This window comes from Hyaena hyaena, unplaced genomic scaffold (assembly GCF_003009895.1).
Source record: "Hyaena hyaena isolate Hyena2069 unplaced genomic scaffold, ASM300989v1 scaffold_428, whole genome shotgun sequence".
Lineage (NCBI taxonomy): Eukaryota > Metazoa > Chordata > Mammalia > Carnivora > Hyaenidae > Hyaena > Hyaena hyaena.
Window position 1 is genome coordinate 351531 of NW_024081062.1, and position 141543 is coordinate 493073.

Consider the following 141543-nt stretch of genomic DNA (forward strand, 5'->3'; position numbering starts at 1 on the left):
TGTGTGTGAGTGAATCCACGTGGTGTTCTCTATAACCTCACCTGCCTCTGTCTGTCAACTGTATGGCTTTGTGTGTAGAAGTCAGTGACAGGGTGTTTAAGACCAGAGAGAATTTGGGCACCTGGTTGGCTCAGTCAGTTAAGCCTCTGACTTCAGCTCAGGTCATGATCTCACAGTTTGTGAGTTTGAGCCCTGCATCGGGCTCTATGCTGTCACTCAGAGCCTGGAGCCTGCTTGGATTCTGTGTCTCCCTCTCTCTCTGCCCTTTCCCTGCTCACGCTCTGTCTTTCTCTCAAAAAATAAACAAACATTTAAAAAAAAAAAAAGAAAGAGAGACCAGAGAGAAGGTTATACCGAGTGCTGGGTTAAAAGAAAACTTGAATTATTGTCCTGCCTCTGCCACTAAGAAATTATGTGCCCTGGGTCTTGACTGCCCTGAATCTTCTGGTCCTCATCTCTAAAATGAGGATTGAACTGGAAATGGCATATGATCCTGTCCAGCTACACAGTTTCCTTTCATTGGTTAAATCATTGCAGGCGGTTTTCTTGTGTGTCAGCTGGATTGTAATGTTTTTTTTTTAATTTTTTTTTATTTTTTTTAAATATATATTTTTTAAATTTATTTCTAGGAGAGAGAGAGAGAGACAGCATGAGCAGGGGAGGGTCAGAGAGAGAGGGAGACACAGACTCTGAAACAGGCTCCAGGCTCCGAGCTGGCAGTCAGCACGGAGCCCGACGCGGGGCTCGAACCCACGAACCGCGAGATCATGACCCAAGCGAAAGTCGGACGCTTAACCGACTAAGCCACCCAGGCGCCCCAGGATTGTAATGTTTTGAGAGCAAAGATCATTTCTTGTATTTTCTCCCAATACATAAATAATCTAATGTTTTTTCTTACCATAAAAATATTGCATAAAAAGGGGCACCTGGGTGGTTTAGTCAGTTAAGTGTCCGATTTTAGCTTAGGTCATGAAATTGCAGTTTGTGACTTCAAGCCCCTCATCGGGCTCTGTCCTGACAGCTTGGAGCCTGGAGCCTGCTTCGGATTCTGTGTCTTCTTCTCTTTCTCTCCCTCCACTCATGCTCTGTCACTCTCTCAAAAATAAATATTTAAAAATAATTTTTAAAAAATATTGCATAATCATGGCAAAAGTTTTAGAGAATAAAATATGCACATATATTTGCATAGATGTATATACGTGTGTGTGTGTGTATTTATGTGTACAGTTGATCCTTGAACATGGGTTTGTACTGTGGAGTCCACTTCCAGGTAGATTTTTTTCAATGAACACAGTACAGTACAGCGCTGTAAATGCATTTTCTCTTCCTTCTGATTTCCTTAGTAACATTCTCTTTTCTCTAGCTTACTTAAATGTAAGAATACAATATATAATGTATATAGCATGTAAAATGTGTGTTAATCGACTGTCAGCAGTCCACAGTGGGCTACTAGTAGTTACGTTTTTGGGGAGTCAAGATTTATACATGGATTTTTGACTGTGTGTAAGGTCAATGCCCCTAACCCCCTCGTTTTGCAAGAGTCAACCCACCATCTGTAGATAATCACTGTCAATCATTTGTTGTTTACGTCTTAGCATCATATATATATATATATATATGTATATATATATATACATATATATATATATGATGTAGCATCATACAAAATTTATATATACATATATAAATTTTCATCAGAAATGAGAACAAACTGCACACTGACATATAACCTGCTTTTCGTATTTAACATTATCATGGGTGTCTTTTTAACACATATGGACTTCCCACCTGTTTTAATGATTACACAGTATTTTATATTGATGTGATAATAGCTAACATCTGAACCTTTGATATGAACCAGACATGGTATTCATTATGTTGTATGGAGCATCTCATTTATTTATTAACTCTATTTGGTAGGTTCTGAGAGGCACTTTTATGGAATGGTTAAGAATGGAACCCTGGACAGCCACCTGGCGTGGACTCCCAGCTCTACTACTGACTAGCTTTGGGACTTTAGGGAAATTTATCCTCTCTGGCTGTTTGCTCTGATGTAAAATGGGGGCAATAATAGTATCTTCTCCTTAGGGTTGTTGCAAATTTCAAATAAAGATTATATTAAAGATTAACATAAAGCTCTAAGAATTATACCTGGCTCACATATAGCATTCAATATAAGAGAGATATTTCAGTTTTCATTATTACTGTCTTCAAGCTTCAGGAAGCACACAGATAGTGCCTTCCTCTAGTTAACCTCTCCATCACCATTAATGATTATTTAGGTTGTTTCCATTTTTTTTCCTATTACTAAAGCCGTGATACGTGCTCTATGTCATTTTTGTGTCCTCTTCATTATAATACAAATATAATAATGGTGAGTTAAGGAACAAACACATTTTAAAGCTTTGAATATGTACTATCAATGCACCATCAGAAAAATTAAGGCTCCAATGGTCTTAATACCTCCTCACATCTCTTAAGTGGTTAACATGTATTTGTCACTGGCTGATTATTCATTAAACAAATGACCTGAAACCTTAAGAAACCAGAATAACATCAGAGGCGTTTCATGGGAGCTCATCTACCCCCTCTCCCCCAACCCTATTGTCACCCTTCTCCACTCTGTGTGATGGGAGGCCCAGGGTGAGCTGGGATGGCTTGTCATTGCAGGTGTCCGTGACATTCGAGGATGTGGCTGTGCTCTTTACACGGGAGGAGTGGAGAAAGCTGGGTCCTTCTCAGAGAAGCTTGTACCAGGAAGTGATGCTGGAGAACTATAGTAACCTGGTTTCATTGGGTAAGGAAATCTGCCCTGTGGATGAAAAACTCAGAAATGAGGGTAAGTCGGCACCTGCTGCCCAGGATAAAAGCCACGGGTCGTCAGGAATTTTAGCTGAACTTTGCCTTAAGACTGTACAAACTGTAAATAACTAAATATTTAAAACTTTTTTCCCTTTATAGGCATGGATTTGTCCCATGGTGGGACAGCTGCCATACTTTCACGTGAGAAATTCCCTATTGGTCAGGCAACATTTTCCTGCTAGGATTTTCTGCGATTTGTTTGCTCCACCCACAGCAGAGACCATCCCTCGACTGTCTTCATTAACCTACTCCTGGCCTTTCCCAATTCTCTTTTCCACTCCAATGAGGGTTGTATTAGAAAGGGAGTCAGATAGCATTTTCTCATTTAAAAAAAACTAAATTTTTTTTTAATGTTTATTTGTTCCTGAGAGAGAGAGACAGAGAGTGAGCAGGGGAGGGGCAGAGAAGAGGGAGACACAGAATCTGAAGCAGCTCCAGGCTCTGAGCTATCAGCACAGATACTGATGCAGGGCTCAAACTCTGGAACCATGAGATCATGACCTGAGCCGAAGTCAGACGCTTAACTGACTGAGCCACGTAGGCGCCCCTAAAAAGTTTTTTTTTAAGTTTATTTATTTATTTCAAGATAGAAAAAGTGAATGAAAGAAGGGCAGAGAGAGAGGGAGAGAGAGAATCCTAAGCAGGCCCCATGCTTTCAGTGAGGAGCCTGATGGGGGCTCAAAGTCACAAACCGTGAGATCATGACCTGAGCTGAAATCAAGAGTCAGATGCTTCACCAACTGAGCTACTCAGGCGTGCCAGTGTTTTCTCATTTTAAACTGGGGACCTAGTACCTGTTCACAAATACATAGTCTGTGCATCGAACATAGTCCCCTCTTCTGTAGAAAGCCATTGGTACTCCATTAATCAAAGCTGCATACTTACCATATTTCTCTAACATACAACTAATTATTACAAAGGCATGTCCTCCACGTCCCTCGCCTTTTCCCTCACACATGCCCTCACATCATGGGGGCACAGCTGGAGCAGTCCCCAAAAGCTCTTTGTTCCATCCCCTGAGTTTTCTACTTAGATTGGTAATGCTTCTTTGAGTTGAAACAAAGTCTTGTCTTTTTTGTCTCTTTCTTTTTTTTGTCTGTGAGCAGGACTCCTGTTTTCCAAACCAAAAGTGATCTCCCTGTTGCAGCAAGGAGAAGACCCCTGGAGGGTAGACAAAGAAAGTCCTGGAGGCCCCTCTCTAGGTGAGTGGCAGGGACTGAGAAGCCCGGGAACTGCTTTGGGCAGCAGACCGTTTACTAAGTGGACGGTGGGGCTTGGAGATGCTGGTGGGGGAAGTTTCTCCGGGGCCTCTGTCTTCCAGATGTGGTGGGGAGGGGACACTGAGGCCCCAGGCGGGAGCCTCCTCTGTGGTAATCACCTCCCAAGTGAATCTCTCAGGATCTCCTCTCTTCTTTCCTGTTCTTGGAGGAGGGCGGCACCTCAGGTGTTCCGTCAGCAAACAGTGTGTTTGAGGAATGGCAAAGAATCCGTTCTGCCTGAGGCTCAGGGGCTGTATGTGAGAGAAGGAGCCGAGAAAGGAGAGGGTGTCAGAAAGCTGGCAGGGGCCACACTACCACGTGCTTTGACACGATTCTTGCAGATGGACTGTCCCATGGAGATAAGGATTTTAAACAGACGAATGATATGGTCTTGGTAGTTTAGAAAAATTGGCCCAATTCTGAAGCAATGTAGATGTCCTTAGATAAAGGCATGGCTTAGGACGCTGTGGCGAGTCCCTGCCCTGGCATAGAGCACCACGCCAGACAGAAGAGCACGCTGGTGTGGCCAGAGCTCCAGGGCAGGTCACGGAGCACGATGGTGATGTTCAATTGGAAAGCACCAATTGGTGTTTAAGGAAAATTCCATGGCTGTTCGTACGTATAATATGCATGGAAATGCAGAGAAAAGGCGACACACGTTAGCTGGTAGTTCCACTTGGAACAGAATCGAGACTGGGCAGGATGCAAGAGAGCTCTATTTGTATATAATCTTATTGCGTCACAGAGAATACATTCATGGGGTCCTTATATAATTTTTACTGGACCAAAGTGGGCCGGCTACTTGGCGAGGTGTAGACAGACTACACCAGGTGGAACTGCCTCACAGGGTCAACTTTATTTGTACAAACAAGGAGATCGTGGAAAATAATTCACAAAGCCATGTCTCCAGGGACAAGGGAAAGAAGGCTGCTTTTATTAGGGCTTGGGATGGATTTAGAGAAAGGGATTCTAGCACCATAGAGAGGTGAAGGTCACTCTGGCACAGCTGATTGATCTGCTCAGGTGATCGACTCAGGTGGCCTCCTCAAATGTTTCTTTATCTGTTCCAGCAGTTTGTAAGCCTGACCACCAGGCAGAAGCTTGTAGGAGTTTAGTTCCTAAGTTCAGGGAGTTAAGGTGGCAACAATTGGAATTTAATAAGAACGGTCACCTTGGAAGCATTGTGGGGGATAGACTTAAAGTGAAGGAAAACCTGACGTGGAACCTTCCGGAGACCCCTGCAGTCATGTAGGCAAGATGTTTCTAGTGGGGTCCAGGAGGGAAGACATGGGGCCCCCTGTTAAGGGTGTAGCTGAGTTCACTGTGGGACAGGTCTCACTTGAGGCGCGGGTGGAAAGCTCCGGTAGAGATGCTGGTGGACAGTTGTATGAGGTCTGTGAGGACTCGAATGGGACGTCAGGGAGCCCTGGGTACAAAGGTGGCAGCTGAAGCCTCGAACTGACCAGGTGGGGGCACAGAGCACAGGACAGAACCCCAGGAAACCTCAACATTTACGAGGTGGGTTAGGAAAGAAGAATCTGGCTGAGCCTGAGAAGTCATCAGAGGAGAGGAACAGGGGAGGCGGCTGTCATGGCAGTTGGGGACAGAGAGCTGATGGGGGAGGGGGTGGGGTCAGGGCTCTGGAGGATCTGGGTTCAAACCCTCACCCACGGCTTCCCTGTCCCATCATAAAGGATGAGTGAGCTCTGCGCTGCACACTGGTGATGTGACATTGACAGAAAGACCCAGGTCCTGCTGGCTGGGGGTTATGTTTAAGGCTGGGACACAAGTGTTCAGGAAATGAGCACAGAGAGGGTGTGGAATGACAGCTGGTCAGGACCCACAGGGAAGATGCAAAATGCTGTGAGTATGTGGCGGGGGGCGGGGGGTACCAATGCATTAGGAGGGGGAAGGAATGGGGGCTTGGGGGTGGGGAGGAGGAGCAGGAGGGGGCCGCATGGACAAACGCTGCCGGAGGAGGATGGGATCTGAGGATGCCGAGAGAGTACAGGCTCAGGAAGGGGCATGGGTGCTGCAGAGAACAGAAGCCAGCGGGTGGTGACAGGTGCCAGGAGACAGCAGCAGGGACCACATCCCACGGAGCCCGGGAAGCCTCGATACCAGATTTGTTTCTCTCCCCCAGAGCCACGCGCAGTGCGTGAGGGGTCAGGAGTACCTGGCCACAGACCCAGGCTTACCCTCTGCAGAGATCAGCCTGCAGGCGACAGGGAGCCTGTTGACATGGAAGTGGGGGCTGGTCCCGGCTGTCGTAAGGTCCACACAGAGTCAGTGATGGCCCCCCACACTGTGGGCCCCACAGAGGACAGGGTGTCTTCTAGCTTGCATGAAGGTGTGCCCTTAACAGCCTAGAGACACAGCAGGTGGTGGTTTAAAGAGTGAATCTCTTAGGAGGTGAAAGCGGAGCCCAGGTACTCTGTAGCCATGTCCAGTATGTTTGAGTCAATCTCGTCCTTGTCCCCTGCATGATCTTGTACCTCCGTCTTGCCACCAGCATCTGTTCTTGTAGCTGCCAGAATTGAAAAGTCAATAGGGTCATCTTACTCCCCTGCGCAAGACCTCTGCAGGCTTCCTTCTTGATGCGTACCTTTCAAAGGGAGAGCTCCCAGCTCTTAAGAACATCTTTGGGTTATAATGTTCACAGACGCTTTAACAAGATTTATATACACATCATATCAAAAGCTTAGAGGAAGGATTTCCAAATACAAATTTTCTCAATGAAACGCTTTAAGACGAAGGTAAGGAGACATCTTTCCCTTTTGAGGTGCTGCCCCACTATTTTCCAGAGCTGCTGACCTCTGACATTGCCACCAGCTGTCTCTGTATTTAGATTCCAATTTACCCACATTGTGGACAAAACTTCCTGGCATCCCCTAATGATATTTTTATTATGGTAAAATACAAATAATGTAAAATTTACGTTAACCATTTTTAAGCATACGATTTGGTGGCATTAAGTTCATTCACGGTGCTGTGCCACCACCCCCAGCATCTAGCTGCAGAAGTTCTTCATAATCCCTTCCTGAAAGTCTGTCCTCACTAAACGCTCATTCCCTATCCACCTCTTCCCTCATCCCCTGGTAACCACTGTTCTATTCTCTGTCTCTTTGTGTTTGACTATTCTAGGAACCTCACAGAATTAGTATCCTCTAACACTTGTCATTTTGTGTCTGGTTTATGTCACTCCGCATAATATCTTCGAGGTTCGTCCATGTTGTAGCATCTGTCAGAACTTCCTTTCTTCTTAAGGCTGAATAATATTCTGTTAATATGGATATACCACGTTTTGTTTATCCATTCATCTGTCACTGGAAGTTTGGGTGGTTTCCACCTTTGGTTACTGTGAGTAATGCTACTGTGAACATGGGTGTACAGATAATCTCTTTCAGTTATTTGGGGTACATAAGGAATGGAATTGCTGGATCACACAATAATTCTCTACTTAACTTTTTGAAGCACTGCTCTACTGTTTTCCACCGTGGCCCCATTCATTTATGTTCCCACCAGCAATGTATAAGGGTTCCAGTTTCTCCACATCCTTGACAACATTTGTTATTTTCTGGATTGTTGCTTTTGTTTTTTAATAATAGCCATACTAATGGATTTAAAGTGGTATCTGGTGGTTTTGATTTGCATTTCCTTACTGATTAGTGACGTTGAGTGTCTTTTCATGTGCTTACTGGTCATGTCCCCCTTTCTGCATGTTACCTTTTTATTCTGCTGATAGTGTTCTCTGATGCACAAAACCTTTAATTTTGATGAAGTCCAATTATTTATCTATTTTTTTCTTTTGTTGCCTGTAATTTTAGTGTCCTATCTCAGAAATCGTTGCCAAATCCAGTGTCATGAAGTTTTTGCCCTGTTTTCTTTTAAGAATTGTATAGTTTTAGGTCTTCAAGTGATAGACCCATTTTTGAGTTAATTTTTATATATGGAGTTGGTAAGGGCCTGACTTGATTTTTTTGTATGAGGATATCCAGTTTTCCCAGTACCCTTTGTTGAAAAGACTGTCTCTTCCTCATTGAATGGTCTTGGCATCCTTGTCAAAAATCATTGATCATATATGTGAGGGTTTCTTTCTGGATTTTGTATTCTGTTCTGTTAGTGTATATGTCTGTCTATGCCAGTACCACAATATTTAAATTACTTATAACTTTGTAGTAAGTTCTGAAATCAGTACACTTTTGTAATAAGTTGTGATACTCCAACTTTGTTCTTCCCTTTCAAGATGATTTTGGCTTTTCAGAGTCCCTTGAGATTCCATATGAAGTTTAGGATGGGCTTTTCTATTTCTGAAAAGAAAAATGCAGCATTGGAATTTTGATAGGGATAACACTGAATCCGTAGATCACTTCAAGTAGAATTGCCATCTTAATATGAAGTCTTATAATCCATGAACACCTGGTGTCTTTTCATGTCTACTTTCTTTCTGCAATGTTTGTAGTTTTCAGCTGTGTCACCTCCTTCTTTAATTCCACAGTATTTTATTCTTTTTGATGCTATTGTAAATGAAATAATCTTGTCTATTTCTTTGGCATTGTTCATTGTTAGTGTATAAAAAAAATGAATTTTGTGTTACTGTTGCTGCTTTGCTGAGTTTGTTAGTTCTAACAGTTTTTGTGTGGAATCTTCAGGATTTTCTACGTATAAGATCATGCCATCAACAAGTGAGACGAAGCTTTTCTGAGATGAAGGCTATTCTGAGCCTGTGTCTTTGTTTTTGGCATATATGATGACTTTCTAAATTCCCCATGTATGCGGTTACTTTGGAATGTCCTTATATTTAAATATGTGATCCCCAAATGTGGGAAAGAGGTAAAATGCGAGTGGGAGAGGGCAGCTGCTTCAGCCAGTGGGGCAACAATGGCCGCCTGCCTTGTGTCTGTACCTCCTGTACGATCCCAAGCAATAACCCTCTGACAGAACCCAGATCCACAATAGTTGGAGAACAAGGTTCTTATCATCCTGGCTCCTTCCCGCAAGCTATCTAAAGAATGCCAGTACAGTAGCCTGCCATGGGCTGGAGGCTGGGGCATGAGTAGTTGCTACTGACTGAAATTAAACTGTAATTTACTGAGCAAGCCTTCTGTTAGAAGCTGCCAGCCTTCAGATAGATTCCACGGTTTCAACATTGTTGCATCAGCTAGATTCTGCCAGTTCATTTGTTGTCTAGGTAGGGAGACATAGTTCTGGAGCTCTGTAATCTTCTTTATGCCCACATTTTCCTTCTTTTTTTTTTTTTTAAGGTTTTATTTTTAAGTAACCTCTACACCCAATGTGGGGCTCAAACCCACAACCCCAAGATCAAGAGTTGCATGCCCCACCAAGTAAGCCAGCCAAGCACCCCCACTTTTTCCTCTTAACTCACATTTATTTTACAAGTTTTGGTATCTTCTTTCTTCTTCCTCAAGTAATGTTGAAGATGAGGACTTGGATAGAAATCTCAGTTATGAAGTTATTTCTTATCATTTGGGGAAGTAATGTTGAAAATTTGCTTACACTGACCTACCATTGTCTTCAGTTAGCCAGAAGGCTTTGGTATTTACTATTTTTAAGTTTATTTATTTTGAGAGAAAGGGAGAGAGAGAGAGAAAGAAAAGTGAGCGGGGGAGGGGCAGAGAGAGGAAGAGAGAGAATCCCATGCAAGCTCCATGCTGTCAGTGCAGAGCCTGACACGAGGCTCAATCTCATGAACCAAGAGTTGGATGCTTAACTGACTGAGCTACTCGGGCACCCTAGTATTTACTACTTCAACAGGAGTTTTTATCATTCTATAAGTATTCTAATTTTCTGCTTAGAAAGTATTTTTTTAAGTGAAAGTATTTTTTTAAGGGCTTGTCTTTTGTATATTGATATTTCTAAATTCATGTGCAGCAAACTGACTTTTAAAATTGGAGGTCTCGGGGCCCCTGGGTGACTCAGTCAGGTAAGCATCTGACTCTTGGTTTCGGCCTGGGTCTTGATCTCATGGTTCCTGAGTTTGAGCCCTGCATTGGGTTCCATGCTGACAGTAAATAAAATAGCGAGTTTTTTTTATTAGATATGATCTTTAAGAGGAAAAAGATTAATCTATTCACTTCTATTGCAAGAAATAACAAAAAGTGGAAGAAGATTCCATTTTTAGTTTTATTATGAAAAGTGTAAACATGGGAGGGTAGGAGTGGTAGAAAGGGAAGGTGCTATTGCACAGGGCAGCCTCGTGACAAAGTATTATCCATCCAAATGTCACCTGAAGTAGAGGAATCCTGATCTCGACATAGGATTTAAAATATTTTTATGTATTTGCTTTAAAATATCTTTATAACAATGAGTCGGTCCATCCAAGAATAGGAGAGGTCATTTCATTTGTTCAGATGTAATTTAATGTCATTCAAGACTATTTTCAAATTTTCTTCATAGAAGTTTTTTTTACATTTCCTGTAAATTCATTCCTCTAATCTTTTGTTAGGGTCAATGAAGGTTATTTACTGTAGCATGTCAATTTTCTATTCTACTACATCACTGACCAAGTTTTTATTGTTGGGTTTCTGGAGTTATGAAGATGGAGTATAATATCACCAGCAGTAGGGGTAGTTTTACTTCCTTTTTACTCATCCTTGTGCATCTGATATTTCTTATGTAACTGTACTGATTAATACATCTAGTACAATAAAGGGAAACTAATGGGCATCCTTGTCTTGTTCTTGATCATAGTGGAAATACCTCTAGTGTTTCTTCATTAAGCAGGAGCGCCTGGGTGGCTCAGTCAGTTAAGTGTCTGACTTCAGCTCAGGTCATGATCTCACCATTCATGAGTTTGAGCACCACATCAGGCTCTGAGCTGACAGCTCGGAGCCTGGAGCCTGCTTCGGCTTCTGTGTCTCCCTCTCTCTCTGCCCCTCCCCAACTCACACTCTGTGTGTGTGTGTGTCTCAAAAGTAAACATTAAAACTTTTTTTTAAAAGATACTGGTTTTAGGAGTAAAATATATGTATTTTAGCATGTTGAGGAAGTATCCCTCAATTCCTATTTTCTTCAGTGTTTTACTGCTGATTTTTTTGAAGGCTTTCTTGTCTCTGAATATGCTCATACTTTTCTCCCTTAGGCATATACATTAAAATAAATACTGCAGTAAGTGGTATAATAAAGAAAATGGATTGTGAAAGGGGACACAGAGGAGTTAACACTGGAACTTAGTCTGAAGGCTACAGAAAAGTTTGGCAGGTAGAAAAAGGAATGGCATTCATTCAGCAGTAGAAATGATTTCATTAATGAGAACGATGATTTAGAAATAATGTGTAAGTCTGTCATAGGCTTTGGATACCAGAATGCATGTCCTAATCCTCTAATCCTGCCTCTCCATTCATTCTTCTGGTCACTTATAGAATCTCATCTTTCTTTTTTTTTTTTTAATGTTTATTTTTGAGAGACCGAGAGAGAGCACGAGTGGGGAAGAGGCAGAGAGAGAGGGAGACAGAATCTGAAGCAGGCTCCAGGCTCTGAGCTGTCAGCACAGAGCCCGACACAGGGCTTGAACCCACGAACCATGAGATCATGACCTGAGCCTAATACGGATGTTTAACTGACTGAGCCACCCAGGCGCCCCAACTCTCACCTTCCTTAAATGAGCTTCCTTGATGTTTTTAGTCACCCTGTCCTTCTGCCCTCATCCATTACTGTTTATTTTTTCCTCTTGCTACTATCTTTTAGCCAGAAAGCAAACCCTTATTTAGATATCATTCTTTGTACACATTAAGACTCATGTGAATGAGTCATGTGAATCATAAGCATTTTTTTTTCCAGGATATAAGAGCAGTCCTAAAACTACAAAGTCGACTCAAACTCAAGATTCATTATTTCAGGAGCTAATAAGGAAAAGACTCAAAAGGGATGAACCCTGGGATTTCATATCAGAAAAACCCTGCATATATGAAGACAGATTAAAGAAACAAAAGGACAAAACTGAAAGTTTACAAATAATTTCAGTCACCCGTACAAAAATCCTCACGGTAGAAAGAAGCCATAAAAATACTGACTGTGGCCAAAATTTCACCCTGAAATCAGTCTTTGTTAAGCAACCGAGGGTTGCTCGAGAAAAAACACCCTCAAAATGTGAAATACAAAGAAATAGCTTCAAGCAGAATTCAAATTTACTTAACCAACCAAACATCAACACAGCAGAGAAATGCTATAAATGTAATATATGTGAAAAAGCCTTCATTCACAATTCATCCCTTCGTAAGCATCAGAAAAACCACACTGGAGAAAAATTATTTAAATGTAAAGAATGTTCGAAAGCTTTCAGCCAAAGTTCAGCTCTTATTCAACATCAAAGAACTCATACTGGAGAGAAACCCTTTATCTGTAAAGAATGTGGGAAAGCTTTCAGCCATAGTGCGTCCCTCTGTAAACACCTAAGGACCCATACTGTGGAGAAATCCTATAGATGTAAAGAATGTGGTAAATCCTTCAGCAGAAGGTCCGACCTTTTTATACATCAAAAAATCCACGCTCGAGACAATCCCCATAGATATAATCCGGGGAGGAAGGCATCCGGCCTTTCTCGGTGTCAGAGAATTCACCTCAGAAAGAAGTCCTATTTATGCAACGAATGTGGAAATGCCTTCAAGTCCAGCTCATCCCTGCGTTACCACCAGAGGATTCACACAGGAGAGAAACCTTTCAAGTGCAGTGAATGTGGGAGAGCCTTCAGTCAGAGTGCGTCTCTTATTCAGCATGAAAGAATTCACACTGGAGAAAAGCCCTATCGATGTAAAGAATGTGGAAAAGGTTTCACTTCCATCTCCCGACTTAACAGACACCGAATAATACATACCGGTGAGAAAATATAAAAATGTAATGAATGTGGTAAAGCCTTAAGTTCCCACTCGACGCTTATCATTCAAGAAAGAATTCAAACTGGAGAGAAACCATGTAAATGCAAAGTGTGCGGAAAAGCCTTCCGGCAGAGTTCAGCTCTCATTCAGCACCAGAGGATGCACACCGGAGAAAGACCCTACAAATGCAACGAGTGTGGGAAGACATTCAGGTGCAACTCCTCCCTTAGTAACCATCAGAGAATTCACACAGGAGAGAAACCGTATCGCTGTCTGGAATGTGGGATATCCTTTGGCCAGAGTTCAGCTCTTATTCAGCATCGCAGGATTCATACAGGAGAGAAGCCCTTTGAATGTAACACGTGTGGGAAAAGTTTCAGACAGAGCTCATCACGGATTGCCCATCAGAGAATTCATACTGGAGAGAAACCCTATGAATGTAATACATGTGGGAAACCTTTCAGCCAGAGGTCATCCCTTACTAATCATTATAAGATCCACATTGAGGAGGATTCCTTGAAAGTAGATTTGCATGTGTGCAAGCCTTAAACCAAAGCTCATCACAGGATACATACTTGAAATTGATTTAATAGATGTAACAAACATGAGAAAACTTTTTTATTTTAATTTTGTCTCCATCAGATTATTCTAAGGATAAAACAGCCTTGAGTACGTAATAAATATGTGGAAAACTTTTGTACCTGTCAGTCACTTTTGAAAATATCCCAAGACAAGTAAACCACAGTTGCAAATACTGATTTTAACCACTTGTAAGATAAAAGATGGGGTTTTTCTATCTCTTTATAGAGCACTATACACTAGGTGTGATAGGTAAAGATGAGAAAAATCTGGGGGTAGGAGTGCTGGATTTCTCAAAGACACCGACTGTATGAGCCGGTAGCAAAACATATGCTTATGTAGACCAAATAATAGATAAAAAACAAACTGCAAACTACCTCAGTCTCTGGAATTTGCCTTTTCCAAATCTGTTGTCAAACGTTGTGCATTGTTATCATTAAAAAAGAGAAAGAAAAAAATCTGTTCTCTTACTCTATTATTCTTCTAGTTTTTTCTAAACTACATCTAACAATCTCCCAAATTTTTAAAACAATTAAAAAAAAATTTTTTTTAATGTTTATTTACTTTTGAGAGATAGATCATGAGTGGGAGATGGGCAGAGAGAGAGGGAGACAGAATCTGAAGCAGGCTCCAGGCTCTGAGCTGTCAGGACAGAGGCCCACGTGGGGCTCAAACCCATGAACTGTGAGATTGAGCCAACCAGGTGTCCCTAAAACAATTTCTAATTTTTTTCTCAGAATTACTTCTTAGTTGCCTCGAAGTCATTTACTATTTAACTGTACTTGCTATGTTCTGAACACTTTGTTAATTTAAGTAGAAAAATAAAGTTTTTTTTAATTTCAAGGTTAAGGCTATTAATATGTTTTTAGTTGGCTGCAGAAGAAATCCTAAGAAGTAATTAAAGAACATGTCACTGTGGCAGTCTTGAAAATGAATCAATTTCATGAAATAAAAGCATCTTTTCCCTACTTGATCTTTTCAAATTAAAAAAAAAAATCAGACTGCAAAGGCAAATAAAGGAAATAATTCTAAGCCTTAGAAATGGTTTGCTTAATCCCAGGTTTGAGCCAAGCACTATCCCGGGCACTGGCAATTGTACGGAAGAAAGCAACAGGCCCTATCTTCAAGAAGTCATGAATTGAGAGAATGGGGTTGGAGGGAATAGTGAATAAACAAGCAAATTATCGTAATGTGTTGAAGTATTTTTCACAGAGAAGAGATGTTACAATGATACTGTGTTATAGAACATCTTATAAAGATTTAAACAGGATTAAGAAAGGAGGAATGGAGCCTAACCAAGGGGCCTTGACCATATATATAGTGACCCAGAGACAGTGATGCCTGAGCCCAGTTTTGGAAGAATAGAAATTTTCCAGATAGTAAGATAAGTACTTCCTTTGAAAAAAAAAAAGTATTTTGAAAGAGCGTGTGCATGCTTGAAAGCAGGGCAGTGGCAGAGAGAGAGAGAGAGAGAGAGAGAGAGAGAGAGAGAGAATCCCAAGCAGGCTCCAGGCTGTCAGTGCAGAGCGTGCCATGGGGCTCGATCCCACAAACTGTGAGATCATGACCTGAGCCAAAACCAAGAGTTGTCTGAGCCACCCAGGTGACCTAATTCTAGCCTTCTGGCTCATAATTCTCTTTTAAATCTCAGTATGATCAACTGAACATGTACAAAATCACACTTGTGCCTGTATTGCCTACTTAGTGAGTGGCACCATCATCCATCCAATTAATTGGGCAGAAGCCTGGGAGTCAACCTCACTTCCTACCTAACTCACCTCTCCCGATTATTTGAATGCACAAACCATGCCATATTCTAGCATATTAATATTTGTCACATGTTCTTCACCCCACTGCCTCTGCTTGAGTTTAGAGCCTCATTTACCTATCACTCAAGTTACTGTTAACAGCCCATACTTCTAAGCTTCAGTCTGTTCAGTTGTCTTCGACCTCCTAAACTCATTCTCCACACATTATCATCAGAGCAGTTTCCCTTACATATAATCTTTACTTGGTTCCATAATTTCAGAATCAAATTCAAATTCCTTAGAATAGCAATTAAGACCTTTGATTATCTGGCCTCTGCCTTCTTCTCAAGCTTCAACATCTGTCATTCTCTTCATTACTTAATAGATGTTCTATAAATGTGCTGTGCTATCACCCACCAGTACCTTTGCATACGTGGCTTCCTCTCTTTGAAGTACTGATCTCACTCAGGGAGCATTTATGTCAGCTGGTGGGAGATGATAAACCCTTAAATGGGAAGGTCAGGAATCAGCATCACTGGCAGAAGAAACATCTGATCACTGTACTCACAGATCTGTCAGGAAGCATCTGTGTGTCTGGATATTATTCGGGTTCAGTAATGAACGAAAAAATCTGAAAACTGGCAGAACGAAAGCATTTTAACGAAGGAATTCCTGGTCTGGAAGGGCTCCTCCTTTGCTTCAGGAAATGTGACATCTGTTTGTAAGGGGCATCGTTTACTGGGCTACTGACCAGGATTCTGTGGGCAAAGTCAGAGCTCCAGGTACATGGAGTCTGTCATCCATGGAGCTGCCCTGTGGGCCGGGACAGGAACTCAGGGCTTGCAAAGGTCCTAAGGCTGGGGTGAGAAATACAGAGAGAAAGAAAATGGATTTTAGATTGTCGTGATCAGAAGGCTGCTCTTGTCCCTGAGTTTCTTCTTCCTTTGCTGCCTTAGAATGTTTAATATTTCACTTAGCATAATACCCTCTAGGTCCATCCACGTTGTCACATATGACAGCAGATATCATCCTCTGTATGAATGAGTGATAAACCATTGTGTGTATATATACCACTTCTTTCATATGCATTCATCTATCAATGGTGGACACTTAGGTGGTTTCCATATCTTGGCCATTGTAAATAATGCTGTAGTAAACACAGGAGTGCAGGGGCACCTGGGTGGGTCAGCCAGTTAAACTCATTTCAGCTCAGGTCATTATCTCATGGTTTGTAATCCTGAGCCCCGCATCAGGCAGCTCAGAGCCTGCTTGGGATGCTCTCTCTCTCTCTTTCTCTCTCTCTGTCCCTCCTCCACTCATGCCTTCTCTCTCTCTCTCAGAATAAACTTTAAAAACAACATAGGGCATATATCTTTTCACATTTGTGTTTTTGTGTTCTTAGGGTAAATACGCAGTAGTGAAAGTATTGGATCATGTGGTATTTCTATTTTTAACTTTTGAGGAACCTCCATACTGTTTTCCACAGTGGCTTCGCCAACTTATATTCCTACCAAACAGTGTACAAGGGTTCCTTAAGTCAGACTGAGAAAGACAAATACCATATGATTTCTTTTATATGTGAAATCTAAAAAAACAAGACCAAAAACAAAAATGCAAACAAAAAGCAGAATCATATCTATAAATATACAGGACAAACTATGAAGGGGGGATGGGTAAAATGGGTGAGGGAGAGTGGGAGGTACAGGCTTCCATTTATGGAATGAATAAGTCACAAGAATAAAAGGTACAGCATATGGAGGCACCGGGGTGGCTCAGTTGGTTGAGCATCCAACTTTGTCTCTGGTCATGATCTCACAGTTTGTGGGTTCGAGCCCCGTGTCCAGCCCTGTGCTTACAGCTCAGAGCCTGGAGCCTGCTTCAGATTCTGTCTCTGTCTCCCTGCCCCTTCCCTGCTCACGCTCTCTCTCTCTCTCCAATATAAACACTAAAAATTAAAAAAATAGGTACAGCATATGGAATATACTCAATGATAAGGTAATAGCATGGTATGGTGACAAACGGTAGCTACACTTGTGAACATAGCATAGTGTATAAACCTAACTAATCACTATGTTATACACCTGAGAGTAACGTAACATTTGTCAACTCTACTCAAGTTAAACAGAAAGATTTTTAATAATTCAGTTGAGGCACCTAATTTAAAAATCTAAAAGATATTTTAACATGAGGTAATCCATTAATGCCTTACCTGTGAATCTGTTAAAATATGGGAAATCACAGTATTGAAAATAATAATCTAATGTTTTAAGAACTAAGCTAGCAAGCAATATGGCATTTTAAGGCAATAAAGAATCCCGAGCTTCCCATTCTGTCTGTAATGAAATCACCAGATCTCCACTTCCCTGCAGCATCAAATGAGTAAAAAGCCTGATGAACTACATGGAGCATAACAACAGGAGTGCAGGACAGTGTCTGGAGGCAGAAACCCCCGTGTGACACAAGGCCCCTGGCTGCCCCAGCTCAGTGCTTCTGGACCTTCCAGGGTGCAGAGAGGAAGGGATCCAGCAGAGAGTGGGAGTTCCCCTGAGGAAAAGAAATAGGGATGACAATTTGAGGAGGGAAATGCAGCCTTAGGTCCAAGTACCAAGGACGTATGTATGTACTTGCTGCAAGGAGGGCGAAGTTTAATTTAAAAAGCTTAGAAGAGTCTGACGACAGTGTGATAAAGGAAATAATCTGTTAGCGTGACTGGCCCCATCTAAATAGTCCCTTTAGCTAAATTTTTAGAGAAGTTTCTAATATTTTTTAAAAATGTGTAATTGGAATTGTTGTGAAATTGTGTGGTTTTCCTGATATCAATTCTTTGAAATGTTTAAGACTACAGCCTAGCATGAGGTCATTTTTTAAAGTGTGTTAAAAAATGTGTTTTCATTAATTTTGGAATGCAATATTCCACGTCTCTTCGTTAAATCAAACTTGTGAATTCTGCTGTTCAGAAATTCCGTATCTTCGGTGACTTTTTCTTGGGAGGGGGGGACTGGGGATCAGCTTTTCTATCAGTTACTGATAACGGCAGGTAAAAACACCTTTGTAATGGATTTGTTAATCTCTTTGGTCAATTTTTGCTTTATATATTTTGAAGCTACATTGTTAAATACGTAAGAGTTTATTAATCTTTTCTTGGTGAATTAACTTTTTGTTGATATGTAATTACTTTTCCTACTTCGTTATGTTTTTAACATGTTATTTTGCTTTAAGTGTAGCCACATGAATTTTCTTTGTTTAATATTTGCCAGGTGTATCTTTTTCCATCTTTCTCCTCTTAAGATGTGTGTATCCTTGTTTTAGCATATAGCTATGTTTTTAAAACTCCAGTCTTACAGTATTTTTTAATTGTAAAGTTCATTCCATGTGCATATCTAGTGGTTACTGATAGACCTAGGTTTATTGTTACCATCTCCTTATGTACCTTTAGTCTACATTTTTGTTTCTGGGTTGTTAGGTTTTTTTGTGGATGTGGTTTATGTCATGTTATGGTATGTTGTTATATTATGCTATGTTATGTTATTTATTTATTTTGTCTTCCCTCTCCCCTATCCCATATCCTCTGCCTACTTGTTTGGAAATTGCATGCTCTATGTTGTAAGTTTTATCAACGACCATTTCTATACCAGAACAACTCTGATGAATATGTTCATGTAGTTGCTAATGGAAGAATGCCCTGTAGTGGTGGAGAAACTGTTGGTTCAACGTATTTGTCTCACTGCGGTGACATATTTTTTTAATTAGTTTAGTACTATCTGCATTACCTTACTAATCCTGGATAAATGAATCGTGAAGACTTTCATATTTTTAAATATTTTGCAACAGGTGAGACAGCTCTCAAAAGGAAATAGTTCAATAAAGATAGTAGTTATACGTAAAGAAATATTTTATTCAATACTACTGCAATAGGAAGAGTCTTTAGTGAAATTGAACTCCACTCCCAATATAGCAAAGACAGCTGAGGATTTACAGCAACAAATAGAGTAAGGGGATCACTGGATGGAAAATTACGAAAAGGAGACAGCAAAATTGGGGGATTCTTGCAAAGCTGTCTCAATAGGATTCTTGCTAAAGGCAGGACAAGGACGTAGACAAGAGTAGAGGGTAAGAAACTTGATCAGTATCAAGAATGGGGCTTATACCTAAACTGACTTAATGGGATTCTTTCTAAAACTAGGGCTCCGCTGGACAAGGACTGGGACCAAAGATGTGGCCTATAGGACTCAGAGGGAAATGTCTTAAGTTTGGTCAAGTCTCTGTCACAGCGGTAGAAAGAGGCAGAGGAAACTAGCAGTTATCTTTATAAAAAGAAATATTACAATCTATCGTACCTTGTTGATCTCCTGCGCTACCCAAAGTCATCTATTTCTCCAGTGTTCCAGCACAGTAATCCCCACTGAAACAACTCTGGCCATATATTTAACTGGAGATTTTTGCTGCGTTCCACGATGGCAATCTTGAAGCACTCAGCGTAGCGCCTGACACTGAGCTAGAGTGCGGGGCACCGTAATCACCATTCACGGAGTGCCCACTAATGATGCGGCAAGTTACTACCTTCTGACAAACTTTGCAGGTGGCTGGTTATTTCACAAGAGGAAAGTGAGGCTGACCTAAGGCTCTCCGCCCCTTCTCCCCTCCGCATGGGTTAGGCACCCACAGGCTCTAACGAGGAGGGGCTTACTTAGGGTAGCCGGGTTAAGGTCGCCACGCAGTCCCCTCCCAGCTGCCCAGGACAAAATCTCGCTAACAGGAGACGGCCATGCTGGAAGCCACCACGGTCCTTCTGGCGAAATCGCCCCACCCTCCCGCGGGCTCGCGCCTGCGCACTCACTCCGGCGCCGCATCCCTGCGGCCTTGTGGGAAATGTAGTCCGGCGCCCCGGGCGTAGGCGCCGGCAGGACTGCGTCCGCACTGGCTGCTCCTGCCCGGCTCGGAGACGTAGAGGGTGAGTGCGGCGCCGCGGCGGGACCCTTCGGATCGGGCTGGCGCCAGGCAGAGACCCAGGCAGCAGGCGGCCGGGACGGCCCGGAGAGGCCCCTGAGGGGCGGGGCCGGCGGTGGATGGGCCCGAGGCAGCGCTTTCTCCGTCCCTGCGCGACGCCGGGCCGCTTGCTCCAGGTGCGCCCTCTCTCGTCCCGGGAGCCCTGCCGGGTGGGAATACCGAGAGCTGAGGGCCGCCACCTGTCGGGAGCGGCGAGGGCGGGGGACCTGGTGCGGCCCTCCAAAGGGCCAGTGAAGGGCCGAAGGCTCTGGAAGTCCAACGCAGGCTGGGTTCCTCCCCGCCGGCTTTCTCCGGGCCCCGCTTTAGAAGTCTCGGGGGGATGCTGCACCCGGTGCGCTGTCTCGGGGCTCCTGCACCTGCCCTTTGTGTAGACCTCGTCTTGCGGACGCGCCCTCTGTGATTTCCCGATTCCGAGCGGTCCTGGCGTGGACTCCCCCTGACCCATCTCCTCAAGGAATAGGGGGGCCAACCCCGTGCAGATTTCTATTTCAGAGAATCCTTTTCTTCCCTTTCTTAAAGCAATTTTTTCTCCTCCTCCCCCACCCCGCAAAAAGAAAAAGTTCACTAGAGGAAAACTAGAAAATGCAGAGGAGCTAAAGGAAAAAATTATCTGAAAACTGCCAAAGTCTGCGTGTTGGCATATATATGTGAATGAAGGTTGAAACGCTTTGTTTTTACACAAAGATGTGGACATTAATGTCCTTTTCTTCATTTACTATTAATGAGTTTTGTGGGGCCCCTGGGTGCCTCAGGTCGTGATATCCCGGTTCTTAGTTCGAGCCCCGCATCGGGCTCTGTGCTGACAGCTCAGAGCCTGGAACCTGCTTCAGATTCTGTGTCTTCTCTCTCCCTGCCCCTCCTCTGTTCACATTCTCTCTCTCTCTCTCTCAAAAATAAACATTAAAATGAGTTTTGAAATACATTTGTAAAGGGTTTAAAGTGCACAAATGTTAAGCTCTGCAATTTTTTACAAATGTTTGTATCTGTGTAAGTACCACTTGAGCCAGGTGGATAAAAAACTTTTTACAAACGATTTTTTGAAAACATCTAGTTATACCAATGTTTGAAAACAATTCTCATTTTAAATTAGAGTGTGAGAGGGGCGCCTGGGTGGCTTAGTCGGTTAAGCGTCCGACTTTCGCTTAGGTCATGATCTCGCGGTTCGTGGGTTCCAGCCCCGCGTCGGGCTCTGTGCTGACTGCCAGCTCAGAGCCTGGAGCCTGTTTCAGTCTGTGACTCCCTCTCTCTCTGACCCTCCCCTGCTCACGCTGTCTCTCTCTCTCCTAGAAATAAATATAACATTAGAGTGTGAGAAAAAGTACCCTTGTGCCATATTCACTCCTTTAAGCCTCTACTCTTTCTCAGCTTTTCTCCCCCGCCGCTCCCCCCCCCCAATCTCTTGTAAACAATATAGGCCATCTGGCTACACATATCTTTGCATTCTTGTGTCGTTCTTTAAATCTCTTCACATGAAATTTTTGGGTCATACTGTAAGGCTTTTGTTACCTCCCATCTTATTCTTTCCAGAAAAGTAGTAGTTTGTAAACATTTGCAATGGAAATGTGCCTGATGGACCCACATCAAGTCTGGGTGTTCCTGTTCTCTGAGAAGGTTGTTTAAATTTGCATTGTGAACACTTATGAATATTTTTATGCAGTTTTTTGTTTTTAAATTTTGTATGAGGGGCACCTGGGTGGCTTGGTCGGTTACACGTCGGACATTGGCTCAGGTCATGATCTCAGGGTTCGTGGGTTCAAGCCCCGCGTCGGGCTGTGTGCTGACAGCTCAGAGCCTGGAGCCTGTTTCAGATTGTGTCTGTCTCTCTCTCTCTGACCCTCCCCGGCTCACACTGTCTTGTCTCTCTCAGAAATAAATAAAACGTTAAAAAAATGAGAAAAATTTTTGTATGATACACAGTGTTTTCTAACTAGGCAGAAGTGTTACATTTTCATATGGTTAGACCTGAAAACCATCCCTTCAAGTCTGTGTCTTTGGACATTACTGTGAGGGGGCCTTCTATCCCATTATGATCACAAAAGCGTTCATTTGCACTGTCTTCTAGTACTTTAGCTTCATTTTATGTGCAAACTTGTATTTTCCAAATGTAAGCCCTTGTTCTAAGTCCTAGTTCATCCTTTTTTCACTGATCTGAAATGTCACTTTTTCATATCTTGAATTTGTATTTATAAAGTTTTTTCTTAACCGTTGGTGTTGGAAGGATTTTAATTTGGTCTGCTGACCCACTGCTCTGCTAGATTATAATCTGTGAGAGCAGAAGATATATCTGTTTTGTTTATAGCTGTATTTGCCCTCTCCCCTAGGAGTGGTACACAGTAGGTGGTCAACAATATATCCGGGGAATGACCCAGCCTATTCCATAACACTGTATGCTAATTATTATAACTTTATAGATAACTGGTGGGCAGGTCCTCCCTCGTCATTCTTCCAAGTGTTTTCTGGCTGTTGTTAAACAACACAATTTTAAAAAAATCTTTTCCGTAATGATCTTTAAAATACTATTACTTGGAATACTTGGTGTGATGTTTATAAATTAATTTCAGGGAAGTGACAACTTAAGGATACTATGACATCCTATCCAGGAATGTGCTATGTGTCTCTGTTCATCCTTCTTTATGAATCTAAATAAGCTTAGTAAAATAAAGTTCATAAGTAAAAATTCCAGTTTTCCTTCAGTCAATACCACACATATCTTATTTGGTTTATGTGTAGGTATTTTGATTTTTGCTGTTGCAGGAGCCTCATTTCTCGTGGCTTCTTTTCCTTCCCTCAGCTCCGCCTCCTCAGGATCCTGCCCGTCCCCTAGGAAGGACCCCACAGGAAGGCAAGAGAAGGCAATGGCTGCTGGGCCTCTGCCACTGGGAACTCAGGTGAGCTCCTTCTCTCTGAAACCTCTCCCTTACTCCCTACTACTTACTCCCATACCGTACGTGGGCTTCACTGTAGAGGATGGGGCTACGGAGATCTCCAAATTTGAAAATTTCCCACACGGCCCCCGTTAGTGTCCCTCAGTTCTGTCCTCAGCTGCCACTTCCTCATTCAGCTGGAAGCCCTGGACTGCTGAGCTTTTGATGCCGCTCAGGGGGTCACAAAAGGAGCGAAAATCCTGTGAAAGATGGTCTGGGTGCCTACAGCGTTTACAGACTCCCAGGGAATGTAAAAGAAGTCACTTCTCTACAAGATACAGTCGTGATGATCGCATGTGTAAAGGATAATAAGAACAAGCATGGCCAGGTATCCGAACTGTCAGTGTCATGAGACCTGGAGGAGGACATGAGTGTGGCAGCCAGGAGAAGTAAGGTTAGATAGTGATAACCGGGGAAGAGTTGCCGGGATGGAGTTAAAGTGTCCCCAGATTAAACCCTGATGCTGCCATTAATACCTGCATTGTCTTGGGTAAGTAACCTGACTTCCCCGAAGTTCCTCACGGGGATGATGGAAATAACCACATTAACTGAGCATGTGCCCCATAGTTGACGTTGGTAATCATTACACATGGTTCATTTCGTTTAAAAATATGTACTTCCGATGTCTGTTGAAGCATGAAAGAATGTAAGTAAAAAGTGCCCAGCATAGTTGCTGGATGTTAAAGGTACTCTCCGTAAGGCATTCTTAGCCTTATTCCGGCTTGATGGAACAAATATGGCGGCGACTTGTGGTCGGAGGGAATCAGATACAAAGTTTGGGGTCAAGTGCCAGAAAGGAGGAAGGAGTTTGTGTGTTTGGTAGGCATGGAGGGGGAAAAGGAGGAATTTTGATAAGGGAGTTGGCATGTTCCTAGCTTTCCTAGGAAGAAGCAGTGTCCCATTAGCTAACAGAAATCGTGCAGGGGCTCCTAGGTGGCTCAGTCAGTGAAGCCCCTGACTTCAGCTCAGGTCATTATCTCACAGTTCATGAGTTTGAGCCCCACGTCGGGCTCCAGAGCCTGGAGCCTGCTTTGGATTCTGTGTCTCCCTCTCTCTGCCCCTCCCCTGCTTGTGCTCTGTCTCCCTCTCTCTAACAAATAAACATTAAGAAAAATTTTTAAAAAGAGAAAGAAAGCATGCAGTGAAAGAGTAGTGAGAAGCCCAGGGTGTTTTTTTGTTTGTTTGTGTTTTATTTTGTTTTGTTTTTTTGCCCTGGGAGATTGCTTAAAAATGGAACCTATTGGTTTTTACTAGAACCTGAAGTTGTTGCCTCTCTGGAAAAAGATTAAGAAATCAGGGGGACTTGGCCCCTAAATTTTTGTTTTTCTTTTTAAGGTTAGGCTTCTGTAACCTTCTCTGCAATCCTGCAGGAGTTGTGTTTTCTCTGTTCATAAGATCAGATATGTCACTTGTTTATTGATCAAAGGAACCAATTTAAAGAAGGCTTCATGAAGACAAGTATTAACTGTTGTGATTTCTGTTTTGTACTACTTTCTCCCCTTTGTATTGTCAAGCTCCTTTATAAAAGGCTTCATAACTCACTGAAACATAGGCAGAAGAAAGAGGGAGTTTCTGGAAAAGAAGGTTTAAAGAAGGTGTTCAGAAGATTTTGGTTGATGAAGGTTGTGGTTTGGCTCTCAGCAGCCTTGATTCTATTTAGTTAAAACAGTGTTAAGGTTTTAAGTCAGCTTTTTTCTCAGGTATAATTTATATAAAATAACCCTTTTTAAGCATATAATTCATTGAGGTTTGACACATTTATGCACCAACATGATCACTGCCCCAATCAAGCTAGAGAACATTTTCGTCACCCAAGAGGGTGTTGTCACCCCCATCCGGTGTACATCCCCCGTCCCAGACAGTCACTAATTTGATTTCTGAATACTTCAGGATGTGTTTCCTAAAAACAAGCTCTTGTTTTATGTAACCAAAATACAAGTACTGAACAGGGAGGTTACATGGATACAGTACTATTAGCTAATCTGTTGACCTTACACATATTATGCCACAAATGTCCTTTGTCTGGTCCAGAACCCAGTCTAGATCACAACTGGCATTCAGCTGCCACCTCTCCTTAGCCTTCCTTATCCTGGAACAGCTCCTCAGTCTGTCTTCGATGACCCTGACACTTTGACTTGGGACATATCAGTGCAGCATTGGAGCTGTTCATTTTTCGTCTTTCCCCTATTGGCCAGTGATGCGACTATGAATCGCCCAAGTATGACTTGTATTTGTCCTTAAATTTTATCTTCTTGGGGCGCCTGGGTGACCCAGTCAGTTAAGCGTCTGACTCTTGGTTTCGGCACAGGCCATGACCTCACGGTGTGTGAGTTCAGGCCCCACATTGGACTCTGTGCTGACAGAGCAGAGCCTGCTTGCAGTTCTCCCTCTCCCTCTCTCTCTGCCCCTCCCCTGCTTGTGTGTGCATGTTTTCTCTCTTTCAAAATAAAATAAACTTTAAAAAATTTAATCTTTTTCTGAATATAAATACTAGGCATATAGTTGTAAAAAAATTCTTGAGTCTATAATATATAATTACAGATCTCAAGACCTCAAAAATAAGCATTCTTCTTGCCTTTTAAATACCTATTTACACCCTTTGCCCAGTTTTATACTGGGTGGTTTATGTATAAAAGAAGCCTCTTATGTAATCTGGATATTAATCCTTTGCCATAAATTGCCAATATTATTTATTCTTTAGTAATTTTTTTAGTCATTTTTCTTTAGTAATTTTTTTTAGTCATTTTTCTTTAGTAATTTTTTTTAACGTTTATTCATTTTTGAGAGACAGAGACAGAGAGTGAGTGGGCGGGTGGAGACACAGAATCTGAAGCAGGCTCCAGGGTCTGAGCTGTCAGCACAGAGCCTGACACGGGGCTCGAACTCACAAACTGAGATCATGACCTGAACCAAAGTCAGACACTGAACCAACTGAGTCACCCAGGCACCCCATCTTTTAAATCTGTTTATAACATCTTCTGCTATAATAGGTTTTGGATGTTTTATGCAATTAACTTTCCTTTTCCTTTGTTTGGCTTTGGAATCAGGCTCTGGAAGGCTTTCTGTACCCTAAGATTATATAAACATTCTTCTACTTTTTCTCTTAGTTTTATCATGTTAAATTTACATCCTTGGGATATCTGGAATTTCTTGTATATAATGGGAGGTTGTAATCCAACTTCATTTAAAGATGTGGTGAAGCATTTCATCATCCTTCCATTTGCTAAACGGACTGAGCACCCGCCTACCACGTGTTCCGCAGCGTTCTGGACGCTACAGCGTTCTGGACGCTAGGAAGAGAGCAGTGAATGAGTCAGGGTGGGTCCCTTTCTCCTACATCCTGTCTTGGTGCAGCAATGAAGAAAAAATAACCTCCGAGGACACTGTTAGGTGATGTGGTGGCCATCCAGTAGGGTGGCATGGTGGAGTGTGACGTCAGTTTTAGCTAGGCAGAGCCGGAGTGGCACCTCTGAGGAGATGGCATTCAAGCTGATGTAATCTACTCACTAATGTACTTATTCTCCATAGATCTGAAATCCTATCTTTAATGTATACTCTATTTATACATGTTAAATAAAAACATATGTACGTGTCTGTATACACGCACAGGGTTTTCCGGATTCTGTTCTATTGCTCTCTCTTATAGTACCACACTATTTTATTTGTTCTTTTAGAATTTATTTTGTTGAAGCAAATCCCCCCTCCCCGTGATTTTCTTTTGAAAATTCTGCTTACTGTACTGTTCGTTTACATTTACCCTTATGGTCGAAATTTATTAACTATCATCAAGTTCCAACAGTAACAGCCTAAAAATATGCAATTCTGATTTGAATTCCATTAAATCTATATCAATTTGAGGAAGACTGCCATCTTTTACAATGTTTATTCTTCCTATTGAATAAAAAAACAACCCTTCATTTTATTCAGACCCTTCATTATGGCTTTTGTTAAGTTTGATCACATGGATCTCACATAATCCTATTAAGTATATTCTAAGGTGTTTCGTTTTTTGTTGCTATTGTGATTGAGATTTAACCACGATTGTGATTTTTTTTAACTGGATTGCTATCTGTATCTGAAAACATTCTGTTGCTGTGGTGACTCAAACGTCATCACTATCATACTTCCTTTATAATTATACTTTCATCATGTAAAATATCCCTATTCATTCCATTTGGTTCTCAACCTTTTCAAAGAATAACAATATCAAAAAGCATGTATTTTTAGTTTAAGAAAACCTTTTCATGAACAAGATAAACCCATGAAGCTGCTTATTTCAAACACCATGAGTTACTGTGTGCTTTTAACATAGTGGTGGGGAGAAAAAGACCCATATGGCGCAGGAAGGAGAAAGGGAAAAACATCTGAAGGGATTAGCAACAAATACATTTTATAGACAATAGGGATTAACAACAAATACATTTTATGAACAATATCATTAAGTTTCACTTTGGCATTTAAAATGCTCTTTTGTACTTAGTACTTATCTAAGTCTGTCTTCATGAGCCCTTTTATAGCTCAGGGATCCAGAATGTTTCATAATAGAGACCAGCTCTGCAGCACACTTGGGAGCTCTGGGCTTCAGGTGATGAGAATCCAGGGAAGTGGGAAGACCAGGGTATAGCCCGTAAGCATCTGAATCTGAGCTTTTAATTTTGCCCAATATATTCAGCTAACAAGGCAATTTATTGAAAAAAAAAAGTGGATTGATTTTTGGAAAGAGAATATCCTATTTCTTTCTTTTTTTTTTTTTTAATTTATTTCTAGGAGAGAGAGAGAGAGACAGTGTGAGCAGGGGAGGGTCAGAGAGAGAGGGAGACACAGACCCTGAAATAGGCTCCAGGCTCTGAGCTGGCAGTCAGCACAGAGCCCGACGTGGGGCTCGAACCCACGAACCGCGAGATCATGACCTAAGCGAAAGTCGGACGCTTAACCGACTAAGCCACCCAGGCACCCCAAGAATATCCTATTTCTGACATTACCTTCTTTCACAAAGAAGGGCTTATGTTTTGTTTCCACATACATTCTACCTTATCTGCTGTTTATATGTTCTCCTGTTTCTTCTTTTTTTTCTCCTTGCTTTCTTATTATTTGCATTTGCTATATCTTGTCTCTATCCCCCAAGTAGTTATTATTTAACTTTCTGGCTTGTGTTTTAGGTGTATCTCTTGTATGTGATAGATTTGAAACCAACTTGAGAGTTTTTGTCTTCTAAAAAATTTTTTCTTAAGTTTATTTATTTTGAGGTGGGGAGAAAGCATAAGCTAGAGAAGGAGAGAGAGAGAAAGAGAGAGAGAGAGAGAGAGAGAGAAATTCCAGCAGGCTCTGTGCTGACACATTACAGAGCTTGATGTAGGGCTTGAAGTCATGAACCATGAGATCATGACTTGAGCTGAAACCAAGAATCAGATGCTTAACCGACTAAGCCACCCAGGCGCCCCTAGAGTTTTTTGTCTTTTAATAGAGAAAGTCAGTCGTTTATGTATATTGTTATATAAGTACCAGGTCTTTTTCTGATTATTTAATGATCTATGTGTATTATGCTTTCTTGTGTCTTTTTTTTTTTTAAACATTTATTTTTGGTGGGGGGTAGGGAGAGAAAGAGAGAGGCAGGCATGAGTCAGGGAGGGGCAGAGAGAGAGACACACACAGAATCCAAAGCAGGCTCCAGGCTCTGAGCTGTCAGCACAGAGCCTGACGCGGGGCTTGAAACTAGGAACCATGAGATCATGACCTGAGCCGAAGTTGAACGCTTAACCCACTGAGCCACCCAGGTGCCTCTCTTGTGTCCTTTCTTTACATTTGTTAAACTGAAGATTTTTCTTGGTTCATTTTTTTCCTTTCATAAAATGGAAATTCTGCTGTGTAATTAGATCCTACTAATAGCTGTCTTTACATTTCTTGACAATATTTATGAGTGATTTTTAACATTTTTTATGTTGATATATTCATTAAATAGGAGAAAATGATGAGGTAGAAAGAGAATGAACTCTGTCTCGGTGTTGACACTTTTTTTGGTGGTTCACAGCCAGCAGGATGTAAAACACACATATTTCTTGGACATCATTTCTGTCCCCTCTGTGGTCTCAGGGCCTTTTCTGCCCTGTGCCCACTTACACAGCACAGCGACTCATCCACTGCTTTACTCCCATGATCTGGTCCCTACTTCTTTCCATACGTCTTCTTTCATCTTTTTCACAGAAGTTTGAAGTAATTTCATCTAGCTGCTTCTCATTCCCGTCTTCCATTTAGCCCTCCATCCACTGTAAGCGGACTTCTGCCTTCACCACTCTGGAAATTAGCTGATTTTCCAACCAGCAGCTCTCTTTTCAGTCATCATTCTGTTTGACCCACTCTCTCCTCCCTGAAACTCTCTCTCCCCGACCTGAGTCTCCTTCCCTCTCACTCCCTCCCCCCACGGCTCCCTCCCCCACTCTCTCTGATGGGGGTCGGTTGCAAGGGTTCTTTTCTTAGGTGCCTTCTCTTCTCACAACACGAGGAGTTAGATGTAGATGGCCTTAGGTTTGAGTCCCAGCTGTGTGACCTCGGAGATGTGATTTAACCATTAGATCCTCAGATTCCTCATCATAAAAGGTGCTCTCAGTCTAACAGGGTGTCGTATGGATTAAATGAGGTGAGGTGTCAGGCTCACCTGTTAGTGTAAACCTCAGGACGTTTGTGCTCCCTCCTTGTCAGGGTTCTTCAAAGAAACAGAACCCAGGGGACATACACAGATACAGAAAGAAGTTATAAGGAATTGGCCCAGGCAATTAGGGTGGCTAAAGAGTCCCCACGATCCGCCCTCTGCAATCTGGACCCTAGGAAAGTTGGGGTGTATGTAGTTCACTACAAATCCAGAGGCCTGAGGTCCAGGGGACTGATGTCTAAGTCCTGGTCCGAGTCTGAGGCTCAGGAGCTACAAGCACTGTCTGAAGGCCAGAGAAGGAGGCTATCTCAGCTCAAGCAGAGCCAGCAAATTTGTTCTCTCTTAGCCTTTTGTTCTTTTTGGGCCCTCAGTGAATACGGTGATGCCCTCCCACATTGCTGAGGGCTGATCTTTACTCAGTTTACTGATTCACGGGGAACACCCTCACCGAAGCACCTGGAAATAATGCTTTACCAGCTATCTGGGCATACTTTAGCCCAGTCAAGTTGACACATAAAAGTAACTGTCACACTCATTCAACAGATAATGCTTATGGTGTTTTGCTTCCTGGTCTAAGGGCTAGGGAACTAGGCTGAAATGGGCTTATAAATTTGAAATGCCATTTTCAGGTCAAGCTGGGTGTTTTCTTGGTCCTCTCAACATGTTCTAGATGTATCCTATTTGTACATGTTTTCCCTCCATTAACCGAGATTCCTGCCTATATTGTAAAGCCTGAAATTCCATGTGCTGCCTTGACAACTTTGAGCCTCACGGGGCCTCAGAGACTTAGCTAGGAGCTCCCCTGGTCCCCTTGTGCCAACCAAGAGGGAAGGGCACCCTACCCAGCTAGCTCTCCCTCGGCCAGACTAGGTGTACCCTTCCCTCCCAGGAACACAAACCTAATGGGTTTCGCTTCCCTACCAGCCCCCGGAACTGTTCAAACAAGCCAACTGCATCTTCCCAAGGTAGCCACGGGTCACCTCACCCTCTTGTCACTACCCAGCCTGCCTCCCACAGCCCCTGTCGGTTCACAAGGGCAGCCCCTGAGTGGCCCTGCATGGTGGGTATTTCCTCCTTCCCCAGGCTATGAGTAGATGTTACTGACAAATTGCTGTTGGTCTCTTCCGTCCAGTGCTAGGTGTCATGGGGTCAGTCATCTTGTGCTTCTTAAGGAGCGGGAACCCTCCTTCACCAGCGGGGTAAATGGGAGGCGATCAGACCACCACCTACTCTTCTCCGGTGGTAATCTAGAGCAGCCTTCCGTACGTTTCCTTGTTATTTCCTACTACCTCCTCTTCCTGTCCTCAAATGCCACAGCATTTTCTACATTATATTTATCTCTGATAATGTACATTTTTATTTAGTTTCTTTTGGCAGATAAAACATTTTTCTCACACAGATCTCTTTATCCTGTCCCTTCTAATGCTGCTTGTTTTTGCACTTCCCTGACGTGCTTTTATTGGCATAATCCTTGGAGCATGAATTTATAGTTTCAGGAGTCACTGACATTCAAGGATGTGCTGCAGATTTTACTTGGGAGGAGTGGCTTCATCTAGATTCTGCTCAGAGGAACCTGTATGGGAAAGTAATGCTGGAGAACTACAGGGACTTGGTGTCACTGGGTAAGGACCTCCCCTCGCAACTCAAAACCTCCCTGCTGACAGCCTTTCCCACCTCCTGACACCTTGTATGACCGAGGAAATTTCAGGAATCTGCACTTGCAATCCTGACATTATAGGTCATTGTTTTATGGTGGTTGCTTGGTGTCCTCTTTGGCCATGGGCTGGAAAATGGAACTGTCAGAAGGCCTGAGGGGGAAGTGACAAGGACAGGTCCCGGGAGTGGTTTTTATACTCCGTTCAGAACCCACATTTCATGTCTCCTCCTGAGCAGGCCATTGGCTTTCCAAACCAAGTGTGAGTTCTCAGCTGGAACTGGAAGAACTGAGCCTGGTGACAAAAGAACTTCCAGTGGACGTCTCTCCAGGTGAGTATCAGTAGGACTGGCTACATGAGCGTGTCCCCTTGGGAGAAAGCATGGCAGAGCTCCTTGGGTCCCTAGGAGAGGCTGCGCCACCGACTTGTATTCTCTCAAATGCCTCTGCCTCACACATGAGGCAAAAGTCCTTACCGTGGAGGCAAGGAATACTGGGTGCGGATTTAAATGAGTTACTATATTCGTAGGACTAATTGTGCATTAATTGCCTTGAACATCAGTGAATGTTAGCAATTATTATTTCCTCTTCTGTTTTCATCTGTACTCCGAATCCCTCTTTCTCTCTCTCTCTATATATATATATTCTCTTTCCTCTGTTTTCCGAGTGTTTCCTCTCAGCCATATCCTGTATCCATAGGTTTCTTCCCCTCATTCATTTAAAACTTTGGCAGCCTTTCTAAAGGAAACTAATGTTGAGTCGCATACTTGTACACGTGTTTTATAGTCTTCACTTAAAAACAAGTGAAGATGACTTTAGCCTTGTTATTTTCACTAATAACCTCACATCTTACATTTCCCTTTCTCTTTCCTAAATTTTTAATCTGCATCCCAATCTCCTCTAAGCATTTAATACATTTAGTCTTTTTTATCTGGCTTCTAATGCCCATCACAACTGAAATTTCTGTTAAATGTCATCATTGACTTTTCTCTGAAAAAAACACGTTTTACACCCTTTTATTTTCTACTCAATATGGAAGCATTAATCACTTCTTAATACATTTTCTAAATTAAAGAGATAGGCACATATTTTTTGATATCTGGATAGTGTATGGCTATCAAGTATAAAGCAATAAAGAAAATCAGTAAAACAACATAGTGATAAGAAAAATAGAATATTCTGAAAATTGCTGCTGGTTTCCAGTAAGCTTTTTAAAGAACTGGATTTTAAAGAATCACTGGGTCAAAAGATGTATTTTTTAGGGCTCCTGCTATGTACTGCATAATTGGATATTTTATGTCTTTTAATGCTAATTTATTAGGTATAAAATGGTTCCTTAAGGTAGCTTTAAGTGCCTTTACTGTAGATTTCTGTGGATTTGATTAGTATCACTATTTTTATTTATTCTTATGTAAATAACCTATTTATTCAACAAAAATTTTGTGAGCACTAGGCTCTGTCCCTAGCACTGTGGATATAGCAATGAACAAGACAGGTGGTTCCTCCACAGAGCTTATAGTCTAGTGGGAAGACAGTAAATTAATAAGGAAAGAAAGCAAGGAGGGAGAAGGGGCAGGAAAGGAAGCAAGGAAGGAAGGGAGGGAATGAATGAGTCCCAGTGCCATGTGGAAAAAGCAAGCAGCATAGGGGATCTAGACCAGGGAACAGAAGCTCTGTTTTCTTCCTTCCTTCTTCACCCTTTCTTTCCTTCTTTCTCTCTCTCTCTCTCTCTTTCTTTCTTTCTTTCTTTCTTTCTTGTTTGTTTATTTTTGAGAGCGAAAGAGAAAGAAAGAAAGAATGTGAGCAAGGAAAGGGCAGAGAGAGAGGGAGACACAGAATCCGAAGCAGGCTCCAGGCTCTGAGCTGTCAGCCCCCAACACGGGGCTCAAACTCATGAACCTCGAGATCATGACCTGAGCCGAAGTCAGGCGCTTAACTGACTGAGCCACCCAGGCACCCCACAGAAGCTCTGTTTTAGGAGTGATCAGAGAGGGCGTCTCCTTGAAGGTGCCTATTGAACACATAACTCACAAAGTGATGGGCTGTGTGGGAGAACATTCTGGGCATAAGGAACAGCAGGTGTAAAGTCTCTGTGGTCGACTGCATGGCCTTGTCTGAAGGGAGGAGTGCCAGGAGACATGAAGATTTCCTTAAACTTATTCTGTCGAAGTCCTTCTCTGAAAAAATTTACTTATATTTTTAAATTTCTGTGAGCCTTTTCATTCTGAGTTTTCCTTTTTTATAGCAATCTTTTTTGATGCATGCATTAATGTCTCATCTAAAGGAGAATGTTTATGTTTTTGGTTTGTTTTTGGGTTTGGCACATGTGTGCAGCAGTCCCCCTTGTTCTCTAGATTACTTTAGTGGGCTTATATGTGCCTTTTTCATCACCCCACTGTCTTTTTGGTGGGTTTTCTGGAGGCAGCAGAGGTAAACCCATGCATTTTTGATCCATGATTTTCCTCTCCTTTACCAGTCTTCGGATTTCTCCACTGGGCTAAATCCTAGAGAGTCTTCATTTGTTTATGTTGCATTTCACACTGTACTTGCCTTGTCTCTCAGAATATCTGTCTAGCCACTAGTACGGGGCTTACCGAACTGTCATGATTGAGTATACTTTTATGTCCTCTGCCTGGCACACTGCCACCAGAGCAGGCACTTAATATATGTTTAAGTGAATATGGAATGACATCATGCAGACTTTTTGGAAAGTAAGTGAAAATATAGATTTGAAAGTTATAATCCTCTTTGTGACATTTGTATCAAATACTAATTAAGAGGAAGAGGAAGTGAGAAAGGCAAAGCAGCAAAGCAGCAAGGACAGGACCTTAAAGGACAAAGAGACTGACTTGCACCAGAGATGCTGCAGCGAAGGGGACAGAAAGAGTAGTCAGAGGAGGAGGAGAGAACTTAGGGAGAGCCAGGGAAGAGAGAAGCAGCGGGGGGGGGGGGGTGCAGGTGCCCTCTAAGAGCTGGACAGTGCTGTGGGCCTTTGCCGTAAGGACGCTGAGGACGTGGCCTGGGGAAGAGCACTTGTGGTGCAGAGGGAACTGTGCTGTGGGTAGATGAATAGAGAGGTTTCAGATTGTCATTTCAACAGGGTTACCTGTAGAGAAAAAGAAGAAAGGGCAAGAGCTGAGAGAAGTCGGAGGTCAAGTGCCTCCGGCTTGTTCACCAGTGAAGAGACTCCCGTGTATTTACAGGAGCAGAGGGGAGAAACTGAGAGCCAGAAAAGTGGAGCAAGAGAATGCAGCCCAGAAGACTGGTGTGCAAATGCCAGGTCTTGTTTTTTACAGATTTTCTTTGATGTTACTACCAGATTAAGTGACTGTTTGGTCTTCTTATCCTGTCCAAAACCAAGACAAGGAAGCGTCGAGGACGGAGTGCTGTGTTCGGCTCTTCCCCAGCCACCGGGACTCGCTACTCATAACCATCCTATGGGGTAAGTACTGTCAGCCCCTCTCCAAGTACAATAGACAGGCTCAGAGGGGGAATGACGTGCCAGAAGTTGAACACGGGATTCTTGTTTTGTTTTGTTTGTTCTTGCCCTTGGGTTTAATGCTAATTCTTAAAAACAAAAAGAAAAAATTAACTTTCCTTCCTTGCCTTGCTGTCATTTCTTGTTTCCAAGTACATCTGGCCAAAATTGAACTTCTACATCCTGGCTCAACTTTCCTTTCAGATGATCGTTTTCCTTTTCTGTACGAAGGTTTTCATGTATACAGGTGGTACTACATCATTAGAAAAGCTGACTAGAACATTTAAAGACAGAAATGCTGTTCCTAGAGACAGCATCATCACTGGCAAACGTGTTAATGTTGAAACAGAGATGGGAATTATTAGTACTGTGGGAAGCAGGGAATTTTTAGCCTCTAATCAGCAGTCATTAGACTTAACGCCATTGGTGATGTTTAGTTATGAAGGAAACAAACAAGAACATGTATGAAGTATTAGAAATCTATCATCAAAGATTATATCTATAAAATAAGGTACTGTTAGGGATTCTACAATATTTGAAATCTCCAGGAAGCTACCCTTTACTACCCCTAAACAGAGAAACCTATTATTTGTGTTTTATAAATGACTTTGTATTAAAATGTACTGGGTGACTACCTGTGGGTGTAGGTGTGGGGTTGTGTGCATGGGCACATGTGTAAACATATGTACACATATACACAGAATTTATATACTGTTACAGAGTCCATATTTACCTTCATGCTAATCTGATCTCCCTAATGTTTAGTACAGACACATTATCTTTGCCTCCACTAGTAGGAAAACTTACCTAAAAGACCGTAATAAATGTAGTAGTATCTATAATTCATTGATCCTCATGCGGGGCAGGCCCACCCCTGCCTCAGGACCTCTGCACCGGTGGCTCCTTCTGTGTGGGATCCTCTCCCTTCGATAGTCCTGTGGCTCCCTCTTTTTCCCCTAAAGTCTTGGCCTCAGTGTCCCCTTATCATTGTGGCCTTTCCTGAAAACTCTATGTAAAATTACAAACCTTTCCCCTCACTCAAGTTCCCTATTTCCATTGTATTGCTTTTATTTTTTCCATAAGGTATGCCACTTAAATTCTGAGTATTTTGCTTATTTATTATATTAATTGCCCTTCTTCCTCTCACAAAAACATAAGTTCCTTACAGGCAGAAATATGTTTTGTTCATTGTTTTATCCTTAGCACCCTAATCAGCACCTGACTCAATAAATATTTCTTGAAGGACTGATTAATCATGTTCAGAGGATCAATCTGGCTGCTATAGGAGAATGCACTGTAGAGTAGGAAGTCCAGTCAGGTGAATAGTGAAATAGTCTGGCTGAGCGGAAGGAGTAGCTTAACTACTATGTAGGGGATAGAAGACGAAAGAAAATCAACTTGCCCCAGGAAGAGTGGGGCCTGCTGCCCAAGTGCTGTTCCCACCCCAATTCCAGGCTCTTGGCCTCTGCTGTGGCCACTGTCAGCCATAAAGACTGAAGGATCTATGTTCTCCTAGACCTCTCCGTCCTGGGGACTCTTGTTCATGTCCTGATGAGTACCAAAATTACATAAATCCTGTAACATTCTAAGATAATAAGGGAATATGAGCTATCACTCGAAAGCCCTGTTTAGGAAAAAAAGGAAAGAAGAGAGAGCTGTATATTGTTTTGCATAAAATAATAATGGTAATGGTAACAGCTAATAATCAGTGAACTCTTATCCTGGCCAGGCTTATTGCTGTGCACATTACAGGGCTCTTATTTAATAAGATAGCAAAACAGCAAGCATCTGAAACCTCATCCAATCTTGGAAGACCTAGAGTGGGTTTTTTTTTTTTTTTTTTTTTTAAGTTTATTCATTTATTTTGAGAGAGAAAGAGAAATCCAAGCAGACTCCATGGTGTTAGCACAGAGTCCAATGTGCAGCTCGAACTCACCCAGAGATCATGACCTGAGCCGAAATTAAGAGTTGGTCGCTCAACTGACTGAGCCCCCTGCCCCCAGGTGCCCTGGAAGAGGTAGTTTTTGATCCTTAGTGCTCCTGTCCCAACCCCTCAACATTTCACTAATTCCGAGTAAAGTTACCCTAACAATTTTGTTTCCAGGGAGACAGCTGTGTGATCTGGGAAAAATAAAATTTCCTCCCCTCCAAGTTGCCTAATGTATTGGTCACACTTAGGGAACAATATTAAATAGTAAGGATCCTTTCCTTGATTATGTTGTTAATAGCAATTGTAGTGTTTTATGTGTATGCTTGAGTCCATTACTTATAATTTTGTTTTTGAATCAAGATTGGATGTCGGATATTATCAATTACTTTTGAAGCATCCTTCAGGGTGGTCACATGCCTGTTTTCCCATGACCTATTAATATGTTAATAGATTCCTAGTGATGAACATTCTGGAACTCCTTGGATAAATCTTTTGTTCAAATTGAATATTTAAGTAGTATTTCAGGAATGGTTTAGGAGTACTGTAATTACTACATCTTTCATATTTAAGAATATATTTCGGTTTTCTTTGCACATGTATAGAGTACTAGCCATGTGGAGTTCTTGAGTCACATCAGTCTTTCCTCAGTCCCTTATAGATATAGCTTCACTGTCTTTTGGCATTCCATATTTTTGGAGAGAACTCTTAGGCCAGTTTGTTTATTATTTTAAAATATTTATTTTTGAGAGAGAGCACAAATGGGGGAGGGGCAGAGAGAGAGAGAGAGAGAGAGAGAGACACTGAATCCAAAGCAGGATCCAGGCTCTGAGCCATCAGTGCAGAGCCTGACTTGGTGCTCAAACTCATGACCGTGAGATTATGACCTGAGCTGAAGCTCGATAATTGACTGAGCCACCCAGGCACCCCTCTTAGGCCAGTTTTTAAAAAAATTGTAGTCCATTTTGTTCTTTTTCTGCAACAAATCTCCAGAATTAACTTTTAAATCACATCTCCAAACCCCATCAAGAAAAACTGAATCTTACTGTTAAGTTTCCTGCAGTACATAATGGTGTTTCAACTTATTTTCCAAAACAGCAAATATTTTGTTCTTATTTGTTTTTAGAATGTTATAGATACAGAATACGTAAAATGCATGTACTATTTAGCAAAAACCTACATATTCTTCTAATCCTTTTATAAATGTTAACTAATTTTTGTTCTTATATCCACACTATGCAATAGGCGCTATTTAACGGATGAGAAACAGGAGCACAGATAGGTGAAATAACCCACACAAGGGCACACAGCTAAGTGGAGCCAGGTAGTCTGACTCCAAAGTTGTTGTCTTAACCACTATGCCATGTTGCTTCTCTTTTTAGTTCACAACAATAAAGATGAGTGAATAATGAGAAAAGCAAACACTCAGGCACTAGAACCCAAATTTGTAACTCTGCTAGTATCTTAAGAATGCTTTGTGTGAACCTCTCCATTCACATCCTCCTACCTCCCCCCAGGACACAGCCACCGTTCTCACTTTGGTGATAATTCCCTTTCCTGGTTTTTCTTTACAATACTGCCATCAATACAGGAATCTCTAAATGATACATTTAGTTTCGTCTGTTTTGCAAATTTATCTAAATGGACTCTTCCTATATATTTTGTGTGTGACTTAAATTATTCATTCATTCTTATTGTTATATGTACATGTCTTGTTAATGTTCACTGTCATAGCTGGGGCTGCTGTAACAGAATACCATAGACTTGGTGTCTTAAACACCAGCTGTTTCTCATAGTTTCTAGAGTCTGGAAGACTGAGATCAGGGGACCTGGTCAGGCTTTCAACGCCTGAATTCTGAGGAGACACAAACATGAAATCCTTAACATTCCCTGATATCAATTATTCTATTGTTATACATATTTGACAATTTAGTTATCTATTCTATTGTTGGTGGGCATTTGGGTTGTTTCCATTTTTGTGCTATTGTGTACAATGTTACCTTAAACTTAGAATTGTGGTGTACCTTTGCAAGGTGGATTAAGTGTATGTACCTACAAGTACAAAACCTACAAGGGTTTGCTAAATCATAGTCTTTGTGCCTGTTCTAAGTTACTAGGTAGTGCTAAACTTTTTCAGACACTTGAACCAAATTGCATTCCCACCAGTGGCATGTGAGAGTTCCCGTTACAGCACATCTTTCTAAAATGTGAAGCTATCAGTCTGCCCGTTTTCATTTCGTTACTCAGGTGGATGTGGTAATCATTTCTCAATGGCTCTTACTCAGCCATCCCCTGGGTACTGTTGTGGGTATCTTGGCTTGTTTCCTCACCATTATAGTTTCCTTTTCTTAAGTGCCTATTCAAGTCTCTTGTCCATTTTTTCTGGCAGGCTTGGTGTTCTGTTTTACCAGTCAAGGTTCTAGTCCTGTATGGGCCAGGTGTTGCAAAGATCTCTTCCCGGTATGTCACTGTCTTTCCTGTTTTCTTTCTTTTGATGCCTTTGAACCTCTACATAGTTTTCGAATTTGGTATGATTCAAGATATCATTTTTCTTTGAATGAGGGCAGTTCTGTCTGGAGTTTGTATTCATCTAAAAGTGTGAATGGATCCTCCTTTGCCCTTTATGTTGTTTATCGGGTCGCACTTTGTTCTCAAACAGCTTTAGCTGAACAGCTGGAGAGGATATAGTGAGGTGGGGCAGGAGGCAGCCTCCAGTTCAGGTGCTGCCTGTTGGTATTTCACACTTGAATTGGATAGGTCCTTTCTGGGGTTACTTGGTGATGTGTGTGTCTTAGCAGTGGAGTCTGTGTGGCTTTCCACTTTTTCTCTTTTGCGTGTGTGTAAGCAGGTGAGGTTTCAAGGAGGTGGTCCACTTAATGCAGACCTCAGGCTACATAGTAAATTATCCTGCCCACAGGCCTTTGGTTTGGTGGTTCAGTGTTGGTCTTGGCTCTGGTAATTTTGGTCGAGCTGACAGCTGATTCTCATTTTGTAGTTTCCTGTCCTCTGCTCTCATTGCCCCCAGGTCATTCTGCCTAGAATAAGAAGTGGGTTCTGAGAAAATAAAGTCTCAGTGGCCACAAGGTCCTTCCTTTAGCCCCATCTCAAGCAGCTCAACAGATCCTATTGTGCCTTCCCCTACCATCAGTTCACGTCTTTAAGGAATGGATATTCCTTAAAGGAAAGGGTAGAGCCCTTTCATACCCTCTTACCTAAAGAGAATGAGAAACCTATAGTCTGTTGACAGTTGGTGGGGGTGGGGGAGAACCCTTAGATTGTGTCATTCTCCCTTCAATTTCAAGTAGGTTGTGGTATTTTATGTTCCAAACAAGCATATTCCCTAAGGATAGTGTATGTGCATTATCTTACTTAATCTTCATCAAATTATTTTTATTCTATATCTGTGAAAACTCAAACCCAGAGAATCAAGTAACTAGTTAAGATGGTAAGTTAATAGTTAGGCTTTAAACCCAAGTATGTCTGACTCCAGAGCCAATAATCTTATACTGTGTTACACTGTGATGTTGTACAAAGATTTAGTGTCAAAATTAGAAACATTGCAGGAGAGGGTGCCTGGGTGGCTCAGTCAGTTAAGCTTCTGACTTCGGCTCGGGTCATGATCTCGTGGTTCGTGGATTCGAGCCCCGTGCCGGGCTCTGTGCTGACAGCCAGCTCAGAGCCGGGAACCTGTTTCAGATTCTGTATCTCCCTCTCTCTCTGACCCTCCCCTGGTTATGCTGTCTCTCTCTCTCTCTGAAACAAGTAAAACATTTAAAAATTAAAAAAAAAAAAAAGAAAAAAGAAACATTGCAGAAGAAACTGCTGGTGGAAATACCAGATACAATGTGGCAGGGCTTTCTGATCTGCTTCTCCAGTCCCAGCTTGTCTGTGTATTTTCCCTTCATTGCATCTTCATTATTCAACCTTGTCCAGTGGTATTTCGGTGTCCATCCCTCCTGCATACATAGGCTCACTCTTTTTTGTGCTTACCACCTCCTCTCGTTCTGTTACTTATAGACTAGTTCACTGTTCCCTCCTTCCCTTCTGTTTTACTTCCCAGTTGTAGGGACATTTTTGAAAGCTCTTACATGTGCCCTATAGTTATTCTCAGTTTCATTCTCTTATTCCCACCTTAAACAGTTTTTAGTCTCCCAGCACAGAAACCAATGTGCATTTGAATTTTTTATTTTTTTCAGGTTGGAAGACAAGAAATGAAACCAAAGAATCACCTGCAAAGCCCAACGTTACTGAAGATATATCCTATGGGGTAATAATGGAAAGGGAAGGTCTCTGGCATTCTTCTTTAGGGGAAACCTGGGAACCTGATAATTGGTTAGATGGGCAACAGAAAAGCCAGGATAGACATCTGGGCCAAGTGGCAGTTACACATGAAGAAACCCTCACTGAGAGGACATTTGGAGGTAACGAATTTGCAAGATGTTCTAGTCAGGAGTCAATCCTTGATATACAACAAAGTATTCCTGTAGGAAAAAGGCCCCATAATCAGAATTTACATAAAGAAGACACTAAACAGAATTCTGAATTAATTAAAACTCAAAGTATGTTTGTTGGGAAGAAAATCTATGAATGTAATGAATGTAGGAAAACCTTCAGCCAGAGCTCATCTCTTCTTAAGCACCAGAGGATTCATACTGGGGAGAAACCCTATAAGTGTAATGTATGTGGAAAGCACTTCATCGAACGCTCCTCCCTTACGGTGCATCAGAGAATTCATACTGGAGAGAAACCCTATAAATGTAACGAATGTGGGAAAACCTTCAGTCAGAGCATGAACCTTACTGTTCATCAACGAACTCATACTGGAGAGAAACCCTATCAGTGTAAAGAGTGTGGGAAAGCTTTCCGTAAGAATTCATCCCTTATTCAACATGAAAGGATTCATACTGGAGAGAAACCCTACAAATGTAATGAATGTGGGAAAGCTTTTACCCAAAGCATGAATCTTACAGTGCATCAAAGAACTCATACAGGAGAAAAACCCTATGAATGCAACGAATGTGGAAAAGCCTTCAGTCAGAGCATGCATCTTATTGTACATCAGAGAAGTCATACTGGAGAAAAACCCTATGAGTGTAGTGAATGTGGGAAAGCCTTTAGTAAAAGCTCAACCCTTACCCTGCATCAGCGAAATCACACTGGAGAAAAACCCTACAAATGTAACAAATGTGGGAAATCCTTTAGCCAAAGCACATACCTTATAGAACACCAGAGACTTCATTCTGGAGTAAAACCTTTCGAATGTAATCAGTGTGGAAAAGCTTTCAGTAAGAATTCATCTCTTACTCAGCATCGGAGAATTCATACTGGAGAGAAACCTTATGAATGTATGGTATGTGGAAAACATTTCACTGGGCGATCCTCCCTTACTGTACATCAGGTTATTCATACTGGAGAGAAACCTTATGAATGCAATGAATGTGGAAAGGCCTTCAGCCAGAGCGCATATCTTATTGAACATCAAAGAATCCATACTGGTGAGAAACCCTATGAATGTGATCAGTGTGGAAAAGCCTTCATTAAGAATTCATCCCTTATAGTGCATCAGAGAACTCATACAGGAGAGAAGCCCTATCAGTGTAATGAATGTGGAAAAGCCTTCAGTCGGAGTACAAACCTTACACGACATCAGAGAACTCATACATGAGCTAAGTTTTCACTGAGCCCTTCGCCAGGATTAACTGTTCAGTGATAATCAGATAAGTCCTGTAACATAGAAACCTCATAAATGTAATAGCTGTATGAATCTTTCAGTTGAAGTATAAATTACTATATGAGATCATACAGACCACTGCAGAAAAACCATATAAAATAGAGAAACTTTAATTCATAAAGTAAAACTTACTCCTTGACATCAGAAGGTTGAAATAGCTCATGCTGTAAACAATGAGGATTCGCATTGAAGAGAAGTTGTGTTGTGTCATACTGCAGATCTCCTTTGGACATCAAAGACTTCACACTGGAGAGAAAATGTGAGCGTGCTTAACTGGACAGCCCAAAGACCTGGTATGTAGTCCTCATCTGCCACTAACTTGGACAAGTCACCTACTTTCACCAGATCATAGTGTCCTTATTTAGTAAAGGAGGGATTTTGAATTTAGAAGGTCTCCAGAATCCCGATTAGCTCTAAAATGCTGTAAACCTATAGATATAACCAATACTGGAAAATCCTTGACGTTTTACCATGTTATGTGTGTTATCTAGATGCTCCTAATCCACAATCAGGTTTCCCTGGATGTTTTGAGTCAAAATTCTCTACCTCTACCAAAGCCTATTATTATCCCTCTATGTCCCTCCCCTGACCCCCTGCACTGTTATTTTCTCACCTAAAACGTAGGCTGATTGCTACTGGGTGATGAAATAACTGTACAGATCTTAATGCCATAGCATGCTGTTTTGAGTTCTCAATTAAGTCATTAAACTACTGTTAAATAAGCTAATTAGAAAACAGTATAACTTAAATATAGTTTCTAAGTACATAGGATTCAAATACATATCTTTGTATCATAGTCTATCAAAGTGGAAAGAAGACACTGAACATTAAGAGACATGGAAATTTGACATCGTAACAAAATCTTGGCAACTCAAAACATTCAGAACAGTCAGAGGTTTTATAGATCTACTGTGATGACAACAGTTAAGCCAATTTCATTTATTTCATACACAGTAAATAAGCGCTAGGTATGTGATAGACATGATTAGAAAATCAGACTGGGTAAGGTATATTCTTTGCTTTGCAAAGGCTAAACTAAAAAATTGGCAGTGGGATGGGAGAGGAAAGGAAGAATTCAACCAATAATGAGGCAGCATCTAGATAACGTGGTAACTGATTGAATGTAGGAACTTGAATTTATTTGGGTAGATGGAGTGCCATAATTAAGAACACATGAAGTTGACTGGTTTTGTGGGGCAATGAGAAGTTCTGTCTGGGGGATTTTAAACAATCTGTAGGTATCCAAGTGAAGATCCTGACAGACACCAGAATAACTAGCAGGGCAGTGATGAAGGGTGCTCTGAGTCAGGTCACTGAACAGGGTTAAGTGGAGGAAGTAGAACCAGTAGGAGCTGAGAGGAAACAACAGCCGGAAGAAAAATGAAAAACAGAAGGAAAATTTAGAAGATGGCGGCACAGAAATAAAAGAATGTTGTGTCGGGTAAGAACAGTTAACATTTTCAAATGCTTTGGGGGCTAAAGTAAGATAAAAATAGAAAATGGCCTTTGGTTTTGGTTATTGATAACCTGTTAAATATTAGTAGGCTGAAGAGTGAAATAAAGGTTGAAAAGGACTTAGGATCTTGACTGAGGAAGGAGACCTTTAGAAAGATAACTAGAGGGAGATTGGGGTTGAGAGAGAGTATATCTTTCAGAAGAGCTTTTTGGCTACAAATACTGGAAAGCCCAGTTAACAATGCTTACAGGCAAACCGGGATCTTATTTTTTTCTTCACGTAACAAGTCTGGAGGTAGGTTGGCATTGTTTCAAAGACAGAATTAATTCAATGCCTTGAGTTTCATGGCTTTTCCATCAGGGCTATATGATGGCTGCTCTGCTTCAGGTAAAAGAGCTGCATTCAAGGCAGGAAGAAAGGGGGTGGGAAGCAGCAGCAACAGCAACGTCTGTGCCTTTTATCAGGTTTTCCCAGAAGCCCCTCAGCAGACTTCGGCTTACGTCTCACTGACCACAGCTGTTATATGGAGGCCAGTCGCAAAGGACGCTGAGAAAATCCTCTTCCAGCTTCTAAAGTGGAAGTAGGCAAAGAAAAGGAGGATGGAGAAAGGTTTTGATTGAACAGTCAGTCAACAGGCTGCCAATGAATAGTCTGCCAAGAGTGGTTTTACATGATCACTGAAAAGAAGAGGTATAGGAGAGTCGAAGGTACAGAAAGGAGGCGATGGGCAGCTCAGAGTGGGAAAACAAGACTGAGGCAGAGGTAGAAGCTATAGAAATCATTTTCAACCTTTTTCAGAGGAAGGAAACTTCACCAGGAGAGGTGGGAATCAAGAAATGATGGGTACCAATGTCTGTGGGTGGCAGTGGAGGAGGTTCACTATGGATGCCGAGCCCTTGGGCAGTTCAGTACCTTTGGGTTCTGTGGCCTCTACAGTCTAAGTCTTAGAACAAAGACAAAGGGAGACTGAAACACGAACTTGTATCCTCCGAAACCTAGATCTTTAATATTTGTCCCTTACATCTAGTTTCCTCCTTTCCCTTCACATATTTCTTTTTCTAAAGGAGGCAGAGAAGAGATGGGTAGAAAATAGATGACAATGATAAAGACAGCAGCAAAACAAAGGGTCAGAAGGCAGGCATAGGTCAAGGCGGGGAGGAAGAATGCAGTGTACTGAAGCCTACGATGGATGCACTAACCCAAAACTTGGTAAAATATTAACCTTTAGAGGAAGCAGCTGGAGAAATGGGTCAGCCAAATGGATGCCTCACTACTTTTTCAGGAGTTTTGGAAGCTGTAGGCCCTCCTATGTCAGTTCTCAGTCATTCTGGGCTATGAGCAAGGAGGACAGCCTTTGGACCTCCCCTGTATCACCAGGGGCAGGACTCCCGGTTCCGCTTACTAGGCATGAGACCTTGGGCAAGACAACATCTTCGTGCTTCACTTATTTGCTAGTGGTGCAAGTCCCATAGCTTTGGATTACAGCAGACACTCAGGTAAAGTGCTTATAAAAGTGCCAAACATATTGAGAACATAGTTCTCAATAAATCTGTTATCACCCTCATATCCCTGAAATCAAAATAACATTCAGACTCCTGAGCATGGCATCCAGAAATTATCTTAGAATCACTGGACTCTCCAAACAAATGCCCTGTCGGCCGTTGATGTAACTAACTGTGGGGTGCTGCCCCTGCCGGGGACTGCTGTTAACAGCCTCCTAACTGGTTTCCCTGCATTGCCTTCTAGCCCCACCCCAGTGGACTAGGGATCCTGTCAAAATGTGCTCGGCCGCGTGGCTCTTGCGCAGACTCCTTGGGCGGTTTCCCATCACACACAGAACAAACCCAAAGGTCTTAAGATGGCCTTCAAGGTCTCTAGGACCCTTCAAGCCTCCTCCCCACACTCCCTTGTTCACTATGTCCTCTCCAGTCCCACTAACACTGCAAGGCCGCAGGCCCATCCGGCACACTTCTGTCTCTAGGACATCGCTGTCCCCTTCCCCTTAGACGGCTCTTCTCCAGATATTCACGCGGTTTCCTCTCTCGCGGGATTCATATTTCTGCTCAAATGTTACCTCCTCAAAGAGAATTTCCCAAGACAGTCCTTAAGGTAATCCCCAGCCCCCTCCCCCGCTGTCACAGGTTCACTGCGTCATCACTACCTGGTTAAGTATTTTCTGTGTTTTACTGACTACCTCCTCTAGATTCCAACCTGCGTTAAGTGCAGGGTTTCGCTGCTCCTTCCCAGCGCCTAGAACAGCGCCTGGCACACAAGTGCTCCAAAAGTGTCAAGAGGATGAAACCTACCACAGAGCCCCAAACAGGATCCTGTGGTGTCACACAAGTCACTGACACTGTCTCCTAAGAGGTGACGGCAGTTCCCCAAGTGACAAACCTCAGGTCACATTTTTGGCTTTTGGTTTAATTCACCACCGACAACGTTAATACCGCCTCTTTCCTTCCCGAGCTGGGTGAAAACGTGTAGTCAAAGGCAACGACGTATCTGCATGGCATTTTCTATCCATCGCATCATCTCTGTCCGACCCCACAGAAATAACCGCCACCCCGGCGTCCGACACCGTCTCCTCGGCCTCTGGGCTGCTTCCTCCCCCGACGAGTCGCCGACACCGAGGTCGGCTCTACCTTCTCGGCGTTTCTCCCGCGCCGCCGCCCGGGTCCCAGCCACCGTCCGGGGCCGCCGGCTCCGCACCCCGCGGCCGCCCCAACCGCTCCCCGGCCCGGTCCTCGGAGCTCAGTCCCACCGCTTCCTCAAGTCGTCTCCGCGCGGTCCTCCTCCAGGAGGGCGTCTTTGCGGCTTCTCAACTCGTACTCCGTCCTCGGGGACCCTGCCCGATCCGCTCCCCGCGAACGACCTACTTTACCCTGTCGTCAACTTTTCGCTGGTCTTTACCTCCCAGCGTGTTATTTCAGGGCTGAGGCGGACTCTGAGTCTGACTTGAACGGAACCAAAGTCGCACGTACCGGTTAGCGCACGGGGCATAGGACCGTAACGCTCCGCCGTGGCCCCTGGGAAATGTAGTTTCGGTACGGAAAGTTGCCAGGCGTGGTGTTGAAGGGCGAGGCCGTGTCTGCGCAAGCGCGTAATATCACTTTCTGCGCTGCCGCTGCTTCGCTCTCTGGGAAGTGGAGTCTGGAAAGCCCGAGTGTGGAAGCCTTCTGACTTGCGGGCGTTCAGTTCCGCGGCTCCCCGGGCAACGCGCAAGCGCAGTTCTGACCCGGGCTGCGGACTCCAGCTCATTGTGTTCCGCCTGCGATGTGGCGGCTGCGGTTTCTCGCCGCGGGTAGAGCCTCCTCAAAGGGCAATCCGGTGGTGACCAGGCACGGTGGCTAAAGCCGCGTCGGAGAACGGGAGCGGCTGAGGGCGGGGCTAGGGGGTCCGGGCCCGGGGCGAGAGGGCGGAGGGAAGGCCGAGTAGGTACGGGTCGTAGTCCGTTCTGGAGGACGCCGATATGATGCCCCAAACTTCCCGGGACGTACGGCTGAGGTTTGATCTTAAGAGGAAAATGGAGGGTGACCAGGTGTGGGCTCTTGGTTCTAGGGTCCGAGTCTGCGAGTGCTTGTGCAGGAGGATGCGGTTAGGGCCTCTGCGTGGGTCTCGGAGCCGACTCCAGGAAGCCCGTTCTCGCTGCAGGGGTGGATGCCCCGTGCGTATTTCGGAGCCCAGTCTGCGGAACTCGCACTGGCGGGGACAGCTGCTGCAGCAGCTCCTTGGGTCCGGAGGGTGTTGTATGAATGAGCCGCCTCCCCCCACCTCCTCCCGAGCCACACAAATACACTGCTTCTCGCTCACCTTTGGCTCTTTGTCACCCGGAGTGGGCCCCTGGAGGGGAGAGGCCTGAGGTCAGAGAGAACTTGATCTGAGAGGCCTTGACAATGAAGATCCAGCCTTCTTACCTTGCCTTTTGCGGCAGCCCTTCACTCCCCTCCCAAGATTAGGCAGCCTTCTGGGCAGGAGAGAAACTTCTGTTGAGACCTCTTAGGGCAAAGGCCAGAGAGTGGGTAGAAAGCTTGAGACCTGGGGGATGACGGGTGCTTTCTGCAGGAAACAGAAAGGAAAATGTGGAGGACTTGATCCAGATGCTGGCAGAAGGCGTGGGGGACAGTAATGGCTGCATGGGAAGGGATTCCCTTTACAGTGGAGGCCAGCGGAAGTTCCTCAGAGAGAGAAGAGAGAATTGGGAGCAAATAGGGACTAAGAATCTACTGCCTCAGGGTAACAGAGGATTCCCAGGATGTGAATGCCCCCAGGCTCACTCCAGACTTCGGTGTGATCTCTTTAACCCAGATTTCCTCTTACCAGGTGTGTAGAAATTTCTCGCCTAAGTCCGGTTCTGCCAGCCCGTAAAAGGGCTTATCAGAGAAGGAATGGCTGTCAGGCGCCTGCCAACCATGGTCCAGGTGAGTGCGGAGTGTCTCGGGTGTCCTCCCCGCCCCCCCCACACCGAACTGCCTTAAAAGTTTTTTCTTTTTCTTTTAATGTTTTTATTCATCTTTGAGAGAGAGAGAGATACAGAGCGCTAATGGGGGAGGGGCAGAGAGAGAGAGGGAGACACAGAATCGGAAGCAGGCTTCAGGCTCTGAGCTGTCAGCGCAGAGCCTGATGGGGGGCTCAAACCCACGAACCATGAGATCATGACCTGAGCCAAAGTCGGGCGCTCAACCAACTGAGCCACCCAGGTGCCCCTGAACTGCCTTAATAGTTTTGAATGTAGAGGTGTGAAGAGTGTGGGCTCGTTTTTTTGTTTTTTTAACCCTGACCAAGAGCTTTTCTCTTAATCCAGTCTCAGTTGGAGGCCTGACCCTGTTTTCCTTTTTCCTTGGCCCCCATGTTGGGCTCATCCAAATGGGTGAGGGAGCTAAGTAACTTGTTCAAGGTCACATAAATGACATACCCAGAGCCCAGGTTGTAACATGTACCCTTTCCACTAGCAAGTAAGAGTAGGGGTCCAAAGTGTTGTTGGGGTTTTTTTAAAATGTTTATTTTTTGAGAGAGAGCAAGCCAGCAAGGGGCAGAGAGAGAGGGAGAGAAAAATCCCAAGCAGGCTCCAAACTGTCAGCGCAGAGCCAGATGTGGAGCTTGAACCCACAAAAACCATGAGGTCATCACCTGAGCAGAAACCAAGAGTCAGACACTTAACCCACTGAGCCACCCAAGCTCCCCGGGGTCCAAAGTGGTTTTAAAGGGAGTCCCTAACATAGGAGTTGAGTGAAGAGGGAAATTGAAACACTTTCTCTGGGAAGTAAGACTTACTCTTTTCTTTTTTATATTTTTTATACAAAGTCATTCAAAAGATATCGTTTTAAATTTCAATAAGTTACTAAGACACCGAAAGCAGGGCCAGCCTTCTTGCAATAAGGATATGGACTCCACCACCTTGAAGGAACTACCCTTCATTTGAATGTATAAAATCTGTCGACGCTGGTAAAATCATTCTAATTCCCTCACATATTTAAGCCTGCCCAGAGCTGGAATCTGCGGCAGAAAACCCTGGAAGAGGTGAGCAGCTGGTTGAAGGTGCCATGTGCAGCCCCCTCATGTCTCACTGGCTGCTCACCTTTCTGCTTCCGGTGTGACCTGTCCCTTAGCACCCATATCTGGTACTGCTTTTTTCCTGAAGCCTGTCTCCGTGGTGCCAATCCACTGTGACCGCTCCCTTCCTTGACCCTTTCCTCACATGCATTGTTGGTGTCATGCACTTTGTTTCATATTGTTATTATGGTAGTGATGAAAAAGTGCACAGTGGTCCCTGACAAATTGGTTCATGGGTTCAATCCAACGGGTGTGCAAATCTCTGAGTACAGAGTACAGGTCACAAAACCCTACATCAGACTACTTTAAGCAAAAGCGGGCCTTTACTGGAAGGTTACTGGGATTTCTCCCAAGTATTTCTCCACATGCAAGGGAGCGACTGGACTTACTGGGCTGTGGAGGTAGGGTCTACAACAATCAAAAAGTCCTTTCTCTTAGACCCTTGGCTTTCTTCTCAGGGCTTCTGCGTAGCTCTATCTCAGTGCACACCAGCTCTCTTGGCTTCTCAGCCAAGAGTTTCCAAGGAAAGCACTCTTTGTGATAGAGGGGACAGGTCACCTTGTCCAGAAGGACTGTTTCTGTGGGAACCGTGTACATGCCTGGGGATGAGCAGGTGAGCAGCTGAAGACAAGAAGGAGTTGGCTAAGCAACGTATAATAGGGGCTGGGTACATGGGCCATGTTCTAGAAAACATGCCAGGAAGACAAGAGAGATGTGGAAATCGTTCACAGCTGTTTGGAGTTAACCGTCCAGTGGGGGAAGGCGAGAGTGAGTGAGAACTCACAATAAAGCGGGAAGGTGCTTTGCTGCATCTGCGCCCGTGATAAGGCAGTTGAGGAAGGCCGTGTCTAGGAAGTAATGTAGAGGCTGAGCCTGAGTAGGATTTGGTCATGGGGTGGGGGTAGAGGTGGGGCGGGGTAAATCTAGGGAGATGGGAGAAAATGTTCATGGCAAAAGGGACAGCAAGGGGGCACCTAAGTGGCCCAGTCGGTTGGGCATCCCAACTTTGGCTCAGGTCATGACCTCACGATTTGTGAGCTCGAGCCCTGCATCAGGCTCCGCAGCTACAGCACTCAGCCTGCTTCAGTTCTCTGTCTGTCTGTCTGTCCGTCTCTCCCTCTCTCCCGCCCCTGCTTGTGTTCTGTCTCTCTGTCTCTCTGAAAAATAAACTTAAAAAATATATTTTAAAAAAATGGCAACAGCAAGTCCGAAGTCTCAGTGCTGAGGAAGCATATCTTGGCCCCGGTACACATTTCCGCAAAGCAAGGAAACAGAGTCTGATAAAAGCCCGGCCCCTGGGAGCCCCTGAGGAAAGGCTCATGTTGTCACAGAGCCCCAGGCTGCTCTGTGCTAAGGGTCCTGCAGACCTCAGCTAGCTCCTTGGGCCTGCCAGGCATCGCCTTTCCCAGAGAGCCGCGGGAGGGGGTAGCCGCAGGTCACCAGGGCTGGGTTTGCTGTTACAGGAATCCGTGACCTTCAAGGATGTGGTCGTGCTCTTCACCCAGGACGAGTGGGCACAGCTGAGCCCCACTCAGAGGGCCCTGTACCGGGATGTGATGCTGGAGAACTACAGCAACCTGCTCTCACTGGGTAAGTGGGGGCCTCCGAGGCCGATCTTCACATTTGGGGTCTCTCGCCAACCCTTATAAACTCTTAGACGGGCTGCATCCAGAAGACTGGGCTGGGAGTGGGCTGATCGAGGATGTCATCTTCAGGGCGCCGCATGCCTACCCCTGGCGCCCTGGGTACATGGCTCTTTTGTTGGAGTCCAAGTGCAGAGGCTTCACGGGTGACCAGGTTGAATCCTCTCCCCCTTTCGGCAGGGGGAACGACACGGGGACAGCCTGTCTGTGTTGTTGGGCCCCGGCCAGCTTGTCTCCCTCCTGGGAATTCATCTGTCGCCTAGCCTTCCTCTCGGGTCACTTTTTCCAGGAAGCCCGCAGGACCGACCTCCTTGCGATGAGTGTATCGCTGGTGTGAACAGATGTGCTCTATCTTCCCCTCAAAAACAGGACTCTTAGGCCCCCAACCGGATGTGTTTTCCCAACTGGGAAAAGAAGAGTGGATGCTGGAGGGCGCCTCGGGAGGCTTCTGTCTTGGTAAGAACCCCACACACGGCGGGCATTGGGAGAAGCTTGGAACACACTCCGGGCCCGTGGACTGAGAAGCATCTTTTCCCTTCCCGTCCTCCCCAGCATCTTGTTGCCCCGTGGGCGTGTGGGCCCTCCCAGTCCCGCCACTCTGACTTAACAACATCATCCAGTCTTCCATTACTCATCGTTACCATTAGTTCTTATTTTACTTGTTGGGGGTGGGGGAGAATTAGGAAGATGAAGGAGTTTCATGCCTAGAAGTCAGGTGCTGGTAATGGTATGAAAAACCAGATGGTCACGGTTCAGGCCCTCCCATGTGCCTCTCCCGACCCTTTGGGTCCAGCACCTCATGTTTCTGAATTGCCTGGACACCCCAAACCTTGAAGTGATTCATGGGGGATGATCAGTGGTTAGCCAGTCAGACACGGAAAGAAGCCTTGTTTTATGCTTCCCAATAAAGTTTCATAGCTGTTCCTCTCCTCTTTTGAAGATGTATTTTTATTTTTGAATAGAACCATCTTCTCATTTGGTCTTTAACCAGAAATTGCTGCTATGAAGAAATGGTAGTCCCTTCCAAGTATGTATTGCCCTCCTGTGTGACTCTCTCTTAAAGTGTTCATAAGATCAAGTTTGAAGAATAAAGAAATGACACCCATACCCCACTGTCCAGCTTAAGAAACAAAACGTAGGGCACATGGGAAGTCCAGTATGCCTCGCATCACTGCCCCTTCCTCCCTTCAATGAGAGAGCCACTAGCTTGAATTTTCCACCAGCAGCTCCTGCATTGTTCTTCATGGTTTTCCCACATTTATCTGGAACTCTTAGCAATGTCATTTAGCTTTGCGTGCTTTTAAGTCTGATATATGGGGGCCCCTCCGACTTCGGCTCAGGTCACGATCTTGAGTTTCACGGTTTCGAGCTCCTTGTTGGGCTCTGTGTGACAGTGTGGAGCCTCCTTCAGAGCCTCTGTCCCTCTCTCTGCCCTTCCTCCACTTGCGCTCTCTCAAAAAAATTTTTTTTTAATTACAAAAAGTTTTTATGTTTGGTATATGTATTGTACAGTTAGATATGTTTCCACGAGTTGATCTTTTTAAACCCTTGTTGAGGTGTGTACTTCTGCACTTTGATATTCCTTCACTGATGACACCTTCATTCGTTCTTTCTGTTGCTGGCAGACCTGTGGGTTGTTTCTAGACTTTGCTGTTTGGAATAATGCTGACTGAATATTCTTATACATGTCTCCTTATACACACGGGCCTTCACTGGGAGTCTTTTTAAGGTATGTGCACAGGTGTAGAAATAGTGGGCTTAAGGGTATGTGCTTCTTCAACTCTTCGAGGCTATTCCAGATTACTGGTTAAATTAGTTGTTTCAAATTATACTGATGGTTCATGCAAGTTCTTGTGACTTTATGTCCTTGCCAAAATTTGGAACTGTTAAGACTTTTAAAAATTCTCCTAGGCCCTTCCTGCAAAATAGTATCTCCCTGTGGTTTTGATTTCCATTTCCTTGTTTACTAGTGAAATTGGACATCTTCTCGTGTGTTGATGATTTGTGTTCTGGGACTTACATATTCATATTCTTTGCCCATTTTTCTATTATAGTTCATCTTTTCCTTAGTCATTTGTAAGAAGTCCTGTTTATTCAGGAATCAAATAAGTGTGTCACTTTATAGCTTATCTTTTTCTTTGCTTACAGAAGTTCTTAATTAGCAAAGTAAAATGTATCAGTCTTTTGCCTTAAAGGTCTTTATCTTCGTGCTTTTTGTGTTGTGTTTAAATGATCCTTTCTAGGGGTGCCCAAGTGGCTCAGTTTGTTAAGTGCCCAACTTCGGCTCAGGTCATGATCTCATGGTTTGTGAGTTCGAGGCCCATATCAGGCTCTGTGCTGACAGCTCAGAGCCTGGAGCCTGCTTCAGATTCTGTGTCTCCCTCTCTCTGCCCCTTCCCTGCTTGTGCTCTGTTTCTCACTCTGTGTCAAAAATAAACTTTAAAAGAAAAATTTTAAATAAGCCTTTCTATCCTTAGATCCATTAGGGAAGGACTTGGTTGAATGGAAGCATGAATTCCTAATAATACTCAACTTTTATGTTTCTTTTCTGTTGAAGTCTTGTGAGAAGTTTGCTTTTTTATAGACTTTTTCAAATGTTTATTTTGAGAGTGAGAAAGAGAGTAAACAAGGAAGGGGCAGAGAGTGAGGGGGAGAGCAGGTTCCACACCGTCAGCACAGAGCCCAGCGCAGGGCTTGAACCCCACGAACTGTGAGATCATGACCTGAGCCGAAACCAAGAGTGGGGCACCTAACTGACTAAGGCATTCAGGCACCCCTTTAATAGACTTTTTAATGAATAAATGTATGACTCTGCTGATCCTTTCTATCTGACTTTTTTGGAGTTTATTCTGTTCTTTTTATTTTTAGCACTAAGTTTTATCACGGTAACACACACATGTAATGAAACTACAGTGTTTATTACAAAAACCAGTGACCTCATTTCCCTATTTTCCCCTCTGGAGAGGTAGCCACTTCTCTCTTCTTTTAGCTGATTATTTGGTGTAATTGCTTCCAAATAATGACATTTCTGTTATCCCTAACCTGAGAGTTCCCTCTGCCCTCTTTGCAGATAATCCTCGCCCCCATCCCTAGGCCCTGGCAACTTGTCATCTGCCTCTGCCATTTTGAGTTTACCCTCCCAGGATTTCATGCACATGGAGCTCTACAGTACGTTCTCCTCAGTGTCTGACTGTCACTTAGCCAAGTAGCTTTGAGACTCCTCCTTGCTGTTTCAGGTGTCAGTGGTTCTTTGCCATCACTGCTGTCCGGAGATAGCACTGATCATTCATCACTGGTGAACATTTGAGTGTTTTCAGGCTTTGGCTAAGGCTGCCGTGAATGTTCTGGTATAGGGTTTTGTGTGGATGTCTTTTTTTTTTTTTTAGTTTATTTATTTTGAGAGAGAGAGAGAATAGGGGAGGGGCAGGGAGAGGGAGACCGAGAGAATCCCAAGCAGTTTCCGCACTGTCAGCAAGGAGCCTGATGCAGGGCCCAAACCACAAACCACGAGATCATGACCTGAGCCCAGGTCGAACGCTTAACCGACTGAGCCACCCAGGCGCCCCTGTGTGGATGTCTTGTAGTTCATATGCTCCTGGGGGACATATGTTTTCACTAAGAGACGTGCCTAGAAGCGGAATCCTGGCTTTATACTGTTTAAAACCATACTTTGTTGGTGCGCCTGGGTGGCTCAGTCAGTTAAGCATCTGATTTCGGCTCAGGTCATGATCTCACAGTTCGTGAGTTTGAATCTGCATCAGGCTCTGTGCTGACAGCTCAGAGAATGGAGCCTGCTTTCAGATTCTGTGTCTCCCTTTCTCTCTGCCCCTCCCCTGCTCGTGTTCTGTCTCTGTCTCTCTCTCTCAAGAATAAGTAAAACGTTAAAAAAAAATTTTTTTAAACCATACTTTGTCTTTTTTTAATGTGGGACAATGCAGATGGGGGTATTACTCGTTAATTCAGGCCACCCTGAAGTGACGTGGGCCCTGGTGAGAGCAGATTTACGTGCTCATGTCTTCAGCGAGCCCAGTCTCTCCTCACCTTAGTTCCTCTTCAGTGCGGTAAAACCTGGGGGTGTGTGACTCCCCTCTTGATTAGATGAGTGTGTTCTCCTATGTCACTAGACGTTAAGACCAATACTCGCTTATATGTAGACGATGTGTTATTATTATCACAGTCGAGGAAAAGCTTTAATAGATAGAACTATTCAAAGGAAGTCAGCAATTGGTTATTTTTGGTGACCCACAGTATCATTTTTGAAAACCATCTGCCAGATCTTTTTGAGCAAACATTTTTTGAATACCCAGAAAAATACACAAATTTTATGTGTAGAATTCACACATTTTTGCAGTGTAAATACTGTATAACCAGCACTTCTAAAAGAAAAAGAACGTTACCAGCATGTTAGACATCTCCCATCCCCTCTGTTTCTTTCGTTCTAAAGATAACTACTACCCCAACCATGGCTTGTTTGGCCTATTTTTGAAGTGTGTATAAGCGGAATCATACAGTATGTCTCCTCTGGGTCTGGCTTCTCTCCTTCAGCAGTATGTTTGCCATTGGTTGGTGGGTTCATTCTCATTCATGTACAGTATTTCACTGTGTAAACCCACCATTTCTATTCTCTACTGTTGCTAGATGTTTGGTTTCTTTCTAGCCTGGAGCTACTATGAATAGTACTGCTTTGAACGTTCCTGTAGGTCTTTTAGAGAATATATGTATACATTTCTCTCGGGTATATAGCTAGGAGTACTATGTTCATGAGTATGCAGGCTTTAGTAGACCCTGCCACGGGGTTTTCCAAAGTGGCGATCCTAATCTGTTCCTGAACCAGCAGGATTTGAGGACTCCATATCCTCCTATAGGCCTAGTATTGCCATTTAAACATTTCATCTGCCACTCTAGAGGATGTAGGGAGTACCTGATTATATCTCAACTTAAGACTGAAATTGATCATCTTTACAATTTTTGTTAATGTTTATTTATTTTTGAGAGAGAGAGGGAAAGAGATCGTGAGCAGGAGAGGGGCAGAGAGAAAGGGAGACACAGAATCCAGGCTCTGAGCTGTCAGCACGGAGCTGAACGCAGGGCTCATGCAAACTCACGAACCGTGAGATCATGACCTGAGCCAAAGTCAGAGTAGTTCAACCAACTGAGCCACCCAGGTGCCCCGATCATTCTTATTTTTAATGTCTTTAATATCCTCCTATAAAGTATCTGTAAATCTTTCCCTTTCTATATAGTTGTCTGATCTTTTCTTACCGATCGATAGGGTTGCATATTTGGGATTTGAGTCGTCAGTCATGTATGCAAATATATATACTTCCCCCCCTTGAATAATAGTGTCATTTGATAAACAAGTTATAAATTTTTAAGATAGTGTAGTTAATCAGGATGTGGGTTTTTGTGGTTTTGTTTTGTTTTGCTTTTTGCCCCTTGTGGTTAATGCTTTTTGTGTTCTACATCACACCCTTAAGCCCATGAAGACCTTTCTTTACCTGTAGCAGCTCTATTCTTTTGTCCTTCATACTTCGTTCTGAAATCAACATGGAAAATTTATTGTTCATTGTTTCCCATATGGTATCCAGTTGACCCAGGATGGTTTACTAAAAAGACTAGCTTTCTCCCCACTGTATTACAGTATTTCCTTATCATACATGTGGTGACTACATTGTGCACGAGTCTGATTCTGGGCTCTATAATCTCTTGCATGTGTCTGTTTGTACATAGGTCTGTTTGTAGACTCTGTTCTGTTTCATTCTTTCTGTCTAATCTCTTGTGCGTATACATAATGTCTTAATTAACATTACGATGAATCTTACACTTGATGATCTGAGTCCTCCAGCTTTGTTCTTTTCTTTCCTTTCAGAATTCTTGAATTGACTTTTCAATTTCCACAAAATTCCTGCTGGCATTTTAATAAGAATTGGCCTGGCTCTGTAGACTAACTGGGAAGAATTGGTAGTATTCCATTCTGTGAATATGTTATATTTGTTTAGGTCTTCTTTGTAAGTTCTCTGAAATTTTTTGTTGATTTATGTGTATGGTTCTTGCACATCTTTCACTATATTTATAAGTATTATTTTTGTTTTTGATACAATTATAAATATCTTTTGAAACTTTTCCAGTTATTTGTTGCTGATATATCGATGGGCTATTGGTTTTATGTATTGATCTTATGCCCAGCTTTACTAAGTTCCCTTATTAATTCTAATAGATTGTAGATTATTTTGTGTTTTTATATGAACATAATCATATTATCTGAGAATAATGACATTTTAATTTTTTCTTTTCCAATCATCTTTTCTCTTTCTCTGCCTGTGTACTGATTAAGACTTTTAGTGGAACATTAAATAGAAATTGTGATAACAGATATTTTATTTTCATTGTGGTCTCAGGAATGTTTTCAATAGTTTGTAATTGTGATGTATGGTGTAGAATTTTTATAGATACTCTTTATCAGATTAAGAAAGTTATGTTCTCCTACTTTACTGAGATTTTATCATGACTAGGTATGGAATTGGGCCAATTTCAGCATCTGTTGAAATAATGATGTGATTTTTTTCTTCTTTATTTTGTTAATATGGTGAATAACATTGAGTGAATGAAATGTGAAAACAACGTTGAATTTCAACATATTTGTGATCGATTAACCTTTTTTATATCACGTTTTTATATTCATTTTGTTGATTTAGGTTTAGGAATTTTACATCTGTGTTGACAAGAAAGAATGGTCTGCGATTTTATATTTTTTAAAAATTGTCCTCATCATGGGGCACTTGGGTGGCTCAGTCGGTTAAACATCCTGCTTTTGACCTTGGCTCAGGTCATGATTTGAGATAGAGCTCCATCCCTCACCAGACTCTGCACTGACAGCACCAGAGCCTGCTTGGATTCTCCCCCTTTCTCTGCCTCTCCCCTGCTTGCTTGCTCGCTTGTGCACGCAATCTCTCTCTCACAAAATTAAATAACTAACTAACTGGAGTTTTAAATTGTCCTCATCAGATTCTGACAGGTTGTGCTAACTTTGTAAAACCAATTAGATATGTTCATTCTTTTCATTTCTCTGAAAGAGCTTGTGTAAGATTGGTGTTATTTCCTTCTTAAATGTTTAGACAAATTCACTAGTGAAGCCATCTCTGGCAATTTCTTTGTGAGAAAGTTTTAAATTGAAGAATCAATTTATTTAATATAGGAGCATTCAAATTTTCTTTCTTTCTCTTCCTTCCTTCCTTCCTTCCTTCCTTCCTTCCTTCCTTTCCTTCCTTCCCTTTCCCTTTCCCTTTCCCTTTCCCTTTCCCTTTCCCTCTCCCTCTCCCTCTCCCTCTCCCTCTCCCTCTCCCTCTCCCTTTCCCTTTCCCTTTCCCTTTCCCTTTCCCTTTCCCTTTCCCTTTCCCTTCCCTTCCCTTTCTTCTCTTCTCTTCTCTTCTCTTCTCTTCTCTTCTCTTCTCTTCTCTTCTCTTCTCTTCTCTTCTCTTTTCTTTTCTTTCTTTTCTTTCCTCAGTTTTGGTACTTTGTACTTTTCTAGGAATTTGACCCTTTTGTCTAAGTGGCCAAATTATTAGCATAAAGTTTCCTCATTATGTCATTATCATTTAAGTTACCATGAAATTTGTCCTGATGTCACCTTTATCATTACTGATATTACTAATAGGTGCCTTTTTTCTGTTCTTGATTAGTCTTTTTTTTTTTTTTTTAAGTTTATTTGAGAGAGATAGGCAGAGATAGCATACACACGTGTGAGCTGGGGAAGGGCAGAGAGAGGAGAGAGAATCCCAAGTAGGCTCTGCACTGTCAGCCTGATGTGGGGCTCAGTCTCAGAAACCATGAGATCGTGACCCAAGTGAAATCAAGAATTGGACACTTGGGTCTGAGCAACCCAGATGCCCCTGTTCTGATTAGTCTTAATGGAAGTCTTTAGAAATGTATTGTTTAATTTAGAAATATCTATGGATTGTTTAAGTATCTTTTTGGTATTTTGGTATTCATTTCCAGCTTAATTCCACTGAGTTCAGAGAACATATTCTCAGCGACCTCAAGCCTATGAAATGTATTCATATTACTTTATGGACCAGTATAAGGTCAGCTTGGGTAATGTTCTGTATTCACTAAGAATATATATTCTGTCACTATTGGGTATACTGTTACCAAGTATATTAATTAAGTCAGATTTGTTTATTGGATTGTTGAGCTCATCCCTATTCTTAAAGGTTTGATTTCTGAGTTTTTGAAAGTGGTATATGAACATATCTTACTAGGATTATTAAGATTTCTCCATTTTTGCTTTTCATTTTCTCAATGTCTACTTTATACATTTTGAAATTATGTGCAAATGTAGATTTGTTTACACGTTCCTGGAGAACTATCCCTTTTGTCCATATGAAATATCTGAAAGTCCCTTCTTTCTAATATTGCAAAATTTGTCTGGGTATTACATGTACCAACTTTCTTGTGGTTATTGCATGCATGATAAATCCTTTTCATTCTTTTCTATATTTCTCTGTCTATATTTTTGGTGTTTCTCTTCTAATAGTCATTTAGTTGGATTTTGTTCAATCTAACCCCAGTATCTTAATTTTTTAACAGGATATGTAAACCAGTTACTAATATGTATGGGATTGGATACCTGTTACCTTATTATTTATTTTCTCTTTTACTCACCTGCTTTAAATTATCTTTTGTTTTCCATTTTGCTTTCTCCTAAGCTTTTTATTATTTGATTTTCATCCTGTATTAGCTTGTTAATATCTAACAAGCTTGTTAATATCTTTTTTAGCTACTAGACTTTGTTGGTAAATCTAATTAGTAAAACCAACTTGCTGTTATACAAAATAACTTTTTACTTTTAATAATTCCCAGACCATGCTAGTACCTTAAAATATTAACTCCCATTTTCTTTCACCTTTTGTGTTATTTTTTATATGTATTTCATTACACATATCTTTTCAGCCTCTCAAGACATAATTATTGTGTGCAATAATACTTATATGTTCACGTATTTACTTTTTCTTTCCTTAAAAACTTTGAGATAAAATTTTTTAATGTTTATTAAATAAGCATTTTTAATGTTTATTAAGGAAACATTTTAATGTTTTTTTAATAAACATTTCTCTCTTTGAGAGAGAAACACAGTGCAAGTTGGGGAGCTGCAGAGAGGGAGACGTAGGCTCCAGGCTTTAAGCTGTCAGCACAGAGCCCAACGTGGGGCTTGAACCCGCGAACTTTGAGATCATTACCTGACCCGAAGTTGGACGTTTAACCGACTGATCTGCCTAGGGGCCCCCACATATTTACTTTTTCTATTGCTTTTTATTCCTTCTTACATTTCCATGTTTCCACCTGGGATTTTTTTATGCCTAGAACACTCTTACTACTGTTTTTTTTTTAAACTATGGGTCTGCTGGTGACATGTATCCATTTCATATTCACTTCTTGGGGATATTTTCTTTCTCTTAAATTCTGTTTGGCAGTTATGTTCTTTCAACACTTCTGATGTTATTTCATTGTCTCCTGGCTTTCATTGTTTTTGTTGAAGAGACACCTGTCTTATTTTTTCTCTCTCTGTCAAGCAACTATCAAGATAAACCTAGGTTTTCAGTAGTTTTACTGTGCTGTGCGTAGGTCGATTTTCTTTGTATTTATCCTGCTTGGAATCTCTAGTGCTTCTCACATTCATTTTTCAGCCTTTATTATTTTTTTCCAACAATATTTTTGCCCTCTTCCTTCCCCCATTCCAGAACTTGTCACACATATATTCAATCTCTTCATCATGCCTTCTCTGTCTCTTTTAATTTTTTTTCTGCAAGTTTTATCATAGATATTTTCTGCTTATGTATTTTTCCAGGGCACTATTGCTCCCTTCTGCTATGTCTAATTACTGTTAAATCTGTCTGTTCAGTTCTTAATTTCAATTATTTATATTCTTCAGTTCTAGAATTTTCATTTGATTCATTGATTCCAGTCTTCTATTGGAACTCTTATTCTTATCTATTTTGTTGAACATGTTAATCACACGTATCTTAAAACCCATGTCTGATAACCTTGGTATTTGAGTTCTGTGGGTCTTTGTCTATTATCTGTTTTTCTCTCTTGACTTAATTGCTTTGTATTCCTGGTGCATTTGGATTGAATCCCTGATACTGGATCTGAGGTACTGAAGAGGCTCTGGGTACTGTTCTCCTCCTCCAGAGAAGATTTGCCTTTTCCTCTGGTAGATAGCCATGGTACAAGGGAACCACCTTAATCCCAGCAGGAACATGTTACCTGGAGATTGCAGTGCTTCTAAAGCTTTACTTGTCTCTGGTTTGTCCTTGCCGCCCTCCACGAGTGCCAGCTGAGAACTTCACATGTATGACCGCCGCCCCCTTCCTTGGAAGGTCCTGGTCTCCGTTTTTGGCTCTGTAGTATCTTTTTTCTTTTTTTTTTCATGTTTATTTATTTATTTTTGAGAGAAGGTTGAGTGTGATCAGTGGAGGGGCAGAGAGAGAGGGAGACACAGAATCTAAAGGAGGCTCCACACTGCCACTGCAGAGCCTAGTGTGAGGCTTGAACTTAACCAACTGTGAGATCGTGACCTGGGCCGAAGTCAGGCACTTAACCAACTGTTGGCTCCAAAGTATCTTAAGACTAGAAAATTTTGAAGTTCTCCTTAGGTTTGGTTTCTTCCCCTGAGAAGTTTCAGAATTCAGCAGATTCTATAAGGAAAAACCCAGTAAGTGTGGGGATTACCTGTTGCCCTTCTCTTCGAAATATTAGACTATCAAGTTGGCCTCAAGTGACATCTGATGCCTTTAGACAGAGTTTTTGTTTCTCAGTTAAGATTTTCCAGTTGTTTTCTGCAGCAGTGTCTCCCGCAGGCCACTCTATCAGGTCCAAAAGCGAGTCAGCCCTTAAAACCTTAAATTTGGCAGTCCTGGTGTTTAACTGACCATTCTTTGTTTTCAGCAATGATGTATTATTCTGAGCTCACCAGGACTGTAGCTTTAAAATGCACCTGCTTTAACTTTCTTTACCAGATAAGTGAAGGAGGTTGTTTAGTTTTGTTTTGTTTCATGGATTATAGCTCTTTGTAGATGTTTCTGGAGTGTTTAGGGAGAAAAAAAGTGATGAGGGAGGCTTGTTCTTGCATGATAGGATTTCCTAAGAATTTGCATCATTGGTGTATAGTGTCTAGTTCTTCTTGTCTCGTTTCTTAGCACAGTCTTTTTTTTTTTACATTTATACATTTTTTTATTTCTTGTAACTAAACATTTAAGTGTTTTTATTTCCTTTTTTTTTTTTACAAATAGTTTATTGTCAGATTGGTTTCCATATAACACCCAGTGCTCATCCCCACAAGTGCCCTCCTCCATGCCCATCTTCCCCCTCCCCCCCCATATCCATCAGTCCTCAGTTTGTTTCTCAGCATTCAAGAGTCTCTCATGGTTTGCCTCTCTCCCTTTCCCCCACCATTTTCCCCTTCTTCTCCCCCATGTTCCTCCATTAAGTTCCTCCTAATCCTCCTATACGTGCAAACGTATGATATTTGTCCTTCTCTGCCTGACTTGTTTCACTCAGCATAACACCCTCAAGGTCCATCCATGTTGCTACACATGGCCAGATTTCATTGTTTCTCATTGCCATGTAGTATTCCATGGTATAGATAAACCACATCTTCTTGATCCATTCATCTGTTGATGGACACTTAGGCTCTTTCCATGTTTTAGCTATTGTGGAGAGTGCTGCTATGAACATTGGGGTACATGTGCTCCTATGCCTCAGCATTTCTGTATCCCTTGGGTAAATTCCTAGCAGTGCTATTGCTGGGTCATAGGGGAGTTCTATTGTTAGTTTCCTGAGGAACCTCCACACTGTTTTCCAGAGGGGCTGTACCAGTTTACATTCCCACCAACAGTGTAGGAGGGTGCCCGTTTCTCCACATCCTCGCCAGCATCTAGAGTTCTCTGATTTGCTCATTTTAGCCACTCTGACTGGCGTGAGGTGGTATCTCAGTGTGGTTTTGATTTGTATTTCCCTGATGAGGAGGGATGCTGAGCATCGTTTCATGTGTCTGTTGGCCATCTGGATGTCCTCTTTGGAGAAGTGTCTGTTCATATCTTCTGCCCATTTCTTCACTGGGTTGTTTGTTTTTCGGGTGTGGAGTTTGGTGAGTTCCTTATAGATTTTGGATATTAACCCTTTATCTGATATGTCATTTGCAACTATCTTTTCCCATTTCGTTGGTTGCCTATTAGTTTTGTGGGTTGTTTCCTTTGCTGTCTTAGCACAGAGTCTTAAATAGACTTAACAAAACAGGCAGATATTTACAAATACATAGGAAAACTGGTATGCTTGTTAATCCAGGCATTCCTCATTCTGCTGTGCTGTGTAGATACACAGTTTTTACAAACTGAAGGTTTGCGGCAACCCTGCATCAAGCTAATCTATCGGTGCCATTTTCCAACAGCGCATACTCACTTCATATCACTGTGTCACGTTTTGATAATTCTTGCAGTAAAATTGAAAACCTCTGGGAAGAATTCACTGTCCTACTAGGTAGCATTAAGAACATTTGTGGTTCAGAGGTCAAAATACAGACATTAGTAGAAGAAGTTGATTCCAACCCTCATGGATGACTTTGAGGGATTCAAGACTTCAGCAGAGGAAGTAACCACAGATGTGGTGGGAACAGCAAGAGAATTAGCATTAGAAGTGGAGGCAGAAGGTGTGAGCCAATTGCTACAGTCTCATGGTGAACCTTGAATGGATGAGGAGTTGTTTCTTATGGATGAGCAAAGAAAGGGGTTTCCTGAGATGGAGTCTACATCCTGATGAGGATGCTGTGAAGGTTTTTGGCATGACAACACAGGATTTAGAACGTGACATAAAGTTAGTTGATAGAGCAGTGGCAGAGTTTGAGAGGATTGGCTCTCAAGCTTAAAAGAAGTTCTGTGGGCAAAATGCTGTCAAACAGCATCTGCTGCTACGGAGAAATTGTTTCTGAGAGGGAAGCATCCCTCGATGCGACAGAGTTCATTGTTAGCCTTATTTTCAGAAGTTGCTGCAACCACGCCAGCCTTCGACAGCCGTCATTTGGCAGCCATCGTCCTTTCTTATTTTTTTTAAGTTTATTTATTTTGAGAGAGAGCAAGCACATGTGCAGGCACGTGGGAGGGACAGAGAGAGGGAGAGAGAGAATCCCAAGCAGTCTCTGCGCTGTCGGTGCGGACCCCAACATAGGGCCCAATCTCACAAAACTTAAGATCGTGACCTGAGCTGAAATCAAGAGTCGGCCACCTAACTGACTGAACCATCCAGGCGCCCCAGCAGCCATCATCAAGGCAAGACCCTCCACTAGCAAAATGATTTCGCTGAAAGCTCAGATGCTGGTTAGCATCTTTTAGCAATAAAGTAATTTCTAACTATGGAATATATGGCATTTTTCTGGACATACTGCTACACTACTTAATAGACTACAGTAGAGTGTAAACATAGCTTTTATATGCATTGGGAAGCCAAAGAATTCATTTGACTCACTTCATTGCAGTATTTGCTTCACTGCAGCAATCTAGAAGTAAATCTGCAGTTATCTCCCAGGTAAGCCTGTATCATGTTGAGTAAGTGCAGAATTTGTCTGTAGGGATAGAAAGGACTTTGTCGGATCACACGTGGGGCCATGGCCCATATCCCAGAAGCCAAGTCCATTTCTAGTGACTGTATACTCATTTCCCAGAGTCAGGGCCTCGCCCTCCAACACATACTGAGTATCTCCTGGCAGATTTGTGGCTTTGTTCCTAATTGTGTGTCCTCACATACACACCTTCATGGTACATTTTCCTCATATAGGTGTTATGTTATTCATATCGGTTTGAAGATACAGGTTTTAAGACATTGTGCGTCACGAGTAGGAGGTGGCCTTTTGTAGATGAATGTTTATAGATCCTTTATAATGTCCATTTTATTAGCTATCTGATGCTGATACAAAACATTAAAATGTTGCTTTTAGTACTTATGAGAGTCAAATTATGAAGTGTTGACCTCCAGTTTCCCTGGTTTCTTAAGTCATGTCTGGGTTGTTTTAAAGACCATACCAGTAAAATAGATAAGGTATGTTTTTTCTTACCTGTAGAGGGTTTTTTGAGGCCTAGAAAGCTAAGTAACTTCTCTGTAATCTGAGTATTATATTCAGGATCCCAACTCAGGCTTGTGACTTCTCAACCTACACTCCCTAGCTGTCCTGCTTCATACATTATACATTAAATCAACCCCTTCCTGCCACATCCTGTTTACCTCTCTTTTCCCTTTTTTTTTTTTTTTTTAAATATTTATCTATTTTGAGAGCAGGGAATGAGAGTGAACTTGCGTGAATAGTGGAGGGGCAGAGAGAGAGAGAATCCCAACCAGGCTCCATGCTGTCAGCACAGAGCCTGACATGAGGCTCAGTCTCACGAACCACGAGATCATGACCTGAGAGCTGAAACCAAGAGTCAGATGCTTAACTGACTGAGCCACTCAGGTGCCCGTTCCCTTTCCTTTCTTATCTTCACTTCAAGAAGCCTTCAAAAATGTAGCCTCTTTGTTAGCATCATAAACAGTCTCATCTTCTAGCCCCGGCTGGGTGTTTTCCCGGGATAAAACAGTTTTTTTTTTTTTTATGTTTGATGTCTTTCAGACTGGATGACACTGCCTGTGAGTAAGACATCTACTCCCAAGGCAGATATTCCTGGAGAAGACTTGGATCAGTGGGTGATAAAGGAAAGATTTGCTAGAGGCAGTCACTGGAAATACGATGGCCTACTGGAATGGCAGCATGGAGGTCAAGTGGCTGTTGCTCCCCAGAAAACCCCGTCTGTGCTTGGTGACCAGGAAGGTGATGAACCTGCAGAGCTCTGCACCATGAGCTCCTCTTTTGTTCCAAGTCTGGGGTTGCAGTCTAGCAAAAAAGCCTTTGAGTGTAGTGAGTGTGGAAAAGGCTTCACTAAGAGTTCCACCCTTAATAAACATCAGAAAGTTCATACTGAAAAACATAATGCAAATCAGAAAACTGTTATTAAAGAGAAGCGATATGAATGTAGAGAATGTGGCAAAGCCTTTCACCAGAGTACACACCTTATCCATCACCAAAGAATTCACACTGGCGAGAAACCGTACGAATGTAAGGAATGCGGCAAGGCCTTCTCGGTGAGCTCCTCACTTACTTATCACCAGAAAATTCACACCGGAGAGAAACCTTTCGAATGTAACTTATGCGGAAAAGCTTTTATCCGAAACATACACCTTGCCCACCATCACAGAATACACACTGGAGAGAAACCTTTTAAATGTAACATATGTGACAAAGCCTTTGTATGCAGGGCACATCTTACCAAACACCAGAATATTCACAGTGGAGAGAAACCCTATAAATGTAATGAGTGTGGGAAAGCCTTCAATCAGAGTACAAGTTTTCTTCAGCATCAAAGAATTCACACTGGAGAGAAGCCCTTTGAATGTAATGAATGTGGAAAGGCCTTCAGGGTGAACTCTTCCCTTACTGAGCATCAGAGAATTCATACCGGAGAGAAACCTTATAAGTGTAGTGAGTGTGGGAAAGCGTTCAGGGATAATTCATCCTTTGCTCGACATCGGAAAATTCATACTGGGGAGAAACCTTACAGGTGTGGTTTGTGTGAGAAAGCCTTCAGGGACCAATCTGCCCTAGCCCAGCATCAGAGGATTCATACTGGGGAAAAACCGTACACGTGTAATATATGTGAAAAAGCCTTCAGTGACCATTCGGCCCTCACTCAACATAAGAGAATCCACACTAGAGAAAAACCTTACAAATGTAAAATCTGTGGGAAAGCATTTATTCGAAGCACACACCTTACTCAACATCAGAGAATTCACACAGGAGAGAAGCCCTATAAATGTACTAAGTGTGGGAAAGCTTTCAACCAGACTGCAAACCTCATTCAGCATCAGAAACATCATATTGGAGAAAAGTGATATGACTGTAGTTTATATGGCAGACCTTTGAGGCTAAACATGTTACCTACATTCAGTAGGTACTGACTGTAGAATCCATTCCAGGAAATAGCCATGAAAGCTTGCCCGAAGATGGTCTTATTCACTGTGTTATGGGTTTGAGAATTTAAGAACAGCATGCACTTCTCCTAGTTCAGAACTGCCTCCGTTGAATAGCAGTAATGTTTTACTGAATTGTCAAATATCATAACCAAAATGAAGCTTCATTAACCACAAAGAAATTAGTTCATCAGATTTACATTTCGACTATTAAGAGAGACTATAAAATGGTAAAAATTCAGGTCAAGAAGCAAAGGAACAAAAAAGTAAGAAGATGGCCTCTGAGCATTTCACACTACTTGATTCTCTTATGTAAGAGGGTTTCCACTTTTAATGGGACCCTTTTATTCTCACCGACCCTGATGAAACCGAGTGTAAGGAAAGTGCAGTCACTCGCACGTTGGGCCAGGAGTGACTCAAATGGTGTTTCCCACCTTCTACTTCAAACCACCTTTTGTCAGATGCTCCTGACTTACGTGTCCACTGCACTTACCTGTATTCTCCTTCCAGGACAGCTCATTTGAATGGTGTGTCCCCTCTTGATTTAGCATCTCCTAAGTGGTGACATCATGTCTCTTATTATCTCCCCACTTGCCCTTGGGGAATATGGGGGTCTGGCCTCATACACAGTCCACGGTTCTGGATATTTCACACAGACCCAGCTTTCAGGACTTGGGACCCCTGGGAGATAGAGGTCAGTCAGACTTCTTGAGTTACCCAGTCCCTCTGGGCCTCAGCTTGACTCTGACACTGGGATGGTATCGAAAGCAGGGGCTGAGTGTGTGTAGACATGCCCCTCCAGCTGTTCCACACTGTAGTTCCCCCCCACACAGCAGTTAGGGACATGATCCGCTTCAGGTGTGATGGTCCAACTACCTCGTGGTGGTCTGGGTCACCTCCACTTCTGTGACTTGCCGTCGCCTGACATGCAACTGACACAGGAAGTTAGAGGCCCAAAGCCAGTTCTCAAAGGTTCTGACCACCTCTGTTCCCCCTTGGCTGGCAGTCCCCTGTGTCCACTGCATTAGAGCATCCTGGCCCCTGCCCTTCTGTCCAGTTTTTTGAAGGTATTGACTATGTTCATGGGGAAAGCGGCTTTGAATTTCTGCTTTTGCCTTTGAAAGTGGGCATTTCCTCTCCTCTGTCTGGGTATCCCAGTGTTTAAGGATTGTCCTATTCTGACAGTGGTGAGCTACATGTGGAGTAACTCCATGGGTCAAGAAGTGGCCAACAGCATTATGATGGTTCCTGGTCCATACCCAAAAGTCTTCATGATACTTTAGTCCTGCAGGGATAGTTCCTTTACCATCAGTGCCATCAGTAGAAATCAGAGATAAAGTAACGTGTGTGCCTTCACACACACAGCCTCTGGTAGCACTGTCCCCTTCCCTACCACAAGGAATGGAGAGCCCACACGTTTCCAGACTGGAACATCCCACATTATGAATGTGGAAGAGCAACTCAGCCATTGTTCCAGGAGGCAGAGTGGCAGCTTCTTGATCTGTGGGTGTGCTCTCCATCAAGTTGGGGAACCCACTGGCCCTGCAAAGGCTGCACCTCGACTCCCAAGTTGAATATAGACCTGGAAGCTTCCAGCGACTTTAAAGCCTAACTTCTCTAAATTCAGCTTCAGTCAAGTGAAGGCCACTAGTGTGGGCAGGTGATGAGTAACTCAACTTTCTCCCCTATTAGGCTTCAGGTGAAGCAGCATTTCAGGAAGTTGCTTGGAATTATTTGTACCCTGGGCCACATGTGTTCATCTACAGTCTTGCAGGGGCCAGCAATCCCAGAGTCCATAATAAACTTGGAAAACCGTATTCACTGCCAGACACCTGCCTTCAGTACTATCCACATGGCATGCCTGGTCTTAATGATCACCTCTTACTCCCTGTGGGACATTGCCCCACTGAGCATCTTGTCCATTTTATGTGTTCTTTATGAGAGCTCTTGCCACGTGTCACATTCCTGCAGCTGAGCCAGGGCCAAGTCCTGCTGCCCTTTAAGCGCCTCATTCCTTCCAGCTGCTCCAACAGCTACTCTTGCACTGGAATCTGTGCAGCCTAGAGGCCCTCAATCTGAGATTACTGCCTGCCCTGCTTATAGTGCACAGACTTCCCAGCACACCCACGACTGTCATCTCAAGATAATGAATGCACCAATCCCCCCACGCCCTCACCTGGACTACAGAAAGAAGAGCCAGAGAAGCAGCCCCAGATCCCGCCTCCCACATCAGAGCTCTCCTGGCCTACTGTGGAAGGGCCAGTTCCACCCAGCCCAGAGGGGAGCATTTTTGAGAAGAGGATTAGCACCTAGACATTAAATTCTTCACTGTCTTGGGCTCCCGTGAACAACCCCTGAAGCTATCAGATCTTGGAGGAGAAATAATTGCTCCAATCTCCCCTTTCAAATTCCCCTCATGCTCTTGTCAGGTCTTCCCATCTCCAGCTCATAGAGTTTGCACCCGGGTTCTCCCTCTCCACCCGAGTTGGCTGAGCTCTGTTAGCAGTGTGTGTCCAAGACATTGCCTTCGTCCACATGCAGCAACTGCTTTTAGAGTGAATGGCACCTTGCTCCTCAGCAGACTCAGGCTCCCGGGTTGCTGTGCCGGAGCCTTGGAGTCTTGGAACAAAACAGCCCTAAACTACATGCGTCTTCAGTTGAGAAAACAATTCCCTTAAACATGAATTTAGTCTTAGAGTGCAGAGCCTCCGGCTGTCTTCATTCCTCTCCTTTCCTGCCTTATCCCCTTGGCGCTCTGTCCTACTGGATTAGCCAGCAAGGCAATGTGGCAATGTCAAACACTCCACCCCACTCTAGCCCGCAGTGGGAGGGGTCCCAGCTTCCTGGCCCACCTCCCTTCCTGCTAAATATATTTTTGGTAATATTTTTACTTTTAGTATTTTTGTACCGGTTTGTGAAGGGAGAAAAAAATACAGATTTGATTGTTTGCCATCACCCATGACCTCAGTGGTGTTCATGATGACCATTCTTGGCAAGTGCCAAGATTTGGTCACTGGGGTGTGTTCTTCCCCATTCTGTGTGCTGCCCTGTCTACTGCTCCTCACCATTAAAAACTGTTGCCATAGAATGTGTCTTTCTGGAAATAAATGAGAAGAGCACACAGTGTTCTAAGAGGCACAAAGTGCATTTGTGTTGCGTGGTTATCTACTAAGACATGGCCAGAATGTAGTGCTTGTGAGTGTTTTTTTCTTCAGATGGCCGGTCTGGTCCTAGCTCCCACAGTGACCAAAGGTTTCTGGCCCCAGAAAGCATAGTGTTCAGGCTGTGGGATATAAAGATTCCCAGTCACCAAAGATAGCAGTTGACATTGAGAATGTACCTCATGCCAGGTACTGTTGTAAGTACTCTTACAACAATATACAGTGTATATTAACTCAGTCCTCACAATTACATGGGACTGCCCCATCCTGACTTGAAGTTGAACAAAGAGGTTTAAAAACGTGTCAAGTTTGCCCAGCTGGTAGCATGATTCAAGGACTTGGCCCAGGCAGTGTAGCTCCAGGACACGCCTACCTGCTGCACTCAGCCCCCTCCTTAATGGACACATTCTGGGCCACCCTAGAGGACTGCTAGGCTCCAGATGCTGGGTTGGGCTGATGTGGCTATTGATGGGTGGAAGGCTATGTGGCAAGTCCCCAGTCTTGCAACAGTGTCCCAAGCATGGTTTTCCATGCTCATGTCTTCCAGAAGACCTTTCTTCGGCCCTGGGCAGGAAGGTGGAAAGGGGCTCAGGGCACTCCTCTAGCCTAGGAGTGCAAGAATCATGGTTTCACTAACAAGTATCCTCCCTGGGGCATATCATGGGCACAGCCTGATAACCATGGCAAGTCCCGGACACAGGCTAAATGAGTGATTACTAAGACTGCCCTTCTCATGGTTTTCCAAAAGCAGAAAGCCAAGGCTGGTAGCCAGAGAAACAGACCAATAGCCATTAACAGTTTCTGCCAAGCAGAGTAGTTCTACATGCTTCAGATTCTCTCTCTCTCAAAAATGAATAAACATTAAAAAATTTTTTAAATATAGATTGGCCCAGTAAATAAACTATGTTTTTCTAAAATAATTTCTTATCTCAAAATTTTATTTTCTTTCACTTCACTCAAGAGGATAATTAAATCTTTTTAATGTTTATTTTTGAGAGAGAGAACCTGAAAGGGGGAGGGGCAGAGAGAGGGAGACACAGAATCCGAAGCAGGCTCCAGGCTCTGAGCTGTCAGCACAGAACCTAACACGGGGCTCAAACTCAGGAACCATGAGATTATGACCTGAGCTGAAGTCAGATGCTTAACTGATTGAGCCACCCAGGTGCCCCTCAAGAGAATAATTAGAAGTTGATTTTAATGCTGGGAAGAATGTCAACGAAGATTTTCAAAATTTTCCATTTTAATAAAGATTTTATTTTTAAATGCTATTTTTTTTTTTTTTTTGAGAGAGAGAGAGAGCAAGGAAGAGGGGCAGGGAGAGACAGAATCCTAAGCAGTCTCCATGCTCAGCACAGAGCCTGATGTGGGGCTCAATCCCACAACCCTGGGATCACGACCTGAGTCAGAGGCTCAACCGAGTCAGGTGCCTCAGCACCTTTAGACCAAAATTTTAAGGATTTATTTCAGTCCTTTGTACATATCCTTTTCCTTCACAGTTGAATTCACTAACAACTAGCCTAGTCTAACTAGCATCTCTGAGTGGAGCTTAAGAGGCATTGCTATGGCCTGTTTAAGGGTGTGGCATATGTCTTTGTCCTGATGGGCTTTTAGCCATTTTTCTGGTCTTTTGTTTTTCTTAAGTTATTGAATGAAATATCAGTATAATATAAAGGAATTGTACAGCATGGTTAACAAACTTGGCATTGTAGAACAAAAATACATACAGAATGCAGCACTGCCACCAGCAGAATGCTGATACCATATACTGCATATCAAAACCAAAGCACATCTTTTTTTCTATTCAAGATGCTACAGCACATTTTATAGTGTGATCCCCTTCACAGAAGATATTTTCAAAGCTTGTCTTCGGTTTCTCGACCATAGTAACCAAGTTATTTTATGATTATATCTTTGAAGCTATAGTTATTTATTTTCACATGGACAGTTCAAAGGAAGTTATTGTTTAATGTAAAAAAAAAAAAAAAAGACTCTCTGTCCCCGGAAAAAATACCCTTGGGCTTAGAAGAAACCTAAACCTGTCACTAGGAGCCTGGTTGAAGAATTCATATTTTTATGAGGGAAATACAGTGCAGATTTCTCTAGAGAGAAGTCTTGAAGAAGGAGTGCTATTTGAGGGCTCCGAGCTGGGGTCTTGGGAGTGGTCCTGCTGAGGGGTTTGTTTAATGAGTGGGGTCTTCATGGGTAGTGACTGTAGGGCAAGGAGGGTCAGCACAGGTAAACGGGGTCAATGATTTGGGCGTCTCTGCAGGCTGTCAGCGACTGTGCGAGAGGCTAATCATCTTGCCCCAGGCCACCCATCTAGTGAGTGGCAGAGCTGAGATTGATCTCAAGAAGTCTTAACCCTGACACTGTACAGTTTCTAGCTGTGAAAGCCGACTGAAGGAAATCTACAGTGTCAGGGGCAAGACAGAGTCTGTGGACCATGGGAAATGTCCCTGTCTGGCAAATCAGAATAGGAAAAAAAACAAAAAAAGAAACAAAAAAAAAAAACTAAGAAGTTGATACTATGGGTAAGTTCAACATTCAAGAGCCCTGGTAGAATAACCTCATAATACTTAGTCTTCCAGATTATATCAGTGAACAGTAAGCGGGGCCAGACTGCCATGCCCTTCCCACTATTTCTGTGTCAGTTTGCAGGTGAATATGATAATGAATCGCAGCCAGATACAGGTGCTGGGAGGGGGCAGGGACCATAGCAATGTTCCTATAAATGTGGGAAGCTGGTACCCCAGAATGATGATTTTGATACTGGTATGTAGGATGGAGGGGAAAGATGCAAGAAGCAGAGACTAGTCAGTACCCCATCACTGGAATCCACGAATGAAGCAGTGAGGCTTAGAGTGTCTAAACCCGGCCCCTTCACTAATCTGCCTCTGTACATCCTCAACTGCCTTTCCCATCCAGGTCTCCCCTCAGCCTCTCTGCTCTCAGAGCAGTATCCCGCCTTGGTTCCCACCTTTTGCTCCACAGGCTAAACATCTCTGAATGTTCCACATCTCTGAAACCCCCAGCTCCCTGTAGCTGTCAGTACTCTGTCCACACTGCAGCATGTTTCCCTCCTCAAATCCCAAGAGATGGAAAATATTTACACTTGGAAGTTTTTCATGTTTAGGGGGAAAAAAAGGTGTCACTATAACAGAGTATTTCTGAAAAGGTTTCATTCTATAAAATGATGGTGGGAAGATTCACTGGAATTGTGCATTTTATTCCAGTTTAGGGGACTCTTGCAAATTGGTAACCACATTAAAAAAAACAGCAGAGAACCCAAGTCAAACTTTTGGGAGAAGTTATAGTTATTCAACAAGAAGTCACTGAGTGAGAGACGATGAACGTAAGTGAATTGGTGGGAAATTTCCAAAGAGCACAAAATGTAATAAACCTGACAAAGCTATAGTAAATGTAATAGATGTGTCCAAAACCTCACATTAATGAAAAGACATAAGGGGTGCCTGGGTGGCTCAGTCAGTTAGGTACCAACTGGCTCAGGTAGGGACCTTGCAGTTCATGGGTTTGAGCCCTGTGTCAGGCTCTATGCTGACAGCTTGGAATCTGGAGCCTGCTTCTGATTCTGTGTCTCTCTCTCCATCTGCCCCTCCCCCACATGTGCTCTGTTTCTCGCAAAAATAAATAAATATTTGATTTTTTAAAAAGAATATAATATAAGAGAGGCTCTGCTGATACAAATCTCAACACATTGGACACAGGTGATAACCTGTGATTACCTAAAAAATAGGTAAGTAAAAGTTTTTATCAAAATATAATCTTTCTCTGCCTTAGAGAACTCATACTGGAGAAAAATATTGTGATTATACCGTGGAAGCCTCCAATCCAGAGCCCCATTTTCACTGGAACACATAATTCATATGAGGGAGAAATCATTCAAGGGCAACAAATATGAGAAAGCCTGCAAGTATAGCCCAGTTTTTATTCAGCACAAAAGAAACAACACAGGCAGAATGCCTTATAAATTCCAGAGATTTGAAAACAACAACAAACCTTTATTCAAGGATTCCAATTGATTGAACCTCAGAGAAGGAAGGCAAAACTATGCATGTGTGTAGCATGAGAAAACCTTCAGGAACTTGTCAGTCCCCCACTGAACATCAAATGATCAAAGAGAGAGATCTTATGTACACACTGATTAAGGAAAAGCCTTCTTCTGGGAGTCAAGATTTTGTATACATTAGAGAGTTCATAAAGGATAGAAACCTCACAAGTGTTTCTCTTCACATATAATAACACCTTTAGTAATAGAGGGTTCCCTACCACACACCAGGTGGTGCATGCTTGGAAGTCATATACAGGTGGACTGAATGTGAGATGCTGGTAAGAAGGTACCAGAACCTGCTGAGTAGCAAAGCATTCACACCATTCATACCAAAGAGATGGGTATGAACAAATAAATGCTGGGAGTGTGTGAAAGTCTTCAGTAGGAAGCCAGGACTCTAAGGCAGAAACTTCACACTGGAGGGAAATCCTCTAAATTTAGAAAAGTTCTACTCAGAAATCATCCAAACTGTCTGTAAGTCACAGAGCACAGTGTGGGGGTAACCACAAATATGTAAAAAATGTGGAAACCTTTTCAACTAGAAGTCAACAGGTATCGTACATCGGGGAATTCACACTGGGAGAAACACCGAGAAAAACACACAGGAACACCTACCTTTCGACATCAGAGCTCACTGACTCTCTCTAAGTTCATGTAGGAGGAAAATCCCATAAAAGCACTAATGTGGAAAAGCCTTCAGCAAGAAAACACACCTCATCATATTATACAAAAGAAAACCCACACAGGAAGGAAGCCTGATGAGATTGTGAATTTTGGAAAGCACTGAGAGATAAATAAAACTTCCTAATTCACATGGTAGAGAAACATAGGAATGCAAAAACATGAAGATGGAGAATCCGTACACCAAAAATGTTACTCTGAGGAGAGGCCCTATTAATTTAAGGAATTCAGAAACACCTGGTCCCAATGTCACAATTTATCACACAACAGAGACTCAGTGTAGGAAAGAGTTTTTTTGGTGTATGAAGTGGGGTTGATCTTCAGAATTGGTTCCAGACATCAGCTACCAGAGAATTCAAACTCACAAATAAAAAGGGTCAATTTAACAAATTTAAATCGTACCATAGGGAAATACAATTCCACAACTGAAACCAAACTTTTTGTAAAAAAAAAAAAAATATATATATATATATATATATATACTGAAAAATGAATGTCCATACGTTTGAAGTCCAAGCATTTCCCTCCCCATGCCCTGTGCTTGTCTTTCAAAGGGGACCCCCCGGTAAATATTGGGAGAGAAAAGTTTCGATATTCATCCTAAGATGTCTACTTCTAATTAATCGTCACCATGGACACAACTCTTTGTCCCTGGCCCCAACCTGAGACTCCTGACCACAATCCCTCACAGGCACCAGAAGAGGGCAACTGCCAACCTATTGCTTCGTTCACATACCACGAACACCACACGAGGGGTTGGGGGTCATTTGAGGGCATATGCATGGGAAAGGCAAAAAGCTATCCTCCTAAGTGTGACATGCCCCAGATGCCAGGGGCGAAGATCCTGAGAAGAAGACCTCAACACAAGTAACCTCATGGGGGTGCATCCCATGAGTGCTCACTCCCACATCATGTCCCAGGCCCATCCTGGCTCATTCGCCTCTGACATAAGCTTCCATCTCTCAGTGCCAAGCCTGAATTACTCAGTCCAGAGCCCAGACCCCCAGGTCTATTGTGGAAACTGTTCTTCCCTGCAACCAGCTCTGTATTTCCACAGTGAGATCTACACATTCTTTCACACTGCTCAGTCCCTAGGTTTTGGTGTCTAACTGGGTGGAAATCTCTCACTCTGGTCCAAGCCCACAGCTTCATCGTGCTCTCTGAATTCAGACCAGGGAGCGTAAGTTCAGTCACTCTCTAGAGTAGGCTCCTCGTGGTGGCTGTTTGCCTCCATGAGTAGAAAGTCTGGTCTGAAGCAAGGACATATGATGCCAACAGGCACAGAAAAGCAAGGATGTGTGGTGTGTGGGTCCAGGTCTTCCTGGAGGCCAGCCCTGTCCTGGTGGGCATGGGCTTTGTGGACTCCCTGCCTCTGACTGCTCGCTACAGACCTGGACTTTTCACAGCTTCCACTGTGAAGCAAGGGAAAGAAGAGAGCAGAAGAGAGGGAGCAGCCATCCCACTCATCCCCCATTCGCTACTTGGGGACCTCTGTGTCCTCGCCCTTGGGTGGGGCTGCCACTGTGGAGGTTGCCTTGAGGCTTCGCTTCCGCTTCTGCACGTTCTGCTCAGGGTGGAACAGGATGACGTAGGTCTTGGGCACATAGAGCATGCCAAGGGACACCGATGCACTCAGGCTCAAGGATACCGTCAGTGTGGTGGTTTGGATGTAGATCTGAGTCATGGAGGAAAGGACCAGGTGGGACTTGGCCCCGTTCTCTCCCACCCCCCACCCCTGCATGAGTCTGTGTTCATTGGGTGAATGGAAAAGACAACATACAAGCAAAGGCCCTGTGGCATGAAGAAGTGGTGGTCATGGCGTGGCTCTGATGAAGGCAGAAAGGAGGACGATTGACAAGTGGACAAACGACCACAGGAAGTGAAGGATTCATTCATAGCGAGTGACACCTGGGGAAATGGTCCATATGCCTAAAAAGGGCTAGAGCATGTTAATGACTGAATGATCATGTTTTCAAAGGAACAAATGAATAAACAGAGACTGAATAAGAAAGTGAGTGAATAAACAGATGATTGACGGGGCAAATAAACAAATGTTCTACTCTATGCACAAATAAATGACTGAATAATGATCAAGCAAATGGACTGACAGATTAATGGATTGATAGGTACGAAGTATATGAAGAAGTAATTGAATAGAAACAAGTTAATGGATGGTAGAAGCATGGATGAACAAACAAAGGGAGACAGGACTCACTGAGCCAGCAGGGACACTGACAAACAAATGAGTGCATAAGTAAGTATATGAATGTATCAGCCAACAAGTAATCATTCACATGGGTGGTCCAGCTCTTGGGACAATTGAGCCCCTCCTTTGACAGGCAGGAAACAAAGGAGGCAGTGAAACCCAACAAGAGACCCCAGATTACCTTCTCAGCTGACTGTGCAGTACCAAAGAAGATAGGCACAAAAGCCAGCCAGATGATGCAGGTGGTGTACATGGTAAAGCCGATGGGCTTGGCCTCGTTGAACGTCTCGGGCACGCCACGGGCCTTGATGGCATACACTGTGCATGTGACCATGAGCAGGAGGCTGTAGCCCAGGCAGCCAATGAGGGACAGATCTGACATGTCGCACTTGAGCACCCCTCTGGCCTGCTCTGGGTCCACTGTCCGTTGCTCTTCATAGTCGATTACGCTGTGTGGGGGCTGGGCCCCCAGCCATGCCATTACTCCCACCACCTGCAGGGGCCAACACGTATCAGGGACACACCCAGCCCGGCCACCTACCTGAGTCTGGCAGGTTAGGGTCGCCTCGAGGCTCCTGGCCTACTGAGTGGGATGCTCAGGCCCAAGAGCCACAGTGACAGCAGGCAGAGGCCCTGGCATTGTGACCCTACACGTATCTTGTCCATGCCAGCCTGGAGGAGGAGCTAGTGCATACCCCATGGATTGAGGGCCAGATCCAGCAGAGATTTTCTCTCCTTACAGCCCTCCAGGTAGGCAGGACCATCTCCATTCTGCAGATGTGAAAACACTAGCTTGATCCTGTCTAGCAACATGGCAAACCTCGTTTTCGAGGACCTTCTTCCTTCTCCAGCTCCGGAGAAGTGCCAAGCATAATGTAATGAAATCATGGCAGCTGCACGGTGAAGCTCAGGATGAGGCACTTAAATAGAGACTAATAAGAATGTGAGGGGCGCCTGGGTGGCTTAGTCGGTTAAGCGTCCGACTTTCGCTTAGGTCATGATCTCGCGGTTCGTGGGTTCGAGCCCCGCATCGGGCTCTGTGCTGACTGCCAGCTCAGAGCCTGGAGCCTGTTTCAGAGTCTGTGACTCCTTCTCTCGCTGACCCTCTCCTGCTCACGCTCTCTCTCTCTCTCTCTCTCCTAGAAATAAATAAAACATAAAAAAAAAAAAAAAAAGAATGTGAGCTGCTACCAGGTGGTCTAGGAGGTTATCAAAGTCAAACACAAACACCTACAGGGAGAAGATGGAGTAGCAGATCCCTCACAGTGACAGGAGACATGACCTTGAGCCAAGAGAAGCCGGGGAACAGGAACTAAGCCACCTGCATAAAGGCAGGACCCTGGAAGGGCTGCCCTGTTCATGTGTGCAGATTGTTCACTGCACAAGACTGTCTGATGTATGTATGTAGGAGGGGAGAAGGTGGGCTGAAATCTACCCAACATTCTAGTGTAGTGTTGTACCTAGGTAGTATGTACCTAGAGCAGGGCTCTGTGATCCTGGAAGATGGGATGCTTTTTAAAAAAATTTTTTTAATGTTATTTATTTATTTTGAGAGAGAGAGAGTGTGTGTGTGTGTGTGTGAGCAGGGGAGGGGCAGAGAGAGGGAGAAACAGAATCCGAAGCAGGCTCCAGGCTCTGAACTTCAGCACAGAGCCCAACACAGGACTTGAACTCACAAACTGTGAGATCGTGACCTGAGCTGAAGTTGGACGCTCAACCGCCTGAGCCATCCAGGTGGCCCAAGAAGGGAGGCTTTTTAATAATTCATACACCCAGAAGAAGAATCTTTTTGTGATTCTCCCAAAGGCAGTAGCTCCATAAAAAAGGGACTAATAACACCCTACCCAATGTCCAGGAAAACAGCATGGAGGCTCCTCTTAGAACAAGGCTCTAGGTAGGGGAAAAAAGGTTGCCTGTGAAAAACTAATACCCAAGGCCTGTGATACACAGAAGCAGCAACCAAAATGGACCCCACCAATTTTGCAACACATATACTTGATAAGGAACTAGCATCCAGTACATGTAAAAACAAAAACAAAAGCCCCTACAAAAAAATAGAAAATGTGCGAAGTGTAGGAACAGGCACATCACAGAAGAGGAAACTCCAAAGGCCAGCTGCACTAGTAATTAAGTAAATGCAAATTAAAACAATGAGATGCCATTTTATGTCCACCATATTGGTAAATAACCTAGCAAAACTGAAGGTGTGCCTCTTTGAAAGGGTCCAGGATTTCTGGACAGTTGGGTATAATGTACAGAGTCTGCAGGCGAGCCAGGAGGTACTAAATGTAGTCTAAGTATCTCTATCCTGGGGAAAGGGGCATCACAGGAGTTTCAAGGAGGGAAGTTGGGAGGTAAGAAGTCAGGGTGTGCTGGGCATTGTCATTCTGGCCCTGACAGGGGACACTCGGGCCCTGCTATCTATAGGAGGACGGCAACACCTTTCAGTCGTGGAGAATTGCCTGTGGGTCGGGAGGAATGTGCTATATGGAGAACTGGGTAGGGAGAAGGGCTTGCCTGCAGTGGAGAATGTTTCATGTCTAAAGCAGGCTGAGTTGGGGCGCCTAGATGGCATCCAACTTTGGCTCAGGTCATAACCTCACAGTTCATGAGTTCAAGCCCTACGCTGGGCTCTGCACTGACAACTCAGTCTGAAGCCTGCTTCAGATTCTGTGTCTCCCTCTCTCTCTCTCTCTGTCCCACCCCTGTTTGGTTCTGTCTCTCTCACTCTCAAAAATAAATAAACCTTAAAAAAAAAAAAAAGAAAAAGAAGGCTGAGCATAGGCTCTCCACCTAGCCCTGAGAACTGAGCTGGCTCTACAATGTCACAATGTCACACACACACCTGTCTCTCAGTACCCTTTGCAAAGAAATATCCAGGGCCTCCAGATCATGAGAGTAACTTCTGCTGCTATCATGCTACTATCTTAGAGAAACCGCTGAAGGCTATCTGCTTTTGCTGCACATACAGCATGAAATTCTGGCCATTTATGGAGCTGGATGCCACGTTCCACAGTGACATGGTTGGGGCGCGTGCCTCTCATCCAGGTTTTCCTAGTGACGGGGCATCAGGAACTCCCTTATGGAAACAGATTCTCTCTTTTTTTTTTTTTTTCTTTTTCTTGAGAAAGAACCCGTTCAGCGTACAGAAAATAATCTCATTGTTTTTACAGAAACGTTGCTGGATGCTCGCACTCCCTGGCCTACTGACCCATCTTCCCTCCAGGACAGAGCCGGGGGTGCAGGAGGGGGCAGGGAATGGGTGCTCTGAAATGAGCCCCGCATATGAGCAGAACAGCAGGGCCCTATTTCCTGTAGCCTTTTTTTTCTTTCTTAATTTTTTAAAAAATTTTTAAAAATGTTTTATTTATTTCTAGGAGAGAGAGAGACAGCGTGAGCAGGGGAGGGTCAGAGAGAGAGGGAGTCACAGACTGAAACAGGCTCCAGGCTCTGAGCTTGCAGTCAGCACAGAGCCCGACGCGGGGCTCGAACCCACGAACCGCGAGATCATGACCTAAGCGAAAGTCGGACGCTTAACGACTAAGCCACCCAGGCGCCCCTTTTCTTTCTTAATTTTAACATAGGAGCCAAAATAGAAGAGTGATCATCCGAGTTCTTAGAGCGTTGGACAAGCCCACCAGCGCAGGTGCGATGCGCCCACCGTGTGGCCCTGGGATTCCCACGACCCACCTGCACAGAGGTGAGGCTGAAGGTGATGACGAGCTGCGAAGTGGGGCTGATGAAGGGCGGCGGCGTGACGGAGCGCTTCCCCTGCTCGAAGATGCGGTAGATGCGATTGGTCTTAGTGAGCAGGGCCGAGTAGCTGAGCGTGGTGCCCAGGCCGAGGAAGAGCCTGCGGGCGGCGCACACGGCCGCGCCGGGCTCGGCCACCATGAGGAAGGTGATGGCATAGATGAGGAAGATGCCGGTGAGCAGCACGTAGCTGAGCTCGCGGCCCGAGGCGCGGACGATCGGCGTGTCGTTGTGCCGCACGAAGGTGGCCACCACGGTGGTGGTGGCCATGCTGCCCAGCACGGCCAGCAGGAGCGGCGGCGCGGCCCAGGGCGAGGACCAGGTCAGGCGCACGACGGGCGTGGGGCGGCAGCCCGTGTGGTTGCGCGTGGGCCGCATGTCCCCGGGGCAGGCCTCGCACGTGAACTCATCCACCTGGAAGCGGTAGCCGTCACAGGCCTCGCAGTGCCAGCAGCAGGGGACGCCCTTCACCATCTTTTTCCGCTCGCCGGGCCCACAGGGGAGGCTGCACTGGGACGCGGGCACCTCGTGCGGGTCTCCCGACCACTGGAGAGCTTCCACCTGCGGGCACAGGAGACGCTGGCCTGGGACTCCGTCCCGGGACGGTGCGCCCGCGCCCCTGCGCCCCGCGTCAGCGTGTCCGTGCCCACTCACGTCCAGCCTGAGGGTCTCTGCCCACTGGCCCACAGCCTGGTAGCCGCCGCTGCCCGCACTGCCGTTGGCCGCCTGGTACTGGAAGATGTCGTAGCGTCCGGGCGCATCCCCGTTCTCGTTGAACATCACGGGGGTCCCGGCGCTGCCTGGAGGGAGAGCCGGTTGTCCTCAGCTGTTTCCCCAGGTCATCCTGGAGAGGCCCAAGGCCCAGCCAGGATAAAGGAATCCCGTGCAAAGACGCGCAGTGTCATCAGGGAAATGCAACTGAAAACTATAATAACAGGGGCGCCTGGTAGGCTCAGTCAGTTAAGCATCCAACTTGGGCTCAGGTCATGATCTCACAGTTCATTAGTTTGAGCTCCACCTCTGGTGCTCTGCTGACAGCTCAGAGCCTGGAGCCTGCTTGGGTTTCTGTGTCTCCATCTCTCTCTGCCCCTCCCCCCCACATGCTCTGTCTCTCTCTCTCAAAAATAAATAAACATTAAAAAAAAAAAACTACAATAAGAGATCTCTTCACAACCATGAGCATGGCCACTGTTCACACACCAGGAGTTGAATGAATAAACAAAATGTCTATTTATGCTGGGACATTATTCAGCCTTAGAAAGGAAGGACATTCTGACACATGCTATGACCTGCTAAAGGACGTTATACTAAGTGAAGTGAGGCAGTCACACAAAAGGACAAATACTGCATGATGCCTCTTGTGGAACATACCTAGAGGAGGCAAAATCATAGAGACAGAATGTTAAATGGAGGTGGCCAGAGGCTGGCGGAGGGTGATGAGGGGCTGTTCTTTAATGGGGACAGAATTTCAGCCTTAGAAGATAAAAAGAAGTTCTGGAGAATGATTGCTCCACAGTGTATGCGACTAAGCTGTACTCCTAAAGATGGTTAAGATGGTCAGTATGACACTATGTGCATGTTAACCACAATTTAAAAAGAAAAATGAAAGGAGCACCTGGGTGGCTCAGTTGGTTAAGTGGCCCACTCTTGGATTCAGCTCAGGTCATCATCTGGCATTCTGTGAGTTCGAGCCCCACATCAGGCTCTGTGCTGACAATGTTCCTGTTTGAGATTCTCTGTCTCTCTCTCTCTCTGCCCCTCCCCCACTTGCTCTCTTTGTCTCTCTTGAATAAACTTAAAAAAAAGAAAAAGGAAAAGGAAAGAGCCTTAACTAGCCAGGCAAAATGATGGGTTCAAGACTGGTACAAAGGTCTGAGTGTTGGCATGAGATTTGTAACGATTTGAACAATCAACTTTTATTTTTTTAATATTTTTTAAAAGTTTATTTATTTATTTTTGAGAGAGACACAGGCAGCATGAGGGGAGCAGAGAGACAGAGAAGGAGAGAATCCCAAGCAGACTCCATGATGTCAGCACAGAGCCCAAAGCGGAACTCAGTCTCACAAACCATGAGATTGTGACTTGAGCCGAAACCAAGAGTCAGATGCTTATCCAACTGAGCCACCCAGGTGCCCCTGGCTTTATTTCTTTTGGAAGCACATTCTACCAGCTTGTAGAGCTGGTCTGCAATGATAGTAAGTTGTGCCATTTAGCAGAGAGAAGATGTTCAGTATTTGGTGGAATACGGTTTTTAATTTTATAAAGGATAGTAATGGACCAAGAAGTATACCTCTCTGCACAAACCATGAGGGAAGCTTGAGTCCATTTGGGCCTTTTCAGACCTTATGCTGAGCCCTGCCTATGTGCCAGGCCCTCCGCTGGTACCAGGGGACACATCAGACTTGCACCTTGTGCTCCAGTAGTGCAGGGCTTAGCTGGGGTGGTCTTTGCAGGCCCAAGACTCAGAGTGGGCAGCCTGTCCACATTGCACACAATGCCTTTGCACAGTCTGCACTGTGCCCCATGCATGCCCAGAGCCCAGATGTCCCCAAGCTCTGTGCAATGGAGGGGAGAGTGCATGTGGCCCGATAAGGATTCCAGGCAGTAGGGGTCACAGAAAAAGTTCCCCAACACCTGAATTTTGCAACTTGGGGCAAGAGGTGCTGAAGCCTGGGGCTGAGTGTTAAAAATTGGTTCCATAATTTGGCTCAAGCTTCCGGCAACGCCCAGTTCCGGGTGCCTCCACTGCACCACCCTGCCTCTCCCATCCCTTTGATCTGAGTCAACCTCAGTCCTGCAGAGAAATCCAACCCTGGGGGCTCTCCCTCCCTGTTGTTAGGAGACCTGGTTCCTGCTCACCATTGAAGCGGACTGCTCGAATATACTGCAGCAGCATCCGCCCATCAGTGGTCTCCATCGCAGGGCACAGGCCCGTGAGCCCGGGGCAGAGCGCCTGGTGCATGCTGTGGAGGGCGTGGGCAATGGCGTACACAGCATCGATCACAAACTGCACCTTCCCCTCCTGCTCGTAGGTGGAGTCCCGGCCAATGCGTTCCTCGCCTGTCCTAGGGATGCCCAGAGGAAGTGTACCTGGCCCCCAGGCGCCCCACCCGGTCTCCCCCCTTCTCCCTCACCTCCCCTTGCTGCCCTGGGCAGCTCTCACCTGTGCATTTGCGAGCGGAGTCGTCGGACTGGGTACCTGAGCTGATGAGTTTGCAGTTGAAATTCTCTTCCCAGAACTCGGCAAACCAGATGTTCCGGCGGTTGTTCTCCAGGGAGCGGGTCATGAAGTACTGGTCAAATCCTGAGAGCGGGGAGAGAGAAGAATGGCGACCATCGGAACCAGGCGTGATTCTTCTGTGTCCCTTCATCACTTGGTCACTTCGCAGCTAGGACTGGCCACGTGACTGACTTCTGGCCAGTGACTTCAGAGCGATCTGGGGACTCCAGGGTAGGATTTGCATCCCATTGTAAACTCAGAGCCTCACTGCATGACAGACTTTGAGGCTGCTCCTTCTTTCCTGGTTAAGATGCTGCTGTGAAGGCATGATGGGTGGAGCTTCCGCAGCCACTTTGTGTTTAAGACACCTCAGTCACCAAGGCACATAGCAACATTGGAGGATGGTGGAACAGACGTGGGGACAGAGCTCAGGACTTTGAGAATGTCATTAACGCACCGGCCCAAACCCGAAGTGGCCTACTTTCAGACATCTTGTCTTGTGATGAAGTGCTTTTATTGCTAAAACTGCTCTCATCCTAATTTGTCAAAGGCAACCAAATGCACTCTAAGGGAAAGAAAGAGCGTGAGGGTGGGTGAACACCTACAAGAGGCTGAGAGCCCCTGAAAGTCAAGGCTCTCAGCCTTTACAAGGTTCTGTTCTTCATAAAATAGCCCTGCAGCACCTCACGAAGGTGTCTTCAGGTCAGTCTTTGGGAAAACTATCAATCCTGTTATATAGGGAACATCTCTGCTGGATTGTTCCAGACACACACAGGCGGGACAGTGGAGGAAGGGGGGGAAGCAGGCTGCATCATCTGATCAACAGGGCAATATGTTCCCATCCTCGGCTTTGCTTCCTCTCCTCTGACCCTCAAATTAGTGTGCCTTTTGAGGAACCAGCAACACCAGGAATGTAGGCATCGAATTAAAACGAAAACAGAAACAGAAAAAGCAAAACTAATTCTTCACTCTATGCAGTGGGGTGGGCTTTTCCTCCTCTGCCAACTCAAACACTGCCTGGAGGGATGTATTCACAGAATCCTAGAATCTGGGGATCCCGGAAGGCCCATGGATCAGGATACAATTTTGCAGATGGGGAAACTGAGCCCCACCCCCAAGAGGGGGCTGTGGGGAAGGGCAAGCAGGGGCAGGGGATGCGATGGGGGAGGGCATCCCGGCACTCACCGTCTATGGAAGCCCTTTTGGGCAGGATGGTGATGGCCCCCACAGCCACATCCTCCAGGTTCAGGATGGGTGAGGTCTTGGCTCCCCAGCTGTCTGAGCCGACCCACAGGAAGTGACCCGTCAGGTTGGCCAGGCGTGCAGCCTCCAGGACCCTCCTGGTATGAATGGGGCGAGGGCGAGTGAGGGCCTGCGATCCTCCTCCGACTTACCTCAGGCCACTTCTTGTTCTTCTCTCTCCTCCTATCCCCTTCCAAGTCACTCAGCAGACCCTCCTTTATCAGGAAAAATGGGGTTTTGGGGGCTTAGGGCACCTGCTCTGGACTTCTCAGGTAGTCATGGTTGCGCCAGGCTCTGGCCCCAGGCCTGCCTTCTTGCTCTGTGCACAAAGCCCACCTCACACTGCCTGGAAGACGGTCTCCCATTTCTTGCAGAGCCCCCTGCAGGCTCTGAGCCACACAGGCCTCAGGGTAGGGTCCATGGCCACCTGCTAATATCCCCTGAACTGCCTCCCCTCCCGGGGCTCCTTGCCCGACAGCTCATTTTCTGCACTTAGATCTGCCCATAGGTCTCTCTCCTATTTTGCATGATAAGAACAGACAGGCGTTTTTGTGGGTTTCCCTTGGCTCGTCTTGGAGCATCTCCACCCAAACCAGGCCTCATTCATTTCTGGGGGGCACCGGAAGAGAAATGGCAGAAGGAAGTGTGTAAGGGCAGGAGGGTGAGGGGGCCATCCAGAAGAGAGGGAGGAGAGGAGAGGGAAGGGAGGATGTGCAAGCTTGGGGGATGTGCAGGAAGAGGTGGCAGGGCCTTCAAGGAGAGCCTCTGATAAACCCGGTGATGGAACGTGCCAGCTGTCCCACCTGATATCATCCTCGTTGGCAAAAATGATGATGCCACGGGCGTTGGGCGTTTCCATGAGTCTCTTGATCACCTTGTTGAATTCTCCTGGCTTTGGTTCCCTGGGAATCTTGATGGACTGGGCAATGCAGACTCCCCCTGGGTGTCGGGGATGCCAAAGTCACTCTTGTTCCACCCACCCAACCCACCCACTGGGCCTGCCACTGTGCATGACTGTGGCAGGGGCTGGGCCCTCCAAAGGAAAGGGGAACCTGTCCACAGGCCACCATCCATGCTCCCCACCATGTCTGATGGCCCCTGGCTCACCCCTCTGCAGGCTCCTTGATGCCTTGGACCCCCACATCCAGCTCACCAGCCTCCCGGGAGATCTGCACAAAGGCCTCAACCCCACTCTCGCCATAGTTGCCCTCGGAGGCCAGCGTGGACACGTAGTTCCATCCCAGTGCCCTCACGATGTCCACCATGGCCTGGGCCTGGTAGGAGTCAGGTGGCACGACTCGGGAGAAGAAGTCGTAGCGCGTGGAGTCACTGAGCTCGGGGGCTGTGGATGCGTAGCTGATCTGGGGTATCTGGAAAGGGAAGGACATCTGGGCTATGGGTGGAGGGTCAGTGACCCTATGGGGAGGGAGGGCAAAAGGGATCTAGGACAATGGTAGGGGCATGGAAGTTTGGGATTAGGGTTGGAATAGCCACATGGAGAGGCGTGAGGGTGTGGAGACTTTTGAGAAGCAGTCTGATGGAATATGGGAGGTGTGAGGGTCTAGGGGAGAGGGAAGGGCACGATATACAGTGGTGCAGGGCATGTCCAGGCAAAGGCAGGGTGGGGACCCAAGTCCAGCCTGCAGCTGATCCAGCTGCTGGGCGAAGGCTGCATCTGAGAGGGAGTGGGGCCCCTCGCCTTCCCTAGGGGACAGCATATTTTCCTAATTCACACAAAGGGGCAGTCTGTGCAGGGGAGCGGCACCCCCAGGCAGGGTCAGAGCAAGTAGGGGAGCTAAGAAGGGATTACAAGCTGTGTCTGGCCTTCTGGAGGGGCCTCCTTGGAAGTGGGTTTGTCTGTGTGCATTACAGTGATTGACAGCTGGGATCATGGGCTGAGCTGATCCAGGTTCTCCTGGGGGGTGGAAATAGCAAGTGTGAGAAGAGAGTGGAGAATGGTAGCGGAAGGCTGAGGAAGTCGGGATGAGGGAGGCTAACTAGAGAAGAGGGGTGAAGTGGGAGCTGGTGAAGGTCAGAAGACAGGGAAGGTTCTGGAAGGAGTGGGCCAGGCTGGTCTAGGGGAGACAGGGATGTCTGAAACAGGGCAGAAAGAAAGTACAGAGTGGAGTGGAGACAGTGTGAGAAGAGCAGGAGGGAGAGAGAAGGAAAGAGGGAAGGAGGAAGCTGGAAGAGAGAGACAGGGGGACAGAAAAAGAAAAACAAGAAGAACCACAAAGAAAGAGGGAAGGTCAGAGAAAAGGAGGCAGAGAAGGGCTGAGGGCAGTTAATGGACACTGGTCATACTACGGGGGCTCTAGACACTAAAGTTTAATCTTGAGAACAACCTCCCCATACAAGTTGAACCTCCTTAGGGAAATTAATCTAAAATGCCTGACTGCTGGGGCGTCTAGGTGGCTCAGTTGGTTAGGCGTCCAACTTTTGGTTTCAGCTCAGGTCATGATCCCGTGGTTCGTGCGTCGAGCCTCACGTCCGGCTCTGTGCTGACAGCTCGGAATCTGCTTGGGATTTTATGTCTCCCTCTTTCTCTGCCCTTCCTCTGCTCGCTCTCTATCTTTCTTTCTCAGAATAAACAAACATTTAAAAATAAAACAAAATAGGGGCACCTGGGTGGCTCAGTCGGTTGAGCATCTGACTTTGGCTCAGGTCATGATCTCCCCGTTCGTGATTTTGAGCCCCCATGTGGGGCTCTGTGCTGACAGCTCAGAGCCTGGGGCCTGCTTTGGATTCTGTGTCTGTCTCTCTCTTTGCCCCTCCCCTGCTCATGCGCGTGCGTGCGTGTTCTCTCTCTCTCTCTCTCAAATATAAATAAGCATAAAAAATAAAAAAATAAAATAAAATAAATAAAACGCCACAGCACAGGAATACGAATATGGCCCAAACTCCATCTCTGCTCCTGGACCAGGAATTGCAAAACATCCCCCCAGGGAACCAAATCTGTCCCCTGGTTGCCTTTCATGCACCAGTGTCTTCATGCGTTTAAGTTTTGAATTGGTAAGAGGTGTCTAACAAGGTGTGGGGGTGGGGGGCGCTACCTCAGTCTGGGGCTGAGCTGGCAGCACCCGGCCCTGGGCTCATGGGGTCTTGCTTCACCCATCTACACCCCCAGCCTGGCCCCTGAAGACCCTTGAGTTTGAGATCTCTGCTAGAGGGGCAGACACAGGGAAAGGGACAGAAACCAGAGCTCCAAGCAGGGCAGGGGACAGAGCTACAAACACAGACAGACATGGGCAGGCAGGTGAGACAGACTCTCCTCACCACTACCCCTCCCCCCCAGCCACACACACATCCCGGGGAGCCACAGAATGCCTCTGGTGCCCACTAGAAGTTGTGTCAGTATGACAACGCAGCCATCCAGTGGGAACAGGGGTGGGTGGATTACACAGATGCAGATGACAGAGGAGGACCCGCATAAAACCTCTACCCAGCGTGGTAGAAACAGAGGCCTCCCGTGGGAGAATCAGAGAAAGTCTCAAGAAACAGAAGTCCCCTCCCCCAGCCAGATGGAAGCAAAGCCTTCCTCTCTTCACATGAAGATGGAGGGACAGAGACACACCTCCCCCACAGAACCCCAGTGAATGACCTCTACCAAACACCCCCACACGCTAATGACAAAGGCCCCCTAATCTCTTATTCCTATGCCCTTCCCCCTAATCACTGCCCCCCAGGCTTCAGAGAAGGGGCTGCTCCGCATTTAAGACAGTTCCCTAAAAATGAGGGAACTACACACCACCACCCTCCCCTACCCACCAGAGAGTGGCCAGAGGCGTGTCCTAGTCCCTCACCAGAAGGAGGGCCCTGGTTCCAGGAAAAACTTGCACTCATCACTCAGAGCTGTCCCCAGGACCCGGGGGCGGGACCACCACACAAGATTGTGCAATATGTGCCCCAAATAAGGATACGCAAGCAAGTGACCCAGTAGAGGCTAAACCCCAGGCGACCCGGCTCTAGTCAATAGGGTCTCCAGGCAAAGGCTGCCTCCCCCTGTGGGAAGACGCGGCCTTGACCGCCCAGAAGGTAGATTTCTTTAATTCACACAAAGGGTTTTGTGTGCAGGTGGCGGAGCCGGCAGGGCAGCTGAGCAGACAAGAAAGCGGGGACGGGATGGGTTGATCTGGCTCGGGCTTGCTTCTGCCCCCCAGGGCAGGGTTTCTTTGGAGCAGCGGTTGACGTTTGTGAATTTGAGTGATTTCTGCCTGGAGACTAGACATCAGCCACCCCGAGGGCAAGGACAGGACGAGGATGCAAGTGCCCTCACCGCAAACAGGCGCAGCACGTTGGCGACCATGATGGAGACGGAGCTGGCCGACGCGCCGACGACAGCCACGACCCGCTCGGGGGGCGCAGCGCGCAGCGGAGGGACGCCTCCGGGGCAGCGCACGGCGCCCTCGTCGCCGTCGCCGCGGCCCTGAATCAGCGCCTGCACGAAGCTCAGCGCCTGCTCCAGCGCGTACGTGTCCCGCGAGCAGGTGTCCAGCAGCCGCGCGCCCAGGCGCACGCCGGGCAGCAGCTCGGGGTCGGCGTTCACGCGGTCCAGCGCGTACAGCATGGCCTCCAGCCGGTGCACGCCCTGCTCCTTCTTCAGCTGCCCGCACGCCCTGCCCGCAGCGCCCCGCGCGTGCACCGGGAACAGGCCGCCCAGCGTGAGGCCGCCCGCCAGGCGCACCGAGCCCGCCGCGCCCGCCGCGCCCGCCTGCACCAGCACCAGCAGTGACGGCAGCAGCGCCAGGAGCCGCGGCTCTCCGGCGCTCCCGGGAGGGCCCATCGGCTGTCCGTCTGCGGGAGGACCACAGGGCGGGGAGGGGAACAGAACAGGGGACCGCTCTGAGCGCTTGGCAGAGGGAGAACCCCGGGTCGCGGGCAAGGGGAAGGAGCCCCGGGTCCTGGGGAGAGGGGAGGCGCGCAATAAATGTTGGCTGAGCCGGCTGGGGAAGAAATGGGATCAATTCGCCCAGCCCTCCCAGGTCCCCACCGCGCTCTCACACCGTCTGAATCTTAGCACACGGGTCCCCTCGCCCCACCGCTGTCTCCACCGCGCCAGCCTGCCCCTCCCTGACTGCCCTGGGCCTCTGTTCCTCAGGGACGCATCCCCAGCGCACAACTAGGCACCCACCCTCACCACACTCACCTGCGCCAACCAATGTCAGGATAGGGCTGTGACAGATGCACAGGGCCCAGAGCGAGAGAGGATTTAAGGATTCTGGGGGAAGGGATGAGGCCGCCCTGAGGGTGGAGACCCCTCCTGAGTATGGGGTGTGCGCAGAACTGACTCTCTGTATCACCTTTCCCTTCCTCTCCTGCTCCCTGGGTCTGTTTTCCTCTCTTTGGATGTGTGTCTCACTCCAACCTCTCTCTGGCTGTCTTTGACACACACACACTGTCCTTCTGTGTCTCTTTTTTTGTTTCTCTCTCAGGCTCTCTTCTCCGCCAGCTGCCCTAACCCCTACCCCCCACCTTCTCTCTCCTCTGTCTCTGTCAATTTCTCTTTCTTTCTTTGTTCTTTTCCTCTCTTTCCTAGCCACCAGTGCCTTGGCTCCGGCTGCCTAAGGCACTCCTCCAAACCCTGCAGTACACTCGGTAATGGAGGGAGAAAGGGGCTGAATGAGCAAGAACGGGCAGGGAGGGACCATTAACATTAGCAAGAACTCTGCTTAACACACACACAACCACCTGACAAAGAGGAGACTTTTACCATCAGTGCTGTTTGGCAGATGGGAAAATAGAAACCTCATCCAAGTGACTAATCCAAGGTCACACGGTTGGTGTGGGTCAGCATCAGGATTTGCACCCAGCTTGGTATGAAACTACCAGCCCACACTGCCTTTGATGGGGGCAGGGGACAGTGCCAGCTCGCCCTGCAGCTCCTGCCCCGACCTCTTGCATCTGATGAAGGAACCCTAAAGAGCTGTTCTTTTGGTCAGGTCCAAGGCCTTCCTGGGCTCTGGGGTCTGAGCAGCTTTCTGTACCTGAACTTCCCCATCTCATGGTTGAGGGACAAGGTGAGGGGGCTTTAGCCTCAATAGACTTTTACCATCATCCCTGTCTGAGGCCCTGAATCTGGCTCTCTGATGGAGAGAGAGAGAGAGAGAGAGAGAGAGAGAGAGAGAGAGAGAGAGAGAGAGCACAAAGGGCAGCCTGGAGACAGGTGGTGAGCTCCCAGCCCCAGGGATTTGCAGGCTCATCCCATGGGGCATGAGCCAGCTTGGGCTCCATTAGTCAGGATGGATTAGGATCTGGGGATGCAGGGATTTGGGCAAAGCTGGAAGAGGGAATGAGCAGAGGCCATGTCACCCTTCTCCCTTCCCCCACCCCATTCAAGGGCTCTGCCAGTCTTTTTCCAGAGCCATCCGGGCACCTGTCCTTGGCAGAGGCTGGGAGTCAGAAGGCCTGGATTGGCTCTGCCTTTGCCCATTTTATAGCTTGGGAAGGATGGAGCATTTCACTGAGGCAAAGCCCCAAGCTTGACATTGCAAAGGGCCATACAAACTGGGTGTTTGCGGTGGCTGGGCCAGGCTCACAAGTCCGTTTATAGCCCTTCTGTGCTCAGGACAAGACAGACAAGGCCACAGCTGGTGTCACAAAGCAGGTTCTGGAATCACAGGGTCAGAGCATCCCACTGGCTCTAGAATCCAGGATGGACCATCAATAACTGGGGCGGGTCCCTCACAGTGGCACAGAGGGAGGCGAGAGGGTCTGCGCCCAGACCTCTGCAGGTGGGAGTGGGTGGGCTCCAGGCTCTGGGCAAGACATGGCTCTGAGGATGAGGAAGGTGAAGGTGTCATGTCTGGAGCACCTGGGAAGAGGGAATAGCATTCCCTGGGAATGTCAGGACCCGGACCGGGGCAGAACAGGTCTGTGGAGGTCAGAAGTCGAGAGTTCAGTTTGGGACACAGGAAAGCCGAGGATCTCATTCAGTTGGTTGGATTTGTGAGTCTGGAATTGAGGGAAGAAGTCAGGGTGGGAGATAGAGCTGAGACACCATCAGTGAGTATTCAAAGCCACGGATGGATGAGCTCACCTGGGCAGAGGATATGGACAGGGGGTGAGGATGGAGCCCTAGGTCCCCCTAACATTAGAAGGGAAAATAGAAGAGGGGAGACTTAGGAGGGGGTGGCCAAGAAACCAGGCTTGAGGAAGAAGGGAAAATCCATTATAATTAATTCAGCCTCATGCAGTGGCAAACGGTCATTGTTCACCTTGCACAGATGACACAATGGAGCCAGAGAGGTACAGTGACTCCCCCAAGGCCACACAGCACAGGAGACAAGGGGCTGTTCAGACAACCATGGTAAAAGCTCAACAATTTTACTTCAGACTAAATTATGAAGTTCCATAATTCCAGCTCCAGCTATTTCAATTGACAAAATTAAATGGAATTTAAAGCTCAGGGCTGCTGCTTTCAGTATGCTGGAAGATTTTATATTTATATTTGTATTTACTTATATTTATTTATTTAGGCTAGCCTTCCAATTTAATAACCAGATGACTTTTATTGCAAAATTCATTTAAAAACTATAGGTGCGTCTGGATGGCTCAGTCAGTTAAGCATCTGACTTCAGCTCAGGTCATGATCTTGAGGTTTGTGAGTTCGAGCCCCGCGACAGGCTCTGTGCTGACACCTCAGAGCCTGGAGCCTGCTTCAGATTCTGTGTCTCCCTCTCTCTCTGCCCCTCTCCCGCTAACACTGTCTCTCTCTCTCTCAAAATAAATAAACACTAGGGGCGCCTGGGTGGCTCAGTCAGTCAAGCTTCAAACTTCAGCTTGGGTCATGATCTCACAGTCCATGAGTTCGAGCCTCTGAGTCAACAGCTCAGAGCCTGAAGTCTGCTTAGGATCCTGTGTCTTCTTCTCCCTCTGCCCCTCCCCTGCTCACACTCTCTCTTTCTGTCTCTCTCAAAAATAAACATTAAAAATTCTTTAAAAAATAATAAACATTAAAAAATTTAAAACTATATGTCTGCGGGTTGATTTAATGTCTAGCTTCAAAGTTTCTGATACCTGGTTTGGGTTGCTATACATATTCTACCTTCCCCTTTGTTGAAAGAATGGGGGACGTGGTTTGTGTGAGAAACGGCATGTCTGGCATGGTCTCTGATTCGAGGATGTTTGAAAGGCATGGTTGTCTGTACCTAAGGACACCCCCCTGAGCCCTCCCTGAATGTCTTGTGTGGGCGTGTGTGCCTTTAGAAGCCTCCCATCCCATTGCAGACCTGGCCCAGCCTCCCCACCTGACCCCCTCCCAAATCCTTATATACAAATGCTCCTCACAGCATTATTCATAAGAGACAAAAGTTAGAAACAATGCAAAAATCCATCGAGGGGTGCCTGAATAAACAGATTATGTTATATTCATGCAATGGAATATTCTTCATCACAAAAGGAATGAAGTACTGACACATGCTACAATGTGGATTAACTTCAAAGACATTATTCTAAATGAGAGAAACTAAATGAAACTAAATGAAAGGTGACATGCTACATAGCTGCATTTGCATGAAATATCCAAAATAGGTAAATTCACAGAGACAGAAAGCACACATTTGTGGTTGCTGAGCGCTGATTGGTGGGGGGAGGAACTGCTTAATGGGTGCAGAGTTTTCTTGGGGCACCTGGGTGGCTCAGTCAGTTGAGCATCTGACTTTTGAGTTCAGCTCAGGTCATGTGACCCTGATCCCAGGGTCATGTGATCAAGCCCCATGTCAGGCTCCATGCTAAGCATGAAGCCTGCTTAGGATTCTCCCTCTCTTTCCCTCTGCCCCTCTCCCTGCTTGTGTTCTCTCTCTCTCTCTCTCAAATAAAAAAAAAATTAAGAGAGTTTTCTTTGGAGATGACTCAGATGTTTTGAAACTATATAGAGGTGGTGGTTGCCCAGCACTGTGAATGACCTGTAACTATTATCAGTGGAAAACAACTCAATCCAGATAAGACTGCTAATGGATGGACCAGACCCTTCAGGGTCACTGTATTAAGAACCATGACCAGCGGACATCCTTGCTGAGGACAAAGCAAATATAAAATGGGTGGTGGAAGAAGGTAGTTATGAGTACTGGCTATGACCTTATGACCAGTTATACAAATAAGGGTTGAAATTATCATGAGTTCATTTTTTGTGGTATGAACATGTCTGTTTATAAAGCTTTGTTTTCTTCCTCCTTATTCCCTTAACATATAAAAGAGGACTTGTTGACTTTATATCATAATATTTAAGTATTTTTTACTTATTACCATTGTATTTTAGGGACGGATACCAAGGAGAAGGTATTCATCACTTAAGGACGTTACCTCTTCTTCTGGGGGAGAGGTGAGCACATTTTTGGTTTGCAGGATGTATCATGTTTGGTAGACAGAAGTATGATCTTGATATTATCTTTATTTGAAGATTAAGTATGGTTTAAAGGGATGCAAATGGGTGCCAGGTTGACAAGGGGTGGATTTGTGATGGTTAGTATTATATGTCAACTTGGGTGGGTCAAACATTCTGGATGTTTCTGTGAGGGTATGTTTTGGAGGAGATTCAAATTGGTGGACTTAAAGTGAAGCACATTCTCCTCCATAATGAAGGCCTGAACAGAACAAAAGGCTGACCAGCAGATGGCCTTCACACTTGAAATGCAACATTGGCTCTTCCTCAGTCTTCAGCCTACTGATCCACTCTACAGATTTTTGACTTGTCAGTCTGCATAGCTGTGTGAGCCATTCCTTAAAGTAAATCTTTCTTTCTCAGTCTCTCTCACTCTCTCTCTCTCTCTAAACACACACACACATTAGTTCTGTTTTTGTGGAGAACCCTGACTAATACTGTTACAGGATCTGGTCTGGATCACCCAGTGGAGGAATCAAGCAGCACTCAGACATCTCGGAAGGGAGGACGTTTATTTTACACCGGTGGGCTCAGAGGAGATCATTCCCCAGAGGTCTGAGCGCAGAGCATTAGCAGAGGGAACAATTTATAGCCAGTTACTTCCGCATTCCTCACTAATCAGGGACAGGCGTTTTCTATTAGTCCTGTCGGCCATCTTATAACAGATGTTCCCTATCAATACAATATGTTTCCGATTTTCTTGTGCATATACCTAGGAGCAGAATTGTTGGATCATATAATTCCATATTTAATGTTCCTTTTTAAAATTAATTTTTAAAAAATGTTTATTCATTTTGGAAAGAGAGAAAGTGAGAGTGGGGGAGGGAGATACAGAGAAAAAAAAAAAAAAAAAAGAAAGGTGCAGGGTGCCTGAGTGGCTCAGTTGGTTAAGCGTCCAACTTCGGCTCAGGTCATGATCTCATGGTTCGTGGGTTCAAGCCCCACATCGGGCTCTGTGCAGTCAGCCTGTCAGCGAGAAGCCTGCTTTAGATCCTCCGTCCCTTCTCTCTCTGCCTCTACTTCACCTGTGCTCTCCCAAAAATAAATATTTTAAAAAAAGGTGAAAGAACATTGTAGAAAGGGAATACGATGAAGAGTTCATGTCACTGAGTTATGACGGCCACACAAAAGCATTTCAGAGTGAGAGCAGGTGGCCACACTGAGCTCAGATGACAGTGGTGTCAGGGACAGTCTATTCCCAGGGGGATGCTTTCAGCTCTATCGGCTTACCTGCACTCAGAACCTCTTACCTGAAGTATAAAATATTAATGTTCTGGGGAAAAACATCTCAGATGAATCAAGAAATCTTCCACAGGGGGTGGGCCACCCTATGAGCCACAGGAGGTCTGGGGGGCTCATCAGTTAAGTGTCTGACTCTTGATTTCAGCTCAGGTCATGATATCGTGGTTTGTGAGTTCGAGTCCCACATCAGGCTCTGTGCTGACAGATTCTTGGGATTCTCTTTCTCCCTCTCTCTCTGCCCTTCCCCTGCTCTCGTGCTCTCAGGCATGCTCTCTCTCTGTCTCTCTCAAAATAAATAAATAAACATGGAAAAAAAAACCCCACTGCATTGATCCGCAATACAAAATCATGTGTTGTAACAGAACACATTTCTTCACCAAAAATTGTCAGAGCAGAAAAAGAAAAGCTTTCACTGTTCATTTTATGCAGCTGAAACATAGCTAGAACAAGAAATACAATTTTCAGCCAAACTAAGGAGCAGGGACACCAAAATCCTAGTCAAAACATTTGTGAACAGAAATATTTAAAAACATCCCAGAAATGCACTTTAGCAGATTAACAGCTTAAAATTTATTAATGTAATTCAATGCATTAACAGATTAAAGAAAAAAAAACCATGATTATCTAAATGGATGCAGAGACAGCATTTGATAACATCCAATATTCATTCATGATTTTAAAAACTTAGTAATCTAGGGATCTTCTTTAGCCTGAAGGAGCTAGCTACCAGGAGCCGACAGAAAATATTGTACACGGTGATGAGTCATTTGGGGTATTGATTTCCTTTAAAATCAGAACAAGACAGTAATTCCAATGATCATTCCCTCTAGGGTGCATTAGTCAGTGCAAGAAAAAACAAGCATGACGGAATTAAAAATACACTCATCATTTGCAGATATGATGAACTACTGTAGTATTAGGTGTCCTGCAGAGAAACAGAATATATATATTCTTATGTGTAGTCTGAGGCCTCACAGCTAGTAGTGCCCATGGCATAAGTTCCAGACAGAAGGCCAGGAGACTTGAGATCCAAAAAGAGCTGATGTTTCAATTCGAGTCCAACAGCAAAAGACCAATATTCCAGCTCAGTGAAGTCAGAAACTCCCTCCTGGGAGGGTCAGCCTTTTGGTTCTCTTCAGGCCTTCCACTGTTTGGATGCGGACCACCTACATCCCAGAGGGCAATCTGCTTTACTCAGTCACCAGTTCAAATATGAATCTCATCTGGAGGCACTTCCACAGACATACTCAGAATAATGTTTGGCCAGATATCTGGGTACCCTGTGGCCCAGTCAAGTTGACATACAAAATTAAACATCACCAACATCACCCATTGTCAGCTTGGCACCAATATGCATTTCCCTAAGCCATACTTAAGCTCCATATAAAGGCAATAACAAGGTCATACTTCCACCTACCATGATACAACTATCTTGCATGTCACCAAAAACTCCCTAACCACTTCCCCAGAAGAGGAGGTAATGGTTTTATTTTTTATTTTAAAAAATGTTTGCTTATTTGTTTATCTATCTATTAAACTTTTTTTTAACATTTATTTATTTTTGAGAGACAGAGCACAAGTTGGGGAGGGGCAGAGAGAGAATGAGGCAGAGAATCCGAAGCAGGCCCCAGGCTCCGAGCTGTCAGCACAGAGCCCGACGCCCGACTTGAACCCACAAACCGTGAGGCCATGACCTGAGCTGAAGTCGGAAACTTAGCTGACTGAGCCACCCAGACACCCCAATTTATCTATCTATTTAATATATTTTTTTAGGGACAATGAAAGGGGCCACATGTGATATTGGTCAATGTAGGTTTTTTTTTTTTTAATGTTTTTAATTTATTTCTAGGAGAGAGAGAGAGACACAGCGTGAGCAGGGGAGGGTCAGAGAGAGAGGGAGTCACAGACTGAAACAGGCTCCAGGCTCCGAGCTGGCAGTCAGCACAGAGCCCGACGCGGGGCTCGAACCCACGAACCGCGAGATCATGACCTAAGTGAAAGTCGGACGCTTAACCGACTAAGCCACCCAGGTGCCCCTGTAGGTTTTTTTTTTTAAGTTTATTTATTATTTTGAGAGAATGCATAAGTTGGGGAGATGCAGAGAGAGAGAGGGAGAGAGAGAATCTCAAGTAGGTTCTGTGCTGTTAGCACAGAGCCCCTACACCGAGTTTGATCTTATGAACTTCAAGATCATGACCTGAGCTGAGATCAAGAGCCTGACACTTAACCGACTGAACCACCCACACACTCCACATCGTCTAATTTAAATGCCACTCAGAGCCTACAGATGGAGTCCTGGGAAAACCAGCAGAAGCCAGCTACAGGGGAGAATGCATACCAGAATCAGCTGTCCCAGATCTCTATCTGTAGTACCTGGTAGATACAAAATTTCACACTGTCCTTTACCTTCCCAAATCCAGGGCATTGGTTATCGATCTTTGGGAATGGCTCTGGATCTTACGAAGATAATATCTTTTGCACCCTCTCCCAGGTCCAAGGAGTTGTTGAAGGCTGCCAGCAATATTTACTGCTTGCCCAGGCTGAAAACTGACAAGGTATTTAAAAGGACTTAACTCTATGATCAGAAATTTGGCCAAATTGGAAGCTGACATTCAAAGCCTGATAGAGACATTTTTAGGCTTTTCGCCCTAAGAAAATAGAAAATAATGCAGTTGGGTGGGTGAGCCAACTTATGACGTCATTTAGGTTACATGGCAATTCTTGGGGGGAGTTGAAAGCAACTGTATTTTCTTTTAATTTTCTAAAAAAGTTAATTTATTATAACTTTTATAGAGAGAGAAAGAGAATCCAAAGCAGGCTCCACACTGTCAGCACAGAGTCCAACACGGGTCTTGAACTCACTAACTGAGAGTTGAAGTAGGACACTTAACCGACTCTGGGAGCCACCCAGAGGCCTTGTAAACAACTGTCTTTACCTCACAAATCCTTGCAAAGCTGGCGATACAGCTCCAGAGGCATTTCAAAGTTCACCTCTCCCTTTGTACCCATCCCCAAACCTGCCCTATTTATCTTAATAGGCGTGTAACTTGCATTCTTTCCCTGTGCCCTTGAGAGGTAAAGATCAAAGCACAAACTTGGGGGGCACCTGGGTGGCTCAGTTGGTTAAGCGTCCGATTTCGGCTCAGGTCATGATCTCGTGTTTCTTGGGTTTGAGCCCTGCATTGAGCTCTGTGCTGGCAGCTCAGAGCCTGGAGCCTGCTTCAGATTCTGTGTCCCCCTCTCTCTCTGACCCTCCCCTGCTCACGCTGTCTCTCTCTCTCAGATATAAATAAAACATTTTAAAAATTAAAAAAAAAAAAGAAAAAGTGCAAGCTTGGGGAAGGTAATTCTTATCAGAAGAAAAATAAATGGAGGGAAAATTCACTCGAAACAGCGTTAGCCATCTGAGCAGGTGGCTTTGACTTATTCCATCTGCCAGAAAAACAGTAAGATCCAACTTCTTTTATAACCAGTAAAACAGAAGCTCGAAAATCTGTTTGTCTGTCTGCATGTTTATGTGTGTCTCTATACGTGTGTTGTAGTTGTGCGAAATTTTTTACCTCTGGATGATATTACTAAAGTTAATTTGTATTAGACTTGTCTTTGAATGATTAAATACATAACCACTGCATGTAAACTTCATAGTCATAAAAACTCTCAAAAATATAATAGAAACGCAACCACAGGAATTTGAGTTTTGCGTGATCTGGGAAAAATATTCGGTGTTAAAGCTAGTTTCAGTTTGTTGGTTTATTCAAAACAGGTATGTCTTTTGGGTTATCAATATTAAATATAAAACTTTTATTGTACCTGAGTTTGCTAACCAATAACTTATTTCTTATAAGATCTGTCAGGAAGAAAAATAGTGTGAGGGTAATGGCTGACTTTGTCTAATTTTTTAATTTTTTAAATGTTTATTTTTGAGAGAGAGACACACACACAGAGTGCAAGTCAGGGAGGGGCAGAGAGAGAGAGAGAGAGAGAGAGAGAGAGAGAGAGAGTGAGATACAGAATCCAAAGCAGTCTCCAGGCTCCACGCTGCAGCACAAAGCCCGACATGGGGCTCGAACTCGTGAACTGTGAGATCATAACCAGGGCTGAAGTCGGACGCTCAACCGACTGAGCCACCCAGGTGCCCCTGCAAATTTTTATTATGAATGAATGTTGAATTTCGTGACACTTTTGCATCTGTGTACAGGACTATGTGATTTTCCCCTTTGATCTTTTAAGATGGGTGATTACATTAATTGCTTTTCCCCCAGGTGTTCTTTTTCTGTATATCAGGTTTTTTGAAGCCTAACTTACCTACAGTAAAATACACCTTTTTTAGATATACAGTTTGTTGTATTTTGTCAAATACATAGTCATGTCACCACCAGAAAAATAGGGGCGCCTGGGTGCCTCAGTCAGTTAAGCCTCTGACTCTATCTTGGCTCAGGTCATGATTTCGTGGTTCATGAATTTGAGTGCTGCATTGGCTCTGCGATGATAGAGCCTGCGTGGAATTCTCTCTCTCTCTCTCTCTGCTTCTACCCCACTCATGTTCTCTCTTTCTCAAAATAAATAAATAAACTTAAAAATAAAACTACAGAACATTCACGTCACCATAAGAACTTTTCTTGTGCTTCTTTACAGTCAATCCTTTCCTCCTATTACCTCCTGCATGAGAGAGCAACTGATTTGACTTCTGTCCCTTACAGTTTTGCCTTTTCTTGTATATTATATTTAAAGAAGCACACAAGGGGCTCCTGGGTGGTTCAGTCGGTAGAGCACACGACTGACTCTTGATCTTGGAGTTGTAAGTTCAAGCCCCATGTTGGGTGTAGAGATTGAAAATAAGATCTTGGAAAAAAAAAAAAGTTCCCTAGATAGAAAATTCTGTTGGTTGCAAATAAAGGTAGTGTACTTCTTTCTTACCAATCTAGAAATTTTTCTTTTTCTTGCTGAATAGCACCGACTAGAATTTTCACTAAAATAATGAATAGAGACAAACATCCCTGCATATTTCCTGATCTCAGAGGGAAAAACATTTCCACTTTTACCACCAATTATATTAACTGTAAAACCTACCACTGACATGGTTTACTGCTAGCAGATGAAAAAGCACCATTCTATTTCTAGTTTGAAGAGAGTTTTAAATCAGGAATGGATATTGGATTTTCCAAATGCCTTTTTTGTGCCTTGACCTGAAAACCATCGAAGCGGTAAGCTTAGACAATTGTACCGGTGTCCTTTGTTGCCTCATGTCTTGTGTCTAGAAAATATTATTTCTTATATTTTGCGTGTGTTTGTTATTGATGTTTTTCTGTTTTCAGATGGGAGGGTAATTCCAGTCTTTTGTGCTGTGTCTTAGCCAGAAGCAGAAGTACAGATTTTTACAGCATTGGATGCATTTCAATCACTGTAGTTTTTACTCTTTTTGATGCTCAAATTGTTCCATCTTTGTCCAGCTGAATCCCTGCAAGTTTGGCTCCTGTGTCCTTTTTTTTTTTTTTTTACCTTTCTTTATTTTTGAGAGAGAGACACACACACAGAGTGCGAGCGGGGGAGGGGCAGAGAGAGAGGGAGACCCAGAATCCAAAGCAGGCTCCAGGCTCTGAGCCATCAGCACAAAGCCTGATGAGGAGCTCCAACCCGCAAACCGTGAGATCATGACCAGAGCTAAAGTCAGACGCTTAACCGACTGAGTCACCCACGTGTCCTGGCTCCTGTGTGTCCTTTTGATATGACCCAATAATCTTGGATAGCTTCCCTGCCTTGGGTACCAGGCTTCTCTTGCATATTCCCTGCCTTGTCCTTGTGATCAGCCATTTCTCTAAAGGAACCCTTTCCCATTAAAGGGTAACTAAGAGACCCTAATTTATTTTATTGCCATTGGGTTGTTATTTCTTCTAGGCCTTGGAGTAGATAGAGATAGGAGAAAAATCGGGGGGGAGGGGAAGAACCACAATTTGATTCCTGTTATTTTCAATGCATATGTTAGACAACAGGTTTTTCCAGTTAACTTTTTTGAAATAATATATTTTTAATTCTTAATTAGATTGTAGTGTGGCTACAGACTCTGGTCAGGATAGCGGAACAGGACCCACAGCCCTGCTCTCCGTCATCCAGCTCAGGGAGTTTCTCTTCCTTCCCCACTCATCTAGTCTGTGTCCTGAGCCTTGGCTCCAGCCTCTGCTCAGGGTGGAAGTGTAGACCCAGGGTGCTGGGATGTTCTAGGTGGGGAGGACAGCGGGGTTTTTGCATGAAGCCACCTTGTTCCCTAGGGTATGAGCCCCCACTCACCAGCACTGCCTGAACCTTCTGGCCCAAGGGACTTTCCGTTTTTGCAGTCTTGGGCCTGACACCTCGGGAGATAATGCCAGCTCAGCGTTGAGTGTCTTGGGGAGAGTGAAGACACCCACCAAAAGGGGGGCTTTTCTACCAGGACCCAAGGCACCAGGGGCCCAGACCACAGACCTCTGAGAGACATTGGCCAGGGATGGAATCACCACTTTAGCTGTTGGCTGCTTGCCTTCCAAACTGTCAAGTACATTTTTTGCTGTCTGTACCTCTTGGAGTGGTGTTACTGCCCACACACATATCCACAAGGAGACTCAGAACTGAAATTCAGAAATCTAACTTACTGTATTTCATTTTCAATCATCACCTATATGTGGGAACCTGTACTTTCATGATGTGGAAAGTGCGGGTGCCCAGGAGAGATACTTACCAGGTTTCGGCAAAGCTATATACATAGGATTGTGTGTAAGGGCTGGATAAGGTATGCTGACCACTCTCCTGCAGAAGTCTGATGCGGGATTTTCCTGTTAATTGTAAATCTAAATGCTCTCTTGCAGGGGAGACATATAGTAGATCCCTTTGTTTTTTCCAACAACACAAGCTATTTTTCACTTTGAAATTTAAAAATTTTATAAAATGATCGCCTGGCGAAAGACTACATAACAGACAAAATATCCTTCTATTTCTGTTAAACTGCATATACACTATTGTTCCCCAGGCGGCCGACTTTAGCATACCACAGTACAATTTCATGTTAACAAAACAGTGAAAAGACAACTTTGTGAAGATCTAATTACAAAAGTAAATCAAAGAATTTACATTTAAAGAAGAATATTGACTGAAACGAATATAGTTTAAGATTACTCTGTGGCTGGTTAGGAAGTCATATATCATGTTATCATGTTTCCATTTGCCTGGTAGTCTCTGTTAAATATTTAACGTATATATTTAAACATTTAAAAACATTTACGTCTGAGGTTAACTGGTATCTGTGTCATTTCCTTGAAAAAGACAAGAACCAGGATCTGGGTTTTTGGTGGCTCAGTCAGTTAAGCATCCAACTTTGGCTCCGGAAATGATCTCATGGCCTGTGGGTTTGAGCCCCACTCAAGCTCTGTGTTGACAGCTCGGAGCCTGGATCCTGCTTCATACTCTGTGTCTTCCTCTCTCCCTGCCCCTCCTCTGCTCACATTCTCTCTCTTTCTCAAAAAATAAGTATTTAAAAACATTGAAAAATATATCTTTTGTAGGTTGTGAAGTTTACACATAATTTTTTAAAAATGCAAAAATTTGTAAAATGGATTTTCACAGTTAAGAACAACAAACCCCAATAATTACACAACAGCTATCAGACAAGATGGGGTCCCTCATTCTCGGGGGGGAAAACTAGACTTTTAAATCAGGCTGAATGATCACGAGAAACAAAACTAGTCAGCACAGCCTGACGTGACAGGCTGTACAAAATTCAGCAATATTCGCAGAAAGACCCCTGCGACACAGCTTATCGTGTTCTTCAAGGGGCTGCCACATTCTGAAGCTGCTCAGGAAAGCGAGCTGTATCCTGCTTGTCACTCTGCTCCTGAAGTTGCAGTTTGGGACCTGAGTCTGACCGGCCTTGATAAGGGCAGAGAACTTGGAGAGTGCTTTTAGTTCGTAGCTCAAGACTGAGACTCTCGGGTTTGCAAACTGTAGGGCAGTAATGCTTACCCTTGCCTCTAACCTAATCTTTGCATTCCAGGAACCAAGAATATGTAGAAACGAGCGGTTAAGTTTCCATATTTTTAAATACATACCCACTTTTCCCACAAAGGGTGCTAGAGAAGAGAAGCGGTTAGAGATGCAGAAAGTAGCGGCTTCAGCCTCCTCGGCTCCCAGGAAAACTTTCTCCAGCCTTATGACATTTGGCCCTTCCCGGACACCGTAGACCGGGCTGCTGCGATGATCTCTGGGAAATATAGTTCGAAAGGAAAAGCACTGCGGTTTAGCCGAGGCACCCGTTTGCTCTCTCCTGCGCAGGCGCAATTGCGCCCGGCGGCCTGGCGGCGGAGGCGAAAAATGTCCCCAGGCTAGGTATTCCGCTGGTCTCCAGTGCGGTCGGCCGCTTGGAGTCCCCGTCGCGGCGGGCTCAGGTAGTGGCTGCCGGTGAGAACCGGCTCGGGGTGTACAGCTCCTGAGGCGGGTCCAGGGCAGAGGGCCGGTCGCGGCGCGAGTCTCAGCCGAGTCCCGGCTCTGGGCGTCCGAGCCGCGGCGGCCTCAGCAGGTGAACGCGGCCGGGCTAGGAGGCGTTGCCCGGACAGGTCTCCACTCCCGCGTCCTCCCACCCCGGGAAAGCGGAGCTGTCACCGCCTGAGCTCCAGCCTTGGGCACGGCTCCTGGAGAAATGGCCCCAGAACCGAGATTGCGAGAAGCTATGCCCTGTTGCAGGGTCCATGAATCCTGGGGCTGTTTTTTGCTGGTAGCGTTTGTCGCTTTCTCCCCGCCCCCATCTCACTCCGAGTTTAAACTTTATTTTGTGTTCATCAGTTTTTGCCATCTTTGCTTGTTCGGTACTTTTCCCAGAGGGAATCCTCGGATGATTTGTCTGTTCTCTTTATTGTTGTTGTTTAGATTAATTTTGTCCTTTTGCTGAGTTCCTTCCCTTTTCTCTAAATGTTAAGTTCATTTCTAGCCAGCGTTGCTCTTTCTTTCGAGGCTTGTGGTGTTTCGAGCCAGGAGAGGAAGGTGGATGGATAATGTTTTCATTTATATTTAAGGAGGTTTGATAATTCTTCATGAAGGAAGCACAATTCCCAAGAGGAAGAGAAGAGAGGGCCAATTTTTGGTTGGCTCTTCCTGAAAAGGACTCCAATTTCCTTGACATGTTATGTGAAGAATCATTTTAACTATCATGTTATTGTACTTTGTTGTTGTGCATGATGTATAATTGCATGTTACATTAGGTACAATATATTTATTACAATTACATTATTATAGTACAGCCCCAAATATTTAAATGCAGATGTGTGGAATATTTGTGTTATTTCTCATTAATGGAACAGCTCTGGGAGCCCAGCACGAATGCCCTTTACTCTGTTCATGTACATCAGTTGGTTCTAATTCGTTAGTTTGATTTCTCCTTATTTAGAAACCACTAGCTGAAAGGCAGCAGGCCCAGTAACCGGAAGTATGCTTGCTGCCCCCTCCTGGTTTTGGTGGCCGTGCCCACGGACCCCACGGACCTTCTGACTCAGGAATGCCTGGGCTACCTTGTTCCCTCTGACTTCTCTCTGCAGGGTGCTCATTGTGTGGAGATTTCTAATTTAGTCAGGCACAAGGAGGGTGGGAGTACAGACAGGACGGAGAGACCTCACTGTTTCTTTCTCTGTTTCAGGTGCCTTCTTCGGGACTGTCGGCAGGGAGGGAGAAATGGCCACAAGGTTGCTGCCAGCCCAGGCTCCGGTGAGTGGAGGCTTTTTTCTTGAACTGCCTTCCTGGCTCAGAGGTCCTGATCACAATCACGCGTAAGCCATTGTTGAGGTTTACAAGGCAGCGAAGCCCACGGAAGGCCTGGTAGGGGAACTTTGGATGGAAAGTGTTTTTCTAGTGTCAGCGCCAGTCTCATTGTGAATTCCCCACTCCACCGTTTCATTGGTTAGGTGGTGCCCCCAGGCCCAAGCCAGTGCCCCACACAGAGGTCTGTGAGGGATCTAGGTATGTTTTTTCCCTATGAAGGGCGGAAACTTGGGGAAGTCAGATAATTCTTTCTATAGCATTAGGAATTTAAAGAGAAAATGTATGGGCTCTACCCTCAAGGCACTGAGGGCCAATCAACTACAGTAGTCCGGGGTCCAGGTGATTTTCTAGGAAGTTCCAAGAAAGAAGACCTCTGAATCAGCAAGTGTGGTCACAGATACGTCCTAGTACTGTTGACTCTTGAGCAATGCAGGGGTTTAAGTATTGCCTTGACCCAGCCCATCCTGAAGGAGTCGCTGAAATGTCTTGATCTTATTTCAAGAAAGTATGCAAGGACAGACACACAACACAGTGCATGAGTGACACAGCAGGAAAGTTTATGAAAGTGAAAAGTATACTCACAAGTTAAGAGCAGGCAAGCTCAAGAGAGAGCTTTGCATCCTGGGTTTTGGGTTTTTATCTTTTAGAAAAAATTTTTTAAAACTTTTATTCATTTTTGAGAGACAAAGAGAGAGCATGAATGGGGAGGGGGCAGAGAAAGATGGAGACACAGAATCTGAAGCAGGCTCCAGGCTCTGAGCTGTCAGAACAGAGCGCGAACCCACAAGTGGTGAGATCATGACCTGAGCAAAGTCGGACTCTTAACCGGCCAAGCCACCCAGATGCCCCTGGGTTTATATCTTTTATTTATAGTTTTTAACTAGGGATATTCTACTTGGGACAGGAATACAGGGTTTCAAGCTTTTTCTTCCTAATTTGCTCAGGGGTTTCCTGTCCTGGCATCCTTTATCTTCTTGGGCCTGTCTGACTTCATCTGGCTTCTTGGGGAGTACTGCCAGGACAGGCCTCTGACTTTCCTGATAGCTGGCCATGACTTCCTCGTTGCTGGCCTCCTGGTATCCGATAGGACCTAACTAGCTGCCTACTCTAACATAAGGGCTCAGGCTCTGACCCTTCCTGCGTCCCCAGGCCCCCAGAAATCTACATATAACTTTTACTTTTAAGTTTTTATTTAAATTTTAGTTAGTTAACCTGTAGTGTAATATAGGTTTCATGAGAAGAATTTAGTGATTCATCATTGACATAAAACACCCAGTGCTCATCGCAGGTTCCCTCCTATCGCCTATGCCCCGTCGCCCACTTAGCCCATCCTCTGCCCACCTCCTCCATCCACCCTCAGTGAGTGCTCTAGAGTTAAGAGTGTCTTATGGTTTGCCTCCCTCTCTTTTTTTCCCCCTTCCCCCGTGTTCATCGGTCTTGTTTCCTAAATTCCACATATGAGTGAAATCATAATGGTGTTTGTCTTTCTCTGACTGACTTATTTCCCTTGCATTATACACTCTAATTCCATCCATGTTGTTGCAAATGGGAAATTCACATATAACTTTTAACTCCTCCAAAAACTTTAACTACTAATAGCCTACCTATTATTGGCTGGAAGCCTTGCCAATAATGGCTGATTGGCACATATTTTATATGGTGTATGTATTATCTGCTGTAGTCTGGGAGAGCGTGAGTGAGGGAGGGGCAGAGAGAGAGGGGGAGAGTCCCAAGCAGGCTCTGCACTGACCGTGCCCGACACCAGGCTCAAATTCACGAACCGTGAGATCATGAGCTGTTGAAAAGACTTACGGTAGTGCCGCCGTCCACAGTTTCCCTCGCTGCAGTTTCAGCCACAAGATGACTTGCCTTTGGACACATCACCCCAAGGTCAGAGTTGGTAGTAGCTGTGCAGTGCATCGCAAAGCACAAAGTCTGCACCATACTCAACTCATCTCATGTGGGCATTTTATCCTCCCGTGTTGTAACCAGACCACCGTGAGTTCGCTCCCGGGCGAGTCACAGATAGAAGCTACACCAGGTGAGATGAGGCACGAAGGACACTTTATTTGCAGCAAGTAAGGAGACCACAAAGAATAACTTCCAGAGGCGTGACTCCCCAAGCCAGGGTGCACTGGTTCCTTTCACTGAGGGCTGAGGTGAATATTTAAAAAGAGGATCCTTGTCGGGGCACGTAGAGGTGTGTAGAGGCGGGCACAGGGTGAAGCCTGCACCATAAGGAAACAGGCCTGTGCACACATTGTTTGTTATGCAAGTGAGGCGGGAAAGTGTACTATTCTAATGAGGTGAGGGTAATTGTCTGTCATTCTGGAGGACACCCCATAGTCTGTCCGTGCAGGCATGAGTGAGGGGCTTAAGCTCAGACTGGCCTGGGAGGTCTGGGCCGGCTGGACAGTCTTGTAGGGCGGTCGCTATTGCTGGAGGGGCGGTTTTGCTTGCCATTTGCCTGAGTTAAGAGAGAAGCTGGAAGGAGTTTAAGGAAAAATGTGGGACCGAGGTCAGTGAGTTTAAGCAGGTGGGCACTAAAGGCCAGGTCTTGGGGTCTAGCCAGTGACAATATCATTACGAGCAGAAGAAGGGTCCATACGGGACAGTAAGATGTTTTGAGAGGGCGAGAGTACGTTCACATAGCTTTTGCTACAGGATATTGTTATAATTGTTCTATTTTATCGTTAGCTACTGTGATCTCTTACTATGCCGAATTTATGAATTAAACTTATTATAGGTTTGTATTTACAGGGGAAAAACAGCGTATACAGGGCACGGCACTATCCAAGTTTTAGGCACCCCCTGGGGGTCTTAGAACATATGCCGCTTGGAGAAGTGGGCACCGGCACGTGTAAAAGGATGAGGAAGAAACTCAGAAAAAAAGCAGAGGAGGTAGTGAGAGTCTTCTCCCTTATTTTCAGTAGCTTCTTATTTCTAATTTGTGTTTGCCTTTACAGGTCAGAGAATATCTGACCTTGTGACCGCCTTTCTGGGTTTGAGGGATGGTCGAGAGAAAGCAGGCTGTGACCGGACATTTCTACCTCTAGAAATGTGTCCTAAGGAAGTATGTTCTGTACACTTTTCCAGTAGTCCAGCATTCTGAGAGTGACAACGGGAAACAACGTAAATAACCACTAGTAGATTAGTTAAGTAAACCAATTCATCTATACAAGTAAAAAATGTTGAGTGGGATACAGTTATATCTGTATAATACTTCATTGTTGTTTAAACCTAGAACTATCTTAGCAAGTAAAAAGTTCTGAGAGACATACATACATATATACAGAAAGAAGTTAGCAACTCTTGTCTGTGGTAGGAGAAAGTTGAATAAACATTTCTTTTCCTTTTGCTTATTGACCTTTTCTAATTCACTTTTTTTAAAAGGATGTTTTTAAAGTTATTTTGAGAAAGAGAGTGAGTGGGGGAGGGGCAGAGAGAGAAGGAGAGACAGACTCCCAAGTAGGCCCCACGCTATCAACCCAGAGTCCATTGTGGGGCTCCAACCCATGAACTGTGAGATCATGACGTGAGCCAGAGCCAGGAGTCAGACACTTAACCGACTGAGCCACCCAGGCTCCCCTCTGCCTCCAACAAAAGATTTTTTAATAGGAAAAGAAAGGGGTATAAGAGAGGTGACTTGCAGGGCAGCAAGAAAAAAGGTAGAAGAACAATGGCTTCCACTTCCAGGGCAGAGAGGGGGTGTCCCACCCACAGCCTTCTCACCTGGCTCTTGTTGAAAGGTCCTGCGGCCCCCCACCCTGGGCCCTCTCCTGACAAAGCTATGCCTGTGAATGTCCGTGTCCTTTGGCCCAGGACACAGAGAAGCCCAAGGTGAGGACAGAATCTGGGCTCCCCTGTTCCTCCCTGAGTGAGCTGCTGGGGCCTCCTTCTAATGTCCGAGTCCCAGGTCTCAGCTGGAAAATGGGCGTTCGGTATCGGTGATCGCACACGTCCACGTCCCAAGTCCTGTGTTTCTGCTGTTGTGATTTAGTGGAATGATTTCAAGTGCTTCTCCCGTTCGGCCGCTGTGCCTTACCTTCCTGGGGGTACGGTGCATCCTTCCCAGCAGGTATGGAATAGGCATGTGCTCAGTCACATGAGGTGGCCGAGGACTCGGCTCCACATGCTCAGGACCTGCGTGGTGACCTGGCCGCTCAGTCATCCCTTTGGGACGATGGTCCCGGGTGAGCAGGAGTGGGTTTGTCATTGCAGGTGACCGTGACGTTCAGGGACGTGGCAGTGTTCTTCAGCCGGGACGAGTGGCTGCGCCTGGACTCGGCGCAGAGAACCCTGTACCGGGAGGTGATGCTGGAGAACTACGGCACCCTGGTCTCCCTGGGTAAGGACCTCCCCTGGTGATGTAGAACCTGCTGGGGGGGAGCATCTGGGCACCCTCCCCGAGGAGGACACTTGGAGGGTGTGGCCAGGTTCAGCCGGAGGTAGCTGTCCCCCGCCACTGTCAGCCAAGCTCTCGGTTTGGTAGAGTCGGTCACGGGCATTCTTTGTGTGCCTTTGCGGTTCTTTCACCCCAGACTCTGTCCCCCTGGATCTCCCAGGAGGTGCCCGTGTAGAGGAGTGCCAGTGCCCTGCCGTCCTCTGCGACAGGAATTTAAGGCCCTCTCAGAACCACTGTACCCTGCTGTGGAGCCCCAGGGCTGGACGTGGGTGTCAGGATGGCTGCTCATGCCTGCACCCCGGACTCATTCTCTTCTCCTTGCTCACGAACAGGAATTCTGTTTTCCAAACCAAAGGTTATCTTCCGGTTACAGCAAGGGGAAGACCCCTGGATGGTGGAAAATGGAGTTTCTCAAGGCCCCTGCGGAGGTGAGTGACATGATTGGGAAACGGGCATAGCATTTTCTTACCGCCTGGGTGCTGCCGGTCAGCGCAGAGCCCATGCTCAGGAGACACTGACCAGGGTCCTCCTGGGTGTGCCAGGCCACGTGGGAAATGCTGGGAAGGGCGTGGCCTCTCTCCCTCCACCTTTTTGAGTCCTTGATTTGAAGGTTCGGAGGGAGAGTCGAATTCTCCCAGGAGGGCCCCACTTGTATCAGTCATCATTTGTGATTAAAAAGAAAAATGTTTTTTTGTTTATTCATTTTTTTGAGAGAGAGACCAACAGCCACCCAGGTGCCCCTGGACTGATTATTTTCTTAAATTATCTTCTCTTTGTGATTTGAACAAATCTTCTGTCACTACAATATATCCCTCATTGCTCCATCTTGCATTTTTGTTTGACTTTTTTTTGATCTGCAACTTATGTATGGTTCAGCTAAAAAGAGAAAGCAGATGTACGTGTATTTATGTACTACATGAGAGAGAGAAAAATCAAATATAGGCAGAAGGTTTGCAGATACTCAATATGGCATTCTCCTAAATCTTTTGTGGGGAAATATTCAAAATACTACGTTCCAGCCCCGCTTGCCAGGACATACTTCTCAGTCTCTAAAACGCTATGGTTTGCTGGGTATATAAACTCTTACTTGCTTTTCTGCTTTGTCTTTGTTTTTGTTTTTGTTGTTCTTAGGAGGTGGATTCTGCTTTGTTTTATTTTGTTTTGTTGGCCTTTGATTTCTTTTGTTCTGTTTTGTCTTTGGTTCCAGCACCAGAGGGTGGGTCTCTCCTTTGCTCTGCTATTTATGCAGGGTTTATTTCTCTCAGGGGCAGGGCTCAGTCCTGTGTTTGCATTCATGAGCCTTGTCCTCCCGATTTTTCCCTTTGGTTTGACTAGACTATTTTCGTGAATAATGTTTTTAGAAAGGTTCGTGTGTGCTGTATTTGTGCATGTCTAGCATTATGATCTCTCCTGTGAGAATTATAGGTGTGGAATTCTTGCGTCAATTTTCTTCCCTTCATGCTTTGCTCTCGTGTCGAGCATTGAGAGTTATTGATAAAAAGTCCTCTGTTAGTTTCTTTTCCCCATATATTCTGTGTAGAAAGCCATTTTATCCCTCTTTTGGGGGTCTTCTGTCTAGAATATTATGGGATATTCTTATTTTTAGAATTCATAAGATTCATTAGGTTGTATCAAGGAGTTTTGTTTTAATATTGTTATTTGGCTTCACAGGGCCCTTTGCTTTGAAGGGCCAAGTCTTTTTTTTTTTTTTTTTTCACTTCAGGAATCTTTTTTTCTACTACACAGTAACATATATTCTGCCACATTTCACCAAGAATTGAAAGAAGCTAACTGTAAGAATAATGATAAAGTAAAATAGAAGTTCAGTCAGAACCTTAGAAAATAAATATGTTTGTGGTAAGGACCAGAGTGGTAGCCATGGGTGAATTTCAGATTTGTCTCTGAGCTTTCTGGTTGGTAAAGAAATCATTAGTATCAAATTGCCTGTGTTTGTCTTTTATAAACATTAAAAAAAAAATTAACTACTTTTAATTTATACAGGGTATACATGGTATTGTAGAAATGAGAAGAAAAAAAAGTTGATATTTTGCTAACCAACCATGATAAACCTTTGCTGATATTTTACTGTTTATCCATTCAGGTTGTGAACATTTGTTTGAGTGGATTTGTGCATGAGGGAAAGAGAAACATAGAGAAAAAGAGAGAGAGAAACAGATTATATATAGTCTCGGGGCGCCAGGGTGATTCAGTCGGTTGAGCATCCGACTTCGGCTCAGTTCATGATCTCATGGTTTGTGGGTTTGAGCCCTGCATCATGCTCCATGCTGACAGCTCAGAGCCTGGAGCCTGCTTCGAATTCTGTGTCTCCCTCTCTCTCTCTGCTCCTCTCCCACTCACGCTCTTCTCTCTCCTTCAAAAATAAATAAACTTTAAAAAAATTGACACGATAGCATCAACCTTCATTTGTTGACATGGAGAGAAGCCCACAATTTTTTTAAGAGGGGATAGGGGGCAGTGTAGTTTCAGCTCATTTTTATTTTTTAAGTACAAGTGTTTTCTCATATCCCCCAAAACTCTGGTGAGCAAAATTCCGTGTCTAGCAATGATCATGTTTGTATGTTGTGTTTATGGGTGAAATCTATTTCTGTATTTATAGTGTTTTGTGTTTTCAATTTTCTTACAGTGATTATATATCTTCTTTTTAAGAAAATAAAAGCTCTTCCATAAAATACATTCATTCTATTTGAAGCAATGATTCCACTGTTTCGTAAGTGATCAAAAAGTGGACTGAAAATTATTCTCAAGCATGCACCCCACTTCCAGTATGCTCCATGTCGTTATACGGCACCAGTCTCCCTCGAGCTGCCCAGGCCAGAAGCTGGACGTCGTTCTCAAGTCCTCTCTTTCATCTACTCCGTACATCCTCTTCATAGGTTGAGGACATTTGTCAACTCTGCCTTCAGAATGTCACGAATGTGCCCACGTCCCCTGCTGTGTCAGTGCACAGGCATCCAGTCTCCTAAGTGGCTGCTCTGCGTCTGCCCTTGTTTCCCCCACTCCCAATCACAGTCCATTTGTCACACACCGTTGTGATCCTTTTTATTTAAAAGAAAAAGAAAGAGGTTTTTTTCATACTTTTGAGAGAGACAGAGCACGAATGGGATAGTGGCAGGGAGGGCGACACAGAATCCGAAGCAGGCTCCAGGCTCCGAGCTGTCAGCACAGAGCCCGAAGCGGGGCTTGAAACCATGGATTGTGAGATCATGACCTGAGCTGAAGTTGGGTGCTTAACTGACTGAGCCCCCAGGTGCCCCGTGATCCTTTTTAAACAAAACTGCCATGCCTCCCCAACCCCCAGCGATCTTCAGAAGAAATTTCAAATGTCATTGTGTATCTTACAAGACCACACGTGATAAGGCTCCTGCCTACCTCTTTCCTTACACTGTCTTCTTGTTCCCTCTTGCTTAGGCAAGACTCCTGGACTTCTCTAGGCTCTTTGAACACTCAGAGCTTACTCTTGCCTTACGGCTTTTGTGCTAGCTGTTTTTCCTGACTAGAATCATCTTTATGCCCACATTTTTGCATGGCAGCTCTTGTTATTTAGATCTCATATATATATTTTTTGTGTTTATTTATTTTGAGAGAGTGTGTGAGCAGGCAAAGGACAGAGAGAGAGGGAGGAGATTCCCAAGCAGGTTCCATGCTGTCCGCACAGAGCCTGACATGGGACTCGATCTCACGAACCATGAGATCATGACCTGAGCCAGAATCAAGTCAGATACTTAACTGACTGAGCCAATAAGGCACACCCAGATCTCATCTTTATTTTTACTTTCTTACCATGCAGCTTGTTTGCTCTTACTGCATATCACCTTGTTTTTGTTTGCTTTCTTACTTCTCATCATTTATTCAGTTGATCATTGTCAATATCCTGCTGCTAGAATGTAAACCTTGTGAAAACTGGATTCTTGTCTGATATGTACCCCGTAATCCTCATCTTGACCTGTGCATGGTGGGCAGTCAGTGAATACTGCTTGAGTGAGTGAGTAAATGTCCATCATAACACCATGAATAGCCCTCATATGAGTTCCGGAACAGAACTGATAGAGGTCCTGTGTTTCAGAGAGCTTCTTAGGGCCAGTAGCTCTTCCAGTTTTTACTTCGAGCCCCTCTGCAGTTCTCTCATGGACTTCGAGGGCAGTGATGGCTGCCATGGGAGAGGAAGCTGAGGAATAAAACAACGTGCCGCACTTGCCAGTGCCTTGTACCCTCCCACCCAGAGCTTTGTTACTAGAGCGGGCCTGGCTCCTCTTGTCAGAGGGGCTTCTCTGAGTTCCTCAGCTCGCCTACATGCAGGTGTCCTCACCCTCTCCCACCCTGCCTCTTTCTCTTGCCCTTCTTTCTCCCCATCCCTTTCCTAAGACTTTAAGGGCATATGTGTTAGCAATCCTTGTATATTTTGATAGCACTTTGCTTTGTCCTCCGTGCAAGGGAGACTTAACCTGTTTTCTTTATTTTAGGATGGGAGAGCTTGTTTGAAACTGCAATTTCTGAAGAAGACAATCAGGCAGTAATGAATAAACTCCTAGGTGACAGTCCTTTTGACTTCAGGATGGGGAAGACCTATGTAAACGAGGACAAGCTAGAGAAGCAGCAAGGCAAAAAGAACAAACCTTTCCGGAAATTCCTAGTTACCATCAAGAACACATACCTGAGAGAGAGGAGCTTTGCGAGTATCGAGCTGGGGAAAAACCTCAGCCTGAAGTCTTCCCTTATTAGAAAACCCCGACTTGTTTCCAGGGGAAGGAAACCCCATTCACAGCAGTATTCCATTCTGTTTAAACAACTGGGAGTCAACGCAGTACGCAAATGTTACAAATGTAACATCTGTGGGAAAATCTTCCTCCACAGTTCTTCCCTGAGTAAACACCAGAGAATCCACACAGGAGAGAAGCTCTATAAATGCAAGGAATGTCGGAAAGCTTTCAGCCAAAGCTCATCTCTCACTCAGCACCTGCGAGTTCACACGGGAGAGAAGCCTTACATATGCGGCGAATGTGGGAAAGCCTTCAGTTTCACCACCTCGCTCATCGGACATCAGAGAATGCACACTGGAGAGAGACCCTATAAGTGCAATGAGTGTGGCAAGACATTTAAAGGAAGTTCATCCCTGAATAATCACCAACGGATTCATACTGGAGAAAAGCCCTATAAGTGTAATGAATGTGGGAGAGCCTTTAGCCAGTGCTCCTCTCTCATTCAGCATCACAGGATTCACACTGGAGAGAAACCTTACGAATGTAGTCAGTGTGGGAAAGCCTTTACCTCAATATCGCGGCTAAGTAGACATCATAGAATTCATACTGGAGAGAAACCCTTTAATTGTAATGAGTGTGGGAAAGTATTCAGTTACCACTCAGCCCTTATTATACATCAGAGAATTCACACTGGTGAAAAACCTTATGCATGTAAAGAATGTGGGAAAGCCTTCAGCCAAAGCTCTGCTCTGATACAGCATCAAAGAATTCATACAGGAGAAAAACCCTACAAATGCAATGAATGTGGGAAGGCCTTCTCCTGGATTTCACGGCTTAACATACACAACAGAATCCATACCGGAGAGAAACCGTACAACTGTAAAGAATGCGGAAAAGCCTTTAGTTCCCACTCAGCAGTTAATACTCATCGAAAAATTCATACTGGAGAGAAACCTTATAAATGTAATGACTGTGAAAAAGCTTTCAACCAAAGCTCAGCTCTCATTCAGCACCAGAGAATTCATACTGGAGAGAAACCATTTAACTGTAAAGTATGTGGGAAAGCCTTCAGACAGAGCTCCTCCCTCATGACACACATGAGGATTCATACAGGAGAGAAGCCTTATAAATGTAAAGAATGTGGCAAGGCTTTTAGTCAGAGCTCATCCCTTACCAATCACCAGAGGACTCACACTGGAGAGAAACTGTAAATAAAACGCATGTGGAAAATCTTCCAACTGAAGTTAATTTCATACTAAATTTCAAAAACTTCAACCTGGGCAGAAAGTGATGAAGGGTAGTGATGAAATGAGACTTCATGATGCAGATAACCTTAGGTATAGTAGGAAAACGTCTATAAAATGTTCTCCCTCCCTCCCCCATAGCTTTTAAGTTCATGACTGACTATAGAGTAGAGCGTTTGTAAGATTCTTTTCTCTTCTTCTTGGGGATACATGACGAGAGGCCCCCAGGTATCGCAAGCGTCACAGGGAAGCATGTTGATTTATGTAAAAGTGCAACCATAAAACCCAGACTTTAGATTAATGTGGGAATCTATTTTTTGAAACTATGTTTAAGTGTTACGCAAGCCAGTTATGCTGAGAAGAATGTTTTGGAGAAGAAATGTAAGCAGGTGACCTGTACTACCTCACTGTCGCTAAAATGTGTTTTTTTAATAGTTTCAAAGCCAATTCTGTGCTTGGGGGTTGTGGAAACTTTTGTGTTGTTTCTTTTCTGCTTTCCAAGTCATTTACCTGAAAGAAAATCACTCTGTAAACTCTGTGGGCTTACAGTCCTGTGAGTTTTCTCCCTGACTGTTCCAAACTCTGAAGCAGATCTGGAGTCACTTTAAGTCACAAAGTACATGGTATTTCACTTGGTTTTATCTGAAAGTGATTACCTGAATTAAAGTTTATTCAGACAACGACTGCTTTTGCAAGTTAATCTACTGATAAATGTGAACAGGTATCTGAAAATGTAGCCATAGGAACATGACTCTGGGCTCCCCGGCTGTGCCTGCTTCATAGAACTCTCTGGTTACCATCCACCAAGAAGGCCCAGGCACAGCATGGTTCACCCTCCATCCCACCTGGAGGGAAGATGAACCAGGTAACTTTGACTCCATCCCACACTCCAAGGGCCACTAGACAAAAATTCAGGCTCTGAGTTCAGTAAATGGACCGTTAATGCCCTTCAACAAGTTAGCATGTTTCAGCATTTCTAAAATGTGAGTAATAATTCCAGCAACATAAACAGTTATCTCCCAGGTCAAACTAAAATTGTTCAACTTTACTAAAGCAACATGTCTAGTTTTTGCCCGGTGTTTTCAGGAGTTGGCAAGCACTTAAGGACTGAAATGCCTATTTTGTTTAAAAAAAAAAAAAAAAAAGACAATGACGACAAGTGAGGACAAGTTTCTTTCTCTTTGTCAAAGAGTTAAAAAAAATAAAAACAGGGGTGCCTGGGTGGCTTAGTCGGTTAAGCGTCCGACTTTCGCTTAGGTCATGATCTCGCGGTTCGTGGGTTCGGGCCCCGCGTCGGGCTCTCTGCTGACTGCCAGCTCGGAGCCTGGAGCCTGTTTCAGTCTGTGACTCCCTCTCTCTCTGACCCTCCCCTGTTCACGCTGTCTCTCTCTCTCCTAGAAATAAATAAAACATTTAAAAAATAAATAAATAAAAAATAAAAACACCTCAGGAAAGGTACTTTTGGGGGTGGAGACAGAGCTAAAGCAAACCTTGAATTTAATTTCTGCTTCCTGGGACCAACTAATCAGTGTTACTATTTCAGACTTAGGAGGAGCAGACTTGTCTGGGTCATTTAATCCTTCACTGCAGTGTCCCTTTCCCCACAACCATTCTTTTTTTTTTTTCTTTTTAATTTATTTCTGGAGAGAGAGAGAGACAGTGTGAGCAGGGGAGGGTGAGAGAGAGAGGGGGACACAGAATCAGAAGCAGGCTCCAGGCTCTAAGCTTAGCTGTCAGCACAGAGCCTGACATGGGACTCGAACCCACAAACTGTGAGATCATGACCTGAGCTGAAGTCGGATGCTTAACTGATTGAGCCACCCAGGCACCCCCCACCACAGGCACCGCCACCACAACCATTCTTTCACCGTCTCTAATTTCTGGGGCAATTTCTAGGAAAATATGACTTCCCTGTCTTAGTCCCTTTAGGTTGCCATAAAAAAATACCACAGGCTGGGTGGCTTATAAACAACTGAAACTTATTTCCCACAGTTCTGAGGCCAGAAAGTCCAGGGACAAGGCACCAGCATGGTTGTGTTCTGCTGAGAACCCTCTTCCTGGTTCGTAGCTGGCGCCTTCGTGTGTCCTCACATGGCGGAAGGGGTGAGGGAGCTCTCTGAGGCCTCTTAGGGCACCAATTGCATTCATGAGGCTCCACCCACATGACAGTCACCTCCCAAAGGCCCCACCTCCCTAGTGCTGTCACTTTTGGGGTTAGGATGTCAACATGAATACTGAAGGGGCACAAACCTTTAGACCATCGCATTCTCCAAGTAACAACAGTCCTAAAAATAATTCCCCAAAATAAATCTGAACAAAGTTACACAAAGAAAGTGTCAGGCCCTGTTACTTTTTTGTTTGTTTGTTTATTTTTGAGAGAGACAGAGAGAGTATGAGACGGGGGGGGGGGTGAGTGTGTAGAGAGAGAGGGAGACACAGAATGTGAAGCAGGCTCCAGGCTCTGAGCTGTCAGCACAGAGGCTGACGTGGGGCTTGAATCCACGAACCGTGAGATCATGACCTGAGCCAAAGTCAGATGCTTAACTGACTGAGCCACCCAGGTGCCCCCTGTTACTTTTAAGTTGAGGTCTATCAAACGAGTAACAGATCATTAGGAGATCATGTACCAACACAGTGATTCTATTAAAACTGAGTATCAGAACCTTCAAGGAAAATACAAGAAAGAAAACTTGCAGGCCTGTATCACCCATGAACAGAAATGTAAACATCCTAAACAAAGCATTAGAAAATGTAATCCAGAATTACCTAAACATAGTGAATGCATCATGATAGAGATTTTTCTTTTCTTTTTTTAAAAAATATTTAATGTTTTTTACTTATTTGTGAGAGAGAGAGAGAGAGAGAGACAATGTGAGCAGGGGAGGGTCAGAGAGAGAGAGACACACAGAATCCGAAACAGGCTCCAGGCTCTGAGCTGTCAGAACAGAGCCTGATGCGGGGCTCGAACGCACGAACTGCGAGATCATGACCTGAGCCGAAGTCAGACACTTAACTAACTGAGCCACCCAGGCACTCCAAATAGAGATTTTTCACGGGAACAGATGGATTATTTAGCATTAGGAAACTTTGAGATACGTGTACCACCTAGAAAGGTTAAAGGTGCAGAATCTGTATGTTCATCTCAATAAATGCAGACAAAGCAGTGAAAATACTCAGCGCCCATTCATTGTAAAAACTCTTAGCCAAGCAGTGGAGAGAGCTTACTTAACCTGGTAAAAGGGTATTTACCAAAAACCTGCTGAAAAGATAGTAAAATGTTAGAAGTAGTTATGACAGGAGTATAGAGAAAGGACAAATTATGCAGTAATGGCTCTGAGAAAAACAGTTCATCCACATAGAAGAAAAATTAGATGTCTACCCTTACCACAAAAAGAATTCTGTGAGAGGCAAAACTGTATCTTTTGGAAGAAGATGTAAGGCATAACTTTATGACCTCAAGCTAGGGAAGGATTTTTTTAAAGTAGGCTTCATGCCCTATGTGGAGCCCAATGTGGGCCTTGAACTCACATCCCTGAGATCAAGACCTGAGCTGAGATTAAAAGTCAGACGCTTAGCTGACTGAGCCACCCAAGCACCCCAGTAGCTAGGATTTTTTTTTAAATGTTTGTTTATTTTTGACAGTGTGAGCGAGGTAGGAGCAGAGAGAGAGGGAGAAGGAGAATCCAAGTAGGCTCTGTACCACCAGCACAGAGCCTGACAAGGGGCTCAAACTCGCAAACTGTGGGATAACCTGAGCTAAGAGTCAGGCAGTTAACCGACTGAGCCACCCAGGTGCCCCAAGGATTTTTTTTTTAATGTTTATTTGTAAGAGAGTGTACATGTGGCACAGAGAAAGGGGGACAGAAGATCTGAAGTGGGCTCTGTGCTGACAGCAGAGAGCTGGATGTGGTGCTCAAACTCATGAACTGTGAGATCATGACCTGAGCCGAAGTTGGACACTTAACCGACTGAGCCATCCAGGGCCCCTAGGAAGGAGTTTTTAAACAGGATACAAATAAGCTATGAAATCTCTTTATATATTTGCTCACATTAAAATAAAGAACACTCAGTTATCAAAATATGCCAAAAAGGAAATGAAAAGTCAAAACATAAAATACGAGATCTTTCCACGGCATTAAAAAAAATTTTTTTTAACGTTTTATTTATTTTTGAGACAGAGAGAGACAGAGCACAAGCAATGGAGGGTCAGAGGGAGAGAGAGACACAGAATCTGAAGCAGGCTCCAGGCTCTGAGCTGTCAGCACAGAACCTGATGAGGGCTCAAACCAATGAAATGGGAGAAAGATCATGACCTGAGCCGAATTTGGATGCTCAACTGACTGAGCCACCCAGGCGCCCCTCCACAGCATTTTGAACAAATGCTTATCATCTAGAAAATTTAAATAATGTATACAAATCAACTTAAAGAAAAAGACAACCTTGTAGGAAAATAAAGTGAATATATGGCTACGTATTTCACAGAAGAGGAAATACAAATTTGTAAAAACATGAAAAGATGCTTTCGGGATCGCAGATAGTGACTTTATGAGATTTTGTGACTTTTTAAAATAGACCTTATTTACTTTTTATTTTTTTAGTCGGCTCCAAACCCAACTAAGGCTTGAACTCACAACCCCGTTGTCAGGAGTTGCACACTCCACTGACTGAGCCAGCCAGGCCCCCCAGATTTTATGATTTTTTAAAGATGAGTAAAAATGAAGATGTGTGACATTACTGAGTTTTAGAATGTATGTGAAATAACTGGAATGTATACTTGACTAGTGGGAGTGTAAATTGATACAGACCATTAGCATCATATGAAGTCAGTTTGAATTTGTGCATGTACTGAAATAAAGAAGTTCCATTCCTATGTGTATATAATAGATAAATGTTTGCATATGAGAAGTAAGAGACATGTATATTCTTAGTAGCACTGATCATAGTAGCTACTGTTTGGAAGTATTATCTGACTGATGAAAGGAAAATGGATAATTTTGGAATATTAACAATGTAAAGCAGCAGTGAAAATGAATGAACCTAAGCTATAAGCAAAACACAAATGAATTTAAAAGCCCAATGACTTTTCAAAAGACATAGGAAACAACATACGGCATAATAGCATGTTCTGCAAAATTAAATATAGTTTAAGTGATTTATACATGTGGGGAAGATACTAAACAAAAATAGCAAGTGATTGGGGTGCCTTGGTGGCTCAGTCGGTTGAGTGTCCGACTTTAGCACAGGTCATAATCTCATGGCTTATGAGTTTGAGCCCCGTGTCGGGCTCTGTGCTGACAGCTCAGAGCCTGGAGCCTGCTTCAGATTCTGTGTCCCTCTCTCGCTCTGCCCCTCCCTTGCTCATGCTCGCTCTTGCTCTCTCACTCTCTCTGTCTCAAGAATAAATAAAACATTAAAAAAAAGGCAAGTGATCAAATGACAAGATATTCTAGCTCTCCATTGCTCTGTAACAATTCATCCCAAAATTGAGTCACTGAAAGCAACAGTTTATCAACACCTAGCTGTCAGTTCCATATTTGGGTTCCGTTGGGCAATTCTTACTTGGCCTCTCTAATGCATTTGCAGTCAAATGGCAGCTGGCACTGAAGCTCACCTTGAGCTTGGTGTCCAGGGTGACCGGCAGTCGGTTATGACTGCTGCCTGAGAGCCCTGTTGGACTTTGCATAGAAGGGTGGCTGGTTTCTGGGAGGCAATGTCCCAAGAGCCAGCATTCTAAGAGACCTGTATAGAAGGTGCACACCTTAGAACTCAGCTTTGGAAGTCACATGAGGTTAAGACATTAATTCTATATTCTTTTGGTGAAAAATGATTTATAGATGTGGCCCAGATCCAGGGGGGAGAAGATGATCCAAGAGTGTGTGTACCAGGGTCATGGTTCATTGTGGGGACCAGACTTGGAGTCTAGTTACCTCGTGAACACAAAATTCACCCATTGTTGATGGGCTCTGGCTGCAAGGCAAGGAAATGACTTGAGAAGGAGCACGGGCTTCCTCAGCTTGCTTGATGCCTGAGAAAGCCTTGCTTTTCAGGAAGAGGTTTGCCCTGGTCATCCAGGATCAGTAAGAAGGCCAGTGTGTTTATCAGTAAACATAATTAAATAGACTTTTTCCCTCAACTCTATAGTGGGTGATTCAAGGTAGGATAAAACCTATTTTACTGCCTGATCACCCTAGGTGATGTGAACATCAAGTTTATGAGGTTGTATCCAAGGGCCATTCCAAGGTCATACTATTCTTCAGTCCACTGATTGTTTGTTTTTAAAGTTTATTTATTTTTGAGAGAGAGAGCAGGAGAGGGGCGGGGTGGGGGGGGGGAGAGAATTCCAAGCAGTGCAGAGCCTGACATGGGGCTCAAACCCACAGACTGTGAGGTCATGACCTGAGCCGAAACCAAGAGTGGGACACTTAACCGGCTGAGCCACCCAAGCATTTAAATATGTCTCCTTAACAAAACTTTCAACACCACCCTTTCATGTCTACGCTTTCCCCTATTCATCTCCCTAGATCACCAGAGGAAGAGAATAGTGGTTCCTGACTCCAGTAAGGAAACACTAAACCAAAAAAGGTGCCTCATAAGAGAACTAGGCAAAGAAAGAATAATCATTAAGTTGTCAATATATTTTCTTTGAAGGGATTTCTCTTATTTTCAGACTTCAGAATTTAGGCAAAAGAGAAAAATGTCCATTTTCTATAACTTCCTAATAGGCCATTTTCAAAGCAAGCTGAAAAAGCAGACTATGCTTAAGCTTTTATAATATGATGGACACGCCGATACCTTGAATTTCTAGTATTCATAGTAATTCTTTAAAATGTCCACCTTTTCAGGTGGACAGCTCTTCCCTTGTTGGTTATTGTGTTATCAAACATGTTTTCTCATTGAAGAGGTCTGTGAAATGAATAGGCCATTTTTTTTCTAGACTGTCCCTCCACTGGCTTTGTCCAGTATTTCCCACATGGTTAGATTTATGGTGTGCTTTTTTGGGTAAGAAAACCACCAAAGCAATATTCTCAGTTCCTCGTGTTATCACATTGGGAGCCTTATGATGTTGGTAATTTCAGCTTTATCTTGGTTAAGGTGGTGTCTGCCTCATCTCCCACTGTGAAGTCACTGGTCTTTTCTTGGCCATCATCCGTATCTTGAGAGGAGACCCTCTGAATGTGCGCATGTATATCTGTACTGGTCAGACTGCTGCTGCTGGTATTAGCATCTATTGATGACACTTGCCTTGTTATTTATTAGTATAGTGGTTTCCTCATTGAGATCTCATCATTCCATCGGTTCTTCTACATTTTCTCGTTGGCTTTTCACTTTGGGGAAGTAAGTTTTGTCTTCTGTTTATATGACCAGAAACATGGTTTCTTATTTCACTCAATATACTGTAATCTAATATCATTTTCTTGTCGATAGAGAAATAGTCCCAGACTTGGCCTTGAGAGCCTCAGCAAACTCGTTTCTGTGTCCTTTCTGTGACAAGCTTGTGACTACATCTAAGACTGGGAAGCTGAGTATACCTACTTTGGTTTATGGAGCAAAATACGATTTCTTGACTAGATGACTTGGAGGTTGGAGGGAGAATTGTGAGATCAAAAACATTATGGGGGATTTTCTCTTTTTTCTCTTGCAGGATCTTATATTTCCTCCTCTTGCTACTTACCCCTTTGACACGTGGGCTTCCACATCTGTCTTTCTGTTAATTGTATTGTCCCCATAAATCATTACCTTCCCATGGATATCTCCTTACCTGCAGTACTTTTTTAAAGTATTGCAGTAAAATATACATAACATAAAATTTGCCTTTATAACCATTTTAAGCTTACAATTCAGTGGCATTGAGTATATTCACACTGTTTTGTAACCAGCATCACAATTTCCAGAACTTTTTCATCATCTCAAACAGAAGCTCTGCACCCATTGGGGCATGTGGGTGGCTCGGTCGGTTAAGCGTCCGACTTCGGCTCAGGTCATGATCTCACAGTTGGTGACTTTGAGCCCCATGTCGGGCTCTGTGCTGACTGCCAGCTCAGAGCTTGGAGCCTGCTTCGGATTCTGTGTCTCTCTCTCTCTGACCCTCCCCTGCTCACGCTATATCTCTCTCTCTCAGAAAGTTAAAAAAAAAAAGCTCTGCATCCATTAAGCAGTAACTCCCGCATTTCCCCTGCTGCCAGCCCCTGGTGACCTCGTATTCCACTTGCTGCCTCCGGGAATTTGTGTATTTTAGATTCCCGATATAAGTGAAATCAAATGATATTTGTCCTTGTGTGACTGGTTTATTTCATTTGACATAATGTCCTCAAGGTTCAGCTATATTGTAGCATGTGTCAGAACTTCCTTCCTCTTTAAGGCTGAGTAATATTCCTTTGTAAGTATGCACTATGTTTTACTTACCCATTCATCTGTTGAAGGGCATTTGTATTGTTTGCACATTTTGGCCATCGTGAACAATGCTGCTGTGAACATTTGCGTACATGTATTTGTGTGAACATTTCTCTTGGGTAATACCTAAGTGGGATTACATAGTCCTATGAGGAGTGGATATGTAACTTGATAAGACCACCGCCCCCCCCCCAACTCTTTCCAGTGGCTGCACCATCTTACATTCCCATCAGGAATGTATGAACGTTCCAGTTCCAACGTGGGTGGTTCCAGATCTTTGCCAACCCTTGTTATTCCCCACGCCCCATTAGAAGCACACTAACAGCTGTGGAATGGGTATCTCATTATGGTCATGATTTGGAGTTCCCTGATGACCAGTGATGCTGAACATCTCTTTTACACGCTTCTTGATCATTTTATCCTCCCCACCCCCCTTTTACTTTCTTTTTAGAAATGCCTGTTCAAATCCTTTGCTCATTTTTGGAATGGGCTCTTCTGTTGTTGAGTTACTGGAGTTGTTTGTATATCCTGCATGCATATTCAGTTCCCTTATGTACCTGTGCAGTTTTGCATATTTTCACACATAGAGCATACTTTCTCTTCCTGGTGGTGATTTTTATATCCATTATAGGAACACTACTGCCTTTTCTCTTCCATATTCTTGTGTGTGTGTGTGTGTGTGTGTGTGTGTGTGTGTATGTGTGTTTATACACATATATAATATATATGTGTAAGTATATATACGTATATATTTAAGGATATGATGGGAGTTTTAGATTTATACCACTGTCATTACCTCACCTACCTGAAGAAACACTTTTGTTACCAAACAACCATACATCATTTCTATCCCAGTTTTCTTTCTATTTCTAAGTGCCTACTGTGTGCCATGTCCAAAAAGTGCATTGTGCCTAAAACAGAACAAACCCTTGTCATGCCTGTGGCATTAGGTCTAAAAGCTGCTTTGATCGGCAGCTGCTTTGTGATTTGTTTCGGTACAAAGCTAGGGGCAAAAGAAGACAAGCTAGCAATATTTCAGTTTCTTTGAAGCAAATTATATACAATAAATTGTAGGTTTTCATGACTCAACTTCATAACTTTATAAAGTTGTGATGGGAAGACTCAGGTGGAATTACCCCTTCATGCCCCTCTATTCCAACACTATCCTGCCCACACATCTCTTTGGTTGGAATCTTGGAATTTAAACCAGCCAGTCAAGAACCGCCTGGGGCGCCTGGGTGGCTTAGTCGGTTAAGCGTCCGACTTTCGCTTGGGTCATGATCTTGCGGTTTGTGGGTTCAAGCCCCGCGTCGGGCTCTGTGCTGACTGCCAGCTCGGAGCCTGGAGCCTGTTTCAGAGTCTGTGACTCCCTCTCTCTCTGACCCTCCCCTGCTCACGCTGTCTCTCTCTCTCCTAGAAATAAATAAAACATTAAAAAAAAAGTTTAAAAAAAAAGAACCGCCTGATCATCATTAGGTAATCTGCCTGATAAACCTGTGCCATCTTCTGTAGGTATAATAACCTTGCAATAACCAATCCAACTTTTGCCTAACTTCCTTGTTCTTTCTCCTTCCTGCCTATAAAAGCCTTTCATTTAATACTGCCCCTTGGAGCTCCTGCTAGACAGGATGCTCCCTGGTTCATGAATCATTGAATAAAGGCAGTAAAATATTTAAAATCTACTCAGTTGTTTAAAAAAAATTTTTTAAATGTTTATCTTTGAGAGAAAAAGAGCGAGCAAGGCAGGGGCAGAGAGAGAGGGAGACGGAGAATGTGAAGCAGGCTCCAGGTTCTGAGCTGTTAGCACAGGCCCCGCCCAATGCAGGGCTTGAACTCAAGAACTGGGAGATCATGACCTGAGTGGAAGACAGCCTTAATCAACTGAGCAACCCAGGTGACCCAGTTGATTTTTTTTTTAACCACAGTGTTTATGTTGAGCGTATAAGTCACAGGAGAACATATAGCAGATTCCATTTATATAGAGGTCAAAAACCTTGCAAAAATAAACACTATTGTGGGACACGTACTTGTGGAGTACCCATCAAGCTAAGCGAGTGAAATGCTTAACACAATTTAGACAAATGACGGGAGCATTGTGGACCAGGCTTCAAAATTTCTGGTCAAATTTCTTTTCAAGCAGAGTGTTGGGTAATATACTGAGTATTGGTTTCATTCTTTTTTCTTTTATATGAATATAATTTATTGTCAAATCGGCTTACATACAACACCCAGCGCTCATCCCAAAAAGGGCCCGCCTCAAACAGTACCTGTGCATACATTATCTTCAGGATATGATACTATTAAAATAAAAATAATCACAGCTAGCCAGGGGAGGTGGGGAGCTGTGGCGCGCAGAGCCTCCTAAAGGCGTTTAAATTCAGGTTTTGTTTTTTCAAATCACCTGGCCAGTCTCACAAAACAAGCCTGGGGCGATTTCGGGCAGCGGGCACTGCGAGGGGACCGCCTTACGCGTCAGGTGCGCGCGCCCCCTCACTGCAGACCCCTCGGACAGCAGGTCCCAGGGGCTCGCGCGGGGAGAGGGAACGTGCCTCTTGCGGGGGTCGCCCAGCCGCCTTCTGGGAGATGTAGTCTGCGCGCGGCGGCGGCATGTCGGGAGTGGTAGTTCTAGGGCTCGCGGGGTTGCCGGACTGGTCCCGGCCTTTCTGCGGCTCCAGGCGCCGGTAATCCCGGTTGCACTGGGGCGGCGTGCCAGGAGCGGAGACCTCCCCGCTGCCGCCTCCCCGCAGCGGTGGAAGCAGCGTCTGTCCCTTCTGGGTGCGGAGTCCGGAGCCGGCCTGGGCCGCGCTTGGACACCAGGAGACGCCGCGCGGCCCGTGGGTCAGAGGTCGGCCGGGTCGGCGGTGCCTCGCCGGCGACGGCGACGCGGGTCCAGAAGACGCGGGGAGGGAGCGCCCTGCCAGGTGAGCGGGGAGTGCGCGGTCGGCTGTAGGCGGGGGTCCCCGGTGGCCCCGAGACTTCTCAGTGAAGTAATACAAACAATAGCTGGCTCCTGCCGAGAGCGAGGTGTGCCTGGCAGCCCACCGACTTGGATGAATTAACTCATTTCATCTTTCTGCATGCATAGACTGTAAATTGGCTGCATGTTGGGAGCCATTTCTGAACTTACTAGTTGAGAAAACTTGTGAGGTAAAGGCAAGCTTGCAAGGCTCTTGCCTTCAGTTGGCGACCGATATCCACCCCCACTCCATTGTTTCTGCTTGAGCACCAACCCCCAAGGCACCTTGTTGATTTATCGGGAGTGACTTATTCTGGCCCTGGTATGATGATTGCACCTTGTGAAGGAAATTGTTAGAGCTTGGAAAAATGCTGATGCTTAGTAATCTGGAAATAGTGATCAGGACAGAGTAATCGATGACACAAAAACGTCAGCTATTGCTTTCCGGTTTACATTAATAAAATAATAACTTTGGTCCAGACTGATGTACTATTTCTGGGCATGGATGACGTTATAGAACTATAAGCCCTGAGGCCAAGGTTTAGATGCTTTCCTTTGTGGTTATGGGAACAACGTTGCGTTTCCTGAAAAACCTGTTTTTCTTAAAAGTTCCCATTAAGCGATAAACAGGCTATTGACCCCTGCTCACAAAGAACTAACTTTTTTTTGCCTTTACTATGCTAAAAACATTATCCTGTTTATATTGAGTGCCACTTCTGGGCTGTTCCCCATACACCTATGCATATCAATGTTCTGGAAAGTTTCTACTGATCAAAAAATTTATCATCAGAATTCCACTTTTGTGCCTTCCCCCAAACACTTAATCATAAAATAAAGTTGAGTCTCAGTGCGGAGATGGCTGCCTGGTGACCAGAAAGATCCTCATGGCTCTCTCATCCTTCCCTTGCCGACACCATCCATCCTTCAGGGACCCCTGGACCTGCTGGAGCGGGACTCCGGCAGCTGCACACTGCCCCCATTTTCCAGATGAAGGAACTGAGGCACAATGGCCAGGTAATTTGCCACGTTTAGCTAGGACCCTGAACTGGAGCAAGGATTCCCTTCCTGCCCCTGTTACTTACCATTTTTGTTCCTTTGTCAGGTTGTTATGACTCCCTAAGTTCTCAGTCTCCCTCACATCTGCGAAATGGGTGTAGCCATATGTTTTAGAGTCGTTGTGAGGTTTAGAAATACATGAAAAGCACTCCAGATTCTGGTGGCCATGAATACCTCTACAGCATCTTCCCTCACCTGGCTGAGGTGACCCCGCCCCAGATGACCCTTCCCCCCATACAACGCCAGCTGAGCTGTGGCCAGGGCCCTTCTCTGACACCTGCCTGGCGGCTCCAGGCATGCTCTCACCTTCCAGAGCAACGGTCTGGCATCTCGTGTGAGATGGAGTGTTTTAACCACATTACCTCTAGTATGGTGAGGTAAGGCCAGTTGCAGGGGGGTGGTAGGAGGAAAGTTTACAGATTGTGTTGTTCCCTGAGGACCAGTGCAGTGCTCCAGGCAGGGCCACTCAGGGAAGGTACCTGGTTTAGTCATGAGGCAGAGAAACAAGGCAGATGTGGGCAAGCGACTTTATTGTGGCTTCTTTGGGAAGAAAAGGGCTAAGTGGGGCAAGAGGGGGCTTAGGATTGGCTGTCTATGTCAGAAAGTGGCAGCGCCGGAAGTTCATGTTCATTGTAGGTCTTACAGTGTGTACCGGTTAAAGCTATCTTAACTCCAGATGTCCATGGGTGAGTAACAGTTTGCTTAGTCACAGCTAATAGACCACAGGTGACTGTAAAGCATCAGTTTATAGCCGTTAGAAGTATGGTTAATACAGGGAGATGGAGAAGGGCGAATTGTCTTACAGCTGCATTGGCTTGGTAAGCCTGCGTTTGCTTGGCTTGCATCATTTATGTGGTATGGCTTGGCTGGGACGTGGTGGGCATGAGGGTGGTTGTAACTTCCTCTCCCCAGGCCATCCCTTGACACCAGCGTTCCTCATGCCACTTTTTCTCTCCAGACCTACCTTGTCAGCAGGCAGCACTCCCCTTGCTAGGAAAACTGGGAAGGAAAGAATGGCTGTGGATTTGCTGCCCACCAAGGTGACAGTAAGTGAAGATTGTCTTTCTCACAAATCACTCTGGGTTTAGAGAGGGTATACATGTTTCCAATCTTTGGGTACTTTTCTCAGCAGCGAAACCTCGGGAATCCAGAGTTTTGTATGTTTTCCCCAGGATCCAAGATACATGGAGGGGCTGCCAAGGAATCTGCTTCCTCTGTCTCCAGGTCACTCTGAATTGACCCTCAACCCAACTTCAAAGACTGAGGCAGCATTGAATATGTGCTTCTGGCTACAATAAGTGCTTGGTGAGGAGCATGGCCTATTAGACAGTCTTTGTCTTCAGAGGATACAGTCTTGCTGGGGGCAAAGACATGGGAGGACCAAGACTCCCTCAAAAAGCACTTATTGAGCACCGACTCTGCACAGGATACTGTGCAAGAGCACTGGGAGTACGAAGAGGAAAGAGGTTGTTTCTGTCTTCGGGGAGTTCACGGTACTGACCTTAGGAAATGATTAAATGTCTGAGAAGAGTCAGGGAAAAGATCCTGGGAGTGGTAGAGTCATTTTGAGCTGCTACTAAAGGCCAGAAGGAGCTTAGCTTAGCTTGGCTCTGAGGCTGGCACTGCAGACGACAGGGGCCTGGGTGCCCAGCACAGCTATGATGGTAAGCTTTCCAGATGTCCCCCTTATCCATCTGACTGATGTCTCTGTCTCCTTCTCTGAATCTTGTTCACTGGCCTTGATTCATCCCCTTGTGGGCCCTTCTTGCTCTTTGCCCTTTTTAGATCCATTTTCCTTTTTTTTTCCTTTTTTTAATGTTTATTTATTTTAGAGAGACACACACACACACACAGAGTGTGAGCAGGGGAGGGGCAGAGAAAGAGAGAGAGACAGAATCCTAAGAGGCTCCAGGCTCTGAGCTGTCAGCACAGAGCCCGATGCAGGGCTCAAACTTATGAACCATGAGATCATGATGTGAGCTGAAGTCAACGTTTAACCGACTGAGCCACCCAGACACCCTTCTTTTTTTTTTTTTAAGTTTATTTTTGTGAGAGAGAGGGAGGGAAGAGGAAGGCCAGAGAGAAAGAGGGAGAGAATCCCAAGCAGGCTCCATGCTGTCAGTGCATAGCCCTACTCAGGGCTTGATCTCACGAACTGCAAGATCATGACCTGAGCCAAAATCAAGAGTCAGACGCTTAACCAACTGAGCCACCCAGGTGCCCCTGAGGTCCATTTTCATTACCTTAATCTTCTGAAGATCTTTCCCAGATCTCTGTCCTCAGACCACAGCTTTTCCCTAGAGACACAGTCTATAACTCTTAGGAGATACTTCCACGTGGAAGTCTGCTTTCCCCCAGCGCCAGCTCCTGTTCCTTCCATGGGTTTCCTGTTCTGCCATCCCCAAAGCCTCTGGTTTCATTGGCCACTTTCCCCCCAAAGTAGTGGTAGCCTACAGGTTACAAATGTGGACTCTCGAACTTGAGTTCATAAGTTCATCTCCAAGCTGGGCATGTGACCTTGGCAAGTTATATTCTCTCTGTGTGTCTCATTTCCAAGTGGGATTAATAATGTACATACCTCGTTTCATCCGTGTACGAGGACTGTTAATATCTGCATCTTACGAGTGTGAAAACTGAGGCACGGGGAAGCAAATAACTTGACGAGGGTCTCCCAGTACCCAGACAACACAGCCTATACAGTTAACGTTATGCTCTGAGAACTTAATATATGTAAAATTCTGAGAACAGTGCATGGTGCATGTTAAACCTCAATAAATGCTAGCTGTTAATACCATTATTATCACCATAACCAGCAACAGCATTATTTTAGGGCCTGCCAGATTGGTCTGCCTCTTGCCACTAGGCTAGACTTTGCTTTGATTCTCTAATTATAAGGAGATGTGTGTTTTGGGGAAACCAAAATATGAAGGCCAGCAAGATGAAGTGAAGGCAGTATCCAGCTATGACTCGGGCTACCCTCTGCACACAGGTAGGGCTTTTCACAGTCCGAGCTTTTCCCACACCCGTGAGCTTTTCCCACACCCGCAAGCTTTTCTGAGAGACCCACTTGATTTTAGCTAAGGGAAAATGAAGACAGGGATGTTTGCAAATGAGAGCCAGTTTTTTATGGGGTTTTATTTTTGAACCCTAATTTACTGAAAACTGAAGGTTTGAAAGCAGACCTAGTAAAGAGTACTGTATTAAATATAGAGCATCAATATCTGAATGTCCATTGGCTTCTCAACAGAAACAAGGGCTGGAAAATGACTGAATGACACTTTATATGAAAGAAAGAAACTGTGAACCCAGAATTCTCTAACCAATGAAAATATTCTTTAAGAAGGAAGATGAAGCAGGGGTGCCTGGGTGGCTCTGTTGGTTAAGCATCAAACTCGATTTCGGCTCAGGTCATGATCTCACAGTTGTGAGATTGAGCCCTGTGTTGGGTTCTGCGCTGAGGGTGTGGAGCCTGCTTGCGATTCTCTCCCTGTCTCTCTCTCTCTCAAATAAACTTAAAATAAAAGAATGAAGATGAAGTAAAGACCTTTTCATATAAATGAAAATGAAGCTAAGTCATGGGCAGCAGGCCCACCCTGCAATATAAGCTAAATAGATGCTTGCTTCAGCTGAAAGGAAATAATGCCAGCTGGGAGCTCTCATCTTAGGAAGGAAATGGAGAGCATTGGAAAAGGAAGCCATGTGGAGAAATATAAATACTTTTTCCTCTCAGTTTCTTTAAAATGCCTATGATCGGTTCAAGCAAAAACATAATACTGTATCCCGGGGTTTATACCACAGGTGGAGGAGGTAATGAGCATGACAACTGTGGGTATATAGAGTGCATTTATGGCTGGACTCGAAAAGCTCTTTTTTTTTTTTTTAATGTTTATTTTTGAAAGAGTGAGATAGAGCATGAGTGGGAAAGGGGCAGAGAGAGAGAGGGAGAGACAGAGTCCAAAGCAGGCTCCAGGCTCTGAGTTGTCAGCACGGAACTTGACACGGGGCTCAAACCCATGGACCCTGAGATCATGACCTGAGCCAAAGTTGGAGGCTTATCTGACTGAGCCAGCCAGGCGCCCTGAAAAGCTCTCTCTTTATCTCTGGAAAAGCTCTGTCTTTATCTCTGGGGAGGGTCTGGGTGGCTGATTTTTGACTTGGAGGCACAATAAGGACAGTGGATATGCTGTTTAAGATCCCAGTGCCACCAGCCTCCCCCCCACCCCCCAGGGCCATCATCTTTACATATGGCCTCACTGGTTTGACAAGCCTTCTTGACACACAAAAGGCCCCTGCTGAGTGTTTCCCCTTAGAGCCCTTCGGCATCAAAGTTCCTCCTACAGATCCCAGGACATGGCCTGGGCTGTGTGTGCAAGTACCGGGAGCTTGCGCAGGGAGCTTGCGCAGGGACCGTCTCTCAGTCCTCCAGGGCTTCGCCGCGCTCTCTGTGTCCTATTGCATTTGTCCCTGTTGCCTCCTGTGAGCGTGCTTGGTGATGGCTGCTGAGTCCTGCCAGCTCTCTGAATGGGGGGTGTGTTTTTAACAATAGCGTGAAGATGGGCTGGTGTTCCCATATACTTGCACGTCTTTATGTTCTGTGTGAAATCAGATATTCGCTCTAAATAGAGTATAAAGAACGAAGGATGTATGTTATCATTCTCAGAGCAACCACTAACAATGCAAAGAGGTGGGGCGCCTGGCTGGCTCAGGCAGAGGAGCCCAAGACTCTTGACACGGGTTGTAAGTTCGAGCCCCACATTGGTGTAGAGATTACTTAAAAATTTATTTTTAATCTTTAAAAAATTTTTTTTATGGTTTCTTTGTTTTTGAGACAGAGACAGAGCATGAGTGGGGGAGGGGCAGAGAGAGAGGGAGACACGGAATCTGAAACAGGCTCCAGGCTCTGAGCTGTCAGCACAGAGCCCGACACGGGGCTCAAACCCACGAACTGCGAGATCATGACCTGAGCTGAAGTTGGACACTTAACCGATTGACTTACCCAGGCACCCCCCAATTTTTTTTTTAATCTTTAAAAAAAAATGCAAAGAGGTATAGCTGAAAAGTCATATGTAAAATGGAATGCAAAAAAACAAAAATTCAAAATGGGCGCCTGGGTGGCTCAGTCAGTTAAGCATCCAACTTTTGATTTAGCTCAGGTCATGACCTCAGGGTTGTGAGACCCAGCGTGAAGCTTCACACTGTGCTTGAAGCCTGCTCGGGAGCCTCTCTCTGTCTGTCTGTCTGTCTGCCTCTCTTCCCCTCTTCCAAGCGCACTCTCTCTCTCCAAAAAATAAAAAAATTAAAAAAATAAATGCACACACTGGGTAAACAATGTCAGCCCACTTGAAGGGTAGAAAGTAATAAAAGATGCTCTTCTGCTCCTCCATAAACATGAAAGAATGATTAGGGTGGACAACTTGTATTCTTCCAAATACTTTTGTGTGCACACATATACATACTGGATCCATCTGGGTAAAAATCCAGGATCTTCCCAATCTCAAAATAAAAATCCTTAAGAAGATCATCAGGGTCCTTTTAGTCACATATATAACATTCACAGGTTTGTTACTCAGCCTAGCACAACCACTGGCTCACAAATAAAGTTTCCAGGAACGTCCTTGAATACATACCCCGAACTCACTTGTGTGAGGATCTCTTGTAGTGGAATCACAAGGTCAGAGCGTACACAATCCTTTATCATGCCTTCCAGCCCTTTCATACGAGAGTTGGTGATTGGCCAGCCTCTGCTTTCTCACATTTGGGGGTTAATGGGGTTCTCTTGGAAGAACTGACATTCTCACAGTCCCTTTTGGCACGTGTATAGTCTTACAGGTCCTTTGGGTCTTTTATTTATTTTTAAAATCTTTAAAATGTTTATTTTAAGAGAGACCAAGAGCCAGCAGGGGAGGGGCAGAGAGAGAGGGAGACCAAGAATCCCAAGGAAGCTCCACCACCCCAGGTCTTTTAGTTTCCATAGACAGTGGATACCCACAGTCTGCCTGAATTCGGTTCCAATCTCTACGTTTCCAACAGGATTACCTTGGGAGCTATCGTAACCTTTCTGAGCCGTTTCTTCATCTACAAAATGATTTAATTATAGTGTCTTCCTCATAGAATTTCTTTGAAACTTTGAGAAGATACGACGATGTTCAAAGTTCCTGTCATAGTCCCTGACATACTGTAGCAGGATTCTTGCACAGAGAGTCGTGAGGTGACATCGAGGGTTTTTATCCAGGAAGCAGCTTGCATTCATGCCAGGACCGCTCGCTTGGGTTCATACCCAAAGAACTGAGGGCCAGACATCACATGGCATAGTTTTTTATACATTTTCTATTTCTTTGTCTCCCATATACAGTAACACACATAAACATGCAGTCTGAGTAAATAGTCTCAGTTTTCAAAGTCGTGAGGGATGTTGTCACATAAGCATGTAGCCAGGTGACCTTGAAGTTTCCTCTCCCTTTTTTCTCTCTCCTTAGGGAGGGGACCCTACCACAATACAAGTATTCAGTAAACATGCGTTAATACCATTTTTATCATTCGCTTTACATCTCAGAAATTCCTTTTCGTGTCTGTCCTGCTAATGGCTCTTCCACAGTTTTCTGGCATTGCTCTAGGTGTGTTCTGATTTTCCCCCCTTTCCTTTAATTTGGCGTTTGAGTGAGAGGGAGGTGGATGTCTGTGCTCAAGTTACTTGACTGATTCCAGCCTGGCATTTAAACTCCCTGTTGGCGGGGGCTTTGCCTTTCTCCCCCCTTTGCCCTCACACAGCACCTGGTGGGTTCTCCGTAAGTATTTGTGTCATTGTGGGGGTGGGGGTGGGATGGGGAGTGTCCCAAAAGTAACAGAAATAGCCTGTTTGAACTATACTTAGAATTCTGGGACATCTTCTGGGTTGGCTGCCACACACCCGCTGCGTCTCCCCTGGTACCGAGTGGTGCCGAAGTTGGTCCCCGATGAGCAGGAGTGGGTTTGCCGTTGCAGGCGACCGTGACGTTCAGGGACGTGGCCGTAGTTTTCAGCCGGGACGAGTGGCTGCGCCTGGACTCGGCGCAGAGAACCCTGTACCGGGAGGTGATGCTGGAGAACTACGGCACCCTGGTCTCGCTGGGTAAGGAGGCTGGCCTCTTACAGAGCATCAGCTGTGGGGGCGCCTTAGAGCTGCCCCTTTGGGGTTCAGAGTCCGCAGTGTCTCCCCCGCCGCACCCCTGGGAAAGGACGAGCCTCTGCGGAGTTCAAGGCGTCCATTTGGTCCGGATGCCCTTCCTCTGCCTTCCTCCCACCCCGCCTCCTGACCAGGGTCGTCCACCTCCACTCACTGGGTCCCGCAGGGGTGGGGGGTGGGAGTGGGGTGGGGTGGGGTGGGCGGCTGTGCTGTTTCAGAACCGAGACCCGCCCCTGATGTGCCTCTTGCCGGGCTCCCTTCTCCGCACCGTTGGCCCGGTTTGGGATCTCTGGAGTCGAGCCGTGCACTCAAACTCCGTCCCTTTCCCCACGAGCAGGGATTCCATCCGCGACGCCGAAGGTGATCTGCCGGCTGCAACAAGGCGAGGATCCCAGCGTGCTGGAAAGGGAAACCCCTCAAGATCAAGACACCTGTCTGGGTGAGCGCGGCTGGGAACCCGGCACGGGGCAGGGGTTATACCTGAGCAGGTCGGGAGGAGGCGGTGCCCTGAGAGCCTTCCTGGAAGTGCTGAGCGGGGGCCACCTGACAGGATGCTCCGTGGCGGTGACGGTTTTCTGTGCAGCAGGAAGGCCCCTGTGGAGACCTCTTTCTTTGCCTGTGTAACACGCCTGCGGTCCCTCTTTCCTCCTACACCGCGTCGCTCGCTTTCTTCTGCCATTTTGGCCTCTTGGTCTCCACGGTTTTCTTCCCATGTGCGATTACACGTGACAGATTTTAAATACTTTACACCTTCGGTCACGTCTTGAATTCTTCACCAACCCCATATTTCAGGGTGTTGTCAACACTCCCGTGAACTCAGTGTTTCCCTTTTATGTCCCTGGAGACTGGGGCTTTGTGTCCCGCTGTGAGAGTCAGCCAGGGCCCCGTGACCCCTGTAGCCTTTCTCCACACCCTTTTCCCACAGTGGACCAGATGGTAAACATTTTGGCGGGGGCCACGCGTCTGTGCTGCAGCCCTTGCACTGGGCCGTCCTAATGCGAGGTAATGCAAATGCAGACAGAGACAGTAAGTAGTCTTCCCCCTCCGTGTGGCTGCCTTCTAGCAACAGAAAGGTGTCAGCTGGAGTTGACCTCGGAGTCTGTAGTTTGCAGACTCCTCTTCTAGCCTCACCTAAGCTCACTGGTCTTTATCATAAAACTGTAAGTCGTCAAGTTAGAGGATCACTTGAAGACAGTCAACTTTAGACACGTCTTTTTATAGCAGAAGAAACAGCGCATCAGGGGTTGTCAGACACTTTGTTGGCAGAGCTGGAATAGCTGAAAAGCAGCGAGAGAAGCCACAATCACCAGTGTCATTTCTGTTCACCGTGTGACAGAGATTGGGAGCCTCAGTTGGTTAAGCGTCGACTTCGGCTCAGGTCATGGTGTCGTGGTTCATGAGTTCAAGCCCTGTGTCAGACCCTGTGCTGACAGCTCAGAGCTTGGAGCCTGCTTTGGATTCTGTGTCTCTTTCTCTCTCTGCCCCTCTCCCTCTTCTTGAAAATAAACATTTAAAAGATTTAAAAAAAAAGAAAATAAAATACAGTTTTCTCTAAAGAAAGATTTAGTAGTACAGCCTAGCACGTAAGATCATGATTTGACTTTGGACGTTCCTAGTTTCACATTACCCCTGCCACTGCTGCCGAGTGCTCTGAGCTACGGGGAAAGTCACCTACCCTCTCTGAGCCTTGTTCTCCTCTCCCACCTCCTGGGCCCTCAGCAGAATAAATGATCTTTTCGAAACTCAGGTGTTAGTCCTGTATCTTAAGAGACTTTGTTGTTTCTCCACTCACCCATGGAAGTAAAATTCCTTAATGTGACATTAAACCTACTTCATAGCCATTGTCCCTGTTCCCTTACAGGAATCAGTGGCAGCTTCCACTCTGGCTCCATGTTCCTGCCAAACCTGCACCCTCATTAACATTTGTGTTTCTTTCCTTCCTGGATTACCGCTTCCTTCTTGTCCACGGGAAACCTTCTTACCCTTCAGGACCTATCTGCCCTCCGATCAGCGGGTCTTCCTTATTTTTTCTGCTTCCCAGTCAGCATTCATTTTCCAGTCAGTCACATTCATACAGCACTTTCTGCATGCCTTGAACACATCCGTTACAGCATCTGTCATAGTGAATTAGAGTGATTCTCTTATTCTTTCTTTTCCTAATTGGATTGTGTATATTTAAGGAAGAAAACAGGTCTATGTTTGAATTCTGTGCCTCTCGCATCAGATATACTCCCTTCACTTAATATTTTTTGAGTAGAATTGAACTACCTTTATGATGAACTCAGTGCTGAGGAAGCTGGAAATTAAGTACTCAGCGCAGCCAGACCATGGCGCTACATCACTGCTCACCTTCCACTCTGCCCTCCTTCTTCACCAACTAAGACCACCTCTTCCTATTACTACCTGCCTAAGAACTTCCAACCCCTTCTGTGACCTGTATTCTTATTCTGAATTCTTCTGCCTCTTGTTCAGGAACTCTGTGTTTGGCCTCACCCTGTTATAATCAAATTTTTAACGAATTCCAGGGGCGCCTGGGTGACTCGGTCAGTTAAGCCTCTGATGTCAGCCAGGGTCATGATCTCACAGTTTGTGGGTTTGAGCCCCGCATTGGGCTCTGTGCTGACAGCTTGGAGCCTGGTGCCTGCTTCAGATTCTGTGTTTCCCTCTCTTTCTGACCCTCCCCTTTTTGTGCACTTTTGTGCGCATGCGTCTGTGCTCACACACGTGTGTGCCGTGCGCTCTCTCTCTCAAAAATAAATAAACATTACCAAAAAAATATTTCAATGAATTCCAACCTAGATTTACTTCTTTAGTTGAGAAGCCCCCCCCCACCCCCATAGGTTTACTTTCCCTACAGATGACTTTGATCAGGCCTTCTTTCTGACTCATAGGGTCCTCTTTTCTTTTTCTATTAAAATCCATTCCCTCCCTCTTTATTATCCAGCTTCCTTCATAAAACCACTCCTTGCTAATACTGTTGGTATCTTGGTTCTCTGAACCTCATACCTACATTATTACAGTTGAGGCTTCTCATATTAAGGAGAAATGAACCATTACTGTTTAATCATTTGTGCATTTCATATTATCGTTGCTGACTATTCACTATTTGTTCAGTAAATGACTGGGTTTCAGGAGTCCAGTACGAGAGGAGAGAATCTCTTTTCATTTTTGAGGTCACTCACTCTTCATTATTTTTCCAACTAACTCTGCCCATTCATGCATTATTTTTTTTAAAAAAAATTTAAATTTTTATTTATTTATTTTGAGAGAGAAAGAAAGCACAAGAAGGGGAGGGGCAGAGAGAAGGAGAGACAGAATTCCAAACAGGGTCCGCACCATCAGCACAGAGCCTGATGCAGGGCTCAAACTCCTGAACCGGGAGACCATGACCTGAGGTGAGATCAAGAGTTGGGCACTTTACCGACTGTACCACCCACATGCCCCCATTATTTTTTTACCTAAGACACTCTAATTGCATGCTTGTCACGTGCACAGTAAGGAATTAACAAATAATTATGTTAATACTTATAATGTTAACATAGAACATATGTATGTAATATACATTGTAATATATAATGTTAATAATTAACAATAATCAAGGTATTCTCTTTAAACAAATACTTGAATTATTTTCAGACTTCGTGTATGTATATATGTTAAGTGATAGAATATTTAAGTAAAATGTGTTTTGGAATTCTAAGAGACGATGACTAGTTTAGGCTTTAGTCATGAGATTAGAGTAGCCTGGTAAGTTTCTGGATGGGCAAGGAATGTCATATTGTGACAAAGGTTAAAACGAGAGGAGGTAATCTGGTCGATCCTTTAAGTTGCAAACTGCTAGATTTCCTATTAATATCATGAAGAAAAATCTATTTCCCATTAACATCATGAAGAAAAATCTGTATTTTAATTCAAATTTATAGTCTGTGCATCTTTTTCCTATTACTGTCAAATTTTAATCATGTTTATTGCTAAAACTTGATGGATTTTTATTAACCTAAATAACCTAGTTATACTTTGTTTTATTGTTTATTTAAGTACATACAGTTACCTAAGTACACAGACCTAGTTTTAATCTATTTTCAATCGTGGGTTGATTAAAGAAAGCCATATTTGAGCCCACAGTTCCTTAGAATCAGCTCAAGCTGAATCCTTTCACTTAGCATCATATCTGAGCTTGGGACTTGGGCATATTTCAGAACTTTGGGGCATATTGACTCCACATTTCTTATAGACTTTCATTGGTCTAAAGAGATTCCCACAGGGGTGCCTGGGTGGCTCAGTTAGTGGAGCATGCAACTTTTGATCTTGGGGTTGTGAGTTTGAGCCCCATGCTGGAAATAGATTACTTAAAAATAAAATCTTTAGGGGGCGCCTGAGTGGTTCAGTTGGTTAAGCGTCTGACTTCAGCTCAGGTCATGATCTCATGGATCATGAGTTTGAGCCTTGCATCGGGCTCTGTGCTGACGGCTCGGAGCGTGGAGCCTGCTTGGATTCTGTCTCCCTCTCTCTCTGCCCCTCCCTTATATTCTCTCTCTCTCTCTCTCTCTCAAAAAGAAATGAATAGACATTAAAAAAATTTTTTAAAAATATTTAATAAATAAATACATAAAAATTAAAAAAAAAAGATTCCTACAGAAGGAGGTCAGTCTTCTGGTTGCAGTTCATTAGAAGAGATGACTATATCTATTTTTCCTCGTGATCGAGTTGGAAGGGAAAAGTAGAGGCAGGGAAGTATGAAAAAAACGGCTATTCCTCCTATCACCAGGGTTACGTTTTTGCATGAGGCAGATTTATTCCATATCTCCCTCTTCTTTATAGTCAGTGTCTTGAATTTAGATCAGAAATCCTCAGTGTAGTCATACTTCAGGGCTGCTGTAAAACCTGAACATCCTTTTCGTCACAGACTGTTTCTTCTTTCACAGACTATGATATGAAATCATGGTCACATATAGTTTCACAAAATTTAAGGAAAACATCACAGATATTTTTAAATCATCATACCTAGAGTTTCAGTGACAGCCTAGGCACTAACATAATAAAAGCCACATGTGAATAGAAAAGAGAAGATGGGGCACCTAGCTGGCTCATTTGGGGGGGCATGCGACTCTAAATCTTGGGGTTGTGAGTTCGAGCCCCATGTTGGGTGTAGAGATTACTAAAAAAAAAAAAAAAAAAAAAATACAGAAGAAAACTTTAAAAGAAAAAAGGAAAGGAGAAAATAAAGACAAGTTTCCTGCCTCGTGTCCTGGCATACAGAGTAGGAAATGATACACTGAAATGTGCTGCAGTTCATTCAGCTGGAGCTTAGAAGCTGACATTTTTCTGTGGCTTCATACCTTCTGCTCAACCAGTTCTTCTCTCTGCCTCTACTTCTCTCAAGTTGCAGTGTCTTTGTTTCCAGTGTTAATCTGGTCACTGTATTCTTCCACACCACTCCTTCACATGTTTACCACTCTTCCTTTCCATCCTATCCTGTTTTTCCCCAGTGGCAAGTCCATATTTGAGATCAAAAAAGGTATCAAACCTCTTTTTATTTACT

General features: G+C 44.7%; 6 protein-coding genes and 1 long non-coding RNA gene across 16 annotated transcripts in view; 6 read left to right on the forward strand and 1 right to left on the reverse strand.

Annotated features, from left to right (window-relative positions):
* LOC120245695 (zinc finger protein 354B-like) overlaps positions 1–13651 on the forward strand; it is a 14829-nt gene extending 1178 nt beyond the window's left edge. Inside the window, 3 exon segments of the mRNA XM_039252866.1 lie at positions 2671–2797; positions 3969–4064; positions 11922–13651. Coding sequence (XP_039108797.1) covers positions 2671–2797; positions 3969–4064; positions 11922–13504 — 1806 coding nt within the window. The 3' untranslated portion in view covers positions 13505–13651.
* Positions 13652–20167: 6516 nt separating this feature from the next.
* Positions 20168–43424, forward strand: ZFP2 (ZFP2 zinc finger protein). Of its 4 annotated transcripts, none has more exons than XM_039252835.1 (6): positions 20168–20233; positions 23081–23177; positions 31350–31481; positions 31753–31845; positions 34875–34955; positions 41115–43424. In XM_039252835.1, exons 3-6 carry the CDS (start codon positions 31448–31450, stop codon positions 42581–42583), a joined length of 1677 nt encoding a protein of 558 aa, XP_039108766.1. In that variant the 5' UTR covers positions 20168–20233; positions 23081–23177; positions 31350–31447; the 3' UTR covers positions 42584–43424. The 4 variants fall into 4 exon arrangements, with proteins under 4 accessions (XP_039108766.1, XP_039108765.1, XP_039108767.1 ...); XM_039252834.1 differs by having other exon boundaries at positions 20183–20405; XM_039252836.1 differs by lacking the exons at positions 20168–20233; positions 23081–23177; positions 31350–31481 and having other exon boundaries at positions 31762–31845; positions 34810–34955; positions 41115–43423.
* On the forward strand, positions 41120–70438 carry ZNF454 (zinc finger protein 454). Of its 6 annotated transcripts, none has more exons than XM_039252843.1 (5): positions 41120–41185; positions 48426–48523; positions 51119–51245; positions 51668–51754; positions 65949–70438. In XM_039252843.1, the coding sequence occupies exons 2-5, from the start codon at positions 48491–48493 to the stop codon at positions 67262–67264; spliced, it is 1563 nt and encodes a 520-aa protein (XP_039108774.1). In that variant the 5' UTR covers positions 41120–41185; positions 48426–48490; the 3' UTR covers positions 67265–70438. The 6 variants fall into 6 exon arrangements, with proteins under 6 accessions (XP_039108774.1, XP_039108772.1, XP_039108773.1 ...); XM_039252841.1 differs by lacking the exon at positions 41120–41185 and adding an exon at positions 47510–47609; XM_039252842.1 differs by lacking the exon at positions 41120–41185 and adding an exon at positions 47510–47598.
* Positions 70439–76730: 6292 nt separating this feature from the next.
* GRM6 (glutamate metabotropic receptor 6) lies at positions 76731–90457 on the reverse strand. Its single transcript, XM_039252854.1, has 10 exons — positions 89951–90457; positions 86828–87044; positions 86478–86613; positions 85618–85772; positions 84376–84516; positions 84072–84272; positions 81867–82012; positions 81150–81773; positions 77641–77952; positions 76731–76928 (listed from the first exon to the last, which is right to left on the reverse strand). The coding sequence occupies exons 1-10, from the start codon at positions 90455–90457 to the stop codon at positions 76731–76733; spliced, it is 2637 nt and encodes an 878-aa protein (XP_039108785.1).
* A 1882-nt stretch (positions 90458–92339) lies between these two features.
* On the forward strand, positions 92340–93440 carry LOC120245673. The gene is made up of 3 exons (XR_005531847.1): positions 92340–92405; positions 92898–92980; positions 93412–93440. It is a non-coding gene; the product is annotated as an uncharacterized LOC120245673 (long non-coding RNA).
* Positions 93441–104611: 11171 nt separating this feature from the next.
* Positions 104612–116487, forward strand: ZNF879 (zinc finger protein 879). 2 transcript variants are annotated; one of them, XM_039252799.1, is made up of 5 exons: positions 104612–104706; positions 105948–106015; positions 110291–110417; positions 110807–110902; positions 114956–116487. In XM_039252799.1, the coding sequence occupies exons 2-5, from the start codon at positions 105983–105985 to the stop codon at positions 116401–116403; spliced, it is 1704 nt and encodes a 567-aa protein (XP_039108730.1). In that variant the 5' UTR covers positions 104612–104706; positions 105948–105982; the 3' UTR covers positions 116404–116487. The 2 variants fall into 2 exon arrangements, with proteins under 2 accessions (XP_039108730.1, XP_039108731.1); XM_039252800.1 differs by lacking the exons at positions 104612–104706; positions 105948–106015; positions 110291–110417; positions 110807–110902 and adding an exon at positions 114427–114477.
* Positions 116488–135860: 19373 nt separating this feature from the next.
* ZNF354C (zinc finger protein 354C) overlaps positions 135861–141543 on the forward strand; it is a 7376-nt gene continuing 1693 nt past the window's right edge. Inside the window, exons 1-2 of the mRNA XM_039252860.1 lie at positions 135861–135947; positions 136339–136440. Of these exons, the coding sequence (XP_039108791.1) occupies positions 135914–135947; positions 136339–136440 (136 nt within the window). The 5' untranslated portion in view covers positions 135861–135913. The remainder of the gene's footprint in view (positions 135948–136338; positions 136441–141543) is intronic.

Excerpts from the sequence above, each read along its gene's own strand:
- ZFP2 (XM_039252835.1), top strand. The coding sequence starts at position 31,448 with ATGCTGGAGAACTACAGGGACTTGGTGTCACTGG. Across the intron at positions 31,482-31,752 it reads CAGGGACTTGGTGTCACTGG|GCCATTGGCTTTCCAAACCA; the intron begins GTAAGGACCTCC and ends CCTCCTGAGCAG. Across the intron at positions 31,846-34,874 it reads TCCAGTGGACGTCTCTCCAG|ACAAGGAAGCGTCGAGGACG; the intron begins GTGAGTATCAGT and ends TCCAAAACCAAG.
- ZNF454 (XM_039252838.1), top strand. The coding sequence starts at position 50,021 with ATGCAAGGGAGCGACTGGACTTACTGGGCTGTGGAG. Across the intron at positions 50,057-51,118 it reads GGACTTACTGGGCTGTGGAG|GAATCCGTGACCTTCAAGGA; the intron begins GTAGGGTCTACA and ends TTGCTGTTACAG. Across the intron at positions 51,755-65,948 it reads CTCGGGAGGCTTCTGTCTTG|ACTGGATGACACTGCCTGTG; the intron begins GTAAGAACCCCA and ends GATGTCTTTCAG.
- GRM6 (XM_039252854.1), bottom strand. The coding sequence starts at position 90,457 with ATGGGCCCTCCCGGGAGCGCCGGAGAGCCGCGGCTCCTGGCGCTGCTG. Across the intron at positions 87,045-89,950 it reads ACGTGCTGCGCCTGTTTGCG|ATACCCCAGATCAGCTACGC; the intron begins GTGAGGGCACTT and ends TTCCCTTTCCAG. Across the intron at positions 85,773-86,477 it reads GCCAACGAGGATGATATCAG|GAGGGTCCTGGAGGCTGCAC; the intron begins GTGGGACAGCTG and ends CATTCATACCAG.
- ZNF879 (XM_039252799.1), top strand. The coding sequence starts at position 105,983 with ATGGCCACAAGGTTGCTGCCAGCCCAGGCTCCG. Across the intron at positions 110,418-110,806 it reads CGGCACCCTGGTCTCCCTGG|GAATTCTGTTTTCCAAACCA; the intron begins GTAAGGACCTCC and ends GCTCACGAACAG. Across the intron at positions 110,903-114,955 it reads TTCTCAAGGCCCCTGCGGAG|GATGGGAGAGCTTGTTTGAA; the intron begins GTGAGTGACATG and ends TCTTTATTTTAG.